We start from the raw sequence: 144179 nt of genomic DNA, 5'->3' as shown, positions 1-144179 counted from the left end.
GGGGTGAGAGGATTCGCCAGAGACAGAGTGGGGAACAGAACAGGCAGAATGACTGATATATACTGCTGAGGGGAGCAGCAGGCAAGACAGGAGAGGTCTGCTGTACCATCACCTCCCTGGCCGGGGTTCGAACTGGTGCTGCAGTAGTTGTGGATAGCTTCATAGATTGCATCTTAACCCCTTGTGCCACCAGGGAGGACCCTATTTCCAACTTTTGAGTAATTTTTCTCTATAGAGTTGAAAGAACCCTTCCTATTTATGTGGTTCGGGGTGAGTTACTTAACTTCTGTAAAGCACTTGGGGTGAGTTACTTAACTTCTGTAAAGCATTATGGCCTGAAGCCTGATCGCAAAGGGGATTAAAAATAATTCTTGCCCTGGGTTGGGGTGTGGAGGGGGTTAGGAGTGAAGAAGGTCAAAACTTTCAGTAATAAAATTAAAAAGACCTGAGGATGTAATGTATAGCACGGAAGCTATAATTAACAATCCTTATTGTGTATTTGAAAGTTGCTAAGAGGGGAGTCCTTGCCACACACACACAAAATTATAACTATGTGGTGATGGATTTTAACAAAACTTATTGTGGTAACCATTTTGCATGCATGCTCTCTCTGTCTGTCTGTCTCTCTCTCTCTAGATATAATCTTTCTCTCTCTATAAGCTCTCTCTCTATATATATATCACTTAATATATATCTCTCTCTATATATATAAAAACTAAATCATACACCTGAAACAGATATAATGCTACATTAGTTGTATCTCAATTAAAAAAATAAACTTTTCTAGTCACACTAAGTGAAGTAAAGAAAGGTGAATTTATTAATGTATTTATTTAACCCAATATATTAACATGGTCATTTCAATCCATAATCAATATTAAAATTATTAATGAAAACTCCTTGGAATGAACTGGAATGATTACCTGATGAGTGTGTGACAGTTTCACAAACCATTGGATCCTATACAAAATCATACAAATATTTCGTATCAGAATCTAGTGTCAGCATCTCAGCATGGCAGAGTTTCCAGATTATCTTTTGAGAGTCACTTCTCTTAACATAGTCAGGCAAACTATCTTGAGAAGAACAACCATTTTAACAGGAAAGGGGGAGGTTCCCTGCCCCACCCAAGGGAGGGTGGAGCTGAGCAGGAAGAGAGAAGCGGCAGAAGAGACTGAGGAAGGAAGCAGGATGGAGCCAGGAGACCTGGAGGAGGTGTATGGAGCCTAGAGACACGTGAAGAAACTGTGCTTGTCTTTTGGTCGTGGACTGGGTGACACAGATGTGGGTGAGACCCATGGGGAGGTGACAATGGCAGCCTTTATCTTGATGTTGATTTTGCTCTTTTCCTTCCGGGCTTGTCTGGTTGTTTCTGACCCTTTTCTGTGGGTCCCCACTGGAAGATGCTTTAGACTTGTGGCAGGCTTTGGGGCCTTGTTCTGGGCCAATCCCATTTGGATGGACTTTTACCCACGAGGGGACGGGTAACTTTGGGTGCTTCATTTAGAAACTAGACTCTTTGCCTTACCTGTATTGTTTCCTAGTTTTATTAAAGTTCCTTCCCATTAAAGTCTCATATGTTTTGTGTTGATGCGGCAGATGGCAGAACCCATTTAGAATAGGCAATAGACAGATTTGGCGATAACACCTTGACTTGCATTGTAGGGAGAGGAAGAGATGTGATGTGGCTGACAGGAGGTGGAAGGCTGTCTCAGACATAAGTGATAGTTTGGACAGAGGCTCAGAGGAGGGTCAGGCTGAGCCCATCGCAGGAGACAAAAAAGCTGCCATCCTCGCCAGCTAACAGGAATCAAGAGCCTACTGGTTTGAGGGCAACACCGCCAAATCATAACTTACCTGTCCCATGAAATATCAGGATTGTGCCTGTCAAATTTTCCCCAAAATGCCACTAAAAGCAGAAGAAAGAAAATAACTCTCCAAACAGGCCACTACAGTTGGGAGTCTTCTTTAAATTTTTATATTCAGAAATTTGTGATGATTGTACATTCTGTTCCATCAAATACCCAAGACATTTGTTTATTTATGTTTATTTGTTTATTTTTAAACATTTGTTTATTTATGCATACAAGATCTGGGGTATAGACCAGAGGTGTAGAGAGAATTCACCAGAGAGAGTGGGGAGCCAAACAGGCAGATCTACTGAAATACACTATTGAGAGGAGCAGCAGGGCAAGATGGGAGAGGTCTGCTGCACCATGTGGCCAGCAGGGGATCGAACTCCTGCTGTAGTGGCTGGGAATAGCTTGATAGAGCTGTGTCTTTAACACCTGTGCCACTAGGAAGGTCCCCCAAGATTATTTTAATATTAAAAAAATCTTTCCCCCATGAAAAAAATCTTTGGTAAAACTGAATTCCATAAATGCATTCCATTTTTATTCTGTGGTTCCCATAATCAAAGGGGCCTAAGTATCCCAGTCTGAAAAGCAGTATGTTAGTGCCTTACTATAGCATTGTTCATGACACCTCAGTAATAAAGGCTACTGCACAGAGGATCCACACTTGACTGAAGTCCTTTTGGCACTCAAGGCACCAGAACTACTTGAAAGGAGTCCAAAAGAGGACTCCACTCCTCAGCAGCCTTTTCTCTTTACATGGATCCCACCTCCCATGAACCTCTAGCCTGATCCCTTTTTGACTCTCAGAGCACCAACTGGTTTAGGGAGATTTATGACTATATGAGTTTTCCCCAAATTCTTTCATGCTCATTCTCTTGCCCACCCTCTTTAGTTTTTCTTCTCCCTACTTGGGCTCAAAGGCTGAGCAACAGAAGGAGCAGGGCAGGTGTGTTGTAGACCAGAACAGAGAGATGCCGTGGGAAAGAAGAGCAATCTGTGACTTGGCGACCACCCAGGTTCAATTGTTCCTACATACTGAACTGAGCCCCTTGGGCCAGGCACGTATTTCTGATCTCCAGAGCCTTACCCTGCCCCCAGAACAGAATTATTGTTTGTTTATGATTAGGATGAGGCTGCTGGATGCAAAGCATACTCTGGTAAGCTCAAATTGCAGCCCTTCTCTTTTTAACTGGGCCAGGAAAGAGATTCTTGTGGATTTCTCTTGTTAGGTTCTGTATATGTTGCTCAGAGACTTGGTGACAATTTGAAGGAGCAAAATTGATGACCATTCTTTATGATTAAAAGAGGAATTACAGGTAAACTGGTGGTTCTTTCCTATGCCTTCTTCCCATCCTCAGAGCTTGTATTATGACCAACAAAGGGGCTGCTGGATTGCAAAATAGGGAATCAGAAGAACATGCAAATAGTCTTTCCCATTTGCTTCAAAATGATAGGGCTTGGGGAAGAGAGTACCCAGCGGGTATAGATGAATTAAGTGATACAGATTAGCTTGCTGTGGCTGATTGTTAAAGGCAGGTGATGGAAACATGGAGGTTCATTCAATATACTATTCTCTTTACTTTTTAGGTTGAAAATTTTCCATAAGATTTTTAAGAAATCCCTATCCCCATGGAGCTTACATTCTTTTTTTTTTTTTTAAAGATGTATTTATTTATGCATACAAGAGTTGGGATACAGGCCAGAGATGCAGGAGTGTGAGAGGATTCACCAGAGACAGAGTGGGGAGCAGAACAGGCAGATTGACCGAAATACACTGTTGAGGGGAACTGCGGGCGAGTCAGGAGAGGTCTGCTGCGCCATGTGGGCCGCTCCCTGGCAGGCTTGGGATTGAACTCTTGCTGCAGAGGCTGGGGATTGCTTCATAGTGCTGTGCTTAACCCCTTACTCCAGGGAGGCCCTGGAGCTTACATTCTTTCTAAAAGGAAGATGGTGTAAGAGAACCGACAAGAGCAGGATACCCAGTGCTTATGCACAGTCTTCTTGTTCTCTCTTTGCTGTTCATTGGTGCTTGGCCCACGATCTTTACTTTCACTTCTCTGTTGAGGGACTTCCTGGCAGGACCCTCTCTTGCACCTCTCTGCTGACTTCTTGCCAATCTGAGAGCTAATTTCTCTATGTAGTTCTCTTCTCACCCATGCAGGAGGAGGTGGAGAGAGAGGAGAAGGAGAAGTGTGGGAACCAGTACACCAGGCCGGCACTTGGCCACAAGTTGCTGGGGCTGCCAGTCTGACCTACAAGATTTGACTCTAAAGTTTGGTTCAATGTGCTGTTCCACTGATGGTGCCCTGGTGGTGTCTGGAGATCTCTGCATTCCCTTAAGCACCCCATTTGCTCATTACTTTTCACTGCTGTTTCGAAGTTTGACCCAGTGGGCAATTCTGCCTCTCGCATGCAGCCCCTGCTTTGCTGCCCTTTTCTGATGTAGATAGTCTATAATCCAAATTCAAGCTTGAACACCAGTGAACTTTCCACCAGAGGGAGGTCCTGGAGGGTCCTCTAACTCATCATGTGAACTCACTGGGCTTTGTCCCAATGAACTGCCTTTCCCGGCTTCTAGAATTCTTTCTGATCCTAGCACCAAAATTTTTCTTGTTGTCCTGGCTTGAAATGAACATTATGGCTGACTTCTCTCTATCCCTCCCTCATTTGGTAATGAGATCACCAAGTCTCCTTACTCTATTCACAAATTACACCCCTTCTCTCTTCCTTTTAGGCACATGACCTCTGTCCCAGCTCAGCCCTCTTTACCTCTCACCTGGAACATCAAATGTCTTTAAGGAGAAATTTCCAAATCCAGTTGGTTCCAACCACCCCCTTAACCATTTCCAATCCCTCCCCCTTCCTTTCAATGTTTACAAGTAAATATGACCAACCTTCCTAAAGACTATGTTGCTCCCTAGATCAAAAACCTTTAACAGGTTTCTTTACACACTGGTTAATATCTAGACATTTTTGCAATGATTTGGCCCAATTCCACCCTATGGCCTTAGAGCCACCCACGTGCTTCTTATGTTCCAGCTAAATGTTACCACTCACAGATCCTTCCAAACCACTCCCTTTCCCATCCTGAGCCTCTGCTCTTGGCATTTCCTCCATCTGGATTCCACCCCCTTCTCACTCGTGTACCGAAATCTGATCCATCCTTCAAGGCCCTAACTCAGAAGTCACCTTCTCCCTCAAGACTTCCATAATCCAGTGCGAGGTGACTTTGTGGTCCTGACCCCCAGACAAGTATACTTTTCATATGACAGTTTTCATGTACTGTTCTTACTGATGCTATTTGATTATTAGCCATCCATTCTCACTCGATCATAGGTTTCTTTAGGTTGTGTTTCTGTACTCTAGGGATTTGCACAGAGGAGCTGCTTGAACAATGTAGGTGTTGACAGACTGAATAAATGAAGAAATTAATAATAGATTCTACTGGGGTGAGGAAGGCTGATTTTAGTAGGTTCATTATTAAATATTGGAATATTTCCTTTCTGATTGGTAAGTTTAATCAGTGGCCCAGTGGCCTCCTGCTGAGAGCCCCTGAACAGGATCCAGCAACTAAAGAGGTGATACTTTACTTGGCAGTTTTACAAATTAGTTGATGCCTCCTCAGTAATTCCAAATCTCACCCATGGGGAGAAGCAGCATCACAATCAAACAGGTTTAACAAAATTGACTTTTAGGCAGGATATTGTACTTGCCTTGGCATAAAGAGATGGAAAAACAGAGACATGGTTCTGTAGAAGATAACTGTCCCAGTAGATAGAAGTCATGTCAATGTTTATATAAAGACTAGTGATATATGAGTGGTTATTAAGACTAGTAGTAATAAAACTAAAAACAATCAGCATTTTGACATTTCTAATCTAACTTAATTTTCACAAGAATGCTTGGAAACCACTGTTATCATCTCATTTTACAAATGGATAGATCATACCAGAGGACCACATAGATAGTGCAGGCCTACTTTGGTTTATTGCACATTGCTTTACTGTACTTTGCAAAAATTACGTTTTTTCCACCAGCAAAAAAAAGGTTACAACTCACTAAAGGGCTCATGGTTACAACTCACTAAAGGGCTCATCGCTCAAGGCAATGGTTAGAATTTTTTGTCATTAAAATATTTTTTAATTAAGGTATATACATAGGTTTCTTTAGACATAATGACACTGCATTCTTTTATTTTTTTTTAAAGATTTATTTATTTATGCATACAAGACCTGGGGTAGAGGCCAGAGGTGTGGCGGGTGAGGGGATTCACTAGAGACAGAGTGGGGAGCAGAACAGGTGGATTGACTGAAATATACTGCGGAGGGGAGCAGCAGGTGAGTCAGGAGAGGTCTGCTGTGTCATATGGGTTGCTCCCTGGCCGGCCAGGGGATCGAACTCATGCTGCAGTGGCTGCGGATTGCTTCATAGGTTGCATCTTAACCCCTTGCGCCACCGGGGAGACCCCTGACACTGCATTCTTTTTTTTTTTTTTTTTTTTTTTTAATAGAGGCATGTTATTTATTTATTTATTTATTTAGTTTGTTTTGTTTATACATGCACTGGGTCCAGTCAGAAGCGCGGGAGGGTGAGAGAATTCACCAGAGCCAGAGCGGAGAGCAGAGCAGGCAGAAGGACCGAAGTACACTGCTGAGGGGAGCAGCGGGCGGCAGGAGAGGTCTGCGCGCCAGGTGGGACCCTCCTGCGGTGGCCGGGGAGCAGCCGGGGATCGAACCGGCGCTGCAGCCGCAGACAGCTTCGCAACCCAGCACTCAACCGCTGCGCCACCTGGGAGGCCCGACACTGCATTCTTAATAGGCTACAACATAGTATAAATAAAATTTTCATAGGCACTGAGGAACCAAAAAATTTGTGTAACTCACTTTATTGTGATATTTGCTTTATTTTGATGATCTGAAACCAAATCCACAATATCTCCAAGGCGTGGGGCCTCTCTGGTGGTGCAAGGGGTTAGGACACAGCACTGTGAAGCTACCAGGAGCCTCTGTAGTACTTGTTCGCTCCCTGGCCAGGGAGGTGACCCACATGGCGCAGTAAATCTCTCCTGTCTTGCCCGCTGCTCCCCTCAGCAGTGTACTTCATCGGTCTGCCTGTTCTGCTCCCCACTCTGTCTCTGGTGAATCCTCTCACCCCTCCCCCCCCACCTCTGGCCTCTACCCCAGCTCTTGTATGCATAAATAAATAAATCTTTAAAAAAATGTATCTCCAAGGTTTGCCTGGAATATGGTACCTGTAGTGAAAACACAAGCCCTTGAGTTCATAGAGCTTCTCCACTATTTCATCCTGTTTGCATATAAGGCTACAACAATATGGTGCCTGTTAATAGAGGGCAAGATGAGAGAGGGAGAGAAGAGCAAGGTAGGGGATGAAGGGAAAGAGGGGAGGGAGAAGAAAAGTGAGGAAAGAGAAAGAAGAGAGGTGAGAAGAAACAGAAGATGACAATGAAGAAGAGGGAGGAAAAGATGGGCAAGAGGGAGGAGGAAGAGGAAAAAGAGAAACATAAACATTTTGAGACTGACTGTCACAGGCCTTTTGGAAACCCTACATCACATCATATTAAGCATATTAAAATATATCCAATCTCCAACATTTTTTTTAACAATTACAATATTTTTATAATTTTTTCTTTGAAATTTGATCTAACAATGATTTCTTGGCAATCACTGCACATAATCAGGAATTCTGCCAATGATGAAAAACTAGCCCATGAATCATTTTCAAGGAGGTAAAATCTTGTTATGATAAATGTAACAATTAAAGAAAATGACATAATAACATTTGTAGATTTAATGAGGCACTTATTCATTTCATTTTCACAGTTTTCTTTTTACATTTTGAAGCCAATTATGTTTTTCAGATTTGCAACATTTTTAGGTCTCCAACACCAGCAAAAAGTCCTGGTTGCAAATGTTTGAAGGTTTTGCAGAGCAGGGATATTGGAAGTGCCGTCAGTTACCCCTTCCCCAAGCTGCCTTCCTACCTCTTCACAAGGGGTATAGACTTCTGCTTCTACTCTGTACTAATTCCCTCCCCAACAGAGTTCTTCTGGAAACTCCCTCCCCACTCTGGATCTGGCAGTGCCACTGGGAGAAGAGCAGCAGATGGAGAACTGATGCAGCTGGAGGGCTTAAGACTGGGAAGCTCCCTGCCTCGCCCATCCTGGACCTAGAGGCAGAGTGATTACCAGTGAACACTCTACTCTGGTCAACCTGAGTGCATTCCCAGCCCCAGCTGCAGTCAAAGATGACACTAACCAGTCCTTCTTTGCTTTTGGGGTTGCTATGACAGTCAGGAATTTGCAAACCAAACTGGACCTGCAGAAGAATTCTGTCCTTGGCCCAAAAACTTAGTGTTTCCAAATGGTTCTGCTAACGGTTCCTGCTGTCCCCTTTGACACCTGCCAGATGGAAGACTCTCTAAACTGGGAATTTGGAAATGTCCCTGCACAAAGGCTGTTTTCAAGCTGGCTGAAGTTGTGTTAGAAAGAATTTAGGTGTGATCGAAGGAACTTCTTGGCAAGAAAAGTTGGAAAATATTACAATAGGTCCTAACCTCTTGACACATCCTTCATATTTGTTTAGTGCCTATGATTTGCTAAGCACATTCACATAAATAATTTCACTGGAGTTCACATCTACTCAGTGAAGCAGTCAAAGTAGACATTATTATATGTGACCAAAGACAAGGAAGGTAAGGCTCAGTAAGAATAAGATTGAACAGCTAATAAGCAGCAGAACCAAGAGTCTGGGCTCAATTACTAATTTCAGTTTGTGGTTAAGCCCTTTTAATTCTACCATGATGCACTCCAAAAAATAAAATAAGTCACAGTTAATCTGGATGGTTTAGGAGCAGATTTTTTTTTTTTAAGACAGTAATATTGTACTTGTTTTTATTTATTTATTTATTTGTTTGTTTGTTTATATATTTTCACTTTGGGTAAAATACACATACCATAAAATTTATCAATTAACCATTTCTTAAAAAAGATTTATTTATTTATTTATACAAGCACTGGGTACTGTCAGAAGCGTGGGAAGGTGAGAGAATTCACCAGAGCCAGAGTAGGGAACAGAACAGGCAGATTGATGAAATCCACTGCTGAGGGGAGCAGCGGGCACGGCAGGAGAGGTCTGTACACCATGTGGGACCTTCACTGGTGGCCGGGATCAAACCGGCACTGCAGAGGCTGCAGGCAGCTTCGCAGTCCAGCGCTCAACCACTGCGCCACCAGGGGAGGCCCAATGTAACCATTTTTAAATGTATATTTCAGTGACATTAAATATGTTCAGATTGTTGTGCAATCATTTCACTGCCATCAACTCCACAACTCTTTTCATTCTTTTTTGTGGGGTGGATGGGAGGTGACAGAGCGGGGGTCTAGATGCTTTATGTTTTTTGCTTTAACTTTGGTTTCTTTTTATTGAGGTAACATGGTTTTTAAACTGAATACATTTCAGGTGTGCAGCTTCACACCTTGACAGATGTATATACCACACAACACCTACCACCAAAGGCCTAGCTGCCATCCCCTCCTGACTCCTCTACCAGTCCCGCCCACCCCCCATCCCCTTCCCATTTTGTTGTCAGAATCTAAGGACTTGGTTTCATTTTTCCATTTGCTTGGTTTCTTTAATTTTCCACATATGATTGAAACCATACGGTATTTATCTTCTTCTTTCTGACTTCTGTGACTTTGCAGGACCCCCATAAAGTCCACCCATGCTGTCACAAATAGCAAGATTTCAACTTTATTTTAGTTGAGCAGTATTCCAGTGTGACTAAAGAGCACATCTTCCTTACCCTCTTGTCCATAGAAGGGTACTTAGATTGTCTCTGTATCTTGGCCTTTTTTTGAAAAAGATTTATTTTATTTATACAAGAACCGGGGTACAAGCCAGATTTGCGGGAGGGTGAGAGGATTCACCAGAGACAGAGTGGGGAACAGAATAGGCAGAATGACCGAAATACACTTCTGAGGGGAGCAGTGGGTTCAAGACAGGAGAGGTCTGCCGCGCCATGTGGGTTGCTCTGCAACTGGCGGGGATCGAATCGGCACTGCAGAGGCTGCAGACAGCTTCACAGCGCTGTGCTCAACTGCCTGTGCCACCAGGGAGGCCCTATATCTTGGCTATTATGAATAGTGCTGCAGTGAACATAGGCATGCATATATCTTTTCACATGAACTCTTTTCATCTTGCACACCTAAAACTCTATACCCACTCAATACCATTCTCCTCTGCCTCCAGTCCTGGAAATCACCATTCTTTCTGCCTCTCTAAATTTGACTACTCTGCATATTTCTTATGAGTGGAATCATGCAATACTTGTTCTTTTGTCTCTGACTGATGCCTCTTAGTGTTAAGTCCTCAAGGTTCATCCATGTTGTACTATATGTCGGAATTTCTTTCCATTTAAGACTAAATAATATTCCATTGTATGTATAAGCCACATTTTGTTTATTCGTTTATCAATGGAAAGTTTGAATGTTTTCTAACCTTGGCTATTGTAAATTCTGCTGCTATGAACATGGTTGTAAAAATATCTTTTTGAGTCCCTGACTTTAGTTCTTTTGAGCATATCCTCAGAAGTGGGTTTGCTGGGTCATAGTAGTTTTTTTTTTTTTTTTTTTTTTTTGAGGAATCATCATACTATTTTCCATAACAGCTACACTATTTTACATTCCTACCAACAATGCAACAGTGCACTGTCTTAATCTCCCTATATTCTTGCCAACACATTATTTTATGGTGTTCAAAAAAAAACAGCTATTAACTCTTTCAATCCTAGTGGGTATACAGATGGATAAGTTTCAAACACATAGTTGTCTGGGTCAGTTTATTCAGAGGGCTTAAAATGGTCCTAGTGAACCAAGTTCAATTGACAGTCCAGCCTTAAGCCCAACCAGAAATCTTACAAAAGCATTCTACTAGTCACCAGGGAAAGCACCTGAGTAATTTGAGCAAATACATGACTGGGTCTTAGGGCTAATGGATCTGAACTGCTCATCCTCCTCATAGGAATTTCCTGTACCTTCACCCTGAGTGCAAATTCATTAGAAGGTACGTGTTAGCTAAAGGCACCTGCTGCTGTAACTGGAGGGTATATGCACCTTCTTACATGGAGGATGATGAAGGTGGGTGCTTCCAAGTAGGGTGACAAGGTTTTGGGACCTCATTTGCATTTTGTGAGCTTCCTTCTTTATTCTTTTTTTTTTTTTGGATACTTTTTTTTTTATACAAGAACCATGGTACAGGCCAGATGTGCAGAAGGGTGAGAAGACTCACCAGAGACAGAGTGGGGAACAGAACAGGCAGACTGACTGAAATACACTGCTGAAGGGAGCAGCAGGCGAGACAGGAGAGGTCTGCTGTGTCATGTGGGTATCTCCTCGGCCGGCAGGGATCGAACCAGCACTGTAGAGGCTGTGGACAGCTTCACAGTGCTGCGCTCAACCGCCTGCACCACCAGTGAGGCCCCCTTCTTTATTTTTTATCCACTCTGCCCACTTCAGAGGGATGAGTTAGATTGTAACTTTAAATGATTTTGAAGAAAGTGCTTTATGAGTACAAGATGCAATTATATCCTGTTCTGTTCAGAGTTATAATTACCTCACGTGGCAAGAACTGCTGGGTACCCTAACGTGATTTAAAATTGTGAGGAAGCTTGGGGCTGGTGAGACAGGGACTGGGAACCTTGTCTGAATGTCCTAACCTTGGGTGCTTAAGCCCTACCCAACCGAAATGTCACCTCCTCCATGAAGTGGTCCCTGATCACTATGTAGAAAGAAGTTGTTTCTTGTTTTTAAATTCAATAGCACTTCACCTATGCCTTTTTCAGGCCAGTGGTTATGTTTTATCTTCGGCTTATGGTTGTTTATGAGCAATCATGTATCTCCCACCAATTTCAACTGGATGGCCCGTAGAGGCAAAACTACTTCTGATTTGCACATAAGATAAAAACAAATGTTTACCAAAGTTCCCTAAGGGAAAAGAAACCTAGTAAAAGGAAACTGAAAGTTTCTCTTATGCCTGAATTATTGGCTAGAAAAGGGTTTCAATTTTTAAGCCTCTCTGGTCACAGAGTGTTGACAATGGACCCTGGTGAGCCAGTGAACAGGGTCTTCCCACACCTCCTGGTGCTCATCCTCAGGGAGGTCAGGAGACACCACCCTGAGTACTGTGCCCAGGTTCTGCTTCTCCCATGAGTCCTGCGGTGTCTTTTATGAGCACGCAGCAAACACTTCTGAATCAACTAATTCTTTACTTCAACTGAGAAACAAGAAACAGAAAGAAATGACCAACACAAAGTAGGTCATGCCACTTTACCTACAGTTTACACTTCCAGTAACATAAACAACCTGAGTTTACAAAGCCCTGGCATCCCTGTTTTTTTTCATATGAAAAACGGAGGCTCAGAGATGTTAAAAAATTTGTTCCAGGTAACTCAGTAAGTGATAGTGCTCAAGGGCTCGCTCTGATGTCACACATCTTACTCTGTCCACCACTCTCCACTGCCTCTGGGACACAGGCTGCAGGCCACATCTGTCCTGTGTTTTACCCCACCCTCTGGGAAAAGGATAGTCAGGGAAGACACGAAACAAAAGGCTGCAAAACACTGGCCTGAGTTTGTGTCACGCGTTTGTGTGGGTGTGCTGGTAAGGAAGGTGGAAACGTTTCTCCCCCTTCTCATCTCTGCATCCGCACCACCACAGACATCCGTCTCATCACCCGGCAGCTGCAAGCAGCTGCTGACAGCTCCCAGCATCTCAGCCCATTAAAGATATGAGTTCCCCAAAGGACACCAGGAAATAATCAGCCTTTTCTTATATTGTCCTTGGTTTTATCCTATAGTTTCAACTGAGCTTCATTCTGTACTGAGGGTAACATGCCAGTTCTTCCCTGGACCTTATCCCACCTGTTTCTGTCAGGAACCACCAAAGAGTTTGCTGTTCTCATTCTTGACCTTTTAGGAAGGGACAGAGCTGCTCTGGCTGTTAATCTTCCACACTGCTGGAAAGAGAATGGTCTGGTCACTAGGCAACTGGTTCCAAGCTTGGCTCTGCCTCTGATTTGAGTGACCCAGAGATAGCACAGCCCCTGGCTGCATCTCAGTCTACAAAATGAGGAAGTTAGAGCAAAAGGAACTGGACAGACTCATCCAACCCCACAGTGGGGATAGCAGCTGCACAGCGGTGGAACTAATGCAGGCTTATAGGCTGGAACTCATCTTTTAGGACTGAATGAATGGGGGGAAAATACATGTTGCTATTCCCCAGCCGAGGAGATAGGAACTATTTCTGTTTCCTGGTTTGCCAGTTTGTATTCTTTGCACTGTGCTTACATGTCAGAGAGAAACATGCTGCTGGATTCTCAGAAAAAATCACATAGATCTCTCTGACTGTGAAATAAAGCCAGCCGTGGATCTGTGGGGAGAGCTCCTTCAGGAGACAGAGAGGCCCACGAGAGATAGTGGCAAGAAGCCTGAGCTAGAATCAGACCAGGGGTCTCAGAACTTCCTCACTACCAACTAGCTGTGTGGCCCTAGACAGGTTGCTGTTCCTCTCTGAGCTTGTGTCTGCTTCATCCTGTAAAACACGGAAGTTAGATCAGATATCTAACGACTGCAATTTAGCTTCAGCTTATTCCACTCTCATATGGCTTCCTGTGGCATTTTGTCCTGTGGATAATTCTGAGTATACTTAAGCTAAGATCTTCTGATGTGGATCTCAACTCAGAGGTGGGGGTGGGGAGGGATGATGTGCAGAAGGGGGAAAGCACAGGGATACTCTGACTCTTTTGGCTGTGTGTGCATCTAAGGAAGTAGCTAGGTCTCAGCTCCTCTTAGGAAAAGGAGATACTATCTCCCCCTTCTTGCTAAGAGATGAAAGACCCCTTGCTGATCTAATCACTATATATTTCAGAGTCCTGAGCTGTCTTGTTGCATAAATTCAGGAGAAACAGAGACAGGAGTTAACTATTGCTGAATACCAGTGTGCTGGTGCTAGCGGCTTTCTTTACATAATCTTGTGTATCATCTTCTCAACAAGTATGTGAGAAATCTTATGGATGAAATGATGTAAACTGAGGGAGGTTAAGAAACTTGCCCAGACTCCAGAGTCAAGATTCATCAACAGGGCCTCCCCGTTGGCGCAGCGGTTGAGCGCTGGGTTGTGAAGCTGCCCGCAGCCTCTGCAGCACCAGTTCAATCCCCGGCTGCTCCCCGGCCACCAGAGGAGGGTCCCACATGGCGCGCAGACCTCTCCTGCCTCCCGCTGCTCCCCTCAGCAGTGTACTTCGGTCCTTCTGCCTGCTCTGCTCCCTGCTCTGGCTCTGGTGAATTCTCTCACCCTCCCACACCTCTGGCCTATACCCAGTGCTTGTATAAATAAATAAATAAATAAATAAATAAATAAATAAATAAATAAATAAATCTTAAAAAAAAAGAAAGATTCATCAACTTTTTATTCAATCAAATATTATTGATATACCATTTGTTTCTGAAGCTATATAACTTGAGGGGGATAATTTCATACCTCAACATGTATACATGCTTCACTCACTCTCCACCAAAGCTCCAGTGCTAGTCCCCCATCACCTTACCTTGCTCCGCACCCTCCTGTCTGGTAAACTTCGTAGTTTTCAGATTCCAAGAATTATTTTTTTGTTTTGCCAGTTCAGTTTCTTTGGTTATTTGTATTCCATAAATGAGTGAAACCATCCGGTAATTGTCTTTTACCTTATGATTTAGCATAATCACCTCAAGATTTGTCCACTTTGTTCCAAAAACACTACTTCATCTTTTAAATAGCTATGTAGTATTCCGTTGAGTACATATACCACAATTTCTTTTTTTTTTTTTTTTAAAGATTTATTTATTTATACAAGCACTGGGTACAGTCAGAAGCACGGGAGGGTGAGAGAATTCACCAGAGCCAGAGCGGGGAGCAGAGCAGGCAGAAGGACCAAAGCACACTGCTGAGGGGAGCAGCGGGCGGCAGGAGAGGTCTGCGCGCCATGTGGGACTCTCCTCCGGTGGCCAGGGAGCAGCCGGGGATTGAACCGGTGCTGCAGAGGCTGCGGGCAGCTTCGCAACCCAGAGCTCAACCGCTGCGCCACCGGGGAGGCCCTACCACAATTTCTTTATCTAATCATCTGTTGATGGGCATTTAGGTTGATTTGGCTATTGTGGAATAAGCTGCTATGAACGTAGGGGTGTATAATTCTTTTCATATTAATGTTCTCATAGTCTTCATATATTGATAAATACCTAGAAGTAGATCATACAGTATTTCCGATTTTAGTTTTTTATTATTTATTTATTTATTTATTTATTTATTTATTTTCTGTGGGACTCTCGCTGGTGGCTGGGGAACGAACCGGAGCTGCAGAGGCTGCGGGCAGCCTCGCAGCCCAGCGCTCAACCTCTGCGCCACCAGGGGAGGCCCACCGATTTTAGTTTTTAAAGGAATTTTCCATAGAGGCTGCACCGATTTACGTTCCTACCAACTGTGGATGAGCTTTTCTTTTTCTCCATGTCCTTGCCAACATTTGTTGTTTCTAGTCTTTTAGATATGGGCCATTCTCCCAGGGGTGAGGGGACATTTCATTGTGGTTTTGATAGGCATTTCCTTCATATTAAGTGCTGTGAAGTTTTCTTTTTTCTATGCACTTGTGGGCCATCTCTATGTCTTCTTTGGATAAATGGCTATTTAGCAGGTCCCGTTCATCCTTGATCCCACATCTGCCCACCATCACCAGGAGGTCTCTGCAACCACATCCTTCACCAAAAATAATGTCTACCTCCCCAACTGTCAGGAGGGGCTCAAATACCCATGCAGACCCTGCCAGTCAGCATGTTGCCCATGGAAAATATTTCCTGACCTTCACCACAGAAAGTAGGGTACACTGTCTCCTGTGTGGTAAAAATAGGACTTGACGAGAGAGCCCATTCTGAATGGGCTTTAGACCTTAACAACATCATGAGGAAGTTTTCTGGCAGCTGCAGATACTCTGCAAAACAGATTAAATTCTTTCTCAGGGGACATCCTTATAAATTTTATAAGAAGTGTCAAGATAAACATGGTGCTCCTTCTATCATTCCAAACTTCAGCTCTCTTAAGATTCAATAGGAGTGAAACATCCTCGTCTGATAATACAGAAGCTTATCAAGAGAATCTAGTTCTTCTGGGCCTCCCACCTTTAAGTGTCCCTGTGTCAGGGCCTCCCTGGTGGTGCAAGGAGTTAAGTCTCAGCACTATCAAGCTATCACCAGCCACTGCATCATGAGTTCGATCCCTGGCCAGGGAAGTGACCCACATAGCATAGCAGACCTCTTCTGTCTCCCCCACTGCTCCTCTCAGCAGTGGATTTCAATGGATCTGCCTGTTCTCCTCCCCACTCTGTCTCTGGTGAATCCTCTCATCCCCCACACCCCACACCTCTGGCCTAAACCCCGGCTCTTGTATGAATAAATAAACAAAATCTTTTTTTTTTTTTTAAAGTGTCCCTTGTGTCAAGAGTCAAATCTTAGCAGACAGCTGACTGGCAGCCTGGAGGCAATCACCTGTTTCAGACTGTGCCTGTGACATGTCCTGTTGTGGGTCTCTCCCTTGGGGACATCCTAGCCAGATTATTAAAAATCCTCTTAGTCATCTAAATGAAAGCCTTCAGTTTGATTATGGAGAATTTTTGAATCTTCAGCTAGGTGAGAAAATGCAACATGAACCTGTTGTTGAAGAATCTTTTTCAAGCAAACATCTGAAGACCACAGACATCTCAGCATCTTTGTACACACAAGGGCCATTTTTTTAACTCACCAATTTTATTTATTTATTATAGCTTTTTATTAAACTTTTAAATTTTTTACATCATTGTTCATTTTTGACAGTATTTGATTTCTCCACTCAGGTATAGTTCCCTGTCCATCTCCCATCACCACATCACCACATCACCACATCATCTGTGAACCCTCACCATGGTCCCTGGAGCTCTTCCCTGCAAGGGCTATGTTTAAGGAGAAACTCCATGAAATCACTGTTTTAATACCTTGATGTGTCTATTAGTGAAAGTAGTTCAGTCTAGAACTTCAGAAAAAAATTTGCCCAAGTAGCAGTAATCCAAAATCAGTCTGTCTTGCCCTTCAGCTATGTGAAGACACATCAAGAACCCCACAGTCTATAATGCAGAATTGGGCTTTATTTCACAAGAACCCAAACCTGATCTTGGGGTTTCATCAGCCTCATTCCAGAAATAAATTTCTGTTGTTCATTTATTACATATTTTTAAAGATTTATTTTTATTTATGCATACAAGAGCTGGAGTACAGGCCAGAAGTGTGGAGGGTGAGAGGATTCACCTGAGACAGAGTGGGGAACAGAACAGACAGATTAACCAAAGTACACTGCTGAGGGGAGCGTGGGCATGGCAGGAGAGGTCTGCTGCACCATGTGGATTGCTCCCTGGCTGGGGATCGAACTCATGCTGCAGTGGCTGCGGACAGCTTCATAGGTTGCATCTTAACCCTTTGCGCCACTCGGGAGGCCCATTTATTATTATTTTTTAAATCAAACTCTGGACTGCCTCTCTGAGGGTGTTACTTTAGCAGGAATTGAAGGTAAGAAGTAGGGAGGAGCTGGGAAACCCCAGTTCTAGCAGACCTCAGGGAATAAGGTGATATGTAGGGCAGGGACTCAATTGTAAATCCTTAGGCATAGCAGCTATATCATCCTTCTTTGCTTTTCATCTCAGCTCTTGATTCTCCCACTGCCCCCTTAAAATTCTGCCTGTGCATCCTGGATCCTGGCAGCCAGATGGAGGCAGAGTTTGTTCCTTCATCAGTTAATGTCCTACAAGAAACCCCAGTCCCACAAAATCCTGGCCGCCTCAGTTATCCACATAGATCAAAGTGGGAGACAGGCATCTCCTGGTGTGGGATAGAGCAGGGCAACTATTCTCACCTCTTCCCCCCCAGTACTTTACGAAGAGAACACCTGTTTTCTCTACCTTGGGAAGAACTCTTTATTCCTTAGCCCCCGTGAGCATACAGGGTTCCTCAGAGACAATCTCCATAAAGGTCGTCCAATCAAGACCCTGAAAGTCAGCCGGGACCTCTTACTGTCCATCCTTAAAAAGAAACACACTGAAGAGGCAAGTCAAAAAGTGTCCTTGCGAAATAAGTCAGAAGGAGAAAGACAAACACCAGATGGCTTCACTTAAAGGTGGAATATAGAAAAACAAAACAAAGGGTGAGATAAACCAAACCAATAATAAGCCCTGAAAAAAAAAAAGTGGAATCAAGGCTATAAGAGAGGAATGGGGGAAACACAGTGAGGAAGGGGTACAGCAGTCTGTGGTGGAGGATTAGCGTGTCATGTTGTATAAGGACATGATGCTGAGGAGGTGAGGTCATGGGCCTCTGGATCATATACAATGTTGTAAACCAACGTCACCTCAGAAAAGAAAGAAGGGTGGAAGGAAGAGAAAAGAAAAGAAGAAAAAAGAAAGGAAAAGAAGAGAAAAAAGTCCTTGTGGAACAGTTGAACATATAAAGATAACCTTATTTTAATAGAAAGAGGAAATAAGGCAGAAGTTGATTTTTTTTAATTGCAAGGAATAGAATTCAGTGAACTCAACTTGAGTTTTAGTTGAAACAAATATTTACTGAATCTCCTGTGTTAAATACTGTGATAGGCAGGTCTGTCCTCATCTCATTCCTTCCTCATGAGGATGGTGAGAAGGGAAAAGGAAGATTTACTAAGTCAAGTGACAAAGTCACTAAGAACCCAAACTATCTGTCTCCTAACCCAGAGCTCCATCACCTGCAGCAGCATGTTTGTAAATATCCTTAGTAGTGTGGTTCTTCATTTGAGAGAACTGGGCAGAGGTGGATACTGGCACTCAAAGGAATTGAAAGACATGGTCCAGAGTTCCCACTTGTCCTACACAACAAGGCAACAGTACAGATCTCCCTCCTCCTTATTGTGCTTCCCTCCCAGGGAATTTGTAGGACTTTCCCCCAGGACATCCTTGATATGTTTTCCACGTGGGCCTCCCTGGTGACACAAGGGGTTAAGCACAGCACTGTGAAGCTACCTGGAACCTCTGCAGCATGAGTTCAATCCTGGCCAGGGAGGTGACCCACATGGTGCAGCAGACCTCTCCTGTCTCGCCCGCTGCTCCTCTTAGCAGTGTATTTCAGTCAATCTGCCTCTTCTGCTCCCCACTCTGCCTCTGGTGAATCCTCTCACTCCCCCATCCCACATCTCTGGCCTGTACCCCAGTTCTTGTACGCATAAATAAATCTTTTAAAAAATGTCTTCCACGTGGTACAGGGTCCTGCTGCAACCTCCCTGGTACTCTGCACTTTTCCTTTTGGAGTGCTTTCCACTCTACCTTCTGATTGTTTGTTTGTTGTCCATCTTTAACTCACCATATGTTTCTGAAGGGTAAAGACAGCTTTTGCTTTGTTTGTGATTGATTTCCTAATACTTGGAGCATTGTAGCTATAGACATTGCTACCAATAACATTCACTGAATTATTGACTGACAGAAAAAAAGAGAAAGATAAGTGGCGGGATGAATTAATGGATAAATGGATGATCAGATAGCATCCCCTCAAAGTTACTATGCCTCAAATTAAAAAGTGTCTCCCTTCCTGACAAGTTAACTTGACTTTCCTTTGTTAATAGTACCATTAAAAGAGAGTGAGTTAGAAGGGTTTTCAACATTCTGACTTGAAATCTTGCCTCAATCTCTTACTAACCATGGAATAATGTGTCATTTATTTAATCTCTGTGAACCTTAGCTTTCTCATTGTAATGTGGTATTGTGAGGTTTATTGGTGATCCTTATAATCTCTGGAATATACTAAGAGGCATATGGCCACTATGAATCTTCCCATGTGTAAGCCGTGTTAGAACATTTATACTTAACTTTCATGCTGCTTTTGTCTTCTCTTCCTCTCCACCCACAATAACCACTAGAAATATAACCTGTCTGATCTTTTTTCCAAACATCTCCCATGTTTCACCAGCCCAACCTCATCTTCCCATTTAATGCAATAGGTTCTAACCAATTCCTGCTTTGGGTTTCTCTTCTGATGCTTCACATACACCCGTGGTGGCTCTTGATTTTCTATAGAGAAGAGGTTTAGGAACACTTTTTGGCTCCCCATAGCGAGGGAGGATAAGGGAATTGTCTTGTAGTTTCATATGCATATTGCTTTATAGACTATTGACAAACTGTCAGTTGTCCTTATTAAAGTGTGGGGATACAAAAGCTCTCCACTCTTGCCTAATTCCTGGGGTCCCCTCTGAGTAGAAGCTGTCAACTTTTTTTCCCTAAAATATGGCTCTCGTCAAGGTCCTTTTTTGTTAAAATGTCTTCAATGAATCTGGAAAAGCTGCTACGCAAGTTCCAGGATCCTTGTCCCACATCCAGGACTCCACAATTTCATCTCCACCTAATTCTTCCAGGGCGGTCAGCTCCACACTAATTTTTCATTTCATGTGTTTCATTTCACTCAAAACTCCCCAATACACACAAGCCATTCTTAACTCCATGTTTTTGTCCAGGAGTGCCTCTGGCCCCCAAAGGTCCTCCCAGGTCCTCTCATCTAAAGAAATTCTGTTTATCCCCCAAGTCCTGGCTCAAGAACTGTTTCCCAAGGAGCCTTTGCAACCACCCCGGCCTAAAGTACCCCCTCCTTTCCTGGAATTTCCAGTGTTTCTTACTGTCAGCATAATTTATTCTGGCACTTAACTATGTAACTTTCTTGCACTGTTGTTGAAACATTTCACATGTTGATGTTTTCTCTCAGACTGGACTGAGAGGGCCATTTGGGGTAAGGACTGGTACATACCTCCAAGGGGCCCCATGACACCCAGCCCAATCAATCAGTGTGGGACGCAGTGGAGGTGGGCAATGCGTTCCTGGGCTAAAGACCTATCCCCAGAGATACTCCCTTTTCCTGATCCACAGATATGGACAGTAAAAAAGAGGCTGCAGATTTAGGAACACTGTCTCTAGGACTCTCCCCAAAGAATATATGCCAAATATCCCCTGGCTAGAAAACATTGGACCTAGGAAAAGTGAGTTAAGTTTATGACCTAATCTCACTTTGAGTGTCTAATGACTTGAAGCTGAAAGTATCTTGTTACTTTCAACTTGAGCAATGTGGGTTTAAACACACATCTGCGTACAGCCAAACACCTCTTCGTGGGCACACCAGACCTCAAGCAATAAACAAAGTCACCAGGTTCATGAGAAAGGCCAACAGAGGTGGCGGATCAAGGATGGGGATTGAAGATATTTTCAAAAATATTTCCTTTGGAAAAAAAATACTGAAGAATAGGAATCTGAACAAAGAATATCCAAGAATTGTCTGTACTATTTTAAAGATTTATTTACTTATGCATACAAGAACAGGGGTACAGGCCAGAGGTGTGGGGGTAAGAGGATTCACCAGAGACAGAGCGGGGAGTAGAACAGGCAGACTGACTGAAATACACTGCGGAGGGGAGCAGCAGGCAAGTCAGGAGAGGTCTGCTGCACCATGGGGGTAACTCCCTGGCTGGGGATTGAACTTGTGCTGCGTGGCTGCAGACAGCTTCATAGGTTGCGTCTTAACCCCTTGTGCCACCAGGGAGGCCCCTGTCTGTACTATTTTTGCAGCTGTTTTGTAAGTCTGAAATTATCTCAAAATATTAAGTAAAAATTTTAAAGCAGAAATAACAAAAAATCATCTCCTGATATTTTTGCCCTCCTGTCTTCCTGAGTCTTCAGAGGAATGAACAATTTTTCCATTTTACATTCATTTAAGAATTATAGTGGTGAACAATGAGATTACCACCTCACACCAGTGAGAATGGCACATATAAAAAAACTGGTAACAACAAATGCTGGTGAGGATGTGGAGAAAAAAGAACCCTTTTACACTGCTGGTGGGAATGCAAACTGGTCCAACCATCATGGAAAGCAGTGTGGAGTTTCCTCAAATTACTAAAAATGGAGCTACCATGTGAACCAGCAATTCCATTCCTAGGAATCTAACCAAAGGACACAAAAACATTAATTCAAAAGGAAACCAGCACTCTTGTTTATTGCAACACTATTTACAATAGCTAAGATATGGGAACAACCTAAATGCCCCCAAACAGATGACTAGATCAAGGTCTGGTGTATATACACAATGGAATACTACTTAGTAATCAAAAAGATAAACTTATGCCACTTGAGCAACTTGGATGGAGCTGGAAGGGATTATGCTCAGTGACATAAGTCAGAAAAAAAAAGAAAAAAATTGGATAGTTTCACTTATAGGAGGAATATAGGGAAACCAAATAAGGGATCAGAGGGAAAAAAAAACAAAACTAGTTGGCAACTATACATCAGAGACATTCAGCAGGGGAGAGTGAGGGAAAGGGATTAAAACAGGGAAGGGAAGAGCACAAGAGTCTATGGTGATGGGCCTCCCCGGTGGCGCAGCGGTTGAGCGCTGGGTTGCGAAGCTGCCCACAGCCTCTGCGGCGCCGGTTCGATCCCCGGCTGCTCCCCGGCCACCGGAGGAGGGTCCCACATGGCGCGCAGACCTCTCCTGTCGCCCGCTGCTCCCCTCAGCAGTGTACTTCGGTCCTTCTGCCTGCTCTGCTCCCCGCTCTGGCTCTGGTGAATTCTCTCACCCTCCCGCGCTTCTGACTGTACCCAGTGCATGTATAAACAAAAACAAAGAAAGAAAGAAAGAAAACATGCCTCTATAAAAAAAAAAAAAAAAAAAAAAAAGTCTATGGTGATGGTTCACAGGTTACTTGATGGTGGGAATTTTATGGGGATTACACCTGAGAGGACAAAGCAAACAGTACAAAAATGAATAATGATGTAAAAAATATATATTTACAAATTAAAAACAAAAGAATTATAGTGTTGAATATTTCTATTTCCCTTATTAGACAAGGAGTATAAAATGAAAAGAAAAGTACTCAGAGTCAGAGACCTTTTAAACATTTTATAATATAAAAATAATATTATTTTAGAATATTAAATTCAACTGTTAATATTAGAACCAAGTGGTTTTAATGTTTTGTGGTGTAGGGTAAGATATTTGACCTCTCTAGTTTACAGTGTCCTCCTTTTTATTTTATTTTTTTTATTTTATTTATTTTAATTTTATTTTTTTTATAGAGGCATGTTTTATTTGTTTATTTATTTGTTTGTTTGTTTGTTTGTTTATACATGCACTGGGTACAGTCAGAAGTGCGGGAGGGTGAGAGAATTCACCAGCGCCAGAGCGGGGAGCAGAGCAGGCAGAAGGACCGAGGTACACTGCTGAGGGGAGCAGCTGGCGTCAGGAGAGATCTGCGGGCCATGTGGGACCCTCCTCCAGTGGCCGGGGAGCACCCAGGGATCGAACCAGCGCCGCAGAGGCTGCGGGCAGCCTCGCAACCCAGCGCTCAACCACTGCGCCACCAGGGAAGCCCAGTGTCCTCCTTTTTAAATAAAAAATACATTGGTAATAAAAAATACATTGTCATAAGAATTAAATTAAAAAATAAGTAGTAAATAATTAATGTTTTTTAGTCCACCATTGGTGCCATGAACAACTGTTCTAAATGTTTAAAAAACCCAACTTCTAGTCCCTTTGTGTCCTCCACACCTGAAAAAAAAGTACCTGCCCCCTAGCAGATGCATAAAAAACAGGCATTTAAGAAGCAGGGAGGGAAGGGATACATCCTGGCGCTGGGCTGCAGCAATTCTTCAGCTAATCCCAACGCTTGCTTTTGCTGTTTCTTCTGAGCCACCTAAGAACCCACAACCTTATCTGGGCTCTGCTTTCCTCATCTGTGAAATGGGCTGGTTTTCACAGCAACCAGGAAGAAGTAGATAATTAGAGGACACTGTAGCCCAGGGGATATAACCCCTGGAGCTGCCACATAGAAACCAAAGTGACTGGGCTGGGCGTTGGAGGGACCTGGGGCACCTCTGCCTCTCTGTGACTCTATCTCATCCAACAACATAATGAAAATGTTTGAGGGGACAACAGAAGAAATGGACTGAATAAGCTTTTAGAATACGAATGCAGTATGTTCCAGAGTGATTCTAGCAGTTCCTCTGGATTTTGTTATATGTCAAGTCAGTGTTTGTATTTTACATCATTACATGAAAAAGTGTAAAAGACTTCTGTTTTCTAAGAAAGAGAGAGAGAGAGAGAGGGAGGGAGGGAGGAAGGAAAGAGCCCTGGAGAGAGAGGACTGGAAAGATGGGGTGAATGTCGGCCATTTCTGGAGGGGTCCATCTCTTATAGGCACCCCGTTTCTCAGAGCACTGTCCCCAGCCTCCAGTGTAGGCATGGGTGTGATTTAAGGTGCAAGGCTCCTCATGCCTCAGTGTGGCCAAGGAGAAACCACTGCTCCAGGGAGATCCAGAGGCTGCATCCGGAGTTCAGGCCCAGGGTTTCTTAGGACCCCAGAACACACAGCAGCGTTGCTCCAGGAAGCTGCAACCTGAGCATGGTCATCACAGCTCTTTCTTTCTCTAGTCCTCACTGGCCACCACTGAGCTGAGGGGACTTAAGGGTAGACCCCAAATCACCCATCCTCAGTGGGCTGAAGAGGTCTGAGGGGCTACTCAGCTCCCCAAACTCAGCCCTCTGGCCCTCTCCTGCCCCTCCTCCCCTGTGGCCCCTTCCTTCAGCCAACCTCCCAGACTGGGTTCTTGGCACTCTGTTTTCCTTTCTTTTGTTAGGGGGAAATGATGTCCTGAGTTAATCCCATACAGGCTTTGTGGACCCCACCCCCACTCCAGACTAAAGCCATCAAGACATTGGGAAAGACAAATCCCATCACCACCTGAGGGTGGAGTTGGGTAGCCAGGTTGGATATAAAAACCAAACACGTGGGCCTTGGGCACTCTCTGGCTCACGATCGCAGGCCTCCTGGCTTCACGGCTCCTGGCTGGCGGCCAACTCTGAGAGGGCCATTTTGGGATTCCTGATCGGGGGATCGGGTAGGACTCATTTAAAACTTTGTCTCCCACTTTTCTCCCAGAGCTGTACATTTCCTCATTTCCCCTTCCCTTGTAAATAAACCTTTTATTAACCTTTCACGTGTGCCTGCAGTAGAGCATTGATAAGTCCTTTTAAGTGCGCGGGTGAGGACCCACAGTCAGGCACCCCGTTTTGTATTGGGGTTGCTCTACAACACTTTCTTTTTTTTTTTTTAAAGATTTATTTATACAAGAACTGGGGTACAGGTCAGGTCAGCGGCGCGGGAGGGTGAGAGAATTCACCAGAGACAGAGCAAGGAGCAGAACTGGCAGACGGGACCAAAGACACTGCTGAGGGGAGCAGCGGGCGAGTCAGGAGAGGTCTGCCATGCCATGTGGGTTTTTCCCTGGCAGGCCAGGAGTCAAACCCGCACTGCAGAGGCTGCGGACAGCTTCACAGCATGGCTCTCAACCCTCTGCTCCACCTGGGAAGCCCCTGTTTTCCTTTCTTTCTGAGGGACTGGTACATATTTTGGCCAAGACCATGTGCAGTGCAGTTTGCTCCAATGCTTCCTAACAGACCAGTTGCACTTAACTCTGGATTGCCACTCCCCTGGGGAGATGACTAGTCTAGCACTGCCTGGATCTGCTATGCATACCGCAAAAAGAAAAAGAGTGAATGTGAAAGGCTAAGGCAAAGATGGCTGTGAGGTGTCGAGCCAGGCAGCACAGTCAGGATGTTAGGGGGAAAAGGCTGTCCTAAAGCTAATTCCATACAGGCTTTGTGGACTCCACCCCCACCCCAGGCCAAAGCCAAAGATACTGGGAACTCCAAATCCCATCACCACCAAAGGGAAGGTGGCTGGGACCTGAGGGTGGGGTTAAACAGCCAGGTGGATATAAAAGGCAGACACGTGGGCTTTGGGGGGACCCCATTTTGGCTCTCCGCCTGCTCGCAGCGTCAGGCCAGCTCTGAGAGTGACTTTGGGTTTTCAGGTCGGCGGATCGGGTAGGACGCATTAAAGACTTTATTTCCCTATTTTCTCCCTGAGTTGTACATTTTCCTTATTTTCTCTTCCCTTGTAAATAAACCTTTTATTAACCTTTTGTGTGTGCCTGTAGTAGAGTATTCATAAGTCCCTTTTAAGCGCGCGGGTGAGGACCCACAGCCAGGAACCCGTTCAATATCGGGGCTGCCCTATAACAAGGAGAGCAACCAGCAGAAGACTGGTGCTTGACTGTCCTGTCCCTTCCACGCTGCATTGTCCCTACGGTCAGCCTGCAGTGTCATGGGGACAGCGCCAGACAGCTAGGCCAGAGGAGCAAAGGAAAGAGTGAAGAAAGAGAGAAAAAGGAGGAGATGAGAAAGAAGCAGCAAAAAGAATGTAAATGGTGTGTGAGGAGGGGGGAGAGAAGACAGACAGACTTGTGAGAGAAATGGAAATGGCAGCAGCGAGAGTAGGAGCTAGAAAAAGATGCACAAGAGAAGTGGAGAGAAGGGCAAGGTGAGAGCAGAGACTGAGAAGACTCCAGAAGGCCTCATCCTTCCCCCCTGGCTGAAGTGTCCCCGATTCTCTCCTCCCGGCGATCAATCCTACATCCAACGCTTCTGCAGGGCCCGAATCCCCCTTTGCACTCCCTGCGCCCCGCGCCCCCCAGGGTGGAGCCCCGGCCGGGCCAACTCCAGCTTCACCCCGGGCGGGTCGGCCCCGCGGCTCATCCCAAACGCAGGAGGGAGGGAGCGAGCGAGCGAGCGAGAGAGGGAGGGGCTGCCGGTGGGAGGCAACCATGTGGTTCCAGCTCACTCTATTTTTTTCCCCTTCTCTCTTTCTTCACTCCCTTTTCTTTCCAAACAGGGAAAAGTGTTCCACGAAGCGGTAGAGCCTTCTCGCCTCGCCTTTCCCTCCCGGACCCTGGTCCCCGCTCCCGCCCGGCAGCGAGCTGGTGGGGCGAGCACTGGAAGCCCCTCTGCGCCGGGGAGCTCGGGGCGCCAGCACCGGGGAGCGGGGCGCGGGGCCGTCTCCCGCGCCCGCACATGGCTGTGGCCACCCCGCGCGCACCCCGAGGCGCAGCGCCCAGCTAGCCGGAGGCGCGTCGGCTGCGCCCGGCGGTCTCGGAGCCAGGCGGCGGCTGAGCGGGGAAGCGCCCGCGTCCGGGCATCGGGATGTCCCTCCGCCTCCTCCTCCTCTGGCTAGGTGAGTGACCCCGCGAGGCGGAGATCGGGGGGCCCCCGGCCAACACAGACCTGCGTCCCCGCCACCTCGCGGCTTCTGAACCGCTGTGTCCCCCCCAACCCCACCCCCAGCCCCCGGGGTGCGCCGGACTCCTGTGTCCTGCCTCCCGGCTCGGGAGGAGCACATCTGGCGGCAGAGGGCCGCCCAGGCGGCCATGGAAAATCTCTCACATCTGGGCCCTGGAGCAGACTTCGGGCTGGGGGTGTTTCCTGGTCGAGTTGGGCCGTGAACCACTGGATGTGGAGGGTCCTTGGAGGGGGTGGTGTTTTGTTTCGGGGAGTATCTAAGGGGAACTGGAGAATTGGGGGAGGGAAGGTTTATTCAGAAATTTTGGTGCCAGGTTTCTGAGGGTGGGGGGAGCTTTTTTGTTTCAAACAGGCGCCTCAACGGCTCAGATTAGAAACAGATGTGTTGAAGGGTGAGAGGAAGGAATGAGGAAAGAAGACAGGGAGAGGAAAGGAGAAGAAAAGAGGCAGAGCACAAGATTCGGGAAGGAAGAAGAGGAGGGGTAGGGGCTGGGGTGAGAGAGAAAACAGGTGAAGGGAAGAGGAAGCAGAGGAGCAAGTCTGAGGGGGATTGGAGTGTGAGGAAGACAGGAAAAGAGGGAGTGAAAGAGAAGACCCAGGGAGAGAAAAACAGCTTTTGTGGCAAAGAGAAGAGTCCTCCTGGGTGCCCCTTCTGAGTCACCTCTGACCCCTCTGGGCCTCATGCACAGAACCACCCCGGCCAGGAGTGGGCAGGTTGGCAGGCTGGTACAGGTCAAGGATGTGTGCAGGCAAGAGCTGACAGGAGGGAGCCTGTGAGTATCTGATGCCCCAGGGGCAGGGACTGCAGACCAGAGAGCTGAGGAGGCGGCATGGTATGCACCAGGGAAGCATGTCCAGTTGAAGACAGGACCAAAAGTTAGCTGAGAGTCCTGGAAACCAAAGAGCCAGGTGGTGTGGTAGCATGAGCACTACCCAGGTCGCCAGGCTGTTGAGAACTGCCCCAGTTTTGAACTGACTAGCTGGATGACCTTGGACCACTTAGTCACTATTCACTATGCTTTTGGCTTCTGGAGCTCCAAACCTAGGTCATTCTAAGTCCCTTCTAGCACCATCAGCCCAGAATACCAGGCGTTTGATGGGCCTGATGCCCAGAAAAAACCCCAAGTGAAAGTTAGGAGGAGCTAAAAAAAAAAAAAAAATCACCCTGAAATAAATGTCTAGAGCACTCTCTTGCTTTCTCTGGCCTTCTCATCTTACTAGGCCATATACATGCCTGTCTATGACAACCTTACACCAATAGTCACCCAGGTTAGAGGAATTACAGAGGTGACTAAAGCTATTGCTCAAGTAAGGCATTTAGGGAGCCACTACTTTCTAATCTCTTACTTGTTGACAAAGTATTGCAATACTGCCCCTATGCACAACAGGTCCATCCTGATGACACCTTCATCACCTTCATTGGCCTCTACCCCTAAGCTACTAATCACCAGATGTTTAGTAGACTCAAACTTCAGAGTTGGCTTGTTAAAAACAGCTAAAATTCATTAAGTACTTATTATGCAAAGTCCTTTATACGTCCTATCTTGTTCACTCATTTATTCTTCATGCCAACCCTATCAGCTACCTGTTATTATCCCCATTTTATAGATGATGAAATCAAGGTATAAAGAGGTCAGATTATAAGCTCATAATTAGCAGAGTTGAGATTTGAATGGAGGTTGTCTGCCTCCAGAGATTGCTTGCTAAACACCATGATGTACAGCATTCCATCATTACAGAAGGACTCTTAAGGTTGTTCTCTTAACAAAGTCCAGAGTAGTCCTCTTCATCAGGCATGAGGTGTCAGCATGATCTGGCCCTAGAGGAGGGTCCTGGGGAAGGGAAACAAAACTAAGAATTTTTGAGTACCTGCTCTATACCAGCATTGTTTGGACACAGTTTCCAGTGGAAAGTGATTTTGTCCCATATGGTCATTTGAAATCAGTGGATCTTGAGGATGGTCAACTTCTTTTTTTTTTTTTTTAAAGATTTATTTATTTATACATACAAGAGCTGGGGTACAGACCAGATATGCGGGGGGTGAGAGGATCCGCCAGAGACAGAGCGGGGAATAGAACAGGCAGACTGACTGAAACACACTGCTGAGGGGAACAGCGGGCACCATGTGGGTTGCTCCCTGGCCGGCCGGGGATTGAACTTGTGCTGCAGAGGCTGCGGATTGCTCCATAGTGCTGTGCCACCAGGGAGGCCTGAGGATGGTCAACCTTTTAGCTCATAAAAAAGAGGAAATGACCAAGACCTGGATGAAAAGGTGGCATTGATTCCCTGGTCTTCTTTATTGAGTGCCCATGATGTATATTTATTCCTCTGGTCAGAAAATAATCTGTTGGGTTGATGTTCTGTTCATATAGCCTAAAAACTACCTCTCAAGATTTCTTTCTTGGTTCTGTCTTTATACAATTATTACAAAGGGAAGGCCACATAGAAGAGATGAGGTGGATAACTGACTTAGAATTCTGCGCAACTGGGTGTTCAGCATTCACACCTACTATTAAGCTTTTGCCACATCTATCTTTGTCAGACGTACTCAGACTCATGACATCCCAGTTCTCAGTTGATAAAACTGTTCAAGTAAAAAGTCACAGAGGAGAGATACTGAAGGGTCAGGACAAGGGATAAGGCAGAAGGCAGGAGACCTGGAATGAGACTGGTGACCCAGAGACTGGCACTGAAGGGCCCCCTCTATGACTGACATCCCTGCATGGGTCAGACACTCAGAGGGCAATCTCTTCTGTGCTTACATTACCTTTATTTGCCAAGTGGTTTTGAGCTGAGGTTTTGAGCCTAGGCACACTCCTAGTAAAGCCAGAAAGAAAACCTTCAGTGTTGCCTGAATCCAAAAATCATCTACTAGTTCCATAAAGGCACAGTTCCAAGGATGCTTCTAGTAACTGCTAGCACGATTTCTGGCCTCTTTTCTGTCCTCTTTCTAGAGAATCCACAGTATCTAAGGAAGGTTGGGAGGGATAAGAGTTCACAGTCTGAACAAGAAAAGAACAGTAGACTCCTTGCTTTCTGGACCTGCCAGTGAGTGAAATCCAATGCCCTTCCTCTGATGTGAACAGCTATGTGGGGCTCTGAGCCCCATGGAGGAGAGAGAAAAGAGGTTTCATGGGCTCTCCCAGCCCCTTCTCAAACCATTGCCCTTCCGCTCTTCCTCATGATCCCACTTGAACTTCTTCCCTAGGCTTTTATAATAGATGCCACACTGGTCTGAATTCTCTCCTTTGCCTTCTTACACAACTGCAGCCAGAGTAATCTTGCATGCCGCTGGTATAATGCAAAGAATTTGAATTTAGTAATCTGACAAATTCTCTGGATTATTTTTTTGATTCCCTTGCCTGTAAAATGGGAGTGGGGATCTTAAATTCAAAATTTCTGTAATTCCATGATCTTATTCCTTTCTCCCATAAACCTTTAGCAGTCTCCTCCATGGATTATAATATTGAGTACAAACACTTCATTCTTACATTCGAGATTTGGCATACTATCATTCACCCTCAGACAGCTCTTCCCCCTCACCCCCAGACAGCTCTCCAGGGAATCTGGATTACTTGCTGTGCCCTAAACATGCCCTGTGCTTCTTCCTGGTTCTGTGCTTTTGTTTGTGATAGTCCTTCCACCAAAATGCCTTCTTACTCTCCACCCTGCAGATAAATCTTTCTCAGTCTCCAATCTTTCTCTCACCACAAATACCACTTCCTTCATGTGTCCATCCATGATTTCACCAACAGAATGTACTTCTTTCTTGCCTTTGAACACCAGTAGTTTTCCTCTTGTGCTACCTCGTATTACGGTGGTCTGAATCCCAATTAAAGTACAAAATCCAGGTAGACAGGGACCTGGTCTCACTCACCTGTGTATCACCTTTAGTGCCTTGAATAAAATAAAAGTTGTTTTTGTTTTTAAGATTTATTTATTTATTTTATACAAGAGCCCGGGTACAGTCCAGATGCGCGGGATGGTGAGAGGATTCACCAGAGACAGAGAGGGGCACAGAATAGGCAGACTGATGAAACACACTGCTGAGGGGAGCAGTCGGCCTGACAGGAGAGGTCTGCAGCGCCATGTGGGACCCTCTCCTGCCGGCTGGGATCAAATTCGCGCTGCAGAGGCTGTGGACAGCTTCACAGCGCTGCGCTCAACTGCCTGTGCCACCAGGGGAGGCCCAAACTAAAAGTTTTTGAACTGTTTTGTTAAGATAATTGGATTTTTGAAACTTTTAGAGCATTTCCAGTCAGGAGGTGAAAGGTTTTGAGGATTGTTACTTTTTTTTTTTTTTTTTTTAAAGAGGCATGTTTTTATTTATTTATTTGTTTGTTTGTTTTGTTTATACATGCACTGGGTACAGTCAGAAGCGCGGGAGGGTGAAAGAATTCACCAGAGCCAGAGTAGGGAGCAGAGCAGGCAGAAGGACCGAAGTACACTGCTGAGGGGAGCAGCGGGCGGCAGGAGAGGTCTGCGCGCCATGTGGGACCCTCCTCCGGTGGCCGGGGAGCAGCCGGGAATTGAACCGGCGCCACAGAGGCCGCGGGCAGCTTCGCAACCCAGCGCTCTACCGCTGCGCCACCTGGGAGGCCCGAGGATTGTTACTTTTTGACTGTGGGACAACACAATTGTGAGAAGCCCACTTTTTTAAAAAATATATTTTATTTTATATAATTCTTACATAATTTTTCATTTTTGCACAATGTATGCATTTTCATTTTGGTTATATTCCCCTTACAATTCCCACCCCCCTTATTTTGACCCTAATCCCTCCTCCCCCCACCCCACTGTGTCTCTGGTTTATAGTTGCTTGTTGATCCTTTTGACTCAGCTCACTTTTGTGTTTCCTTGTCCGTTAATGGAAATAGAACCAGTACCATTTAAAAAAAATATATATATAGAACATGACATGGACAGGGACTAGTTAATGTATTTGTTACACAAACTTACTTTATTATATCAAATGTGTGCCAGATTAACAATACGTTTCTTCATCCAAACTTCTGCCAGGTTGAGGACAGAACATTGTTTCCCAGAAAATAATTTTGAGGAAGGCTTGAGTGCATGGTCCATTGGTCTGTAGTATAATGACGGGTCTCAGTAGGATTCCATGTCCTCCCTCATCTTTCCATGTTAATGATGATGGCCATGATAATGATACATTCCCAGTAGGCTTGTATCCTGTCTCATCTTATTCTTGTCTTGTGCTCAGTTGGGCTATGATACATGAGTGTATTTCATAAGCGTCCCTAATAATAGTGAACAAGACATTTTTAATAGGTAGAATCAAAAATTGTCACAATTGGGAAAAGCTAAGAGACTTTCTAAATTAATGGTGCTTAAATTTTGAGTCACACATTCTTCTGAGAAGCCGATGAAAACTATGAATCCACTAATTAGAAAATGGCACTTATGTATCAAATTTTACCTTTTAACTTCTAACATTTATAGTTTATTCCCTCTCTTGGAACCCAAATTTAACATTGATCTATACATATCCTTTCTTTTATGATGAAGAAGGAACCAAAGTTCAGAGCAATCTGGCTAAAATTAAATAGCTAGCTTAGCAGAGGGTCAAGACTAGAACCCTAATTCCATGATCTGTCTTTATCGCACATTCTTGAACCAGAAAATATCTCTCCTCGTTTGCAGCTCATGGAGTTAAGCTCCTAGATCATATGAGCTGAATGCTGAATAATTGGCATTGGTTTTCATGTTGAGAAATTGCCTGAAAAATAGGGCAGATGTCATAACATTTCAATTTAGCTATCACAACTGGAAATCCTGGAAATTTCTACTGTGCCATGTATAATGCCTGATATTTGTGCCATGTATAATGTCTGGTATATGCAGGAAAAGGGGATTACACTCAAAATCCTAAATATGTAAGTGTGTGCCTACAAAGAGTAGGATTTGAAATCAATAGCTTCAAAAATTTAGTGGATTATTCTGGGATGGTCATACCATGATGAGCCTCAGTTTCTTTCTCTGCAAAATGAGGTTATTAGACTAAAGTTATCTTTAAAAAAAAGATTTATTTTTATTTATTTAAGCATATAAGAACTGGGGTGTAGGCCAGAGATTTGGGGGGTGAGGGGGGGCAAGAGAATTCACCAGAGACAGAGTGGGGAGCAGAACAGGCAGATCTAAATGTTATTATTATGACATTTTGGAGATAAATAAACTGAGGCTTGGAGAAGTAAAGTGAGTTGCTGAAGATCACTCTTTTAGGTAACTCCTGCGTCAGTCCCAAAACTTTGGATTCCAAAGACCATTGCTTCCGTTTACCAGAAGGCACTTAATTATTCTGCACTCAAGGCTTCTGTGTTACCAAAAAGAGAGGGTTACCAAATCACGCAAAATGTTTACAGGATGCCACACAATAAATCCCACAGTGGATAATTCTATTAGAACATTTGTCACCTACCACTCCTCCACTCCATTCAAATGGTTAAGAAATAGTCTGTTTGGGTAAATGACTATTTTTATAACCTAAAATTACTACATATATTGTGCATGGATTACTGGTTCCTTCTGATTAATCAAAAGACTCTCAAAGTACTCAAGTTATTGCTGCGCGGACCTTGTCCTGTTTTGGGTCAGACACATGAGCTCCCCTTATTAGCACACAGTCCTGAAGCTGTGGGTGGTGAAGGTGTGTGATTGGGTATGAGTTGCCGAGTATATCGCTTTTTCTAGTGAAATTCATACCTACAGCAGTTTTGTCATCTTTGATCCCCCCCCACCCCTAAAGAATGCAGACTGTACCCCCTTCCTCAATTCTGGTTATCTGAGCTTCTTGTCTGGATTCTGCAAAAATTAAAGTTTATTTCCTTTGGCACCAATTAGACCCAAATGGGGAAAGATGCTGAAATCAAACAGCCTTTATTTAGTCAGTGACAGTCCTTTGGATCCTTGTGTGAGCCTCCTCAGCCAAAGTCTGGTGGCGATAAGACTGAAGGCTGTTTTGTTTTAATAAAAGGCAGGGAGAGAGCTGTTTCCTTTGTGCCCACAAGGAGGAGAGAAAACGGGCAGCTGTCTTCAGATTGGCTCCCCAGTCAGTGTGGTCTTTCTGAAACAAGATAGCAAAGGGGATCTGGAGAGTTAGATCACTCCAGACAGGCACAGAAAAGAAAGGAGAGGAGCAGGGCGGAGAGCAAAGCAAGAAATAGACTCAGTGGAGGATGACAATACTAAGCTGCTACAACTGACCTCCTGGTGTCTACACAGTTTCCCCAAGCTCCTTCTATTTCATGGATGGCAGCAGCGGCTCCTCTATCTCCCCTGTGGAATCTTCTTTAGCACTCACATCTGTCCTCTAACATCATTTGCTTCATTCACAGAATCTCACTCACAAAATAATTACAGGAGGAAGGCTCTGAGGCTCAGTAACACAAAAGGCACAATTTTTTCCATCGAAGAACTCAAGCCAGTGGGGAGATATATTCATAAACATGGAATCACAGATATATAAAAGTGCTATAATCAAGGAAAGTACCAAGGTTTTTAGGAGTCCCAAGAAGGAAGCAACTTAATTATGTGGGCTCTTGCAGAGAATAGGGTATTTCTCCTCATGTAGGTCTTTAGGGATTGTGCCTGATATACCTCACGTTAGCAAAGTTGGTGGGAAATAAACAACTGGTGGGCTGATGGATCACCCTCATCACCACCAGAAAGGATAGATTAAGGGAGGTGTGCCTTGGCATTCAGCCAGGTGCTTCCTGGAGGGACTGAACTCCCCAGTGTCCTCTCTTGAAAGCAATAGTCTCATTCTTCATCTGGACCTGCCAGCTACATCACTACCTCTATTTCCTCATTCCTCAGGGTACATTAAAAGAAGAAAAAGGAGAAGTGTATCTCAGTGCATTTCAGTCTCTTAATTAAGAATGGTGGTCTGTTCATCCCCAGTTGTAATGTTGTTCCTTCACATGGAAAGCAAATAGCATCAAGACAAGAAGGAATTTTCAATTCCAGAAGAAATCTGTTGTATTGAACAGGGACTCAGCCCCTGACACATTCTTATTTCTTTTCTTGTTGGGTGTAGCGGGCAGGGAGGACTGCAAGTCCTGGAGAGGGAAATTGCTTTGTGACTTCATTGTTTAAATGTAGGCTGGGGTTTGTGGGGATCGTTAGACTTGGAGCAATAAGCCTCTAACGCAGGCTCTGTCACTTCTCATTACTTCCAGTGACAATCCCAATTATATCCAATCACTCTTCAAGGGACCAGCAGGGGAACAAGCATAAGGGGGGCGTCCATGGGGAACTGCAGTATAGCATCCTCTGTAAAAACCCTGCCCCGGGGGTCCTCAGACCCTGCTTTGAAGCCCCACTTTATAACCTTACAACCTTAGGCAAGTGACCTCACCTTCTTGACCTTATTTTACTCACCAGTCATTGCATCGAATAACAATCTCATAGGTTAGCTGTGAGAATTAAATGACGTAATGCTATAAAGAATTTTAACACCCTGCTTCGGACATGGTAAAGAATTAATGAATGGTTGTTGTTGTTGCCCTATCTTTGCTGGGAGAGGGTCAGCCCATAGATACTTGGGGTCCTCGTGAAGTCAACTGACACCAGGCAGGCAGGGTCAGCTTTCAGGGTTTCGCTACTACTGCTCCTCCGTCCTAGAGAGGAGTCCCCCTTATCCTTCAGGGAATGTGGAAAGGGGCACAGAGACTCCAGTCTCCCCAACTGCCTGCGGATGCTCTGGGAGAGAAACTATTTCAACCCTGGGTAAGAGGTGCCCTTCCTCGTGCTGCTCAGCATGCTGCCCACGGTTGTCCAGGCACTGTCAGAGCACACAGGGCATCTTCCCCCACCCAGGCTCTGCCCTCTCTGCTACCAACTCCCAAAAACCTGTGCCACCACGGGCTGCCCCAGCCCAGAGAAAATTCCAGTTGGCTCACTTCTGTTCTCCATGTCCAGTGATGTTCACTGCATACCTACTATACTCTGGGCATTATGCAAGGGACTTTCACCGCAGTCATTTCTTGTAGCCTCATAGCCACGGGAGGCAGGTGTTATTACCCGGGTGATAGAGGTCAGGAGCATGAGACTAAGGAGGTGAGGTGCTGTGTCCCAGGCTGTGAGGCTTGAAAATAGCAAAAGGGAAGGTTGGAGCTGAGTTTGCCTCCTGCCCCTTCAGCACTGTTCTGGGAGGACAGGACTGAAGAGACAGAGGGATAACACAGAGTGACATTCAGCCCTAAGCCACGCAGGGACCAAGGTCTGATGGGCCTTGGGGATTTGGCCTGATGAGGAGGTGCAATCCCCACATCCTCCACTTTCCAGGCAGTTGTTTGTCCCCGCCAAAGTTAAATTCCAATGAGTCCAACACCCCAAATTCAAGGTGTGTTGAATTATATTTCCTTTTTGAATTTGGGAGGAAAGGAAAACCTCAAGGTGAGAAGAAAAATGTCAGTTTTTTTCCACTGACCCGAACAGCAAAGAGTGTGATTTCCCTCCCCATGAAAAGTGCCCCAGATTTCTGCAGACCTAGAATTCCCACTCAGAATGGTTTCTCTGGTCGGGCAGGCAGCACGGGGTTTTCCAGCCAAGGAAGGTCTGGGCTCCGTCGGCTGCCTCTGGCCCGCCCCTCCCTGCCGCAGCCAATAGCGAAGCGCAGCAGCCTGCAGCCGCCCCTCCTCTCCACCCTCAAAGGAGAGGCCGAAACCGGGCCACCTCTCCCCGCCACCTTCTCTGCTCCACTGCCTCTCACTCCCGTTCCCGGAGTCCTGCTGCTTCCCAAGCCCTGAGGAACCCAGGTGACAGTCCCTCACGTGTCTGCCACCTTAACTGACCTTCCCTCTGCTGCTTCTCTCTCTCTTTCTGGGACCAATAGGCCTGCTGGAAATTGATGGGGGGGGGCGGGGCGGTTGGAGGAGGAGGGAGAAGAGGTGGGGAGGAGGGAGGTAGAAAAAGAAAGAGACAGACAGATACACAAATACAGAGAAAAGGAGAGAGAGATGAGAAAGACAGGCGCGCAGAAGCAGAGAAAGAGACAGACACAGAAATGGATACAGGGAGAGAGACAGAAACAGGAGAGAAGAGATGCCTGGGCTCTATAAAGCTTTTCTATCACATGTTGCCTCTTTATGTTTCTGTCTTACTCTCCCACTTGTTCAAATTCACACCCTATAACCTCTGCAAGGAAGCCACAGCCCACTCCTGCAAGCTTTTGCTCTCCACTGTGAGGGCCCAGCCCCCAGTCCGGTCTGACCTTACTTACCCTGTTTCTCTGACAGCTCCCAGCTGTTGATCTGACATTTTCCTCCCAGCCTCCTTGCCACTTGTCCCTGACCAGCTCCCCCCGATCCTTCAAGGCCAGGGCTCCGCTGCCATTTCACCTGCGAAGCCTTCCCGACACTCCCACGCAGAGAGCGCTGCTCATCCGTCCACCCAGAGCATCTTGTCCAGATCTTTAGGTGATGTTGTGGTCTGGGCTTCGTCTTTTCTGTATGGCTGGAAGCAGGGGATGTGTGTGTTATCTGTAACACCAGGCCTGGTGGCTGCACGCGTTGCATTCTTGGGAAATGGTTGATTTGAGAACAAGTATACAAACTACGTACTGAACAAGTTGATGAATGTAAAATGTCACTTTATGAAAGTAAAGAGACTGCCTCTACTAGGGTGCTACTACCTGTTATCTCTTCCCAGAGCATCTTTAATGGTGATTCTTTATCAGCAAAACTACTCAAAAGAGGACAATTTAAGACACAGGGCTGAAGATGGTGCTAGTATTGGGGACGGAGGGGACAGCATGCCTCAGAGTCCTCCCTGCTGGAGGCTGACCACACTCAGAGCACTCTGGTCACGACTGACACCCCGTCCTTGTAACGAGATGGTAGGACAGTGCTGTGAGCACATCCATGGGTGGGAGGGAGGTGGCGTGATATCCTGAAAACCTGCTTGACAGCTGGGCATGGGGAGCCAATAGCAGTTCAGCTTGTAGGTCTCTTTTCTGGGCACATAGTTTCTCCTTCCAGCAAATTCTGAACTTTAATTTCACAGTGGACAAGGCCAACTGCATGTTGACTGACTCCTTCCCTGCCCTTTAGGGCCCTGGGGAGTGAATGGCAAGGGAGGACCTGAGCTCTTAGTCAGTACAGAGGCTCCTTCCCTGGCATGTGGAGTTTCAGGCCCTTCTTCCTTCTTTCCTCTTTCTCTTCTATCTTGGCAGATTCACCCCAGACATCACTAGGTCTGCCAGGGTATCACTATGGTGGGGTGAGCCCCCAAAACACAAGCTACTCAGTGATGACAGAAAGTGGTGGTGGGATTCAAAAAATATCATTTGCAGGCTGAGTGTTTATGCCTATGTTAGTGTATTTCCTGACAGCATTATGGGACAGATTGACGTCAGCATCCATTTTACAGAAAAGGATCAGAGAGGTTAAGAAATTTTTCTTGTAATAGTAGGGTCACCCTGGTGGCACAGGGGCTATAGTCTCAGAGCTATCAAGCTATCACCAGCCACTGAAGCATAAGTTCGATCCCCAACCAGGGAGGTGACACACATGGCACAGCAGACCTCTCCTGTCTCACCCCCTGCTTCCCTCAGTAGTGTATTTCAGTAGACCCACCTGTTCTGTTCCCTGCTCTGTCTCTGGTGAATCCTCTCACCCCCTGCACCTCTGGCCTACAACCCCAGTTCTTGTATGCATAAACAAATAAAAATAAACCTTTTAAAAAAATAGTAGCAGAACCAAACGAGGAAGCCAGGTCTCTGGTTCCCAAATTGTTGCTGGTCCCACTTCTCCACGTGACCTGAGGACACCCCCCTACTCACACACACGCAGAGGAGTGGAGCAGCACTGGCTTCCCTCCTGCACTGTTTCCTTACCACTACAACTCATTGAGCAGGCATAAAATGTGCTTCCTTTGGAAGAGCATTGCTGGATAAGTCAGCTCTCTACTCAGGGGAGACAAGAATTGTTCAATATGTGCAGTGACCAACCATTCTCAGTCCAAGACTGAGCGGTTTCCCAGGATATATGACAGGTTTTCAGGGCTAAAACCAAGAAAGTCCTGAGAAAACCATTCCATTGATCACTCTGGTCATGGAGTATCCCGCTACCCAAAGTGTGATCCACAGACTAGGAACCGGTTAGACATGCAGAATCTCAGGCCCCACCCACCTGAGACCCACTGAACCAGAATTTGTAAGATCTGTGCAAAATCCCAACAGAACATGACAGCCATTTGAGACTCTCTAAACTAAGACTCCAGGCACTTTTGACAGAAGTTGAGGAAATGAAGGACTTACCCCTAATTTATCTGACATGGGAAAAGCTTTGTAATAACCTTAAGTGATGTACCTTGACAGGAAAGGTTTATGGGCAGAGGGAAGGAATTTCAGGACTCATATTTGACCCAATTGCAATGCAAGGCTGGAAGATGTCTTGATGCTGTATGGACATGAAGTGATGAGTGGCTAAGTTTCCTGTCTATTCTTGAAATGATGATGTCCTCATAAAGGCTATGAAGTTTCCAGATTTGCTTGCTTTCCCACACTCTTTTACCGGGAAGAAGCTGAAGCTGTCAGCAGCAGACAGCAAATTAACCACACTGGATGTCAGGACAACAGCAGGCATGTTCTTGGGGCCTGGGGCCTCAGACCTGTGAAATAAAAGCACAGAGGGCAAAGCATAAAATAGTCATACCTGACAAATAGACTCTTGATAGTTATTTATTGAAGGAATAATGAGGCTATAAGTGCAATATTCTAATCCTGCTTTTTCTTGCTTGACGCATGGCCTGCCCCTCCTTGTCCCAAGAGTGTAGTCCAACTTTGCAAACAAGTTACCCATGGTTACCCAGCCTGTCCTTCTCAATGGCGATCTTCTTGCTTGGACATGAACAGAAATAGTGGACTCTGCTCCGAGTGAGGAGGTGGTTGGCCCAATATGCTCCAATGACTTCTCTAGGCCTTGGCTTGTTACAAAGTAAACCTGGGTCCAAGCAGTTAGTTATTCAAATCCCTTAAATACTGGGAGTGGTGCATGATCTTCTGTTAATCCTTTTGCTTTCAAACCTAAGTGTCAGATGTAAAAATAATAGGCAACAAGCAAGTAGGAAAAGACATTTTGAGTTTCTGGAGCTGTGGACCAGCCTCCAACTCTAAGAGGCATAAACCCACATGTGTCAATTTTCTCTCTATTCCAAGTCATATGCCTGGTAGGAACTCTGAAATAAGGGCAGCCCAAGAGAGGCATGCCGGACAGACCCTGAGGTAAATGTGCTCATCTGTTCGGTCAGAGCTTTCCCAGTGAAAGCTGATTTCTGCTGTGATATTAATCCCACTCTAATATTAATTCCCACCAAGAAATCACACCGTCACTTTTCTCATATTAGGGAGAAATGTCTCTGACCTCGGTTGGTTTTATAACAATTTCATCTGTGTGAGTTGTTTTTCCCGGGGATCTCAACGGACTTGGTTGTGGGTGGATTTTATAAGAAGATACAGATTTCAGTTATGGAGCAACTCCTGTGTGCTTGGCACTGTGGGTGGAGATGGAGCCATATGTGACCCAAGACCCAGCTGGTTGCAGTGTGGTTGAGGGACCAGGCTGATAAAGGAAAAAGGAGATGGTAAACCATGCCAGAGGGAATGTTAGTAAATGCTGAAATGTTTGGTAGGGGCAGAAAGTGAAATGTAATTTGGGGAAAGATTAATCATTTAGATAGCAGAGCTTGCTTTAGTTTATGGGGGCAAGAATATGTGTAATGGCAGGTGAGTATACAGTGCCTTGAGAACATGACATCATGTCATGTTGGGGAGGGGGCAGGAGACTGGAGACAGTGCCTGGGCACAAGAAGAGACAGTGGGAGGAAGGAGACAAGGGAGAGATGGTTGTGAAATAGTTGTTGCGTCTCACTCTGGAAATAACACACATTCCTAGGTTCAGGCCAATTTGAGAACCTTCCTCAGGCAGAATGACCTTTGGGCAGCTCACTCTCTGGGCCTCAATCTCACAATAGAGGTTGGTGGGGAGGATCTCTAGTCCTTACTACTCTGTGATATCCCTTGGTGGGAGGCTGTAGATGGAAGGGATTGCTCCTGGTTCTTCCCACAAAGGGCAATGTGAGCCATGCTCTCACCTAGCCCTCAGCTACTCCCTACCCTCCCACTCCCTCAGGTTCTTTGCTGCTTCCCCTCTGGCTCTGCCCCGCACCCTTGCAGTCCCCCCTCCCCCTGTGCCTCCCCTCCCACATAGAATAGATCCACACAGGCAGGCCCTGCCCAAGCTTCTGCCTCTAAAGATATTGCAGGGTCATTGCATGTCTTTTTCCCTTGCCCTGGAATGTACTTTCCCCTGATTTTTGCAGGGTTGGCTCCTTGCCTACCAGGTTTCAGTGCAAACATTGCCTCAGTGATACCTCTCCTGAGCCCCACCTCTTTCCCAGTCAAATCAAGGCAGCTGCCTGCTTAGTTCCACACACCCTCTTATATTTTCTTCCTAACATTATCACAAACTGAAATAGTCTTTTACTCTGCCAGTACACTCATCTGTTGTCTGTTTCTATCAGAGCCTATACTCCGTCTATAATGTTGACTTCTATTCCTTGCTAGTGAGTTAGATAGTTCCTCAATAAGGAACTGCCCTTATCCTCAGTGCTCAGAACAGTGCCTGACACAGAGATGCTCAGTGGGTCTATGAATAAGCCCAGATGCTCTTTTATGTATGGCCTAAGTAGAACCAGAGAAATTTTATAAATGAAAACAGTCACATAATGATTCCTTATTCTATGCAAAACTCTTTGCATATATTTGTTCATTTAGTCCTCAGAACTCTTCCAGGTAGGTTTTATTAGGGTGCCATGTATAAAGGGGGCACAGAATTTATAGAGTTTAAGTCCTTGCCAAGTTTATACACCTAGTAAACCAAGAGGCAAGGATTTGAACTCTGGCCTTCTGAGTTTAGAACAGATGCCAGTGTTTCTCCAATTTTAAGTTGCTTATAGGCCTGGGGAACCGTCAAAATGTCAGGTCAGATTTAGTGGGACTGAGGTGAGCCCTGAGATTCTGTGTTACCAACAATTGCCAGCTAATTCTGTGGCCCCTGGAAAATACCTCTCAGGAAGACAGGGAAAGAAACTGAGGCTCAGAAAAGTCAAATGCTTTCCTTAGATTATATAGCTAGTTAACGGCCAGTGTCCTTCCAGCCCAAAGCTCTTCAACAGCTCGGCTTCTAAAGCAGTTGTAAAGCATACTCACAGCTTTCCCATATCCACCTGAACAGAGATTGCAAAGAGGGCCCTGATTTTGACCTATACCCCCTTGGAAATCACAGCCAGGTACTTGGTCACCGCTGGGCTTCTCATTAAAGGGCATGATGGTTCTTGTTTTGAAAGACAGAATTTGCAACCTCCCTCCTAGCATAAAGACTTAGCTGTTGAGGTATGTGATCTCCAGCATGCCCACAACTACTCTCTGCTTTATGGGAAGAAAGCCATTTCCAAGTTCCCTGTGGCTACTGCAGGGGTGCCATTGTCTGTCTATTGTAGCTCTTTTGTGCAGCTTCCACCCCCACCTTGCCCATCCGTTTCCTCCTGACAGAAGATTCAATGCAGGCTTGTCAAAAACTTTCAAACCTGTCTCTTCACCTTCCACACAACAGAAATCTCTTTCTAGAAGATTATCCATCCTCCACTTGAGCATTCAATAGGAAGTTCAATACTTGTAAAGAAGCCTTCCTCTCTACCTAGCTCTTACTGCTGGAAGGACTTTCTACTCTGGGCTGAAGTTGCTTTTCCCAGAAACTGCCACCAGCAAGGCTATAGAGATTAGTAACCGCAATAATCACCTTACAAGTTAAAGGCCCTCCGGTTTCATAAAGCGATGTTTTAAAACATTCATCTGTGACGGCACTGTACTTGACATTTTCACATAGTCCCCTCATTTAATACAACCCCACCCAAAAGTATATAATGTCGATCCCATTTTACAAATGCAGAAACTGAGGCACAGAGGGAAGGGTTTAAGTGACTTGCCCAAAGTTAGACAGCCAAACAGCATCAGAGACACCGTCCTTTTTCCATCGTTGCCCCACATCCTCCTTCTACCCAAAAACCCTGTAAATTGAAAATCCGCTCGTGGATGTCTCTTATTCTGCTTTTCATTTTAGCAAACTAAACACTCCAGTTCCCTTTCATCCACAGTTATGATAACAGGGCTAACCATCATTAGCTGAGGTCACGTTACATGCCAGGCACCCAATATGTAGACTGAATCCGTCTCTGTCAGAACACTAAGATATCCTTGTTTTTAGATGAGCAAAATACTGAAACTCAGAGATGTCATTTATTTGGTGTCACTCAATTAGTAAATGACAGAAAGCTGGGTTTTCAGCCTGGATCTCTTAGACTGTGAAAATGAGACAAATGCTGGAGTGAAGGGCTGAAATAAGACAGTGGGAATCCAAGTGAGAAATGATGCCAATTTGGATGTTCTCCCACTCTGTCTTTATATGTTGGCAGGCTTGATCTTCCTACGGAATAACTTAGCTCTAACAGGGCCCTTCAGGGAAGCCTAATCTGACAAGGGGTAGAGGTAGGATCTGCTTTGTTGAGGGCTTTGACATCAGCACATCAATGCTGTTACTTTAAAAAATAAAAAAAGCTCTCTTGAGATATAAGTGACATGAATAAACTATATCTATTTAAAAAATACAGCTTAAGTTGTATTTAAAACCATCACTACAGTTGTTTTAAATATATGCCATGAATACAAATGGATTCCCTAGGAAGTTCTGATCTTCCTAGAGGAGGCAGTAGAAGGATCCAGGAAAGATGGAAACTTCTCTGACCCCTGCAGTGCTGGGGGAAGGTTTAGGCCCTCATCTTCACCTATGGTCCAGGTCAGATAGGATCCTTCCCCCTTACTTTGCCTCTAGACTTTCATACTACTTTGCATCTTTCTGATTTGTTTTGATTTTGAGGCCAGAGCCCACATTTCCAGCCCTGTTTGGCTTTTCTGAATTCCCATGAGCCATTGACCTAAGTTCAAGAATAAATTTACCATCGAGTATTTTTCAGGGTTCTTGATTCAACAAGGTCCAGATGGCCCACCAGTGCCTCCAAGAGGATGCCCAGGAGACAGGGCACAGGGTCAATATCAACTTCCCAACTTCCCAGTGGCCCCCTTTTCCCACCACCTGGCTTCTCAAAACCCCCATTGTAATATACACTGAATCAAAGGGAGCAAAAACACCCCTAAAGCAGTGAGGATGTGTGGGGAAAGACTAAATGCAAAGACAGATGCTTTTACTAGCAGTGCATAAATGGCTTAAATGCCAGTTTGCCCTAAGATGTTCCTCATTCCCCTCAGTTGAAGTGCAGTCATATGTCACTTAATGACAGGGATACCTTCTGAGAAATGTGCTTGTCAGGGGATTTCTTTGTGGTATGAACATCATAGGGTATAATCACACAGACCTAGATGGTATAGCCTTCTTCACACCTGTGCTGTATAGCATGGCCTGTTAGACTACTGCCCAGTATGGGTCCATCATTGAGCGACTGTCTTCGTGTGGCATATGATGTAATCACTGTCTGCTTTCTGTTTGTGTCACCCATCACACCCTACCCTTTGAAATATAATCACACACATGTCTTCTTTCTGGTCTATGACTTCTACAGTCATGATCCTGGTTTGACCCATCTTTGCCTCCCCTGCAACATCTAATATGTAGTGCACAATGACACTTGTTGAACAAATGAATGAATGACCCATTTTGTCCTAAACTTCAGGGAACACCTGAGTCATACTGTAGTGAGAAGGACGCAGAGCTGCACACAGTGTTACCCTGGATGTCTCTCACACCAGGATGTCACACATGAAGTATTAGTATATTACACCCAAAACTGTGATTCTCACTCATGTGCTATAAATAGGGCTGAGGCGATGCATCCATTGTCTTCTTTACACACATGTTAATTGTCAGTAAAAGTGAGGCTTGGCTTGACAAGCTTGGTTCATAGAAAGAAACTGACCACTGTCTCTTGGAGAAGACAGTAGTTCTAGCAGGTGCTAAGGAACCAAGAGGGAATCAGGAGTCCAAGTGGGAGACAACAGTTCTGAGCAAAGGTGTGTATGTGTGTGTGTGTGTGTGTGTGTGTGTGTGTCTCATCAACCAGCCAGGGCCCCATTAACTCAATCCTGGCCTTGGAAAGAAGCCTGCAAAGTCATCATTCCTGTGGGCTGCTGGCCTGATTCTCCATCCAGAGATTTCCATTTCCATTCCATTCCACCATTGTGGAAAGATCCAAAGAGGTCAAGTTTCCTTAGGTCACTCAAGAAGAAAGCATTTATGAATTAGAAAACACTTGATTTGAAATGTAGGCCTGCTTAGGTTAGTGTTTCTCAGATTTCAAGAACCAGTAAAATTTCGAAAAATAAATTTGGGCACGAAATCAAGGCTGGGGGCACTTTTTAAATATTGTTGACTATAGATATTAAACAAAAATATGAACTACAAAAATACTGTCAAAATTTTCTCTAAAAAAGAAGTTTCCTTCTCTAAATAGAAATGGCATTTCCATAACAACAACAATAATGAAAGTCAGTTGACAACCTTACATGGACAGCTCTCTCCCTACAACAGTTCACATTTACTGAGAGCTGTTTACCAGGCTCCCTTCTAAGATAATTTGACTGTTATCTCACTTTATACCACATGTATTATATCTTCTCTATTTCTTCCTTCCCTATGAAGTTATCACAACTTTGTCAGGGACCAGTGGCACCAGTTTACACTCTAGAGTTAGGGAATCACTAGGTGAAGGAATGTCTTAAGCTAGCTCACAGCCCTACAAGTCAACACTTCTGTGAACCTTCATGTTTCCACCTAGTGCCATGATCCTTCTGAGTAAGTTGTTCTACATAAGATCCAGATGACAAGCATATTCCTCTACATTTTCTTTGATATGTGGAGACCCACTGAGTTCCATTCCCAGTTGCAACTCAGACTGTCAAGCTAGCAGCCTTAATTGATAATGCAATGGTCCAAGTAAATCATAATCCAGCCAAGGCTATAATGCTCCCAGTGACATCGCTAGGTCATGAAAGGTGAAAGGAAAGCTTTATTTTGAAAACCTTTCAAAATAAAGGTTCCCCCCCCCCCCCCCCCCGTCCCCCCTTTTGTACTTCCAAAAAGCTTAACATCCCATCGCAATGAACACAAATCAGATGACTTAAGTGAAGGGGAAAATGCTGAGTTGAGTAACAGGGTATAAATTAAATAACCTTTAAACAGTTATTTAAAAAAAAATTCTAAGTGTTTCCTAATTTCTAGACGAGAGGAAGTTCAAGAAGTTGCCAAAAATAGACAATTCAAAAGGCCCCAAGATGCTGTCTTGAGACATAAGGCCTTCTTCAGAAATGGACAGGCCAGCCAGGGGATCCATTGCTGAGACTCGCCAGAGACTAAATGTGTCTTCAAAAGGAGGAAGCAAGTGGGAGTCTCTGTTATTTATTTTTTCAAAGCTTAATAAATCAGCTCTAGGAGACCCGATGTCAGGTCTAAATTACAATATTAAATAACCAGATGGAAAAGGAGCCACATTCAGGTTAGAATGTGAGTTTGAGTCCAGACAACTGTTGCTTATGCCAACGCTTCCTCTTTACCATCTCCCTCCCTGACTACGAAAGAAGGACATGGTTAGAACTTCCTACTATAGTGAGCAACAGAAAATTTTCAAACTACTTTCCTATTCTCAAACAACCAAGTTGAAGGGAGGTATAAGGAGCATATTATAGTAGAAAGAGCATTTAAGTTAGTGTAAAAAGAGCTTACTCTGAAGGACAAGTCCTGGCCTCAACATCAGGTGGAAAGTTTATGGTTCATAGAAGTTTACATCTGTAGGCTGGCAGGTTTCAAGTCTGGTGGGAGGGTGGAAAGCCTTTGATGGCTCTATTTGTCTATCAACTTTGTGACCTTAGGTAAATCACTTCTCCCAGAGCCTGACTTTTCTAGTTCCTATTTTACAAAGCGGGAAGATAAGTTACTTCAGGATTAAGAACATTAGCATGTCGTAATCTAGTCCATTTTACTGTAAAGCCTGTGCTCTTTTCCCTAACCACACCAGCTCATCAGATGAGATCATGTGCATTGAAATGTTTATAATGAGCCAGGCACTGTGCAGTCATTCCTTTGTGGTTATTAGACACAGACATCTATCTGGCACATACAAACAGACATGTCAGCCCAAACTACGTGTGTCTATGAATATATTCCTATAAGACTGTGCTTTACAAATATAAGTAAGTTTGTGGTCTGACTAGCATGAGAATACTTTAGGAATAACAGCACAGACCCAGGGACTCTTCCAGAAATCCAGGCTATATGGTAGCTCCAGTCATAGGAAAGGCAGTTCTGGATCATGGACAATTGCCCTTGCCCTATTGCCAAAGCGGTCTTCACAGCCTCAGTGACACTTGGCTCACTCCGGGATGATCCTTGTCTTGTGATTTTGTCCCAGAATTGAGTTCTTTCTAAGAGGTTAAAGCAAACCAAATCTGTTCTTATTGATCATTATTCTGATGTAGTCTGGGGGAAGAGGATATTGACTCTGAAGAAATGAGGAAGAGGAGAAAGAAGTTCCTGGCATATAGCCAGGGGCAGGGTCACCATATCCTGCACCCTGCAAGATGTCATCAACCTGGAGAAGAGAAAGATTGCAACTCTTTTACAACATCTCTCCAGGAATGCTCCTATATCACTAATGGGGTGCTAACAGCACAGATCTTTTTGAAAAACAATTTATAAGTCTACCCTAGGGATTTAAAAAACATTCATAACCTTGGCCCAATAATTCCATTATTAGGAACCCACGCAAAAGAGATAATCAAATAGAATGTACAAAAGTTTATTCAACAATATTCATTCCAGGGCCTCCCCTGGTGGCGCAGGTGGTTGAGCGCCACACTGAGAAGCTGCCCGCAGCCTCTGCAGTGCCGGTTCGATCCCTGGCCACAGGTGAGGGTCCCACATGGCACGACAGACCTCTCCTGTCTCGCCCGCTGCTCCCCTCAGCAGTGTGTTTCATCAGTCTGCCTGTTCTGTTCCCCGCTCTGTCTCTAGTGAAGCCTCTCACCCTCCCGCACATCTGGCCTGTACCCCGGTTTTTGTATAAAATAAATAAATAGGGCCTCCCCGGTGGCGCAGCGGTTGAGCACTGGGTTGCGAAGCTGCCCGCAGCCTCTGCAGTGCCGGTTTGATCCCCGGCTGCTCCCCGGCCACCTGAGGAGGGTCCCACATGGCGCGCAGACCTCTCCTGCCGCCCATTGCTCCCCTCAGCAGTGTACTTCGGTCCTTCTGCCTGCTCTGCTCCCTGCTCTGGCTCTGGTGAATTCTCTCACCCTCCCATGCTTCTGACTGTACCCAGTGCTTGTATAAATAAAAATAAATAAATAAATATTAAAAAAAAATCTTTTAAACACACACACACACACACACACACACACACACGGAAGTTATAAAAACAAAAAAACAAAAAACCCCACAATATTTATTCCAGTAAAAATACTAGCACTAACTAAATATCCCCAAATAGAAAAGCAATTAAACTGTGATTCCTAATCCATACAATGGAATATATTGCTGTTAATAAAATAGATAACAAAGAAATCTTGACCTCCATAAGTGCTTATGATACAATGATGAGAAAAAGGCTACAGAACTGCATATCTAGTAAAATCTCTTTAGTGTGCATGTATAAATGCATGGAAAAAACATTGGGAGGGAATTTTATAGGTGATTGTTATTTTTGTCACTATTTTTGCTCTCGTTTCCCAAATTTTGTATTAGTATGCACAACTTTTGTTTTTTAAATATTACTTTGAACATTGCTTAGATCCAGTGCCATTCATATTTACATGCCTTTCTCTTTTGTTTGAATTCATAGAACAGCCCTCCCTCTTCATCCCACTCCTTCCCAGCCCAACCTGTATCATCTCCAGGTTTATTGTCTATGACGCTAAGCCAAGCAGGATGAATAGCCTTGATTTAATGCAGGTTTTGCTACTACTTATTGCTTCTAAATTAGAAGAGAGTTTTCAAGTTCCTTTTGGTGACTCACACAGGCCAGACGTTCAGATCGTTTATTTTTTATTTTATTTTATATATTTTTTACATCATTTTTCATTTTTGCACAATTGTATGCATTTTCATCTTGGTTATAGTCCCCATTCAATTCCGCCACCCCGCCCTTAAAATAAGGTGTTCTACATTTCAGGGGAGACTGTCTGTGAAATCCTACCCATCGTTCCCAAGCAGAGCTAGTTGCTGTAGTTTTTGCTCTCCTAGCTCCATTTTAGCAGCTATCATAACTGGTTGTGATAAATGTATTTTAAAGCTTTTTGTACCAACTCTCCCCCTCCCACCCCCACCCCCCACAAGACCACACGATTATGAGGATGAGGTTTGGGACTTATTTGTCTTGATATTCCAGGTGGCTGGCAGAGTCTCTACCAGATGATGAGCATGGAGAAACAGGAGACTGAACTGGGACTGAGGTGGCAGCAGGGAGTTCTAGTGCTGAGCAGATCATCCTTATAAGATGGCTGTTAATTGATCTTCCTTTCTAAAAGCAGGCTTCATGTGCAGCAGATATAAATTAGCCAAAAGGAAGAACTATCCCAGGTTGCTGTCAGTGGAGTAGAACGGTGATCAGGCATGGTGGGGGAGAAGGGAGTGCTTCAAAATAGAGTGAAAACCTCCCTAAAGTGGGTTGCCCACTGTTCTTGGAGATGGAAGGTGGATATGTGATCTCAGCCAGATCCAGGCTTCAGGATATTGTCCGAGGAAACTGGGTGGGGAGCCCCACACTCTCCCAGAGCCCACTGTGATTCAGCCATTGGCCCGGGCAGGTTTCCATGTCAGCTGCACTTCCAAACCCAAATCTGCAATTTGAACCTAAGGCCCTGCAGACAAAGAAGACTGTGTTAAGAGCAGGGCCAATTGCTCACAAAACGCAGTGGGGCTCTTGGCTCCACCACACTTATTAGCATTTTAAGTTCACATAAATATATATGAGGCCTGTGGGATCCCCCGGGAGTCCCGGAGGCCCATGCAGCCAAAGCAAAACCTCTCCCTCTTTGCACCTCCTCTTGGACCTTCTGAGCCCAGCTGCCTCTGGGGAGCCCCAGTGTTGTGAGGTTATTCCTCAACAGGGGTCTGACAGCTGATTTTCAGGGTGCAAAAATAGAGACTTGATCCTTTGGGGGACCAACTCTGTTTGGACCCTCCCCTCTTAGGGTGGTCCACATTTATGGCCTCTGAAGACCAGGGATTTCCCCTCTGCCCTCTTCCTGGAAATTTGAAGGCAGGGTGAACCGGCTGCATGTATGCAGGAAAGCCCATATGATGCTACAAAGTCAAGGTGAGGGAGGTGACTTGGGGCTTTTTGCCCTTAAAGGACTCCCAATCTAATGGAATATACAAGATAGAGAAGGAAAAACAAAAAGAGAAATATGAGATACAACACCAACCGCAGAGGAATATAAGTGAGAAAATTAGTAGCACACGGCCTTATAAATATCACAGAGAGGAAACAGGGCAAGAAGAAGTGCTGCTGGATCAATCTTGGAGGACTTCTTAGAGGAGGTGACATTTGAAAAAAGAATAGAATTGGGAAAGGTACTAACAATTGGACAGGGTCAGGTGCCCCTTCCTGGGGAGGGGGAGCAATTGAGATGGCAGGGAGAAAAGCAACTTTAGAAGTTTTCAGATTTCCAAGAACAACCCTGTTTCCTTCCAAAGAAACTAGCCTGAGGATTGCAGTTGTTTCCAAATCAGGAAAGAAAGAAGGGCCTTCAGGGGAAAGCCATGAAATGAAGCCAGTTGAATCGTGATGTATATGAGGAGAGCCCGGTGTGGGGGTCTGTCTCTTGGTGCTGTCTGACTGGAGGATATTGGTCCCACTTTCAGGGTCTGATGCCTGGCCCTGGTCATATATATGATGCTCCCTCCACAGCTTGCCCTCCGAAAAAAATCACAAGTACCACTGAGTGGACTTGGGGAGGGCAGTGGATGAAATGGAAAAAGGAAATGATGGTGGCAGGTTTCCAACCTCTGACAGCATTTTCAGTTCAGTCTGAAGGTTTCTCTTATCCTACTTCCTTTGCTGACCTTGGCAGGCTGACATCCCTCAGTTGTTTTAAGAGCAGGAGTTCTGTTTTCTGAAGCATCCTTCACCCTAGGTAGTCTGTCTTCCCCAGACCTAAAAAGAGGACCCAAGTTCTTTCTTTGCTTTCCCAGAAATTTGATCATCACTAGCTCCTAACCCTTAGCTTTCTTTCACAGGGAAGGAGGCAGATTTCTGACTTAGGGAGGAGTACCCCCTTCCCTTGAGATTGTCAAGTCCAAGTCACAGCAGGTTATATTGGAAAAATCCTTATAGGATCTTTTTCTTTTTTTTTTTTTTTTTAAGATTTATTTATTTATGCATACAAGAACAGGGGTGTAGGCCAAGGTGTGGGGGGTGGTGAGAGTATTCACCAGAGAAAGTGGGAAGCAGAACAGGCAAATATACTGAAATACACTGCTGAAGGGAACAACAGGTGCAACAGGAGAGGTCTGCTGCACCATGTGAGTTAGCTCCTGGCCGGGGATTGAACTCATGTTGCAGGGGCTGATGGCGGTTTGACAGTGCTGTGTTTTTAACCCCTGTGCCACCAGGGAGGGGCGAGGTCATGAATTTCAACTCATACTGCAAGTCCTCAGCAAGGTGATTTGTTCAGAGCTGGGGCTGTAATCTGTGGTCAGCTCCTTGCCACTAGACTAAGAGTTGGCACCGGATGGAGATTATAGCCCAGTCTGCAATCAAACTGCCCCATTTCACAATCTGTCTTTCTGACTGGATGGCTATGAAACCATGAATAAGTTATTGTACTTCTCTGATATGTCTGTTTACTCAGCTGCAAAAAAAAAAAAAAAAAAGAACAGAAACAGAAAAGAGAAAGAAAAATGGATAATAATAAAAATAACAATAGCTTGCATGGAATGATCTGTAAGATTGTTAATAACATAGCTGCCACTTACCGAGTACTTACTATGTGCAAGCTGCGCTGCGTGTTAATGCACACTTACCCCAAAGTACGTGGCACGGCCATATTCAATGGAATTTTTACTACACACAGATCCAAACATGGGTCATGTCTCACCTTTTGCAGCAGGCTTCTGGTTGATGAAACTCCTCTGTAAACTGAGAAGACCTGAGAGGAGAGCAGTTCACGTTCAGCCTGAGCAATGACTTGCTGGCCACCCGCTCGCCAGCTCTGGGAAAGGTCACCAAGCTTCTAGTCCAAACACAGCCTGCTCTCATCTTGTTTAAACAAGGCCAAGGAGGCAGGCAGGCAGGCAGCCTGTTGTTTGGGGGGAAGAAACAAGGGCTGTTTGGGATTCCATGTAGACTCTGGGCTGTTGAAGCTGTCAGGCTGATACACAAGCTCTGTCAGGCTTGTAGCGCTTGGCATTCCGGCTGCTTCCCCTTAATGACCATTTATAGTCAATCCCTCCAAAGAGGGTGTAGCCCTGGGGTTCGGTGAAGGTGATGAAGCAGGAGGAGAGGCACCTGAACTTAGGAGGCAGGAGGAACTACTAGAAACCTGGCTACCTCCTAACTCTGCTTATTTCCCAAAAGTTGGACTCAACTGCTCCCCCTTCAGGTGTGAGACGTGAGAGCAAGCCAGTGTCTGAAGGAAAGCCTGGAAGGATTGTGGCAGCAAACCACGAGTCCGTTAGTGGAGTTTTAATGCACGACAAGTCCACATGCCTTTGTGGTGTGGTAGGGCATTAAATCCCTATGCCCGTTGAATTTTTCTTTTATTTTCCTTGAAACCAAGACCTTTTATTGGAAGTAGCAAACTTTCAGCAGAGCTTGCGAAAGGGACAGATGGTATGACAGCTCCCATGGCCCAATCTGGCCTTTGCCCAAGTTCTGCCCCTTTGCAGCACCGTGACTTCCATGGGATGTGCCTGGAGAGAGGGCAGTGTGTTACATGGACTCTAGGCAGACCCTGTGCTCTCCTAGTGTCTTTTTTTTTTTTAAATTTTTTTTTTTAAAGAGGCATGTATTTTTTATTTTATTTAAGATTTATTTATTTGTTTGTTTGTTTGTTTTGTTTATACATGCACTGGGTACAGTCAGAAGCATGGGAGGGTGAGAGAATTCACCACCAGAGCCAGAGCGGGGAGCAGAGCAGGCAGAAGGACCGAAGTACACTGCTGAGGGGAGCAGCGGGCGGCAGGAGAGGTCTGCACGCCATGTGGGACCCTCGCCCAGCGGCTGGGGATCGAACTGGCGCTGCAGAGGCTGCGGGCAGCTTCGCAACCCAGAGCTCAACCGCTGCGCCACCAGGGAGGCCCTCTCCTAGTGTCTTAATGAAAGGCTAAGGGGAGAATTTTGAAACAATCCTGCAGTCTTAGGGCTAGGTAAAAAGAATGCTGTCCTCAGAGTTAGCTGAGTAAATTTCTAGTAAGTCAGGAAACTTCAAATAAAAAGGATAACAGAAGACGGGGTCCTGGCTGCTGAGGTGGCCCCCATGGCCCACATGCATCTGCAGAATGCCCAAGAATTATAGTAATAATGTCCTTATCCATGACAGGGTTATCTGGGGTGGGTGGGGAAGATTAGGCAGAGGAGGGGGATGGGCAAAGAACGTTGATACTGTGGGCTGAGGTACCAGAGCTTTAGACATACTATTTTGTCTTTAATGTTCATAACCTTGAGAAGTTAGTTTTATTTTTGTTTTTATAGATGAAGAAACTATGGTTCATAGAAGCCAAGTAAATTGCTGAAGATTTCAGACATAGCAAATGGCAAAGTTGGAATTTAAACTTCTTTCTACTCAGGCGATTTTGCAGCTATACCCATGTTAGTAGTCCCGAACACTCCTGAAAGGTTCGGCACGGTAAAGAAAAGGAGAGCCAGGCTAAATTTCTCAAAGGGAGGGAAAGTTTATTGCCCCCCCGGGCGGACCTCACGCACCCAAGGTGGGGGTCAGTGAAGCCACGCGCGGAGAGGTCAGGTGGGTAGTTGCGCTCGTACGGCGGGAAAAGTTTGTAGGGCAGGTAGAGGTTCTTTGTCTGAGAAGAGACTCCTAGGGGGAGGGGGGAGGCACACTGCCTGAATCCTCCAGGCAGTTATCCGCATTCCTGCCCCCCAGGTGGGCTTCCGGGTAGGCTTTTGCATTCCGGCCTGCTGCATGGACCTTTCAACTCCCACGGGGTATGCACTTAGTTTGCATGTCCTCAGGAGACCAGAGGACAGACGGGAAGCTCTGTAGTGGATATGAGGATTCATCCATCAGACTAGCATCACTGGAGAAGCTGTCTCCGGTCTGAAGAGGTGTTAGAAGCACAGCTGGTCCATGCACAGCATGGAATGACACTGTCAAAATCTCTTTTTTATGGTTCCTTTTTCTAGAACTTTGTAGTGATCATGACCCTTCTGTTAAGAAACCCTTTCTTCCTAGGCCAAATGAAATCATGTTTGATTATGTTTCAACATTCTTTGGTTAGTTTCAATTCCAAAGATTCTGAGCTCTCTTTTACTAGCCCTAGGAGTTTATTATTACATTTTCAAAACCTTTTAGTGCAAACTACAAATTCATTCATTCATCCCAGTTTACTGAGCACTTAATATGTGTCTGGGTAAAATACTGGAAACGGGGGAGTGACTAAACCCACCTCTTCCTAAAAGAGGCAGATGCATAAACAAAACTCAAGATTTGGAGCACTATATACATAGCTACTCTCACTTGCTGGGTTTTTCATTTGTCTAATAAAACAAAACAAGACAGTGAGTTCATCTAATTGTAAGGCTTAAATACTGGGAAACTAAGAATATTCTATTGCAAAGATGGATAAATAAATGTTACATGATATAAATTGAGTAAAATTCTATAATAAATAAGGGCAATTTGGGTAGACACATTTCTATTAATTTGCATGGAGTAAATTATTTAGTACTTGGAGCAGAGCAAAGACTCAGTGATCATTCGTTGTAGTGTTGACAAACTTTTCGTGAATTACTTTGGATTTTTAGTTATGAGCCTGAAATTGGGGCAATATTGTTTTTTTACAGAGGATATCTGTATAGAGTGCAACTTAAGTGGCTCCACTTAATTAAATGATTTAAAATAAAGATACAAAAATTAAGCAGGCATTCTGGCTCCCAGTATACCCCTGTAACTATGGGTCACTGAGCCCACAAGCTCGTCCTCAATATAATTCCTCTCTGCAAACTTATTCTCACACTAACCTTGTGGTCCAATCCTCAAAACATCTGACATTAGAATCTTCTGCTTCTCCTACTCCCTACATTAAGTTTCCAGGTCCTGCTAACCCAGGCTTCTCTAACTTTACTGTGTGTACAGAACACCAAGGGCTCTTGTGAAATACAGGTTCAGACTTAGCAGGGGTTTGGGCGGACCTGAAGTCCTGTGTTTCTTTTTTTTTATTTTTTTAAGATTTATTTTATTTGTGCATACAAGAGCTGGGGTATAGGGCAGAGGTTGGGGGGGGTGAGAGGATTCACCAGAGACAGAGTGGGGAGCATAACTGGAGGATTGACTGGAATACACTGCTGAAGGGAAGAGTGGGCAAGACAGGAGAGTTCTGCTGCGCCATGTGGGCTAGCTCTCTGGTGGGGAACTGAACTTGTGCTACAGTGGCTTCCGATAGCTTGATAGTGCTCCCCTTGCACCACCAGGGAGGCCCAGGTCCTGCATTTCTAACAAACTCCCAGGTTATGCTCTGCTTGTGGTCCTAGGACCACAGTTTGAGTCGCACGCTGTGCATTATGACTCCAAAGCTTCTCTTTCACCTACCTCCCTTCCTTTTGTTCCTGCCATCCCCACCTCAGGCCGGTCTTACTGCTAAATTCATAAAAATCTTCCTGTGTTCCATCCGCCCAAAATGCCTTCAGTGACACTCCACTGTCTAGCAAATAGCTTGTAATTCTCCAACTAAAGTTAAGACCCTCTAGCCAGTTTCAGATGAGAAACTGCATGATTCCCATAGATTTATCCTACCCTTATCTCCACTGCTTCTTTGCCCTAAGGACTTTAGATCTTCCTTCCACTGATGCTCCTTCTGCTTCCAACTACGGCCCTAATCTTGGCACCCATATCCTCTTCCTCCTTTGGGGCACAGGTATCCACTCAATAGCTGAAAATGAGGGGCCTCCCTGGTGGCGCAAGAGGTTAAGCACCGCACTATGAAGCAATCCACAGCCTCTGCAGCATGAGTTCGATCCCTGGCCGGCCAGGGAGCTACCCACATGGCGCAGCAGACCTTTTCTGTCTCGCCCGCTGCTCCCCTCAGCAGTGTATTTCAGTCAGTCTGCCTGTTCTGTTCCCCACTCTGTCTCTGGTGATTCCTCTCACCCCCTGCATCTCTGGCCTGTCCCCCAGCTCTTGTATGCATAAATAAATAAATCTTTAAAAAAAATAGCTGAAAATGATCTCAAAAGCACCGTAGCTCTTTGCCCAAATATGGTTACTTGTCTGCACTTTATCTTCCCTTGTGGCCTCTACCTCCTTCATCTCGCTCAGGAACCCCACAGCACTTCTCACAGGGCCTTGCTCCCAGCAAGCCTTCAATGAATTCATCCCAGGTGCCTCACAGATCCTGTTCACAGTTTTTTTTAATGGGGCTCTATTCTATTTGCATTATTTATGTTCCCATGTTTGATGTGTTTTAACATTGTAAATCACCTCAAATCCTTTTTGGAAATTGGTGAGCTATAAATCATAAATAATCAGCTGCAATAGTAGACACTCAGGCAATGTTTGTTAAACGAATGCTTTCTTCAGGGCTGAGAACTGTGTGCCATCTGTCTTCCCACTTCTTCCTGCCTCTGGCCCTTTTGCTTATCTGTCCTTCAGCAAGGTCTTCCTGCAACTCTTTGCAGTCCTGCCCAATTCTAAGACACTGTTGAGCTCTAGCTCCTCAGGAACTTCCCTGAGATAGGGCTGTGCGAGGTCTTCAGTAGCTTCTAATTGAATATCATCCATTACCTGAGGTCCTTCAAGTTTGTGTGCCTGTATCTCTCCTCATACCAGCTCAGCAGTGCCACTTTTGGCCTCACATCAGTATCTTTGGGTGCCTTGGGAGATGTTCAGGTGCCCAATCCCCCTCATCCTGATACCGGAATTGTCAGGCCTAGTCTCCCAGCCAGGAACAGATCCCAGGCTGCAGGGGCAGTGCTGAGCCCCGGCCACTAGACCACCACGGGTTGGTGTCTCACGAAGTGGCAGCAGGAGCTTCACAGACGCTCAGGCAAGCAAGCGAGAAGAGGTAGGTTTGTTTAGAGAAAGAAAAAGTTTATTGAGGAGAAAAAGAACAGAAATAAAGTGGGACTCCCAGGCCATGAAACCAGGCCTGGGAGGGGCAAGGAAGCCAAAGTGGAGTGTGTCTCAGGAAATATAGACCTCCTTTCTCTAATTATTCTAAAGCTCCACCAGTCTCTGTGATTGGTTAGTTCTCTGCTGTCTCACTTAATTTGCTACTGAGTGGGGGATCTTCACATTCCTTATCTAACAGCTTTCTCTTTCCCCATTTGTTACATCTTTATCTTTATGGCCCAGTCCTCTGGATAGGTATCCCTGCATTTTAAGTTGTCCATAAATTAAACCACTCTCTATTTCTCCAATCTCTGCCTCCCTTTACCACCTGAAGGAAACCAAGGCCAGTGTTAACAATGTTGTCCTTGGTTCTGGATGTTTGTTTTTCCAGGTGGAATTGGCTACACTCCTCTTGCTGCCCTTATCTCTAAAGCCTTCCTCAATTCTCCGAGGTCCCCTCCTGTAGTGTCCCTAAAACTGCCTAATTCCTAGCTTGCCCTGTGTCTCAATCCCACCCCAACCCTTTTGAATCAAAAGGCTCAAAGTTAAGCACTATGATTCTTAAAACATAGATTGCTGGGCCCCACCCTCAGAGACATAAATGGAACCAAAAATTTGCTTGTGTAGCAGGTTCCCAATGATGTTGATACTGCTTCAAAGGCCTTTGGAAGACCCCTGCTCTAGGGGTGAGCTGTAGGCATTTTGTATCTAGAGAAGAGAAGTCACTGTTCTGTGCACAGGCAGTCTGTCTGTGACTGCTTTAGCACAGGGTAGGAGCTTGATAAATAATTAATGGCTTAAATTATTTGTTCCATCTGTCTTAGTTCTAGCTCCCCGAATAGACCAAGTCTTAGACTCTTTTGCAAATTCCATGGAGCAGAGCCCAGGGCTGGGCACTGAGTTTGCATTCAGTACATGTCTTTGAAGAGGTAACAGCCTTGTCCACCCCATGTCAGTGTCCGTCAGGGAAAAATTTTTTCAACCAATAAGTAGGAGGATGGTAACTTTGACACATTCATGCCTGAGATTTTTATAGGGGAGGAGCCCCAATTCATCCTGTACCTCCTAGGAAATCAGTAATTCAAAGATAAGTCTCTAACCAGAGCCATCCCAAGGAATCCAGTCCCTGCTCCCCAGACTCTTGGGTCACATACCTGCTACTCTCTCTGATTTTCTCTGAAACGAATCAGTCAATGGTCACACATGAGCCAGCATTAAGAAAATCATTAAAACGTGCAGAGAAACCTCTCAGCAAAACATGCTCCTAAGACTGTCCCTCCCCAAATGTCAATATTATATCTAAGGGGAAAAAAATGAGGTTCATGAGGGTAGAGCTGGATTTTTAAACTAAACTCATCAATCAAGATCTGTTTTGTCTTTTAGAGCATGTAATAGCCTGTTGCAATAATAAAACAATCATTATGCAGGAGGTCTTAATAACAAACAAATATGGTTAAGGAAGTGAATGGATACCTCACTTACTCCCTGATGGGCTTATACATTGAAAAGAAAATTTTAAAGCCACAATGATTAATCTCTGAGAGCATTTGTAGAGAATTACGAAAAACACCTACTTGCAAAACACATACAATAAAGACAAACCTTAAAAAAAATGATCAATAAGGGGGAAAAGTAGCCTATACTGTGAATAAATCCTAAATTTGCAATATCAACTTTTTTAAAGGGCCCATTGCAAAAAACAAAAAACAAAAAACAAACAAAAAAAAATTGATGGATGCGTGTACTCTCATGTGGTATCTATACACAATGGACTACTAAGCTATAAAGAAAAAAATGAATGATTGCCATTTGTGACAACATGGACGGCGCTGGAGGGGATAATGCTAAGCAAAATAAGTCAGAAGGAGACAGACAGATACTGGATGAATTCATTCATGTGGAAAATAAAGAAACAAAACAAAGGAAGAGACAAAACTAAAGCCAAACAAATCCTAGAATTCTGACTGCAGAATTGAGGCTTCAGAGGGGGAGGGTAGAGTGGGGAGCAACGTGGGAGAGAGGGCCCAGTGAACTATGGTGGAGGGTTATGGGAAGAGTGGTGGGCATGGTATGGTAACATATTTCTGAAGCAGGGCAAACCCATAACTCTAAATCATATACACTGCTGTAAACCAATGATGCCGCAATAATTTTTTTTTTTTTTAATAAGGGTCAACTGCAGGAAAAACACATAAGGTTTTTAAAGAGGCAAGACAAAAACAAAGAAAAAAAAAAAAAAGAAAGAAACACCTACTGATCTTCCGCACACTCTGGGCCTTACAGCTGTCCTCTGGGTGTTCCCACACCTCCCCCTCGCAGCTATACCTCCCATGTGACCTTCCCTCCCTCCCCTGCCTTCTCCCTTCTCCCCTGCCTTCTCAGGATCGCTGCCATAACAGCACTTACCTCACTGCTTTATAATTGCCAGTTGACCATACCCTATTCTGTTAACCACGAGCTGGTTATCCCGAGATTGAATGTAGGGAAAAGCTAATATAAATGATAACCCACACAGCACACCAATATCCATCATTTGTTGACTCCCATGGTCGCATTCCAACATTATGCACTCTCAAATGATTCCCTGCCCCACTTGAAAGGCTGCATATGTTGCTTGCAGCATGGGGGCCAAAAGAGACACAATTCTAGGGGCATAGAGGAACCCCCCCCCCCACTCCCGTTCTTGGGCTAGTCGAGAAAGAAAATTAACACTAGACAGATTAGTTGGAAAGAAGGGCCAAATTTAATTGCAAGTGTATGGAAAGTTTACATGGCTGTAAATTCTAAAGTAGATGGAACAGACTGAGGGTTTTTATTCTTGAACCAATGAATGGGATAGGGGGCTTGGTTGTTAAGGAGGAGGGGTCTCCCATGATCAGGAGAGGGTGACTCATAGGACAAAACCAGATGTCAAGATGTTTACACTGTCATAAGATAGATTTCTCCCATAAAATGGTTTTTTTTTTTTTTTTCCTGGAGATGCCCCTGATTCTGGATAATCATTCTTTGAGATAATTGTAATGGTTTCTCTTAAAACCTGTGACACCTGGATTGACCTTAGTTCCACATCCCAAGGTGACACATATTTGGGGGGACAGCTATCCTTCACTATTTTGCCTTCTCTTCTAAGGGTTTCTGTTTCTCACCTACCCTGCCCCATCCTCTCAATCCAGCTCACCCTTTGGCGGCAGCTTCTTCACGGTGCCTGCAGGTAAAATATCAGTAGTATACAGTATGAGCTTGTTCTGAAAGGTTCCTAGCCTGATATTTATCTTCTCACTGAAAGTCGCCATTAAATAGTTCCCAAGAGAGATTGGGTTTTTGCTGATCATTCCAGACACTGTCTTAATATATATATTTTTAATAACCCAGACATCCATATTTAAGCACATTCATTTCCTTAATGCTTCAACAGATCACTGGTCTTTCCCACATTTTCCAAATATCTTAGAACCAGACCTGCATAGCAACCACTTCACAAACGTCTACATATTTGAATCTCAGTGCCTAGCACAACTCCTGGCATATAAAAGGGACTCAGTGAATGAGATATAGGATAGCAGAAGTCATTGTTAATTAAATTCTCTGAACATTTCCTCCGTGCTCTACTGGGAAGCCTTTTATGTGATCATCTTATTTCATCTTTGCGGTATTGTGATTTATTTATCCCTATTTCTGGCACAGAGCCCCCCAAACCCTTGGAATTTTCTGAGGGCAGATCAATAAAAAACATCTTTTGTTATGTTAATGAGGTGGTTTGGGGGCCCCAATTACGGATGGGGGTGGTGGCCAGGAGACTGAGCCCTGTGATTAAAGGGCTGGAAGTTTCAGTCCCACCCCTGACCTCCTGGGAGGGGAGAAGGCTGAAGAGAGTCTAATCACCTATAGCCTGCAATTTCATCAATTGTGCTTATAAAATTAGACAGACCTCCGTAAAAAACCTGTAAGGAGAGGATACTGAGAGTTTTCGAGATTGGTGAACACACGAAAGTTCAGGGAGAGTAGTGGGCTCAGAGAGGGCATTGGAGCTAACACCAGGCACATAGGGTCAAAATAAGTTGAATTGGGCCTCCCTGGTGACGCAGCTGGTTGAGCTGGTTGAGCACCGCCGTGCTGTGGAGCTGTCCTCAGCCTCTGCAGGGAGGGTCTGATTCCCAGCCGGGGTCGATTCCTGGCCAGCCAGGGAGAAACCCACATGGCGCAGCAGACCTCTCCTGTCTCGCCCGCTGCTCCCCTCAGCAGTGTTTTCGGTCTGTCTGCCTGTTCTGCTCCCTATCTCTGGTGCATTCTCTTACCCTCTATCTCTGGTGCATTCTCTTACCCTCCCGCATCTCTGGCCTGTACCCCAGTTCTTATATAAATAAATAAATCTTTTAAAAAAATAATAAGTTGAATTGCACTATCCTAGCCAGTGCAGAGCACTGGTCAGTCGTGTAAACTTCCTCCCCGCCCCCACATACACATACATTGGAATTAGTGACAAGAACATTAATTCTCATAACCACCCTATAGGTAGCTATGTATTACTAAACACCGCCCTCTGTAGATGAAAACATCCTAGGGCTCAGAGAGATGAAGTAACTTGCCTAAATCCAACAGCCAGGAAGTGCTAAAGCAGAATTTGACTTCAGATCTGTCTAGTTCCAAAGCCCCTGTGTTTAACCCAGTACAATACAAGGACAATGGCTGAACTAACCCTGATTTTTAGGAACTGTAAATATTTGGGTAGTCTACTGGCTTCGTGATTTATTGTAAAACTGAAATAATATAACCAGCAGTGTAAATATGCATGAGAAAATAATGAGCAGTGACCTTTTAAAGGGAGATGTTGAGGCCTGGATAAGTGAACCGGGCTACCCACAGCCATCAGGCCACAGTAACTCTGTCCCTGCAGTCCCAAATCAGATTTTTATCAGTGGAGGCTGGCACTCCAGCCTTGTACCGTACCTGAATCCTCCTCCATTATTCAGCTTGGTCTTCTCCAGGAGAGAGGTATTTTTATCAGGATTGCAGCATTATATTATCTAAGCACGCTGAGTTAGCTAGCTAACTCATTAAAAGGGATTGCTTTCTCTGATTGATGGGACAGCAGGCTGTAATTGGAAGGGCACTTGGAGTCTGAGAAGCGGTACGTGACTCGCCTAAGATCCCAGAGTGTGTCTTAGGTGGCTGATATCAGAGCTGCAGTCTTCCAAACCTGCCATCCAGGGTGTTCTCCCCTACACCTTCTTCCTGCCCTGACAAAGGCTTGCTGAGTATCTGAATTTTATTGAAGCAGCAGAGAGTGTTTTTCAGGGGGGTTGGGTCATCCATGAAACTAAGGGGTTTTATGCAGAAGAGATCACACAGACAGGAACAGGGTGTGGGGGAGATTTCACATAATAAAGAAAAGGCTATAAGAAGGGCAGTGGTACAGAGCTGTCAGGACTTAGATATCCCTTAGGAAGAGGCAATGGCTTCATACCCTCTCCTGGAGGGCTATCAAACAACTGACACTTAAAACCCAAAGGCCAGACCCCCAGTCTCTGCTCCCTCCTTTACTTGCACATCACAAACCCCTAGGCCAGTGAGGCGGCCTCTTAACCTTTCAGCTTTCTAGCTTTGACATTCTAGGATTCTCCTGATCTGGGATTAAAGTTAGGTCTGATGTCCTAAACCTATGCAGAATATTCTGCCACTATGACAATTACCTCTTCAATAGCTTCTGAATTTTTTTAAAGATTTATTTTATTTTATTTATGCATACAAGAACTGGGGTCTAGGCCAGAGGTTCAGGGGTTGAGAGGATTCACCAGAGACAGATTGGGGAGTAGAACAGGCGGATCTGCTGAAATACACTGCTGAGAGGAGTAGCGGGTAAGACAGGAGAGGTCTGCTGCACCATGTGGGTTAGCTCCCTGGCTAGGGATGGAACTGAACTCATGCTGCAGTAGCTGGTGATAGCTTAAAAGCCCTAAGGCTTTAACCCCTGTGCCACCAGCAGGGGGCCCTGAATTTTGTTTTTGAGTCAGAGCCAGCTGATGAATTGATCCTGGGTGCCAAACCTTGATGATTCCTCCATTCTCTGGGGAGTATTTCTGTCCTTAAAATAGTTAAACATTAGTTTGGTCTTACTACCTCAGCATTCAATAGAACTACTAACCAATATCATTTATTAGCAAAATGAGAGAGAGAACCCTGGAAACAAAATGTCCAAATGTGATACCCTTAAAACAGGTTTTCCTTGGAGCTATGTGCACTGCTACTGGAATCCTTAACAGATCTTTCTGGAAGGAAGAAAGCATCATTTGGGAAATATTTGTAGGATGGAGTGTGACTGGGCATCTTTCCACCACATTTCTCCACCATTCTGATAGCTAGAAAAAGGAAGCATTGTTAATAAGACTTTACCTGTGGATGGAGCAGAACTGGACTTTTATAAATGAGTAAAGTCTCATAAATGATCCTTCCCCCAGCTGTGCAAATGCCTTATGGGGGGTGCTGCCTGAGTCTTCCTCCCTCTCATTTCTTGTCTCAGTTATATATTATTGCAAAATAAATTACACACATTCAACTTGACTTAAAACAAAACAAGAAACACTTATTATTTCACAGTTTCTATGGGTAAAGAATTCAGAAGCAGCTTTGCAAGACGGTTCTGGCACAGGATTGCTCCTGAGTTTTTGGTCAAGCTGGGGGTATAGTCAACCAAAATTTGACTGGGGCTGATGGGTCTGCTCTTCTGTATAGTTAGCTGGGCTGCCATAACAAAATACCACAACATTTAATCAACAGCCACGTATTTTTTCCCAGTGCTGGAGACTAGAAGTTTATGATCAGGGTACCAGCAAATTTGGTTTCTGGTGAGGGCTGTCTTCCTGCTTGCAGAAAGCTGCCTTCTCAGTTGTGGAAAGACTGAGGTGGAAATACTGTGCCTAAGAACAAGAAAGGTGGGCCAGCAGTTTAAAAACTAATGCTTTATGAACATATTATACCCGGTATGTTGTGCCCCCACATTTTTTTGTTCATGGTAAAGTTCCTTGGGAATGGTCCAGCTTACCTTTCCTTTACTAAGGGGCACAAGGGAAGAGAATTTTGTGTTTTCCATACTTGGGTCAACCTTTTAACCAGGAGAGGTAACCCTCTGAGAACAGACATGGCCATGGCAATGACACCCAAGGAAGAGGGACTGGTGGGAGAAAACAGGAATTTAAGAGAAAGAAATCAGATGAAAGTTTTCATTTGCCCCTTCCCCCATAGAGAAAAAATAGCTGCAACTCTTATTTACTCAAACCCTGGAGGCTGTTCTGTGCCTGGGGGAGAGAAGAGCTTAGTGTTCCAGATGATGGGGAAACTTGAATGTCAGTGCTTGCTGCAACATGAACCCTGAAACCTTGGGAGGTCCATCAACAGCCATCCAGGGAGATACTTTAATGTCAATTAAATTTAATGTCATTGCTCTGTACTCTCTCAGCCAGATGGGTTTCATAGCAAGAGATTTTGTTTCCTAGTGAAAACCTTTAGAAAAAAAGAACAAATGTCTTCATGAACTTCCTTTGAGGGCAGTCTGTTCTGCAGACTGTACCAACCCAGTGGCTAAAACACTTTTGTCAACATGCTCTCCCTTTAGGCATTTCTTATACAATCTCTGTACTCAGTCTCCTACTGGGCCCTCCTGAGCATGTACAACAGGAAACATAGCACCGCACTTTCATAATTTACCATCTGATTGGGACATTTATGATTAGCAACATGAAAAGGTACAGGGGGAAATATGGAGGCAAAGGGGGGAAACAACAAAGTACTTAGCATATATTTCCCTAAGCTGAGCTTTGGAGTGTAAGTGGCTGTCCTTCAGGAGGAGAGGGGTTTTAGTTTGCTAGGACTGTCATAGCAGAGTCCCATGGACTGGGTGACTTACACAGAAATTTTTTTTTCAAAATTCTGGAAGCTAGAAGCTCAAGATCAAGGTGTTGAGGGCTCTGTCTCTAGCCTGTAGATGACCATCTTCTACCAGTATCTTCCAATGTCTTTCTTCCCTCTGTGTGTCTGTGTCCTGATCTCTTTCTGTAAGTGCATCACCCCTATTGGAGTAAGCCCGCCCTAGTGACCTCACTTGCATGTAATTTCTCTTTAAAGTCCTTGTCTCCAAATATAGTCATATTCTGAGGTACAGGGGCTCAGGGCCTAATTCAGTCCAGAAAGAGAGATTTTTAGAGGAGGAAACACCTCATACCCATGTGGAAAGTTATATAAATCTGTCAGCGAGGTGACGGTGCTGCCTGGTGGGTGTGTGGCTTTGTGAGAAGGAACTCGAGATGCAGAAATTGCGCAGTCAGTGATTTGAAGACAACTTGACTGAAAAGTTGGGAATTGATTGAGCCAGGTAGGATAGAAAGCAAGATTTGGGTGAGAGTACAGGAAGGGAATGGAGTGGAGGAGGTGCGTGTCCAGTGGAAGGAATGGACAAATGTTTAAGACGGGCTTTCAAAAGACAAGCTTAGGGCCTCCCTGGTGGCGAAGCGGTTGAGCGCTGGGATGCGAGGCTGCCCACAGCCTCTGCAGCGCTGGTTCCATCCCCGACTGCTCCCTGGCCACCGGAGGAGGGTCCCATGTGGCGTGCGGACCTCTCCTGCTGCCCGCTGCTCCCCTCAGCAGTGTGCTTCGGTCCTTCTGCCTGCTCTGCTCCCCGCTCTGGCTCTGGTGAATTCTCTCACCCTCCTGCGCTTCTGACTGTGGCCAGTGCTCATATAAATAAATAAAAATAAATCTGTAAAAAAAAAAAAAAAAAACAGAAGACAAGCTTAGATGGTGTAGACGGGACCCATCTTGTTAGGTTGGATCATTCATTTTATGGAGAGAAGACAAGTGCTCTTGAGAGTGATGTGGAACTAGGCCTGCAGGCATGAGCTACAGACATGCCCCGACTGAAGGCTCTTATGCCAGATAGTGAAGCTATAACAGAATAACATGCATATAGCCCCTTGCCATTGTTAAGATATTTTTCATGGACTTTTTTCCACTTCCTCGCCACAAATATTTGACAAAATCAGCAGGGCATCATCGTAACTTTCTACAAAGGAAGAGTTTGAGGAGGAGACAATTTAGTTGTTTAACCAGCAGATTTAAGGGCTTCAATAGAACTACACTGTAGGCAAATTAATCTGACAGGTTAAGACGAATCCTTGGGGGAGGAGGGAGCTATTGAAACAACAGGAGTGAAGTGATAAAAGCCTGCATTAGGGGAGTGGCTCTAGAACTAGAAAATTAAAACAAACATAAGATGTTGGTTTTGATTAATAAACATGCTAAAAATAAAGATACTCTGAAATCAGCAAAAAGTACCCCTTGGGAAGGGCTGCACATTTGGTTCTCGTCAGACTTCTGTATCTCTACATTCCTCCCTGTCTTTAGTAAGTAGGAACAGGGAGAGCATAAGTGCAGCTATATTCCCATATGTATCTTATAAGCTCTTAGTATATTACACTGTAATTATGTATTCATATATCTGGCTCCCCCACTAGACTGAGTTGTTCCAGGAAAGTGACAGTATTATATTCATCTTGTATACCCAATGCCTAGCAAAATGCTCCAGTTGTTAGAAGCTCAATAAATACGCTTTGAATGAACAGACAAATGGATGGATGAATGGAAGAACCACTAAATGAATAAGGGTGGGCTGGTGAAAATATCAGCACAGGAGAAGGTAATAAAAGGGGAAGAGTATAAAAAGCAGAGGTGAAGGACCTTGAGGTCAAGTGTCAGTGACTTCACAGGTGTCCCCAGAACATCCTCATATGTAGCCAAGCAAATCCAAGTGAAGGCCGCTCTCCAACGGTCTTTTTACCATTCCAAATTTGATGTTCAACCTCCCTGTCCCCCAGAAAAGGACATTTTAGGAAACAGATAGCCAGGGCCCTCCCTGGTGGTGCAAGAGGTTAAGACGCAGCACTATGAAGCTAGACACAACCACTGCAGCCAGGGTTCAATCCCCGGCCAGGGAGGTGACCCACATGGCGCTGCAGACCTCTCCTGTCTTGCCCGCTGCTCCCCTCAGCAGTATATTTCAGTCAATTCATCTGTTTCGTTCCCCACTGTCACTGGTGAATCCTCTCACCACCCACACCTCTGGTCTGTACCTCGGTTCTTATATGCATAAATAAATAAATCTTTAAAAAAAAAAGTACATAAAAAAAGAAAGAACACAGGTAGACAATGAACTGGAAAATATAAAACTGAAAGTGAGGTATCCATTTTGGAGGTAATTCAGTGAAGATCTCAGGGTCTGTGCTACATCTGAATGGAGAAGGGTCAGTATCAAAGACTAAGTTTAGGAGGCAGGATCTACAGGACTGGGGCAGGGTAGATATGAAGCAAAGGAGAGGAGAGAGTGGGTTAAACTGAATTCCTAGTTAGGGCTCAGGAATCCAAGTGGGAAAAGGCACCCTTAAATCAGATAAGGAATGCAGGAACCCTCTGAGTTCAAGGTGTCCGGGAGACATTCAAGGAAAGCTACTCTAGCTGCATTTGCTGGTTTTAGGGGGAAGAGCCTGGGTGTTTTAGCTAAAGTAGAAGCTGGAGTTATCAGCATTTAAGTGCATGGCGGCCCTGGGGGTGATGCATGACCAGGAGGAAAATGGAGGGCGAGAGAGAGAGAGAGAGAGAGAGAGAGAGAGAGAGAGAGAGAGAGAGAGCGCTGAAGATGGAACCAAGGCAGCACCAACAGTCACAGGATATAGCCATGAGGAAAAAGAACCCAAGCAGGGACCAGGAAAGAGAAACCCTAGAGAAGAAAGTTTTAAGAATGAGGTCATGTCACAGAGCCAAGGGGTGGATCTACTTCTACTTGTCTACAAGTCTAACTCCCTACCAGGACTGTGACCTGAGATCAGGGTTGTGCTGATTTATCTCTGTTTTTCCAAACACAAGAGGCACTTCATACAAGAAGGATAAAGAAGAGCCAACACTGAGTGTGTACGTGTACCAGGCACTGAATGCTTTGTGTGGATAATTTCATTTAATTCTTATAACCACACTATTGGGTTATACTCTTCTTTTTTATATATAATGGGATATTATTTGGCTTTAAAAGGGAAGGAAATTTTGGCTCTTGTAACATTCTGTAGTGTGAGACAACATGGTTAAACCTTGAGGACGTTATCTACCAGTCACAGAAGAACATGTACTGCATGATGATATGTATACAAGACATCTAAAATGATCAAATTCATAGAATGAAAGAGTAGAATGGTGCTTGTCAGGACTGTGGGAAGGGGAAAATGAGGAGTTGCTAATCATCAAGCATAGTTTCTATTAAGCAAGATGAGTAAGTCCTAGAGATCCACTGTATACCACAGGACTTGTAGTCAGCAAAACTGCACACTTTAAAATTTTGTTGAACGGATAGAGCTCATATTAAATGATCTTACCATAATTTTTTAAAAAATGTGTGCTTTTCTTATCTGTATTTTTAGATGAAGAAATGTAGGCACAGAGAAATTAAATAACATGCTCCAAGTCACACAGCTATGAAATCATGGGGCTTGATTTCAAGCCCAGGCAGGCTGAACTCGAGTGTCTATGCTTATAACCACTACATGATACTGCCAACAAATGACAGCCAAAAACTGAATTGATTACCCCTCCCAGGGGTATCTGGATTTTAATGAGAAAAAAAATCCTAAACCTTTATGAGTGGCTATGAAACAGAGAGATAAATCTTACTGTTAGAACTAAGGAAATAATGTTAGGGAGCCATGCAGGAAAGCTTCTCATAGTGTTGTAGAGCAACCCCGATACAAAACGGGGTGCCTGACTGTGGGTCCTCACCCGCGCGCTTAAAAGGACTTATCAATGATCTACTGCAGGCACACGTGAAAGGTTAATAAAAGGTTTATTTACAAAGGGAAGGGGAAATGAGGAAATGTACAGCTCTGGGAGAAAAAGTGGGAGACAAAGTTTTAAATGAGTCCTACCCGATCCGCCGATTAGGAATCCCAAATTGGCGCTCTGAGAGCTGGCCGCCAGCCAGGAGCGGTGAAGCCAGGAGGCGAGCGATCGTGAGCCAGAGAGCCCAAGGCCCACGTGTTTGGTTTTTTTATATCTAACCTGGCTGCCCAACTCCACCTTCAGGTCCCAGCCACCCTCCCTTGGTGGTGATGGGATTTGTCTTTCCCAGAGTCTTGATGGCTTTAGTCTGGAGTGGGGGTGGAGTCCACAAAGCCTGTATGGGATTAACTCAGGACATCACTTCCCCCTAACAATAGGAGTGCTCATTGTACCTTTAGCCTCTAACCAGCATTAGGAGTGGCAGAAACTAATGCAGCTACCTGCACTTGGCCCAGGACCAAGTTTGCTGGTGTCAGGACTCTTCTCCCACAGGCTGGACTATAGGTGTGAGAAGAACAGGAGGGGAGATACCATGTGACAGGGGTAATGCAGTAGGTGTCATTTCCTAGCACATTCATCAAGCTCACTAAAACTCTGAATTGCAGAGTCATCTGCATTCTAGGTGTGGCGCTCAGCTCACTCAGCACATTAAAACCATTAGCAGAGCCAGGTCCCTTGAGGAGCAGCGGGCTGCACTGACAATGGTGTGCAAATGAAAGGGGTGTCCTCCTACTTCGGTTTCTGATGGCCCAGACCTAAATCAGAACCCTCAAATTGGGTAGCAGCTCTCAGCTGGCCAGTCACAATCAGATGTCAGGAAAATATATCAGAGCACAAAGTTAACCCTATAATGTTACTTGAGAGCAGTGCTGCCCAATAGAAAATGTAAAAATAGAAAGCAAACCGGCATGTAATTTAAATTTGTCTAGCTGTCATGGCAAAAGGAAAAAGAAACAGGTGAAATTAATTTTAATAATTTATTTAACTCTAAATATATGAGATTTTGCAGCATGCAATAAATATTAAAAAATTATTAGCAAGATTTTTTTCTCTTTGTCTTGCACTAAATCTTCAAAATGTGTATTTTATACGTTGTATATTTTATACACGTGGGCATCTCAATCCCAACTGTAAGTGCTCAAATACCATATGTGGCGCTAGTACCAGGGGTGGCCACCAGCTTTATAACCATGAAGTCTGAAATGCTGGGACTACAGGGGTGGTTAGGGCCCCACCCACACTCAAGAGCCAGTGTGGAGGTAGGGATTGTGGGAACCCCTTAGGGTCTTTCCACTCAATGGTATTATCCCTATTTAGACTTGGGCAGTGAGGGTCAGGGAGAATGACTTGGTGATAATGTGGACTAAGGACCACATGTTCTGATTCCATGGCCAGTGTTTCTTCCACCACATAGTAACAGTGGGACATGGATCTCGCCCCTAGGCAACTTACACTTGCTAATCTCAGACTCCCATTTCAACAATTTCTAAAACCACTCTAGTAACCCCAAGGGGAGTTCCTGGCCAAGCACATCACCTATCACTTCCCCTATCCTATTCCTGACACTTGGGATCAATGTTAACCCTGAAGAACTTTAACTAGGTCAATGTAGGCCAATTTGACTCTCTCAGAGATAGCCCATGGCTGGGTCACAGCGGAAAAGAGAAATTCTGAGTGAATAAGTAATTCTGAAGTCTTTGTGTGCATGCATGCAAAATCAAAGCAATTATAAAGCACAGTCCCTGTCTTCAAAATGCATTTCCTATGCTTTGGGGGATGGGATATATATACCTTGCAAGTATGACTATAAGACAATATAAGCCACCGCCTAAAAAATGAATGAAATCCATTCAATAATAAAGTTTATATAGTTAAGTGATAAGTTGCACTATAGAGTAAATGCCTCAAAAAAAAAAAAAAGGACCTGAGAGAGTACATTTTTCAGGCTGTATAGGCCATGTGCTAGCTGTTGCAAATCCAACTTTGCTACTATAGTGTGAAAGCAGACATAGACAATAATAAGTGAGTGAATGAATGAATGAGTATATCTGTGTGTCAGTGAAATTTATTTCTGAGCACTAAACTTAAATTCCATAAATTTTTTTATGTATTAGGGAACATTATAATTTTCAACCATTTAAAAATGTAAAAACTATTCTTAGCGCCAAGCCATATAAAATGTGGGGAGTAGAGGATTGTTGCTGGATGGATTGATTTTCCTACCAGTCAAAATTGCTGATAGGCTACTATAACTAATCCTTCTGGCTTGCCTTTTTTTCTCCTTTTATAAGTATAAATCCCATCTGAGATGGGTAAACTGTGGGGATTAAGGGTGCCTTCCCCCAGCAGTAAAAAAATCCACAATAGCCTGCTGTTGATCAGAAATTTTTCCTATAAACAGCCAGTTAACACATCTTGCATGTTGTGTATAATATGTACTGCATCTTTTTTTTTTTTTTGCAATAAAATAACCTAGAGGGAGAATTGTTATGAAGAAAATCATAAGGAAAATATATTACAATACAGGACTTTATTTATCCATGCTGTAAGTTCTCTTGTGTGTTTACCAAAAAATCTGTGTACAACAGGAATTGCGCAGTTCCAGCCCATGTTGTTCAAACATCAACTAGTGTGAAAAAAACTTAGTAGTCTAGTGTGAAAAGAATTTTCACATCTACTGAAAGTAAGTTGCAAACAATCCCTAGAGTAAAATCCCATTTTTGTTCACTATAAAGCAGAATACTCAGTTCCTAATAGGAATTACTTGGGAGAGGGGAGGAAGTTTGGAAAGAATGGGTTGAGAAGCCTTGAAATGTTTCTGTAACAGGGTGGTCCCCAGGAAAAGGGGAAGTTCCAGGTTCTCTGCCCCACCCAAAGGAGGGTGGAGCTAAAGAGAAAAGTAAAGGCTCATTTTTTTGTGTTGATGTGGCTGATGGCAGAATCTATTTAGAGCAGGCAGGTTTGCGGGGTCTGGGGTGCCCCTCTCCGTGCCCTGTAACATTTCCACTTTCATAATGAAAACATATTTATGCACCAGTCCTGTAACTTCAGCTTTAAAATTAAAAAATGGTCCATGTATCTCATTCTAGTTTAATACATTTGCACCCCCCAAAAAAACCCCCATCTCCTCACCCCTTGCTGTCTTGACTAAGAGACTGCGGGGGGGTGGAGGTCTCCCATGGGATCTCTGGAAATCTAGGAGAGGGTTCTAGAGGCAGAGATCCATTTTCTGGTTGGGAGGAAGGAGCAGTATGTTGAGAACATGTGCTTTCATTAATTAAAAAAAAAGGAAAGCCATGCTCATTCCAGCATGCTGGTGGTCTAGGGCTCTTTGAGCATCTGACTTTGGAAACCAGAGGGAGAAGGAAAACAAAAAAGGCAGCAAGCGGCCTGCTCCCCGGTGTCTGGGTCGCGCTCTGGAAACCTCTAGCACATGTGGTTTTAATCCCCCAGCCTGGCGCCTTCCGCCCAGCGCGCAGAAGCCCGGGCCCAACTGACTTCTTTGTTCGCGTGGAGCTGGACCCAGCGGGGGTGGCCACCCCCGGGAGACGCATTTAGGTTCAACCTTCCCGGTTCTATGAAATTCCGGAAATTGCAGGGCAGCCCCCCCGGCGGCAGGCTGCAGGCTGCAGGCAGCGTGCTCCCGGAGCTGGGGCTGCCTGGGGTCACTCAGGATCTCTGGGGAGAATGTGACCCCGAGACTTCTTGGCCAGCGCCGTCCAAAGCAAACAGTGAGCAGATGTCCCCAGCACAGCCTCTGGTGAAGCTGTTTATTCTTAGGAGATGGCCATCTCCCCTCTGGGACCCTGCGGCTCCACCAGCCTCATCTCTTTCCCTCCCTCTCCCTCTTCCTCCTTCTGAACCGGTTTCTTCGGAATTTGATACCTCTTGTGAACTTAAAAAAAATAAATAAATAAAAAGGGGGTCCACAAGGAAAATGCAGCATTCCAATGTGGAAGGTTAATTTGGTTTTCTATAAAAGAAGGGTTGTGTGCCAACTTCTGTGGGGTTCTGGGTAACTAGTTTGGGCATTAGGACAAAACCCTCTTGGTCTTCTTGAGCAGCTGTCATATATCTAAACCAAAGACCATTTATTAGCTAAATTACGTTTATGTAAGTTATTCAAGTTATACTTTGGACCCACATTTTAGAAGATATTGCTTAAAGGTGATAATCTACATTCAGGCCATAAAATGTTACACTGGAATTACAAGCCTGCGGGCAATCATTTCACTTAACAACCCAATTCTCTGCCTACACTCCTGGAAAATAGCTACCCTGGACTCCTCATTTAGCACTTTTATTTTCACTCTTCTTCCCTCTTGGGACATTAGCTGTCAGTCCTTAGTCTTGACCACACATATATATAGTTTATAGACTACAAATCAATGGCCATTTTCACAGAAATACTTTACTTTTGAGAAAGTCAGCACAAACATTGCAAGGATATTTGACAACCTTCTTGGGTATTTGATTGCTCTTGAGGTAAATAAGAAAAAAGTGAAGTTTTCACAGGATCAAAACTGAAAGGTCCATGCTGGAGGCCGGAATGCAAAAGCCTACCAGAAAGCCCACCTGGGGGCAGGAATGCGGAAACCTGCCTGGAGGATTCAGACAATGAGCCTCCCCCCTCCCCCTACGGGTCTCTTCTCAGACAAAGAACCTCTACCTGCCCCACGAATCTTTTCGCAGCATACAAACTTCTTCCCGCAGTATGAGCTCAACTTCCCACCTGACCTCTCCTTGCCCTATAAAGGCCTGCATCCCCCTGACAACGTGCGCGGCTTTACTGACGCCCACCTTGGGTCCGGGAGGTTCGCCCCGGAGCAATAAACTTTCCCTTCCCCTGAGGAAGCTTGGCCTGGCTCTTCTTTACCACGGCGTACCTTTCAAAAACCAATCTCTTTGTTTATTGCCATGCTTGAAGTTACTACAGCTGGCCTCCAGGAGCCCAAGCTGCCACCTGCCTTCCTGTTCCCTTGTGACACGATTCACAGCTCTCACATGCAGGTGTACAATTAGAGCATGAAGCAACCTTGCTTAAAAACCCCTTGGACTTCCCTTAGCCTGTGCACCAAGGATAAACTCAAACCTCCTTAATAAGTCAGGCAAAAGCCTCCCTGGTGGCACAAGGGATTAAGATGCAGCCTATGAAGCAATCCGCAGCCACTGCACCATGAGTTCCATCAGGGAGCTACCCACATCCGCCTATACTGTTCCCCACTCTGTCTCTGGTGAGTCCTCTCACCGCCCCACCCCACACCTCTGGCCTGTACCCCAGTTCTTGTATACATAAATAAATAAATCTTTAAAAAAATACATTTTTAAAAAAAATAAATCTTTTGGGCCTTCCTGGTGGTGCAGGCAGATGAGTGCAGCACTGTGAAGCTGTCCGCGGCCTCTGCAGCGTGGGTTCCATCCCGGCAGGCCAGCGAGAATCCCATATGGTGGGGCAGACCTCTCCTGTCTCAGCTGCTGCTCCCCTCAGCAGTGTATTTTGTCTGCTTTTTCTGTTCCCCGCTCTGTCTCTGGTGAATCCTCTCACCCTCCTGCGCATCTGGCCACCCCAGTTCTTGTATAAAAATAAATAAAAAATCTTTAAAAAAAAATCCTTAAAATTAAGTGTGGCAAACTTCCTCTGATCTGGCCCTACCCTACTTCACCAGCTTATTTCCAGTCATTAGGTCCCATTGATACCGTAATTTCAGGTTTTCAGGTCTAGTCTCCAAGCCAGGAACTGATCCCAGGCTGTGGTGACAGCACTGAACCCAGGCCACTAGACCACCACGGATCGGTTTTCTCATGAACCCACAGCAGAAACTTTGCTAACGCTCAGGCAACCAAGTGAAAGAAGGCAGAGAAATAGATTATATCTATTTAGATAGATTATATCTAAATAGATTATATCTATTTAGAGAAATAGATATAAGGAAGAGTTTATCAAGGAGGTAATGAATAGAAAGAAAGTGGGGCTCCTAGGTCAGTGGAACCAGGCCAGGGAGGGACAAGGCAGCAGAAGTGCTGTTGTTCCTTTAAGTATTTATACCTTCATGTCCTGAGCTGATTCCATACAGGCTTTGTGGATGCCACCCCCACTCCATCAAGACACTGGGAACTACAAATCCCATGATCCCCAAAGGGAAGTTGCAAGGACCTAAGAGCGGAGTAAAGCAGCCATTTTCTCTGTTTGTAAATAAAAACCAGCCATGTTAGTGGGGTCGCGCACACTTGGCTCGTGCTCTTAGCCAGGTTGGTTTGGTCTCGGCGGGTCATTTGGGATTCCAGGTCGGCGGAACGGGTAGGACACATTTAAGAATTTAGCTCCCTCTTTTTTCCCTGAGTTGTACATTTCCTCATTCCCCTTCCCTTGTAAATAAACCTTTTGTTAACCTATTTAAAATAAATAAATAAATATTTATACCTTCTTTCCCTAATTATTCTAGAGCACTGTTAGTCTCTTTGTGGTAGCTTAGTTCTCAATGGTCTCACTCACTGTCTTAAAGTCTCTGTGCCCAGAATTACATCTTGCATCTCAGCCCTTACCTTAGAGTCCCTTTTCTTTATCGTCCTTGTCCAGAAATGTCCTGTTGCCCCTTGTCAAGGGATGTTCAATTAGTCCCCATTGGAATTTGTTGCTCTTACCTTTGGAAACTTCCTTATTCCCCCAAGGCTTTTTCCTATTCTATTCTGACCCTAGAAGCTATCTACTGGCCCTATGTCTCACTATCAATTCTATATTAAAGTCACCTGAACACATCTCCAGGCCATCCCCACAACTTTGGACTTCCTTAGTCCAAACTAAGAACACAAAGAAATTGGAAATGCTAACGAAACTGTTATGTAGGAAATAGCCTTCTCTCTGTTAAACCTCCCAATATAAGTGGAATCATAAGGTATTTGTCTTTGACTGTTGCTGAGTTCCATATGAAGGGCATCTGGCCACTCTCCAGCTCTGGGCCCTGTCATGGGACTGAATCTACCTGGAAGACAGTATAAATCTTATCTTTCAGCATTTTGCTGGGGAAAACATGTTATTTGTGTTAGCGGAGACCCTGTCTCAGCATTTGGAGTCGGTTTTACTTCTTTTGAGATTTCGTGCCTATATGTCCCTCCTCTTGCCAGCATTATTTTCTCCCCACTTTTTTAACTCCTGTAAGAACAATTAAGATATGTGTCATGCCACATACTAGATGTGTCCAGGTCTTCCAATAGCCCTGTGAAACAGACTATACTATCAGTGCGCATTTTACAGATGATAAAAATAAGTTTACAAAAGTTAAGACACTTACTCAAGGCTACGTAGCAATGGCAAGATCAGGATTCCCATCTGGCTCCAGCCTGCTCAGGTGACCACTCTCCACACTGTTTTTAAACCTACTATTTTAAGTTTGGAGGAGGTAAGTTTGGAACTTATTTTGTTGTTCATTTGTTTGTTTTTGCTCATAATCTTAAATACCTAAAATGAAACTAAGAGGAGTTAAAGATTACCACCAAAATTTAAAATAGTCTTTCCCATATTTATTTCCTAACTTCAGTGGCTACCAGGAAATATTTTTTAGTGAAGCTGCGATATTTCAGTGTATTTTAGTGAAATTGCTATATACCCTTAGTATTTAAGAGAGAACAAAGAACTAAAATTAAATGGTCGAATTACTGGGGGTGTGGGGAGGAAAAGAAATCATTTAATCCTCTTAGAAGGATGTGTTGTGTGTCTTTTATTCCACGTGGGAAAGAAAAACAAAGATTATACGGGTCTTCATCCACTTTTCCTGCTGTTTGTGAATATCCTGGGTACCCGTGTCCTTTGATGGTGTTTGGAAGCAACTTTAACTGAGTTTTAGATTTGTAAACTATTTTCTGATTCCTAAACTACTCAAACCCCCTCCCCCCCATCTCCCCTGCCCCTGACCATTTTCAAAAGTCCAAGCAACATCATTCCAAATGCTTGCTCTACAGGGCGCAGGACACAGTGGGAGGGTAGGAGACAGGCCCACTCTAAGCGCCTGCTGGGGAAGGTGGGCTCCTCAGTGGTGAGAGCATTCCTCAGGAGGCTTCAACCTGTGTAAAAGGAAAGCTCTAAGATTGTTCTTCTCCCTCTTGACCTTCTTAGACACCCTCCAGCTCATACCAGTTTCCTTCTTCATTCTCAACGCTCTAATTGTAAAGAATTTTTTCTTCCTTTTTAACTTTGCCAAACCTTTGTAGAGGGCGGGGCAAAGCTCAGGAGCCTCAAGGTCCCTGGGGCGACTTCCCAGCACCTCTCAGGTTATTCAGTGAGGGTGGGTGAGTTGGGACTTGGGGGCTGATTTTGGCAAAGAGCCAGTTTGAGGCCTCCCGTGACACTTATGCCCATCAATTGCCCTGTTCAGGTCCTGAGTTTCAAATTTCAGAGAGAGGAACATCAGAGTTCTCTACCCCGACCTCCAACTTTCTTTACCTCCCTCACTCCTTTACTTTCTCACCATCTACATTCCTATGCAGGGCAGGCTCCACTCAGTCTTGCTTTAACTTGCTCTTCTCTGAGTGTGGGGTGTGTCCTCTGTGTGGCTTTGGTGGTTTTGAATGCTAAACAGAGCAAGAGACAAAATTCAATGTTCTAACTTTCTAAGTTCTATTTACTTCTCTAGTATTTTGGGCATGGAGCCTCCAAGGAGGAAAAAATGTATGTTTTGGTAATAAAAAGGAAGGGGTGGGAGAATATGAAAGGAACACAGAGTTCTGAAAACTGTTTCAGATTCTAGTCCCAGTGTTGCTGTTTATTTGCATCACTGTGACCTGACAGTTGGTCGCCTCATTTATAAGGTAGAGTGACTAGATGAGCCATGGTACTAAACACTAGTGAAGACTACAAACAAAGATCTTAAGTACAAATACTGAGATTTATTTAGTAGTTGTATTTCCTTAGGCAAGTTATTTGATTTCTGTCAGGGTATCATTTAATAAGGTTAAAAGCTGAGCCCCTATTCCTTGCCCAGCAGGCAGGTTTGGGAGGCTTGAATCAATAAGGGTTGCCATGGGAATTGGGCTGTAAGACCCACCACCCTGACCAGAAAACCCCGCCTACTCCAGGAATGCAGAAGCTGGCCTGGACTTGAGACCAGACATCCCAGCTGATAACTGGTGCAAACCAGCACATTGAGTAAGAAAGCCCGCGAAAACAGAATATAAAAGACAGCCTCAAATCCTCCTGCTCCCATTGCATAGTATCTCAATAAACCCCCCATTTCTGTTCTCTACTCTGTCTCTGGTGAATTCTTTTACCCCTGGGCCTCCAGTTTTACCCTGATATTAAAACAATTTCTCTAAGCCTCAGTTTTTCATATGTAAAATTGGAATGAGAATCAAGATTGTACCTATTTTATAGGATTGTTATAAGGATTAAATAAGAAAATGTTCATTAAGCTCTTAGCAAGGGCTCACTAAAATTAGCTACTAGCATAGAAATTCCACAAGTTTACTTCCAGCTCTATACTTTCGTGACTCAATTTGAAAAAAGATGATTAATGGGGCCTCCCCAGTGGCGCAGCGGTTGAGCGCTGGGTTGCGAAGCTGCCCGCAGCCTCTGCGGCGCCGGTTCCATCCCTGGCTGCTCCCCGGCCACTGGAGGAGGGTCCCACATGGTGCGCAGACCTCTCCTGCCGCCCGCTGCTCCCCTCAGCAGTGTACTTCGGTCCTTCTGCCTGCTCTGCTCCCCACTCTGGCTCTGGTGAATCCTCTCGCCCTCCTGCACTTCTGACTGTACCCAGTGCTTGTATAAATAAATAAATAAATAAATCTTTAAAAAAAAAAAAAAAAAGGATGATTAATGACTATGTTTTAAATTATTTTTCACTCTTTAATTTATAGTTCTGTTTTTCTTTTTTTTTTTTTTAAGTCCCTTTTCTTCCTGGTTAGCTATTTTCTTTCTTTCTTTTTCTTAAAGATTTATATATTTTTACATATAAGAGCTGGGGTGTAGGCCAGAGGTGTAGGGTGATGAGAGGATTCACCAGAGACAGAGTAAGGAGTAGAACAGACAGATGTACTGAGATACACTGATAAGGGGACTAGCAGGCAGGACAGGAGAGGTCTGCTTAGCCATGTGTGTTAGCTCCCTGGCTGGGGATCAAACTTGAACTTCTGCTGCAGCTATCTGGCTGCAGATAGCTTCATAAGGCTGGGCCTTAACCACTTGTCCCACCAGAGAGGCCCTGGTTAGCTTTTTTCTTATGAAAGGGTATTGAATTTGTTAAATTCTTTTTTTTTCCATCTACAGAAATGATACTGCTCTTCTCCTTTTCTATAAATATGGGCAATCACAATGATTAATGTTTTTAAAGGTTTATTTATTTATTTATACAAAGCACTGGGTACAGTCAGAAGCACAGGAGGGTGAGAGAATTCACCAGAGTCAGAGTGGAGAGCAGAGCAGGCAGACTGACGAAACACACTGCTGAGGGGAGCAGCGGGCGGCAGGAGAGGTCTGCATGCCATGTGGGACCCTCACCTGGTGGCCGGGGATCTAACCAGCGCTGCAGAGGCTGTGGGCAGCTTCACAACCCAGCACTCAACCACTGCGCCACCGGGAGGCCCACAATGATTAATATTTTGGGTGTTAAACCCACCTTACATTTTAAGGATAAAACCATTTGGTCTCATGCATGATTCATTGTATTTATTGCTTACTGATTTTAAGGGATGATTGCATCAGTGTTTGTGAGTGCTGTTGGTCTGTGATTTTCTTTTGTGAGTGTTTGGTATCTTTATCTGGTGTTCAGGATCAGAGTAATACCAATTAAAATATGTTGGCCGTGTTGCTGCCTCTGTATTTTCGGAGAGAGTTTGTGTCGCATTGCTGTCATTTCTCCTATCCAGGAAGGTTTAGCTCTGGATTTTAAATGTGAAGTAGACTGTCCTATTCACCGCCCCCCCCAACCCCACACATAACAAGTCTAAGTCACCAAGATGGAAAACAAGTCATTATCTCAAGAGGTGGAACAGTCTAAAAATACATTTCAAAAAGGGCTTGAGCAAATTAAGGAAAAGTCTAAAAAGGAAGAGGAATTCTACTGTAATCCAAATAATATAACTGTGTGGGATATTAAGAAATCAAACTATATTTAGAGATGGAATTATATGTTTTATCTTCCTGTCCTCTTCCTTTATAGCAGTTATCACATTTATAGATTTGACTTAAATACCTATACTTGATGTGTTACATTTAATATAATTAAATATTTTTCTTTCGCTCTTTGAGTCTTCTTTACACAATTATATACTTCCTGGGGGAAGAAACTAGTTCTCTTGTCCTTACTATTGCCCTTATAAACCTGGCTCCATAGTAGGAAGCTGGTAAATATTTCAGTAATAAATAGTTAAATGCTGAATAAATGAATTAATGCTTTAAGATAAGCTTCATGGAGAATTTGCATGTCCTCTGAAAACTTACTTAGTTCAGCTTACATTCATTAAAGGCCTATCTTCAATGGACGAGCATTGTATAACTTCAAAAATGGATACAAAAATGTCCTTGTTTGGAAAGCTTAATGTCAAGTGGGAGAAAAAATGAGCAAATTTATTGGCGTTACAAAATATGAAAACTTTAATAGAAAACCAAAATAAAAATAAATAAATAATTTAATACAAGTATCTATTGAGTACTATGGGAAAACAGATGAAATGGATGCTATTCAGGCAACAGATACAGGTCTTGAAACAGGGATGTTTCAGACAGGGAAGGTAAGGCAAGAAAGATCATGGTCAAGTCTTTCTGGGTTGTGTACAGGAATGTGTCTTTGTCAAATACAAGTCCCCACCCCAGCACAGAGGCTAGTGGGTGTCCCAATAACTGGCATGTTTAGGAAATGGTCACTTCTGTGGAGGGGGAAGGGGAAGGAAGGAAAGTGAGTGTTGGAGAAAGTCACCTAGGACTTCATCCTGAAGACCCCGAGCAAGCTCAAGAAGGAGTTTCCACTTGATCCTTTAGGCCACAATGAGGTTGTTAAGTAACTGGTCATTGCTTTGCAAATTGTTCTTTTTTCTTTTTTTTTTTTTTTTTTAAAGATTTATTTATTTATGCATACAAGAGCTGGAGTACAGGCCAGAGATGCAGAGGGGTGAGAGGACTCACCAGAGACAGAGTGGGGAGCAGAACAGACAGATTGACCGAAGTACACTGGGAGGGGAGCAGCGGGCAAGACAGGAGAGGTCTGCTGCGCCATGTGTGTTGCTCTCTGGCTGGCCGGGGATCGAACATGAGCTGCAGAGGCTGCGGATTGCTTCACAGTGTGGTGCTTAACCCCTTGAGCCACCAGGGAGGCCCTGCTTTGCAAACTTTTCCATCAAAGTGCTCCTACAGGCAGAGGAAGCAGTGCAGGTTCACCTCTGGAAGTTGGGAACATGCCCAGAACAGCCTGCCACGACAAGAATCTTTCTTTAAAGTCTTGATTCAGCTTGAACGCACATATGAAGTTCGTATTCTACTTCATATATATTTTTTCAATACAAGGCATCATTTCCAATTACTTACCATTTAGGGAAAAAATGACACTCCAAAAAAATATTTATTATGTTCTTGTCTAACTCTATGTGCCCCTGACCTTGACCCCCAGGGAAATGAGTATATATATATTTTTTAAATGTACAAAATAGGGAGAATATCCATTTTGTTTGCAGCTGTATTCCAATGCCTCAAACAGGATCTGGCACTTAGTAAGTAGGTAGTAAATGTTTATGTGGTAAATGAGTGATGGACATGAAATGACATGGTATGACCAGAGATTCTAAAATGCAATATGGGGAGAGATGGCTGTTAGATTATATCAGAGGCACAACCCAGGGAAGTGGGGATTCAACTTTTCTGGCCTCTGTGTGCTAACTGAAATATATCCAGACCATGTTTTTCTTAATTCACTCAGCTGTGACACCATAGCCCACCCAAAGCCTAGGAATATGAAGGGTTAGGTGGGTGGGTGACAAAAATAAGTCTGCATTTGCCTCTTTCTTTTAAAAAAGATTTATTTTATTTATTTATGCATACAAAACTGGGGTATAGGCCAGAGGTGCAGGGGGATGGGGGAGACTGGGGTTAAGAGGATTCACCAGAGACAGAGTGGGGAGCAGAACAAGCGGATCTACTGAAATACATGGTTGAGGGGAGCAGCAGGCAAGACAGGAGAGGTCTACCACATCATGTGGGTTAGCTCCCTGGCCAGGGATCTAACTAATGCTGCTGTGGCTGACTGTAGCTTAATAGCACAGAGACTTTAACCCCTGTGCCATCAGGAAAGCCCTGTACTTGCCTCTGAATTAATCCATAAGGCTGGTAAACCAGTCAACTAGAAAAATTGTAGATAAAAAACAGGCTACTATTAAACTAAAAACAACAAAAAACAGAACTACTGTCTAAGGGCCAGTTCAAATAGTATTTTTCTAGAAGCTTCTTTCTCATAAGTCTCACAAGTGCCTCACTCCCTCCTCTCTGATCCTCTTCTCTTTCCTTTGCATTCCAACTCGGGGTGATCAGTTCATCCTCCTTCAAACATATAGCACTTGGGCCTCCTTGGCAGTGCAAGGGATTAAGTCACAGCACTATGAAGCTATCTGCAGTCACTGCAGCACAAGTTCAATCCCAGGCCAAGGAGCTAACCCACATGGCACAGCAGACCTCGTCTGTTTTTCTTTTTTTTCCTTTTTAAGATTTATTTATTTATTTTTACAAGCACTGGGTACAGTCAGAAGCGTTGGAGGGTGAGAATTCACCAGAGACAGAGCGGAGAGCAGAACAGGCAGACTCACGAAATACACTGCTGAGGGGAGCAGCAGGCGGCAGGAGAGGTCTGCGCGCCATGTGGGACCCTCACCTGGCAGCCGGGGATCGAACTGGCACTGCAGGCAGCTTCGCAACCCAGCGCTCAACCACTGCGCTACCAGGGAGGCCCAGACCTTGTCTGTTTTATCCGCTGTTTCCCCTCAGCAGTGTATTTCAGTAAATCTGCCTGTTCTACTCCCCACTTTCTCTGGTGAACCCTTTCACCACCACCCCCGCCCCGCACCTCTGGTCAACACCCCAGCTCTTGTATGTATAAATAAATAAATCTTTAAAATACAAAAAAAAAAAAAAAAATTCAGCATTCATTCCTGCCTCTCTGTCTTGGCAAAGTTCCCCCCAACCTGCCATCCGTCCTACCTACTGAAACACCATGATTCTTCAGACTAGAAGTCTTTATTTCCTTCATTGATTTTCCATGGGTTGCCATCTCTTCTGAACTCTTGTGATGTTCGCAGTTATGTCAATTCTGTGCTGTTTTGTCACATTCGCTGATTCTCTTACTTTCCAAGGCAGGAATCAGAAATCCTGTGTTAGTGCCACTCCTGAGTCTTTCCCAGAACCCCTGTGCAGTGCTGAGACATACATGCGGTCAAGTTGTGGCTGGTGCCCTGGTTGATATATGAGCTCTAGTGGTCAAGAAACTCTGCCTGCACCTCCCATGCAGCTCCTCTCGGGTTTGCCACTGATTTCTTGCCATCAGAAATCTTCAGATCTCTGCTACAGTCCAAGCCCCCAGAAAGGTCACAGCTGGAGGCCAATGTGATATGCCCAGAAAAGCTGATTCTAGGACTAAAAACCACAGTGGCTTTTAGGGACCACAAAGAAAATGAAAGATCTAAACAAATATTTTTCCTAGGAATGCTTCAGTTTCTGGTAGGGTTTCCAAGCTGCAAACTCAGCAAAAGAGATGAGGGGATGGTGCATGAGGGCCACATCCCTAAGATTTCTGTACCTCTTTAATGAGTTCTGAAAATCTTGGTTCACTTTTTCCCCCCTGCCCAAATCAAAATAGTTTAAAGACAACATGCATGGTAGGAAGGGTTGGGGGAGGAAAAGAGACATTAAAAGATCCCCATAGTGTCTCCCTGGGGGCACAAAGGGTTCAGCACAGCACTGTGAAGCTATCTGAGGCTGGCACAAGTTGGATCCAGACAGCCAGGGAGCTAGCTACCCACATGGCACAGCAGAACTCTCCTGCCTCCCCTGCTGCTCCCCTCAGCAGTGTATTTCAGACATTCTGCCTGTTCTGTTCCCTACTGTGTCTCGGGTGAATCGTCTCACCCCCTGAACCGCTGGCCTGTACCCCTGTTCTTGTATGCATAAAGAAAGATAATCTTTAAAATCTTTTTAAAGATAAATCTTTAAGAAAATAATAAAGTAAAAGATCCCCACATGCATTTTCTCTATGTGTTTCAGAAATCAAAATTTACACCGTGACCCACAGTTTCCTCATTCCAGAGGGACTTTGCTTTTACATTTTCCCCAGTACTTTCTCTTAGACAAGGTCCTATGGAAAAGAGAGAATGTGCTGGGGAACAGAAGCTTCCTTTCTCCTTTTCTGTTGTGCTGAGCAAAGGATATTGCAGCAGAAATGCTTTCCGGCAGTGTGACCACCCATCCTGAGTCTAAGGACAAGCTGTTCTGTTCCCAAAGGACTGTCCTGTCGGGCATAGGGTTAGAGACAGGAGGGCGTCACAGTGGAGGGACACAACCCTGCAAAGATGGCTATCAGTTCAACAGGGGAAGTGGGAGGATAAAAAAGCACAGATAGGTCAAGTGTTTAGTTCTCAAAAAATGGAGCAGAGGGATAGAGAACAATACCCTCACTCTCTTCAAATCACTGACAGGTATTTTGGGTAATGTGGGTTGAATCCAGGTGTTTTCCTCTGTCTCCTGTCCAAATTTCATTAAGATGAAGTGAAGTCTGATGTAAATCCACAAGAACCAGAGAATGAAGGAGGACAAAAAGGTGAAAAAGAATTGTCAACAAATGTTTGGATAAAGGGAAGCAAATGGAGGCGAGAATTCTGACTTAGCAATTGCTTTCCCTAACCCCATGCCTTGGGAGAAAATCTACACCAAAAACCCATCATAGTAAAATTTTACAATTTCAGGGATGAAGATAAGACCTTAAAAACTTGCAGAGAGGGCCTGCCTGGTGGTGCAGCGGGTTGAGCACAGCTCTAGGAGGCTGTCCGCAGCCTCTGCAGAGCAGGTTCGATTCCTGGCCAGCCAGGGAGATTCCCACCTGGCACTGCTGCTCCCCTCAGCAGTGTATTTTGGTCGTCTGCCTGTTCTGTTCCCTGCTCTGTCTCTGGTGTATCCTCTCACCCTCCCGTGCCTCTGGCCTGTACCCCAGCTCTTGTATAAAAATAAATAAATCTTAAAAAAAAAAATTCCTGTGTAAAATTAAAAAAAAAAACTTGCAGAGAGAAAAAAACGAGGTCACTTATAAAATGGTGGAATTTAAAATAGCATCCCACTTTTCAACAGTTAACTCTGGAAATCAGTGGAGCAATGCGCTCTAAGTTGGGAGTAGACATTCTCTCCAATGTAACTGGAGAGAATATGAGCTGGTAGCAGGAGTTACCTGTTAGAAGGAAGCTGAAGACCAGGTATGGAAAGACTTATTTTTCAATGTCTGCCATTTTGTACTGTTTAAATGTTTACCATATGTTTATATATTATATCATTCAAAAAAAAATTTAAGGACTTTAAGTGATGCTAATAATTCACTAAATTTGGAAAGCAACCAGCTTAGATAATAAAGCTCATGACTGATTTTTGTTTCTTCACTGCTTCTCTACTATAAGCAGGGGGTATGCTGAGTCTGAAAGCAGAAGAAAGGGAGGTCAGTCCCAGAATCTGTTTGCTGCACTGATGAAAATGCAGAGATCATCTGGAAGACAATCCTTTGAGAGCCAAATCCAAGATTCCTCTTAGTTCATCTGAAGGGACACAAGAGTGAATGATGGAATAAATGGGCGCAAAGCAGCCATTTGAGTCATGTGGGTGGGGTGACCACAGGAAGAAAGAAAAGTTAGGGGAAATTACTTGGAATTACAAATCCTCCCTTGCTTGAGACCTGATATTTTCAGCAGCAATATGGCCTGGGTATTGGAAGCCAAATTGCAATACTGGATCTGTTCTTGACACTTTAATGTGAGAAAATGAAGTCTGGTTTAGTTGATTTATCTGCATACCATCATTAAGTAGCATCCAGATAAAGGTCCAGATTTTTAATTGCCATTATCTGTGCCTGGAACAAGAGAAGTTCTCAGATGTTTCTGGTGCTGCATGAGCTAAGCCTGGTTGTAGTTTTGCTGACACAGTTGAGGTAAGAAGCATATTAAAGCATATTACAATCCTTAAGCCCTTTTTAGTATTTTTTTTAAGATATATTTATTCATGCATACAAGAATCGGGGTACAGGCCATATGTGCGGGAGGGTGAGAGGATTCACCAGAGACAGAGCAGGGAACAGAACAGACAGACTGAAATACACTGCTGAGGGGAGCAGTGGGCGAGTCAGGAGAGGTCTGTCGCGCCATGTGGGATTCTTGCAGGCTGGTTGGCAGGGATCAAACCCGCGCTGCAGAGGCTGTGGACAGCTTCGCAGCGCTGCGCTCAACCTCCTGCACCACCAGGGGAGGCCCAAGCCCTTTTTAAAAAGTCTGTGTCACATGAATGGTATGCTGATTCTGGGCAACTTTTCATGAATATGCTAGTAAAAATTTATTCCAAACATTTTACCCAAATGATCGTGGGTCAGTAGCATCAGCCTCTTGGGAAAAGGCTGCTATATACCTTACTGTTGACATGGGGAGAATTACTGTCTTTCATATTCAACCTACCATAATACCTAAAGAAAATTTTCTAGCCCCTGCTCTGAAGTCAGGCTGGCACAGCTTTTGCAGAAATTTTCTCATGACATATTTTCCAGGAAAATATATTGCCAAAGTAATATGAAGATGATGATTAACATCATTTGGAGACTACAGGAGATCTGAAGTCACACTATTTAAGTTGAAATTTTCCTAACTCTGAGGTCTTTGCATACTTACCCTCTCTGAGTCTTAGATTTTTCTTAGTAAAATGAGGTAAAACCCTGGCCCCTAAGTTTAAATGATTAAATTAATTATAAAGATATTTCATTTATATAAATTCATTATATGTATAATAAATGTGTCTATATATATCTTACCATACAGTAACTAGCATATGATAAACCCTCAATAAATACAAGATGTAATTAATATTATAAAGCAGTTTTCTAATTTTAAGAGTTCTTTCAGAAAAACTAACATTAAACTACAATTCCCACTTATTCTATATAACAGAACTCAAAATATGTTTGAAAAAGAAATATGAAATTAAAGAGTGCTATACAAAAATAAAAGTGGTAATATAAAGCTTATTATTACATTTCTAGAAAACAGAAAGAAAAATTCATGTCATGAACTACTCTTATGGGATATCATAGTAATCAAAAAGCCAGTGAATTCTTAAAGCATTTTAAATTCTATTAAGACTGTGATTACCACTATGGGTAGGAAGGCAGAGGAAGTTAATGTATAATTTTTTTAACTTATATTAAAGTATGTGTTAGGCAGCCTCTAAAATCTTTCCTCAGATTTTCTGCCTCTTCCCCTAAGTGTAAGCTAAAATTATTTAATTGCTTATAACAAATAGAAAGTGCAAACAAGAATGAAATGTGTCCTCTGATTTTTCATCTGAGGCATTTTCTTGTGCTCTTTCTTGGGTCACTCATTGGGGGGAAACCAGCTGCCTTGTGGTGATGTAGCCTGGTGGAGAGTCCGTGTGGTGAGGACCCACCAACAGCCAACATGCATAAACTTAGAAATGGATTCTCCCGAATTCAGTTGACCCTTCAGAACAGACCACAGCCCCAGCCAGCCATTTTACTAGGCCTCATGAGAGACCCTAACCTTCCTAAGCTGTGCCCAGATTCCCAACTCATACAAACTATGGGATGAGATATATTTGTTGTTTTGAGTTGCTAAGCTTGGGAACAAGTTTTTATGTACCAATAATAATTAGCAAAAAGAATAATATTAAAATGCATAATCAGGGGCCTCCCTGGTGGTGCAAGGGGTTAAAACACAATGTATGAAGCTGTCAGCAGCCAGTGTATCACGAGATCCCCGGCTAGGGAGATACCCACATGGCGCAACAGACCTCCCCTGAGTCGCCTGCTGCTCCCCTCAGCAATGTAGTTCAGTCAATCCACCTGTTCTGTACCCCACTCTGTCTCTGGTGAATCTTATCATGCCTCACACTTCTAGCCTATACCCCAGTTCTTGTATGCATAAATAAATCTTTTTAAAAAATTCATAATCATAAGTGCTCAGCTTGATGAATTTCACAATTGAACACACCCTCATAAAAAGTACCCTAGAGAGAATATAGCTAGCTGTGTCCCCATGTCTACTCACTCACTACCTTTTCCTCCAAGAATTACCACTACCTGAACTTCTAATTGCATAGATTAATTTTTTTTTCTGTTCCTTATAGAAACAAAGCCTTAATGTACACACACTCTTTTATATCAACCCTCTTTTGATCTGCATTTCTTCCTTCATAACTAGTTTTTAAAAGCCTCTCTAAACTTCCATTGTTCAATCTCAGCATTTAATCTTTTCCAAATTATAGCAGAGACGAGTATGAGCTTACATAAATGTAAAAAAATGGGAAGATAAGTAAAGAAAGATTGGAAAACATTTCTGTATATTAGCAAGAGTAGAAGATGATGAAAACTTTGAGGAACTTACATGAAATTACCATAACACTAGATCACTAACATGTTTGTTAAATATATATATATTTATATATATGTATTATATATATACACACACATATATACAGATGGCAGTATAATACACTGTTAAGGTTATGGGTGTTAGAATTAAAATGACTGAATCAGAATCATGACTCAACTGCTTACTGACTGTGTGATTGGGCAAGATAATCTCTGTCGCAATGTCTTTTTTGAATGAGGATAGGAATAACGTTTGTGTTGCAGAATGCTGAGATTAAAATGGAAATGAATATAAATCAAGTAGTACAATGATAATCACACAAAAATTGTTAGCTCTTATTAGTAAATGCTTCCATATGGGATTTTTAAATATATATTGGATGACAAATTTGTTCTATTATTTTGTTTGTTTCATGGCTTTTCTGCTGTCCCTAGGGAAGGTGACTGAGCGGGGAAAGAACTGAAGTTATTAGCTTGATAGGCAGGTGGAAGCAAAAAGGATAAAGTGAAAGGATGAGCTGAGGCTTTATCAGCGGGTTTTAATTATCAACATAATCTCAATTCTCCAATGCCATGAATTCCTAAAAATGACTATTGCCTCTCAGTAGTAAGTCTGTCTATTTTTAAGTCCCCCCCTCTGCTCAAATCTCTCTGCCAAAGGTAATAAAAGATTTAGATTTAGAAAGTGACTTAGCATTTGGAATGAGATAGAGACTATAAATAGACATGTCAATGAAACAGCTTAGTGAGAAAGCTAGTTCTCAGGGTCTCAGAATCAAAGGTATTACTTCTTGTCCGATCTGTGTACCAACATAGTTGGGTCTCTGGACGTGTGTGTATGTGTGTGAGTTCATGTCAGCATGAATACATGCATGGAACATGACACTAGCCTATTTTTGAAGACAAAATTCTGGGGGATCACTGGAATATTTCTGAGTAGCAGAGTGTACCCTGTAGGCCAGGTTGGTATCCTTCCCTGACAATTACTCCAGGAGAAATCAGGAGCAAAATATCTCTCAATCATCATTCTTGGTCTGTAGGACAATGACACTGCTTACATGGTGATTATGTGATATCACTGATCATTCTGTGGAACTTGTTGGGACTGAGGGTCCATGGTGATGCTCCCGCCTGCTAAAGTCAGCATGGAGACTGGGTTCCTAAGCAGTCAGGTTGCCGTTCTCAGTCTTTGCAACGCTATTCCCTTTTATAGCTATTTACTGCTGTTAAAATTTCAACCTGCTCCTCAAGGCCCATGTTAAATATTTCCTTTTCTAGGAAGCCATTCCTGATGACCTTAATGATTTCCCTACTCTGAATCCCTGCTTTCTGACCCTTACATTGATAGGGATCACAAGCTGCCTTGAACTGGATTTGTTGGGTGCCTGTTTTGTTTCTCTATTGTTGTGATCTCTTCATGGACAAAAGTCAGTGTCACTCATCTTTGTAACTTGGCAGTATCGGACGGTAACAGCAGTGCCTCTTATAGTCATTGAGCAAATGTGTACTCCTGGCCATTCCCCTCTGGGTGCCAACTATTTTGTCAAGTTCCTGTTTAGATTCTTTTTTCCTTAAAGATTTATTTTTATTTATTTATGCATATAAGAACTGGGATGTAGGCCAGAGGTGTTGGGGGATGAGAAGATTCACCAGAGACAGAATAAGGAGCACAACAAGCGGATCTACTGAAATACACTGCTGAGGGGAGCAGCCAGTGAGACAGGAGAGGTCTGCTGCACCAAGTGGGTTAGCTTCCCGGCTGATAGAACTCATTCCTCAGTGGCTGGTGATAGCTTGATAGCGCTAAGACTTTAAGCCCGTAGCCACCAGGGAGACCCCTCCTGTTTAGATTTTGAAGCATTGAGGATATGGTGTTTTTTTAAGGCAATGCTATAAAAACCAGTATACCTGAATAGCCTATGATTTAAAACAACGAGAGAGAAAAATTGATTTGAACAGACCTGTCAAGATCTTGGAACAGTTTTGCTCTAATTTCAGATTCTCCGTGATTATAGGAGAATATGAATAATTTAATAGACTTCAGGAGGCTAGTTTGAAATATGCAATTGTCCTGAAAACAAAACAATGACCTTTCACAGGTCTGTGAGTTTGAAATTCTCAATGATATACCCGGAGCATTCCAGGATTTCTTTTTTTTTTTTTTTTTTTTTTTATAGAGGCATGCTTTATTTATTTGTTTGCTGGTTTGTTTGTTTGTTTTGTTTATACATGCACTGGGTACAGTCAGAAGCGCGGGAGGGCGAGAGAATTCACCAGAGCCAGAGCGGGGAGCAGAGCAGGCAGAAGGACCGAAGCACACTGCTGAGGGGAGCAGCGGGCGGCAGGAGAGGTCTGCGCGCCATGTGGGACCCTCCTCTGGTGGCCGGGGAGCAGCCGGGGATCGAACCGGCGCCGCAGAGGCTGCGCGCAGCTTCGCAACCCAGCGCTCAACCGCTGCGCCACCGGGGAGGCCCGCATTCCAGGATTTCTTAATTCAGTAAGTTACTGGCCTAGAACAAAGGTTGAACTTGAAGACTGAAAGGAGTTTGGAAGTTCTTTTGCCGATTCCTCAGTCAGTCCCTCTAAGGCATCATTCCATCTTCACCTTTTCCTGTCTTACAGACAAAACTTCACAGTACCTGAGTAATTGATTTGTTTCATAATAAATGCTGCAATTAAAATAAGTTTTTTGGTCTTAGGCAAAGTAAACATCTGTTTCAGTTGGGAAAGGTTAAATCAGTAACTTTAAGTTATCATAATAGTATGTTTTTATTTTTTGATAAAGTTCTTCACAAATGCTTATTTTCTAAGATTTTCAGTTTTCCTATCGCTTTTAAAAAACAAATGCAAATGTTACAAAATTTAGCACGTAACCACCATGTGAACAAAGTGCTTATCAAGCATAAATCCAAGGTAGTCTATTATTCTTTGTCAATTTAATCCTTTTTAACTATATTAATATAAGTACTATATTAAAGGTGAGGCACCACTAATCCTCTCTATGTAAACTCTGCCCCCTTGTGGATTAAAACATCCACAGATAGGAAAGAAATGCCGTAAATTGTATGGGCCTATTCCTTTCAGTTCTTTCAAAGAGCCTTTTAACAATCTCTAGAAGTAATGTTGACAATGGAACAAAATTGGACCATTTGTATTAATTGTGTAAGAGCTAATGGATGGTAACACAATACATTGACAGAGAATAGTACACATCTGTATCCTATACTTCGCATACATTCAATAGGACAGTGTCTTGAACAAATGAAATACTCAATAAATATTTCGTAGAATGCTATAGTTGGAAAGGACACAGCATCACTTAATGACAGGGATACATTCTGAGAAATACATCATTAGGCAATCTCTTCTGTGTGTTATAGAGTATAATTACATGAAATTAGTGCTGTAGCCTACACACACCTAGGCTGTAGGGTATAGTCTGTTGAATCACCACTGTGTTCAAGATTTGTCCTTCACTTTTTTTTTTTTAAAGATTTATTTCTTTGGGCCTCCGCTGGTGGCGCGAGCGTTTGAGCGCCATGCTGTGACGCTGCCCGCAGCCTCTGTAGCACCGGTTCGATTCCTGGCTGCGGCGAGGGTCCCACATGGCGCTGCAGACCTCTCCTGCCATGCCCGCTGCTCCCCTCAGCAGTGTGTTTCATCAGTCTGCCTGTACTGTTCCCCGCTCTGGCTCTGGTGAATTCTCTCACCCTCCCGCGCTTCTGGCTGTACCCAGTGCTTGTATAAATAAATAAATCATTAAACAAAAAATAAAGAGGATATATTAAAAAAAGATTTATTTCTTTATGCATACGAACTGGGGTACAGAGGTATACAGGGTTGGGGGGAGGTGATGGTGAGAGGATTCACCAAAGAAAGAGTAGGGGGCAGAACAGGTGGGTTGACTGAAATACACTGCTAAAGGGAGCAGTGGGCGAGACAGGAGAGGTCTGCAGCACCATGTGGGTCAGCTCCCTGGCTGGGGATTGAACTTGTGCATAACTGCTGAATCCATCCGAGGGGTCATGAAGTGAGGACAGAGGATCACAGCACGAGGGGTCCTTAAAGTGCCATGTTCAATAAAAGGGGCTGCTCACAGGCAACAGAGGCAGATGAGACCTGCCCTCAGCTCAGAAGCAACAGAAACAGATGGAAACAAGAGACACTGCCCCTGGTTATGTATCCCTTAGCACATAATGACAAAACAACTGCAAGTACCAGCACCAAAAGGAGCTGGTGTGCAGCTAGCCATTTACTCAGAACTCCCCTTGAGATCCAGCTGCAGCCTCACTCATAAAACACAGACAATGGAAACTGATTCAGTGGACACCACAGACCTAGGGAGTCAATCAGGGACTGAGCTCCTCAGCAGCCCTGGAGCCCATTCTCCAGCACAAATTCTTCTCTAAAAATCAGTGACTTCTAAATTCTGTTCTAGCTCCAAAACCATAATTCTCTTCAAAGGAAGCTCCAAATAGCCAATCAAGCTGATGCTCGTCAGGATTGTTCCTACCTCTGCCCCCATCAGGGGACTGAAAGTCCAGGTTTCACCAAGGTCTAGCCAAGGTCTACTAATGACCAGGCCACTGGGGAGCAGGCCTTGAAAGGCAGCATATCACAGTGGCGTGCTGCAGTGGCTGCAGATAGCTTCATAGTGCTGCGACTTAACCCCTTGCGCCACGAGGGAGGCTCCTCATTCACCTTTAAACATTGTTTTTTTGTTGAGTTCCGCATCCATACAGAAAGGTTCCTTTTACTGCCCCTGCCATTCTTCTTCAAATGACTTCAGTAACAGAAAATTCACTAAATAATACAACTTATTCTCCTATCAGACTGGACTAACTGTTAGAAGTCTATCAACCTATTAAATCCAAATGAAATAAGTCATTTCAGAACTGGAAAGAGGTGTTAAGAGACCTCACAATCTGTCATTTTAAGGCTGAATCTGTGGTGCCATCTGCACTAATTCTGGAGTCTGGAACAATGCCTAATAATCTTATTGCTTGTTGTTTTTGTCTTATAAATGTTGGAATGTAGCTATCACATACCATGCTGCTCCTTCATCTTGCACTTTCCTAACATTTCACTTAAAATTACATTGACTATTCCTCATATGACATGTTTTTCATACCCCATCATCTCCTAGTTGCAACTCTCTGATACCGACTTTTTTGCAAGGTTTCTCTCAGCTCACACTAGTGGAACTGAACACAGATGTGTTGCCCTTTGGCTGGTGTAGAGCACAATGAAACACTTACTCCCCATCTTTGGGACATCAAACCTCTCTTCATGCAGCCAAGTCTCCATGGGCTTCTTCAGTGGCCACATCATATTACTGGTCAATCTAAACCTTGTGTCCACCCAGCCTCAGGTTTTCTGGGTCATCCCCACCCTGAACTTGTGTGTAGCTATGACTATTAACATTTATCTCTATTAAATATACTTTTCTGGGGGGCCTCCTTGGTGGTGCAAGGGGCTAAGCACGGCACTGTGAAACTGTCAGCCGCCTCTGCAGCATGAGTTCGATCCCCAGCCAGGGAGCTACCCATATGGCACAGCAGGCCTCTCCTGCCTTGCCCACTGCTCCCCTCAGCAGTGTATTTCAGTCAGTCTGCCTGTTCTGCTCCCCACTCTGTCTCTGGTGAATCCTCTTCCCCCCACCCTCCTCCGCACCTCTGGCCTGTACTCCAGTTCTTGTATGCATAAATTAATAAATCCTTTTTTGAAAATGTACTTTTTTAGGTTCAGGGTCCCAGCTGGCAAGGTAATCATACATTGTCAGTGTGTCCGGTCAGATCAGCTCTGCTACCCATCTCCGTGTTAATCGCGTTTGATACACATGATCTCTGTGTTTCCAACAAGTCAATTTCAAGGTAAAGGTAATAACCTTTGTTGTGGGAAGACAATAGAATAAAATTGGAGGTAGCCTCATGTCCCAGAGTGGAACAGTCAGTGGCTTCAGCTATAAGGACCTCCGTTTCTCTCCTCTGAAACAGGGGTGGTAACATTAGCTCATTGTATACTCAGGGTGCTTGCATGAGATAATGCATTTGAATGAGCTGAGTTAATGGCTAAATAAAGGTAAAGCATTCTTAATCATTAGCTTTCAAATGATTCTGGACAAGAGGAGAGACTATGAGCATCTTTGTATTCCCAGCACTGTCCCTAACAGGTAAAGAGCACAATACAGTCTTGTAGTGTAAATAAACAAAAAGTACATACTTTAGTGTAGATACACAAAAAGTACATACTGAGACCGTTATTCACCCAGGGGATGGAAGGTGACTTGGTAGTTTTTAGCCAACTTGTGTTTAATTTGATGACTTCAGCTACTAGTAGTGCGAAGCTCTCCCTTCTCCCCTCTGCTCTCCCTCTCCCTCCAGCTCTGATCCTACTCTCTGACGCCAGGTCTTCTCCACCACCTCATCTTCCTTTCCACTTCCCCCTTCCTTCCTCTCCTTTCCTCCTTTCTTCTCTAAAAGCAGCCCCAAAACTGGGAAGGCAGAAAAAACTCATTATTTGCCCTCCCATCCTCTCACTCCACTCATTTCAGGGACTCCAGGACCAAATACTCACTTCCTAGGGGAAAAAAAAAAAAAATAAGAAAGCACTACACTGACTCCCAGAAGTCTGAAGTTCCACTGATAATCCAAAAGCTTCATTCTTTAGACTTTCTCCATATATCAGGTGTGTGTTTGTATTTGAGAAACCATTAAGATATATCAGTTTTTTTGGAGCACATGGGTGAATGTCGTTTTCCTTTTCGAAAAACATTATTGAGCGAGCTGGCTGGAAAGATCCTGGGGTTAGATTGGGTGTGGGGTAGAGAAAGCAAAGCATAGAGAAGAGAAACTTCCCTGATTTCCAGTTGCTTGAGGGAACTGGCAGAGTAGACAAGGCTGCCTTTTGCTCAGGCTGCTTCCTTCCCCAGAAATACTTTTCTTTCTCTCCAGTCTGTGCAATAAAAGCAGGTCCATGTTTCCAGAACTGGCTTGATCCCACTTATTCTTCCAAGTCTTCCTTAGCAGCTCTTATCAGAAATGATCTTCCATGCAATATTATGAATTTTCTTAGTCATGGTAATGAGGTTATATAGGAAAAAATCCTTATTTTTAGTAGGTGTTTGTTGAGACTTTTAGTGGTAGTATCATGCTACTTATAATTTATTTTCAACTGGTACAGATAAAAGAGAAATAAGGTAAACCTGGGCAGTTAAACAAAATGACTTCCAAACTCCTCATAATCCTGCTCTCCTTCCTCTGCATGTTTTTCTGGTTTTCTTTCTCTTTTAAAATATAGCAAGCACTGGGCATCCCCTGGTGGTGCAGCAGTTGAGTGCTGGGCTGCGAGGCTTCCCGCAGCCTCTGTAGCACTGGTTCGATCCTTGGCCACCAGGGAGGGTCCCACATGGCACGCAGACCTCTCCTGCAATGCCCTCTGCTCCCCTCAGCAGTGTGCTTTGTCTGTCTACCTGTTCTGCTCCCCGCTCTGTCTCTGCTGAATTCTCTCACCCTCCCGCGCTTCTGACTATACCCAGTGCTTGTATAAATATATAAATGAATCTTTAAAAAAATAAAATAAAATATAGCAAGTACAATTAATAATTATCACTTAGGGGCCTCCTTGGTGGCCTAAGGGGTTAATTCTCAGCACTGTCACTGCTAAGGCCTGAGTTTGATCCCTGCCAGGGAGCTAGCTAGCCCATATATGGCTCAGCAGATCTCTCCTGTCTCTCTGGCTGCTCCCCTCAGCAATGTATTTCAGTAGATCCATCTATTCTGCTCTCCACTCTGTCCCTGGTGAATCCTTTCACAGCCCTTGCATCTCTGGCCTATAACCCAGTTCTTCTATGCACAAATACATGCATTTCTTTTAAAAATTATCACTTATTGAGTGTGTACTGTATATCATTTGCCAGTGCTAGACACTTGATAGACATATCTAATCCTTACAACATCATTCCTGGTGGATGTTTTTATTCTCATTTTCCATAGAAAACCAAAGACTCAGAGACATCAGGGAATAAATTGGTCTTCTGACGATGACTTAAATCCAGGTCTATCTGATTCCAAAGCTCACACTCTTTTCTATTGCACCCACACTGGGTACTGTGTACAGAAACTGCTGGAAGGTGCATACCTGCATACCCACACACACCCTGCTACAGAAGTTTATATTCTATATTTTAGTCTAGAAACAGGAAACATAGTCTAGAAATCAGGAAATACTTGGGTTAGTCATGTTTCTCTACACCTCTCACTCACCAGGGGGCAGTCACATGCTCAGCTGTCCCCATCAGCATTAGGAAGACTGAAAGTTTACGCAGAGCCCAGGTTCCTGTTCACTTAAGCTATAGAACTGTAGGGATACGAATGGACTCTTAGAGGTATGGGAACTGAGGTTCAGGGAAGACTAGAGGTGCCTATGCACTGATCTTGAGGCTCCCTGCCTTGGCAAAGTTGGTTGAACTTACTGAGGGCCCCCCTCCCTGCATTGCTGTATTTAATTCTGGATCAGGTATAAATAGAACTTGGCCCTCTGGCAAAGCACACCACCCACTGCTGTGTTCCTTTCCTTTTGGGACATCAACCAAATCTGAGTCTTTGATTCCCTCTAGTGGCTTAAGTCGGCAAGTCTGGTAGATTCTTCTTTGCATTTATTATTCAATGTCAGAGTATCTGTTGAATGTACCACCTCTGGGCTGAGCTCTCTAGTTTGGCCTGGGGTGTGGGCACTGGTTTCATTTGAGCACTGGTGTGTCCTATGGAAAGTGCCCAGGGGGAGAAGCTGGAGCTCCTTCTTTCAAGCTCAGCTTTGTACAGTGCAAACTGACAAATCTCTGCTGCTGCTGTAGTTGCTTTATGGGAACTGAAGGAGAACAGGTTATTGCATAGGTTATTTCTGCCACTAAATGAATTATAGGAACTTGCACTGGCTCTTTTATCCCTGGGCCTCAGTTTACTCATTGGTAAAATGAGTGCATGGGTTAGATTCAAATCAATTCACTAAATATTTACAGAGCACCTCAATATGTGTGCCCCTGGGCTGAGTGCTATAGGAATGCAGGGATGAAAGACTTAAGCTCAAGGAGCTTATAGGCTGACAGGGAATCAGACATCTAGAAAGCCACATTAGACAGAGGGCCTGATTGTCAAAGAGTGAGCTCTGCAGTGAATCGGATCTGGGGTCAGGGCCTTGCCCTGTCACTTCTTAACTGTGTGCTTTTGAGCAGGTTGCTCTTTACATTTCACCAAAACATTTGGATAATAATTCTGTTTTCATAGGGTTGAGTGCCCAGTGTGGTCACACCAGAGGAAGTGTTCACTTAAATGGCACCCAGCACCAGTGTAACTTCAAGTTATGAACAGAAATAACAGAAACCTTGAGAACATCTGTAAGACCCTACATGGGGATCGTCTTGTTATCCTTTTTTTTTAAGATTTATTTATTTATTTGTTTGTTTGTTTGTTTATACAAGCACTGGGTACAGTCAGAAGCACAGGGGGGTGAGAGAATTCACCAAAGCCAGAGCGGGGAGCAGAGCAGGCAGAAGGACAGAAGTACACTACTGAGGGGAGCAGCGGGCGGAAGGAGAGGTCTGCGTGCCATGTGGGACCTCCTCCGGTGGCCGGGGAGCAGCCGGGGATCGAACCGGCGCTGCAGAGGCTGTGGGAAGCTTCACAACTCTGCGCTCAACCACTGCGCCACCGGGGAGGACTGTTATTCTTTTTTTTTTTAAAAGATTTATTTATTTATGCATACAAGAGCTGGGGTACAGGCCAGAGATGTGGAGGGGGAGTGGATTTACCAGAGACAGAGTGGGCAACAGAACAGGCAGATTGACGGAAATACATGGCTGAAGGGAGCAGCAGGCAAGTCAGGAGAGGTCTGCTGCACCATGTGGGTTGCTCCCTGGCTGGCTGGGGATCGAACTCATGCTGCAGTGGCTGCGGATTACTTAATAGTGCGGTGCTTAACCCCTTGCGCCACCAGGGAGGCCCCATCTTGTTATTCTTATACCAGGCAGATTTCTAGGGTCTCCTTTCTTTGCCCTGAGTTTAGCAAGTCACCTGCTACTTAGGGGTGGATGCCTCTTGGGCTCTGCCAATTTAGTTTCAGCCCAATCAGCTCCCCAGCCCCCCACCTCATAGAGAGAACCACAGTCTCTCCTGTTCTGTTCTTCCTCATTTCATCTTTCCACAGTCAAGAATACAGGTCCTCTTCCTTCCACAGATTTGCTGCTGATCAACTTTGAGACCTGAGCAGAGAATAAAAGAGGTAGCTTATATGTGTCTATCAGTCATGATCCTTGGTCTTTAGTGATCCTTTGGTCAAAGTGATCCTTTGTGTTTTTTTGTTTTTTAAGATTTGTTTATTTATGCATATAAGAACTGAGGTGTGGGGCCTCCCTGGTGGCGCAGGGGTTAAAAACAGAGCTATCAAGCTATGCCAGCCACTGCAGCATGAGTTCTATTCCAGGCTGGCCAGGGAGCAACCCACATGGCATAGCAGACCTCTCCTGCCTTGCTGGCTGTTCCCCTCAGCAGTGTATTTCAATAGATCTGCCTGTTCTGCTCCCCACTCTTCTCTATGAATCCTCTCTCACACACATACACACCCCACCTCTGGCTTACACCCCAGTTCTTGTATGCATAAATAAATAAATAAATAAATAAATAATAAAATTTTTTTTTTTTTTTTTTTTAAAAGAACGGTGTGAGCCAGAGGTGCTGGGAGAGGATTCACCAGAGAGAGGGGAGCAGAACAGGCAGATCTACTTAAATACTCTGCTGACGGCAGCAGCGGTCGAGGCAGGAGAGGTCTGCTGCTCCATGTGGTTGCTCCCTGGCCTGCCGGGGATCCAGCTGGTGCTGCAGTGGCTGGCATAGCTTGATAGTGCTGTCTTTAACCCCTGTACCACCAGGGAAGCCCCAAAGTGATCCTTTGTAGTGGCAAGGAGTTATCTCCACGAGAGATGGTTTCTCATAGCTCTTGCACCTAGGCTGTTCCAACTTTGAAGTTGTATGATTCCGTTACATTGTGAATGGCTTGAAAGAGATCATTTTTCACACTGAGCTTCTTTGTTACTATGTAAGGAGATAAAGGAGGGCTCCATCGTTAATGCACATTTTAAACACCAAACACAGCATATCTAGGATCCAGGTGAGGTTTCAGCATATCAATTTATCAGTCATTAATTCTGTAGCTTTAATAGTCAGTGGTGTCAGAGCCTAGGCCACTACTAAGGTGAGGTACTGTGATGAATAGGAAGTGAGCATGGAGTCCAAAGTTGCTGATGAATACCATTCTGGAAAAAAAGGTGAAAATAAAGAGTAAAGAAGGCCTGAAGTGGAACTGAGCTCCTATGGGCCAGAGATATTGGATGGATGGAGGGACAGGATCCAAACCGAGTATCTTAGAATGTCACTTTGGATAGAAAGAGTTGCTTCATAGTTTTAAGCCATAGACTAGGAAACTACCAAGAATGTATGGACTGAAGTTGGGGGGGATAAATAAATGCTTGTGTTTCTCTGGGAGAAGTAGGAGCTACCTGTAAGAGCCGGTTGTTTGCGAGGCGTTCCTGAACTCACTTGGAGGCCTGGATGCTGACAGCTTGTCTCTAAGAAGGCTCTAAGGAATGAGCTGCTTTCTGGAGCCTGTTCTGGGGAGAATGCCAACCCCTGCCTTCCCTTTTGGTTTCTGTCCTTTGGAAGCCTCTAATAGTAGAGAAGAGAAAGATCAAATGACACAGTTGTTGACCTGAGTGATTTCATTGTTCATGAAAACCCAGTAAGGTAGGAAAGAAAGCCTTAGTAGAAGGGTAATTCAGGGGGTTCAAGAAAGTACGATGGATTTAGTTAATGGAGGAACCGGTGTGAAACCCTGGGTCTTCAAGTAATTCTGGTCTAGGTTTCTTCTAATACTTTGAGTTCCCTCTGACCCAAAGGAATATCCAATAATTATTGGTTGTAACATTTGTTCCCTCATATTGTCATCCAATTTCTGCCTAACTCATTAGTGGTTTTCCTCTTCCAGCTTCCTTCTATATTGGAACCTTGGGAACTCACACTGAGATCAAGAGAGTGGCAGAGGAAAAGGTCACTTTGCCTTGTCACCACCAGCTGGGACTCCCAGAAAAAGACACCCTGGATATTGAATGGCTGCTCACTGACAGTGAAGGGAACCAAAAAGTGGTAAGTAAATATCTAGCTAGAACCCCTACTCTACCACTCTTTTTTCTTTTTTCTTTTTCTTTTTTTTAAGATTTATGTATACAAGAAGTGGGGTACAGGCCAGAGGTGCGGGGGAGGGAGGTATATGTGAGAAGATTCACCAGAGACAGAGTGGGGAGCAGAACAGGCAGATTGACTGAAATACACTGCTGAAAGGAGCAGCAGGTGAGACAGGAGAGGTCTCCTGCGCCATGTGGGTCACCTCCCTGTCCAGGGATCAAACTCGTGCTGCAGTGACTGCCGACGCTTTAGAGTGCTGACGCTTAACCCCTTGCACCACCAGGGAGGCCCACATTCTACCACTTTTCCTCATCCTCCTACGTTTGCCTTTTTGAGGTGCTCCAGTCTTTCTCATTGGGTTGGAAAGGGCCAGAATTGCTTTCTCATCTGGATTACAGTTAAAGTCTCTCGATACAAAACTATACAGAAGAAAAGCTATTTAGGTTGTGAGGATAAGAGATTCTGTGTTCTTCAGGCAAGCAAGAAGTACTAGAAAGCCATCTGTCATTTGCTCAAAGAGGAAATGTGCACTATTAGTGTCTCCTAAGAGGGGAAATAACCTCAGCAGTTTGACTCCCTAGTTTCATGGGCCAGAACCCCAAACTGTACTGAGAAGCATGCTTCTCTTCCTCCTCTGAAACCACTACCACTTGCCTATCCTGAAGTTTTGCACCGTCACGACTTCTGGACTCTGAGATTGTGTAATATGACAGCATGTGATGCAGAGGAACAAGTGCAGGGCGTGAATGGAAATGTTTAACACATAGGTAATGGGCCTGCAAAAGAATTGAGGCTGGTTCTAGAGTTGGAAAACACATCGCTGACCCTGGGTCTTCAATGTTCAGGTTGGTGGGACCGCCAGGGTCATCCACTGGTTTCCATATGCTTTTGGCATTCTGAGCAGAACTGTAGTGTTCTGTCTCCTGATGATCCACCTAGCTGGCCTTATTAGAGAATGAGAACTCAGTAACCCACTGTTATTTTCCTTTTTGCGCTGCTGCATTCAGCCACTGTACTTTTCTTCAACCTAGATTTCCTAAAAAAAAAAATCTATTACTTAGGGAAACTAACTTTAGAATTTCCTCTTTTTTCAGAGCTGTACATTTTTCCCTACTAAAAGGTAGAAAGTTGTTCTTTCCTCTCTGCACTACTATATTAGTCTAAACTACTAATTTCAAAAGATGGTTTGTGCTGGGTGAAGCTAAGGTTTCCATTGAAAATACCTTTCAAGACATTGTTGGAGTTTAACCTGCTTGAATAGCTGCCGATATCACCTTGTTATTTTGATACTGCTTGTCATTTGTTCTCCTTATACTAAGATTCCCTCTGTTCTCTGGGAGCAAGGTCACCTTAACTTGAGCATGTTTCTTCCAGTAATTTCCGAGTCAACCCTGGACACAATGCTCTCAGTTCTGAATGAAGTAAACAAGAGCCCATGCTTTAATAAAAAATTCAGCAGTAACTGCATCCATCTAACTTCTATCCTTGTCTTTATTTAAAGAAAAAAAGAGGTGCTTGGTTAAATAAATAGCCAAGTGAATCTAGGGGTTAGGAAGTTAGTCATTGGTTAAAGAAAGCCACTGTGTGCCCTTAATCAGTCACAGTTTCCTATTTGTCTTCAATTAGCGCTCGAAGGTAAGAGTTGTCATTTATTCAGTCTTTCAGGTTACATGAATTTAGTTGTACTTACTATATGCCCTGCTGGGCACTGGAATATAATAGTAAAGAAAACATCAGAGCCCCTGACGTCTTAGAGCTTATAGTGAAAAGACATTCAATAATTAAATAATAATAGAGAGCAATAAATATTAGCTACATGCTAGGCATAAATATTAGCTACATGCTAGGCATAAATGAGATATCTCATTTAACTAATTATCTCACATTATCTCATTTAACTAATCCTCATAACCAGGATTTTTTTTTAATTTATTTTTTAGAGATTTATTTATGCATACAAGAACTGGGGTGTAAGCCAAAGGTATGGAGGGGGAGAGTGGATTCACCAGAGAGAGTAGGGAGCAGAACAAGCAGACCTGCTGAAATACACTGCTGAGGGGAGCAGCAGGAGAGACAGGTGAGGTCTGCTGAGCCACATGGGTTGTTTCCTGGCCGGCCAGGTATCAGATTTGTGCTGCAGTAGCTGGCAATAGCTTGATAGCGCTATGTCTTTAACCCATGTGCCACCAGGGAAGCCCCCAAGATTTAGTTTTATTTATTTATGCATATAAGAACTGGGATGTAGGCCAAAGGTGTGGAAGGGAGGGAGGGGTGACGGGATTCACCAGAGACAGGGTGGGGAACAAAATAGGCGAATTGACTGACATACAGTGCTGAGGGGAGCAGTGGGCGAGATAGGAGAGGCCATGTGGGCCTGCTCCCTGGCCCAGGATTGAACTCATGCTGCACTGGCTGGTGATAGCTTGATAGAGCTGAGACTTTAATCCCTGTACCACCAGTGAGGCCCCCATAACCAGGATTATTAACCTCATTTTACAAATAAGGAACTAAGGCATGAATGCATATACAAAGTGAGAAAACTGCTTGAGGTCACCCATTTTGCATTTTGAAATCAGGCACCTTGACATCAGTACCTGGGCTGTTAACCATTAGCTATGTTACCTTCATAAATAATTTGAATTTTTGGCATGGGTATGTAGGAAATAAAATGTGGGGAGAAACTTCCAGACAGAACTAAATTATGTAAAGACCTTGATGCAGGAAAAAGCTTGGTGTTATTGTAAGTTCCAAAAGATCAAAAATCAATTTAATTTAGTATATTGTGGATTTCCACTGTATACACCATCTATCAAGAAGGAGTTAGTTGGAGAGATAAATATATTAAGAGACTATTTCAGAACAGTAACAAATATCATGACAGAGATAAGCAGAGTGTTCTTGATGAATACAAAGGAGGAGCCACTGACCAAGAATAGTTGTAGGAGAGAAGTCAGGGGACCTCCTGGCTTCCCTGGGCTTCCTGTAATAAGGTATCTCTGATCTGAGTAAGTGATACAAGGCTCTGCCCTGCAGAAATCACAGGCTCACAGGCGCACACAGAATCCTGAGCACCCACAAGCCCCGGGGCAGGTGAAGCACAAAATACGAACAGCTGAGGCTGCAGAACCAGAACCTGGAAGATGTTGCCTGCTATACTAGGGTGCTTAGAATTTTTCCTATCATGTTGTTAAATAACAAAAATCCAACTGAATTAAATTTTAAGATCTAGTTGGTTTATTGAATGAATCACAGTAGCATCCCATCTAGCAAGTTGGAAAGGGACTACCAGAAGCTATACAAAATGAAAGGTTTTTATTAGACAAAAAGAAGACAGGGCATCCCCGGTGGCACAGCGGTTGAGCGCTGGGTTGTGAAGCTGCCCACAGCCTCTGCAGCGCTGGTTCGATCCCCGGCTGCTCCCCGGCCACCAGAGGAGGGTCCCACATGGCGCGCAGACCTCTCCTGCCGCCCGCTGCTCCCCTCAGCAGTGTACTTTGGTCCTTCTGCCTGCTGTGCTCCCCGCTCTGGCTCTGGTGAATTCTCTCACCCTCCTGCGCTTCTGACTGTACCCAGTGCTTGTATGTATAAATAAATAAATAAATAAATAAATAAATAAATAAATAAATAAATAAATAAATCTTTAAAAAAAAAAGAAAGAAAGAAAGAAAGAGGACAGGAAGGAATTACTAGGCAGAAAGAGGGAAGAAGGAATTATTTCAGGCTTAGGTAACTACGCGTGAAGAATGGAAAAAGGTCTTGAGGTAGATTATCTCATTTTCCTTTGGGAAGTAGAAAAGATGAGCTCATTGGTGCTGACCAGAAAATTCTGTATTGGCTAGTAAGACGGCAGATTGTAACAGCAGGGGGCTTGAAAGTATAGCTGGACTCGGTATTATGCTTGGTGGGTTTAGTACAAGTGTCTCTGCTTTGGGCCAGTCATTTTCTTTTCTTTTTTTTAAAAGATTTTTTTTTTATTATTTGTTTATACAAGCACTGGGTACAGTCAGAAGCGCGGGAGGGTGAGAGAATTCACCAGAGGCAGAGTGGAGAGCAGAGCAGAGCAGAGCAGAGCAGAGCAGGCAGACTGATGAAATACACTGCTGAGGGGAGCAGCGGGCGCATCAGGAGAGGTCTGTGCGCCATGTGGGACCCTTGCCTGTTGGCCGGGGATCGAACCGGCATTGCAGAAGCTGCAGGCAGCTTTGTAATCCAGCACTCAACCGCTGCACCACCGGGGAGGCCCAGTCATTTTCTTTTTTAACAATGTCATGGAGTACTTGAAGGACTTTAGCAGTGAAAGGAACATATTTGCATTTTAGGGTAATCACTCTGGTACTGTGTGGCACACTGATTCAAGTAGATTCAAACAGAAGCAAGATCAGTTGAACAATTTCAGGCTAAAACTGAACAATAAGGCTTAAACTGTAGTCACAGTTGTTGGGATATCAAGAAAGCAATAACAAAAAAGAAGGAAAAAAAGAAAGAAAGAAAGGGGGAGAGGATAAGAAATTTTTTTGTGAGTAAAGTTTTCCAAACTTCTTAGTTGCCAGGACGTTGGGAATGAGAGTGAAGGTAGCTAGGAAAGAAACTACAGGAAGCGTTGAAATAGATGTGGTACATAAGGTAGACTAACTAATGACTAGGTTCTGAAGAGGGGCTTTGGTTTTTGACCTAAGCAGAAATATGTTCATCCCTTTTATCTGGGAGACCCTGATGGACAGGGAGCATTTGGGGATGGCTAGGCTGTCAGTCTCAGAATAAATACTTAAATTAGCCTTGATAGCAGGGCCACTCAAACTCTGCAGCTTTCCTCCTGGTTCCAGGAAATGAGACGTAATTTCCAAAGTGATAGGAGCCCCCACCCCCAAGGTCAATCAGGATCACACAAGAGAAACCTTTACCCTCTATTTTTCAGATGGAGAAACTAGGACAGAGATGTCCCAATTCCCACCATGTGGCTCTTGAGCCACCCTTTCCCCTTTCTTTCCGAGCCAGAAAAATCCTGTTCTAAGCTTAGAGCAAGGAGATCTACCTCATTCATGGCCTATGAACAGCTTCATTCAAGTGCCATTCAAGGCCATCCCAGGATTACTATGTGGGGCATGGCTCAGCTGAGCAATTGCCAGAAAGTTGAGTAGATCCATCTGTTCCACACCAGTCCTAACAAATTGTCCTGCCTCCTCTCTCTAAAAATGTGTCTGAACAAGTCCATGGGACTGTCATAAGACAGTCCCATAACAGCTGCAATTCATTTAATTTTTAGCTTGTTTGCAAAAGGCTTAAATTTATGTTCATTGTCCTCCCATCACACTCCATAACAATTCCATCTTGGCATTACAGTTTCTAGAATTAAAAAAACAAAATAAAACAAAGAGACATGCAAGTGTCTGAGATTCAGTGTAGGTCTTAAAAAAAAATTGAGCCAAATGGTAAGACTGTAATGGAGCCCTAGTCTGTGTCAGAAGTGTATATGTGAAATTCTTAGATTAAATAAGGACTATTTAATTATATTAAGATTATTTTTGGACCTGTAAAGTCTCTGCTTTCCAAACCTGTTATATGGATATCTTTTTTCCCCTTCATTCAATATTAGGACAGGATCTGGGTGAATGAGAAGGAAAGCAATACATGAGGAAAGGCTGTGTTTACAGAAGGTGATCCTTGACCTTGATCTTGAGGCCTGTGTGTCGTCTTAGCAAAAAATAGGGAGAGGCATTCGGGAGGCGAAGACTGCTTGATCTAAGACAAACACACAGGAGTACATTGTTCAGAACCAGGGGATACTGGGCTTCAGAACAAGGATATTCAGAGATGTGAGGCTCAAGCATTAGTCCACAGTGGGCACAGATGATGGGAGGCAGATGGAAGCATTTAGACAAGGGAACTTTGCTGTATAAATGTTTATATTGATTAATAGTCTTAGGGTACTGGGCAGGACAATTTTGGAATCCTTAGGGACTTTCTTGAACCTGGAATCAACTTAATAAAAACCAATGATGGGAGCCTCTTTGGTGGCACAGGGGTAAATTCTCAGCTCTATCAAGCTATTGCCAGCCACTGCAGCATGAGTTTGATCCCCTGCCAGGGAGCTAACCCACATGGCACAGCAGACCTCTCCTGTCTCTCCCGCTGCTCCCCTCAGCAGTGTATTTCAATCTGTCTGTTCTGTTCCCCACTCTGTCTCTGGTGAATCCTCACCCCCCACCCCCGCCTCCGCTGCACCTCTGGCCTACACCCCAGTTCTTGTATGCAAAAATAAATAAAAAACAATAAAAAACCCCAAACAACTAATGATGCTAACATTTGAATGTTTAGTATCTCATTTCCACAAAACTCCTATGAAGTACCTTATCCTTGTTTTCCAGTTAAAGACCTTAGGTTTAGAAAGGTTAATTAATTGACCTGTCACCCAGCTCTAAGTGGAGAAACTCCCCAATTGAATGCAGACCATTTGAGGTTCCAGTCAGCATGTCAACACTGTACTGCTAGAGTGGTGTTTTAAAATAAAGAACTAACGGTGGACTCTAAGCAACCAGATTTGTTTTTGTTTCATGTTAGCATACACTAGAAATGTAGCATATTATACAAAAATTGTTTCATAAAACCTGTTTCACTTACATATGGATATGCTATGTGCAAATTGGGATCTGAAGAAAAATGTACGTCTGAATGTGAGTCTGTTAAAAATGTTCCCAAGTTCCTGCCACAGTGCCCTTCTAGCTTCAAGCCACACCTACAAAGGATGTCCAAAGTCAAATATACCTTTTAAGAATGTATCTTCTGCCATCAGTCCAAAGAGTAAAATGAATACGAAAGAAATCCCCGACTAAAAAGAGCCAATAACCCACAAAGCCCAATAAAGCCAGTAGTCCCTAAACATTACTCATCTCTTCACTGATTTTTAGGTTTAGAATCTCTTCATTGTACTGAGAATTTCACTTTTTTATTATTTTTATTTTCTACTTAACTAGGATTTCAAATTGACTTTCTTGTAAGTGATTACGTAGTTGGGGGAAATATGGAAAGGTCAGAAAGAAAGAAAATAACACTGAGCACCCAGTGTTTTGCGCTTACTTGCTCCCACCACATATGTTCATTCTTAGAGTGGAAATTGAGTTCTGCAGCTCCCAGCTTTTTCCTGTTGCTAATGTATTTCCTCTGCTCCCTATTGTGGTACCAGTTTGGCATTTCTAAATCTCCTCCCACCTTGCTCTGGAGTGTGCTACAGGATGTGGGGCCAAAAAAGGGGTCTCCCATTAACTTTTTTTTTTTTTTTTTTTTAAAGATTTATTTATTTATTTATTTAAGCACTGGGTACAGTCAGAAGCGTGGGAGGGTGAGAGAATTCACCAGAGTCAGAGCAGGGAGCACAGCAGGCAGAAGGGGGGAGCAGCGGACGGCAGGAGAGGTCTGAGAGAATTCACCAGAGTCAGAGCAGGGAGCACAGCAGGCAGAAGGGGGGAGCAGCGGATGGCAAGAGAGGTCTGCGTGCCATGTGGGACCCTCCTGCGGTGGCCAGGGAGCAGCCGGGGATGGAACCAGCGCTGCAGAGGCTGTGGGCAGCTTTGCAACCCAGCGCTCAACTGCTGCGCCACCAGGAGGCCCTCCCATTAACTTTTAAAACAGGCAAGTGCCCTATGGGAAGGAGAGGGCCTGTGATTCTACCTTTTCCTGGTCTGGGTCAAAATGGAGAGGCTTTAAGATGAATGCTAGAAAGCCTGTGGAATTATTTGCAAAACCAGACGTGCATTTTTCTAGGATAGAGTTCATAGGTTTTATCTGAGTGTGAGGAAAACAAAAAGCAGTGAAGGTGGAGAAGCAGTGACTCAGAAATGGTGCAACCACAGCCTGGCATACACGAGATTGGTTTTATTTTCAGATAATATTAGAATAGAACTCCTCCCAGCCTCAATGGGAAGTGCAGTTATTACTTAGTGAATCAAATAAAAAGCAAAAAACAAACAAAAAATTTAGTGAATCCAGGAGGACCCCCAAGCCTACCCCACTCCACAGAATTCAACTGCACCTACCCGGTTTCAGGTTAGGTTATATGTACTTACTTCATAGAAGGCACTCTGCAATATTTATTAAACAAGAGAATGAAAAGAAAATGGCCTTAAATCTAAGCAGATTATGTGGAGAATCACTTCCTTAATCTCTTTATCTTGTCTTAAATTTTGCACTGTATCAGCCTGCCATTTTTTTCTTGAATACAAGGAGTTGATATTTGTCAAGTGTTTAGAACAGTGCGTAGCACAAAATAAATGCCCCATATGTGTTTGATAGAGAAAAATCCCACTGGATAGATTCATTGTGTTGATGGATTTTCATTTCTACATTGAATTCACATTCCTAACCCAGACCAAGCATTGTGCTTAGCAGAGAAGTCACTGCAAGGTCATTGTGCCATTTCACAGACATTATCTCTTAAATTCTTACTATAAACCTATGCAGTCCATGGAATAAGAAAGGCTATCCTAAATTTCTTTTTTTTTTTTTTAAAGATTTATTTAATTTTGCATACAAGAGCTGTGGTACAGGCCAGAGATGTGGGAGGGGTGGGGGTTGAAGGATTCACCAGAGACAGAGTGGGGAACAGAACAGGCAGATTGACCGAAGTACACTGCTGAGGAGGGCAGCGGGCGAGTCAGGAGAGGTCTGCTGCGCCGTGTGGGTTGCTCCCTGGCTGGCTGGGGATCGAACTCACACTGCAGAGGTTGTAGACAGCTTCATAGGTTGTGCCTTAACCACTTGTGCCGCCAGGGAGGCCCGGCTATCCAAAATTTCTAATACATAAGGAAAATTGGACTTTAATTCATCACCAGACAACTTGGGCTCTAAATCTTTTAGACTTTAAATGGCATAGGTTCTTATCCAAGCTGGCTTTCGGAGCTGGAATCTGAGCCAAGATTGCTGCAGCTAAATACTTTCCCCTTTTCCCTCCCTTGCCCCACCCTTCATAACTTGTGCATCAATTGAAAAGAATGTAGAAATTCAAGACAAAACATCTGTTCGGAGTCAATTCTGGATTTTGAGTTGAAATCTTGCATTTCCTGTACTTTCCAGTATTCCTTAGCATGAGGTTGTTCAGGAGGTACCCTCCGTATGAAGCATGTGGTGGGGTGTGGTTGGGATGGAGAGGTTACGCTGAGGTAGGGAGAGATCCACTATTGGTATAATATTGAGGGGCATTCTATTCTGTTCTCTGGAAAGCTCTCCCCTCCTTTCCCAAATCACACTCCTCTATTGAGGTTGCATATAACATTTCACTGAATCTTCTGGAAGAGAAGGTAGGAGAAAAAAGAGGGGTGTCATCCAGAGGTAAAATTGGGAATGTGAGCAAAACCTGGACAAGACTGCTAAGCAGGTCCTCCCTGGTGGCGCAAGGGGTTAAGACTCAACCTATAAAGCTATCCGCAGCCACTGGAGCACGAGTTTGATCCCCGGCCAGGGAGCTACCCACGTGGTGCAGCAGACTTATCCTGACTCGCCAGCTGTTCCTCTCAGCAGTGTATTTCCGTCAATCTGCCTGTTCTGTTCCCTACCCTGTCTCTGGTGAATCCACTCACCCCCCACACCTCTGGCCTGTACCCCAGTTCTTGTATGTATAACTAAATAAATCTTAAAAAAAAAAAAAAAGAATGCTAAGCCATGTGAATTTTGAGAAATAAATCTCATTATTTATTTATTCAGTTATTTCCTGGGGCTATAAATGTGACTAGCACTTGACTTGTATAGTTCTTAAAATTTCAAAAAAATCTTTATTAAATAAAATTTCCTATGAATTTTACATGCAGAACAAATAAACAAACAAAATTACATGCAGAACAAATAAACAAACAAAAGAATGCTAAACCAAAGAGATCCAAGCTGAGACATTAATTTTACTCTAAGGTTGTTGACACTACTCTTGAGTTGTCATCTTTGTGTTTAGATAGCCACTCTTTGGAGCTTTCTCTTCTTTATCCTCGATCTCTATATTCTTGCCCTCAGCAAGCTTATCCAGTCTCATGGCTTTAAAAATACCATCACATGCTTAAAATTCCTTAGAACAGGGGCATCCCCGGTGGCAAAGGTGGTTGAGCACCGCTCTGTGAAGCTGTCCACAGCCTCTGTAGTGTGGGTTCGATCCCGGCCAGCCAGGGAGAATCCCACATGGCGCAGCAGACCTCTCTGACTCGCCCACTGCTCCCTTCAGCAGTGTATTTCGTCAGTCTGCCTGTTCTGTTCCCTGCTCTGTATCTGGTGAATCGTCTCACTCTCTCATGTATCTGGCCTGTACCCCAGTTCTTGTATAAAAATAAATAAATCTTTAAAAAAAAAATTCCTTAGAACATAATTCCAGTCCAGACCTCACCCCTGAGTGCATCAGACTCACATATGTAACTGCTTGCTCAACACCTCCCTTGGGTATCTAGCTGGTAGTCCAAATGTTGTGAGTTCAGAACTAAATCCTGATCCTCTTCCCCACCTACACACTCTGTTGTAGGATCGAACTCGCACTGCAGCGGTTGTGGACAGCTTCATAGGTTGTGTCTTAACCACTTGTGCCACCAGGGAGGCCCGGCTATCCAAAATTTCTAATACATAAGGAAAATTGGACTTTAATTCATCACCAGACAACTTGGGCTCTAAATCTTTTAGACTTTAAATAGCAAAACCGCTTCCCCTCTCAGTTGATGTTAAGTCCCTCCTTTCCATAGGCTGGTGCCAAAAATCTGAGTGTGTCTCTGACTCCTCTCTTTTTTCTCACACCACATATATACGTTTAAGTAAGGTGGCCTTTTGGGAAGTCCAGTTGGTTCTGTCTATAGAATACATTCAGAATCTGATCACTTCTTTTCTCTGCCTCTGCTAGGGCCCTCCAGGCAGGGTACCTCTGCCTGATTTCTACTTCAATAACCTCCTATCTGGTTTTCCTGTACCACTCTTGGTCTCCTACAGCCTCTTCTTATAACAAATCATTTTGTAATATTCTTCTGCTCAAAAATCTTATAATCACCCCCACTTCCCTCAGAATAAAAGGCATCATCTCCACAGTGAGTCACAGATCCTATGTGAGCTTTAGATCCTCTGGGCTCATTCCAGCTACCTGGTCTCTCTGCTCTTCCACATACATGCCAGCCACTCTCTGACTTTAGGGCCTTTGTATTGGCTTTTTCCTCTACCAAGAACTTTTCCCCCTAGGCAGTTACAAGGCTAGTTCGAAGGCTCCTTAAGCACTTGCTTTCTGTGACCTTTGCCTTAACCACCTATTTAAATTGCAATCCAGGGCCTCCTTGGTGGCCTAGGGGTTAAGTCTCAGCACTATCACCACTGAGGCCTGTGTTTGATCTCCAGCCAGGGAGCTAACCCACATATGATGCAGCAGACCCCTCCTGTCTCTGCTCCCCTCAGCAGTGTATTTCAGTTGATCTGCATGTTCTGTTCCCCACTCTGTCTCTGGTGAATCCTCTCACCTCGCCCCCACACCTCAGGCCTACAGCCGAGTTCTTCTATGAAAAATAAATAAAAAAGGCAGCAGTCCTTCTGCCCACCTGTGCCTATGCAGGTGCTTCCTTTCACCAACTCTCTCCTGCAGGGCAACAGCCTTCCTTCCTGCCCATGACCTGTACTATGCCGGGACTTTTCTTCAATGACCTTCAGCAGAGGCAGCTCTCCTCAAGGCCACTGCCTGAAACCATACAGGCCTCTGTCAGCAAACATGTCCCTTTCAGGGCAGCTCTCCCTGCCCGCTTGTGTTTATGCAAATGTCTTTTGCTCTTCTGTCCCGTTTCTAATAAACCTATTATTTAAATACAAAAAAAAAGAAAAAGAAAAATATAAATAAATTGTAATCCATCCTCCTGCCCTATCACCCCCTTCCCTGCTCTATTATTTTCATAGTATTTCTTGCTGTCAAGATGTACCATCCAGCATTCTTCTATTTGTTCTTTCTCATGGCTAGACTATATCCTCCTCAAGGGCTGAGATTGTTACATGTCATGTTCATTGCTCTTTCTAAAGCACTTACAACAGGACTGGTACATGGTCATGGTAGAGGCTCAGAATTTGTTGAATAAATGACTGTTATCTTGAATCTCTTTAGCCTCACATTCAAGTGTAGACTTTGCTGACATTTCTCTTACCTCTGGATGACAACCTTTCTTCCTTCTACCCTCCTTCCATCTCCTAAATATTCTCTAACCTAGCCATGCTTGCCAATTTGCTAGAAAATGCCTTTGAAGAGCTCACCTTAGTTTCTAGAGCAATTTGATCATGCTGTCCAGTGGAATGACCCAATCCCCCCTCCACCTCTCACCCCAGGCAGAAGGAAACACTGTGGAACCTGTGCACCTCCCTGTAGCCTTCTCTAAGTTAGGGAGGGACTCAGACTCAGTGAGTTGAACTGTGACACCAAAGTAGCAGGGAGTGGGGGCAGAGGGAGCAGCCTTCCAGAACTGTCATTCCCTTCGTTATCATACCAATAGAGAATCTCCATCCAGACTGAACATGTGCCCCATCCCCCACAGCTACAGTAAGGAGATACCTCCTGACCTTCATGATTAGAGATCAGGTTTTCTGGAGGTGAATTAAGGTATAATTTTCCTCAGGTATTTCTTTCCCATGGAACTAGAATCCAATTTGTAGAACACCGATAGCGATGCCCACATTTCTTCTCCACAGAGATGCAAATTGTTCCTGCTCATAGATGCAAGTGAATTTTATCTAAAGGAGAATGTAATCTTTTTTAGTCCAGTTTGAACCAGTTGTAATATCTCTGAGTTTCCATCATCAAATAATGAGTTCAGTAAAATCTTTGACATGTTTGTTCTCTTTGTATATCAGATTTTACCTCTAAAAAGTCCTTTAAAACTATAGGGGGGGGCCTCCCTGGTGGTGCAAGTGGTTAAGACACAACCTATGAAGCTGTCCACAACCTCTGCAGTACGAGTTCGATCCCCAGCCGGCCAGGGAGCAACCCACATGGCGCAGCAGACCTCTCCTGACTTGCCCACTGCTCCCCTCAGCAGTGTATTTCAGTCAGTCTGCCTGTTCTGTTCCCCACTCTGGTTGTCATCCAGGATTCACCTGTCTCTGGTGAATCCTCTCACCCCCCACATCTCTGGCCTGTACCCCAGTTCTTGTATGCATAAATAAATAAATCTTTAAAAAAAAAAACTGTAGGGGAGGAAAATAAAAATCCCCCTCTATCTTTCAAGCTTCTCTAACCAGGACACTGTAAATTAGACTGAGAAAATTAACAAGAGTAAAACAAGGAAATTTATGAATGCTATATAATGAGACACATTGGAGCACCAAAAGATGAAGACCTCAAAAGAGTGGTTGGAACTCAGGTTGTAGACAACTAATTTAGTAGGGAAAGAGAGAGGGATAAAGGGTCCTTATGGAAAATCAAACGACTTTGGGGGAAGATAAATGTATGAAAAATGTATTCTCTGATATGATAAATGTATTCTCTGGACCCTCCAGAAAGTACACAAGAGGGGTCCTAGTTTGTGATAAGGTCTGCCTGGGTATGGTGTTGACTTCTAGTCATCCAGAGGAGATTAGAATGACTCTGGGAGAGGGGACTGTGGGCACTTAAATTTTTTTGAGAGACGCAACTTTTAAGCCTATAGGAGTTTCAGGAACTCATCTGCCTTTAGCTTAAATTAATTGTTATGCATATGTAAAGTGGCATATTTTGGCATGACATATTCTGGTCTCCAAGAACACTTACTAAACCTTATTTCTTTGTATTGCTGTTATCATCTCGAGCACAGGAGTATAGAGTGTTTTATGTAACTGTTTATTGAAAAAGGACTTTGGAGGGCCTCCCCGGTGGCGCAGCGGTTGAGCGCTGGGTTGCGAAGCTGCCCGCGCCTCTGCGGCGCCGGTTCGATCCCCAGCTGCTTCCCGGCCACCGGAGGAGGGTCCCGCATGGTGCGCAGACCTCTCCTGCCGCCCGCTGCTCCCCTCAGCAGTGTACTTCGGTCCTTCTGCCTGCTCTGCTTCCCGCTCTGGCTCTGGTGAATTCTCTCACCCTCCTGCGCTTCTGACTGTACCCAGTGCATGTATAAACAAAAAGAAAGAAAGAAAGAAAGAAAGAAAACATGCCTCTATAAAAATAAAAAAAAAAAAAAAAAAGGACTTTGGAGTTGCAAAACAGCCTGGCCCAAGATGATCAAGGGCAGCAAACATACATAAAATCAGAATGCTCTAATGATCTCTTGGACACTGCCCAGCGTTATAGAAAGGGGACTTGGCAATCTGGTCAGTCTTGCGCAATTTCTCCTCACATAAAAATGGTGCAAAAAAATGTTATGAATGAGAACTAAGAAGAGACTATTCTTGGTCTGAATGTCATATCAAGGGAGGTTTCATGAGGAGTTAATATTGATTTCGGATTTTTTTTAAAAAAAAATTATTTATTTATACATGCAAGAGCTGGGGTACAGGCCAGGTATGCGGAGTGTGCGAGGATTCACCCGAGACAGAGGGGGGAGCAGAACAGGCAGACTGACTGAAACACTCTGCTGAGGGGAGCAGTGGGCGAGACAGGAGCCGTCTGCCTCACCATGTGGGTTTCTTGCTGGCCAGCTGGGGATCAAACTTCTTGCACCACCAGGGAGGCCCTGATTTTGGATTTAAAAGAAAGAATAGGATTCCTTATGGAGAAAAGGGAATTACTAAGGGGAAAAATGCAGTGGGTACAGGCATGTGAATACAAAGAAAGTGCTCATGTTACAGAAAAAGATCACCATAACCTGATCGCACCAGGTAGATGAGGGGAGCTAAATAGGAAAGACAAATACCCTATGATTTTGTTCATATATGGAAGATAAAGAAACAAACCAAATGAAAAAATAACTAAATCACTAAATGAATAAAAACTCTTAGATTCAGGGAAGAGAATGGTGGTTGGGGGTTAGGTGAAATGGGTAAAGGGAGTCAATTGTTCAGTGGTGAATGGAAACTAGATTTTTGATGGAGGATATGATGTAGTATACACAAATGTTAAAATACAATGCTTACACCTGAAATTTACATGTTATAAACCAATGTTATGTCAATAAAAAATTTTAAATAAGTTAATAGGAAGTCAATTGGGAAGGTAATACAGAAGTCATTTTGAGGACCTTAGACGGAATCTGGTCATCATTCAGAGGTTGTGGGAAGCTTTAAAGGTTTGAATTAGAAAAGAACTAGTGTGAATTTTACATGACTATCAACTTAGTAGCACTATGAAGGGTAGACTGGAGAGGCAAAAAAAAAAAAAATACAGGAAATATGAAATATGCTGGAAATATGAAACAGGAGCTCAAAAGTATATAGGGGATAAAGATAGAAGAATTACCACAATAGGGGTGTTGGGCCAATGAGTGGGCAAAATTCAAATACTGAAAATGTTTTTTTAAGTATATTGTCAGTTAAAGTGTTTACCTTAATTTTACTCTCTGCTTGCACTTATTTTACCCCAACAAGACAGCCCCTAGGGTGGGAACAGTATCATGTTCCTGCTTGTCTTCCAGTTCCCTGCACAGTACCTGGCATGTGAGCTCAACAAATATTTTCCAAAGAAAAAGAACGTGCAGCGCCTCCCAGGTGTTGCAGGCAGTTGACTGCATCACTGTGAATCTGTCCACAGCCTCTGCAGTTTCCAAAGAAAAAGAACGTGCAGCGCCTCCCAGGTGTTGCAGGCAGTTGACTGCATCACTGTGAATCTGTCCACAGCCTCTGCAGTGTCGGTTTGATCCCAGCCAGCCGCGGAGCAACCCACATGGCATGGCAGACCTCTCCTGTCTCGCCCGCAGCTCCCCTCAGCAGTGTATTTCGTCAGTCTACCTGTTTGGTTCCCCACTCTGTTTCTGGTGAATCCTCTCACCCTCCCGCACATCTGGCCTGTACCCTGGTTCTTGCATAAATAAAATAAATCTTAAAAAAAAAAAAAAGAAAGAAAAGAAAAAGAAAGAGAACGTGCAGAGGAAGGAGAAAGGGAGAGGAGGTAAAAGCAATATGGACAAGTTTTGATACAATGGAGAACTGGTGGACATTTTATTGGATGGATTCACATTTTTTCAGGAAGTATCTGATAAGTTGCAGAGCATCACAGGATTGAGGATAGGGTTAAGGACTTAAGTAGAGTGAAGCAGTTTGGAACAGCTGTGTCAGAAATGTGCTCAGGAGACTCTCATAGGCTTATAAGCCTTTTTTTAGAGCTGTTCTGTATATCTGGAATGCTCCCTCCAGCCATCTCCTCCCTGCCTCATTTGTCTCTTAGTCTACTCAACTTTCAAGGCCTAACTTAAATGCTCCTAACAAAATTTTCTGGGACATTCTGACACTATTGCAACTTAATTATTCCTTTTTTTATGTTTATGCTCCTCACCTTGTTAATCTCATTAGATTATAAATTATTTGAAGAAGATTTTATCCATTTGAATAGCGTCCTCCTGCCCTTATGAGAAAGTCACTCAAAAAATGTTTGCTGATGTGTAAATCATGGGAATTTAAGAATATGATTGCTGAGTGGCCTGAAGAAAAAGGCATCTTTTTTTGTAACTCACAGGTAAAGGTTGCGATGCAGGCAGATGAAAATTCAGTAAAATCAAGACTATTTTTGAGGTTGGGGAAATTTAAATGTTGGTCTCCCTACCCAGGAAAACAAAGACATTAGGCTCATGTGTATTTTATGGAAGGAACAGACATAATTTTTCCCCACCTCAATTTTACTAATTCACCAAGGCAAAACAGAAGAGTCAAACAAGGAAGCCCTCAGTATCAGAACTGAATTTTAACCATTAATTTCTATTCCTCCTTAACTCTCTAATCCCCTCATTTGGACTCTGAGCCTTTGTAAGAATAAAAAAAGGTTTTCAGCTTTTTCCTCCTACACTTCCAAATTTTCTGGAAGAGCAGTGAAATGAAACAAGCAAGAATAATGATGTAAACAAGAACAATGGACTAGGTGCATTAGATTGTGTCTTTTTCGTTCACCTAAGACAGAAGGAATGATTTCTCGTACACGTGTTACATTGAGCCACACCAAGGACAGCACTATTCCTGAATGTCACAGACCCAGGGCAAAGGTACCATAAAGGGCTCTTGGTATGAGCAAGGTAGGTTTCTCAAATGTGGTCATGACAATCAGATGGCAATGGATGTTCTAGAACCATTGAGAGGCATTCTAGACAGTAGCCTCCAGTCCAACAATCTCCTTCAGTGGCATTGGCCTCCAGCAGTCCTAGTTGCTGCTCCAGTGGCTTCCTTGAATGTATAAGCTAGCAGTTTACTCTGACCTTTGCTTCATCTTTCTTCTTTTGCAGATTGCACAAAGCAAAATTCAGCTGAGTAAATTTAAAGATCTAATTGACTTTATTAAATGATTTATGAATCACTTATGATTCATAATAATTGATTTATGAATCAAGTAGAAAGGTGCTCCAAAGAATTATACAGTAGGTTTTTCCACAGAAAGGAGCTGAGAAAATAGAAAGGGAGGGTTATTTCAGGCAAGGTCACCTTCCTACAGGAGAAGAAAGGTCTATCAGGTGGATTAACTCATTAGTGCTGATCAGGTAATTCCATATTGTCAGGGTAAAGGTTATATTTCTGGGAGAGGCTAGAATGCAGTTATGTATTAAATCTTTGTTTGCTAACACAAGGCTTAGCATAAGTGACTCTATTTTGGGCCTGTTTTCTCTTTTTTAATAAGATGGATCGGTTCAAATATTGTCTTTGCTACCTGTCTCTGAAATCGTAGTAATAGCCATTTGGAAAAGTCATATGAGAAATAAACAGGAGGGCCTCCCCAGTGGTGCAGCAGTTGAGCGCTGGGCTGCAAAGCTGCCCACAGCCTCTGCAGCACCGGTTCAATCCCTGGCCACCGGCAAGGGTCCTACATGGTGCACAGACCCCTCCTGCCACTCCTGCTGCTCCCCTCAGCAGTGTACTTCATCAGTCTGTTTGTTCTGCTCCCCGCTCTAGCTCTGGTGAATTCGCTCACCTTCCCGCGCTTCTAACTGTACCCAGTGCTTATTTAAATAAATAAATCTTTTAAAAAAAGAGAGAGAGAGAGAGAGAGAAATAAACAAGATTTAATTCACACAGCACAGGAGTGTAGTGCATTTTGTAACTCAAATACAAGTGGTAGAAAATACAAATGTTGGTTTGCAAAAGGGAAAGGTAGTTACCCCCCAAACCTTACCCTCTATTCACTTAGTTTTTTTCAGTCAACTCTTGATACCATTTGTTGTGCATTTTCTTTTTATTTATAAAGATTTATTTTTATCTATTTATGCATACAAGAACTGGTGTATAGGTCAGAGGTTTGGGAGGTGAGAGGATTCACCAGAGACAGAGTGGGAAGCAGAACAGGTGATTCTACTGAGATGCACTGCTGAGGGGAGCAGTGGGCAAGACAGGAGAGATCTGCTGCACTATGTGAGTTTGCTCCCTGGGTGGGTATCAAACTCATGCTGCAGTGGCATGATAGCTTGACAGCACTGAGACTTAAACTCCTGCGCCACCAGGGAGGCCCAGTGGTACATTTTCTACTTTCCTGGAGTTAGCTCTGTGATCTGGAGCATATAACTCAAATTTAAAATTCCTTACCCATAAAATGGAATGGTTCTGAGCGTTTAATAAAATAATTACTATTTTATAATTAAAATACTACACAAATAAGAGTGTTAACCATTCTTAAAGAAGCAAGGCCAGGATATTGTAATTTTAACCTTATTTAGACCATATTTAGAGGTCTCTTGGACCCTTAGAATCAGCCCCAGGTTGGATTATATCTCCTATTATATCCCCTTTGTTCCATTATAGTTCTCATCTTGATGTTGTGAGGACACAAAGGAAATCTTCCCATACCCCTCTGGGTTCTTGTAGCCCAGCAAATAAGCCGGCATTAGAGAGATTGATAAGAAGAAAAAAGTTTAATAATAAAATGTATCTCCCCTGTATTGAGAGGAGAGAACCCAGCGTGACTGAGTAACTCACCCATGTGACTTTAGATGCCATCTTAAATAACCTTACTAAGTAAGGGAGGCTGGGGGAAGAATGAGTAAATTTATTTGGGGATTTCACTGGGGAAAGTACAGCCACCACAAGGTGTGCACAATTAGTTCTGCCTTCTCCATTGAAAAGAGATAATTTGATTAGGTCTTCTTGGGAGAGTCCCTTACAGAGAGGAGTTTACATACAAATTTCAACAGCACTTCCACTTAGCCTTCAGAACTCTTCCCAGGAGATAAACCTTGAACCAAAGACATGTTTTGGGTGGGAGAGTTTTGCTCCCTTACTGCATCAATAGGAAAGAAAGACTGAGAATCAAACTGGTTGACTTTGCCCTGGTCTGCCCTACAGGTGATCACTTACTCCAGCCGACATGTCTACAATAACCTGACAGAGGAACAGAAAGGCCGAGTGGCCTTTGCTTCCAATTTCCTGGCAGGAGATGCTTCCCTGCAGATTGAGCCTCTGAAGCCCAGTGATGAGGGCCGGTATACCTGCAAGGTGAAGAATTCAGGGCGCTATGTTTGGAGTCATGTCACCTTAAAAGTCTTAGGTAAGACAGCCTGCCAAGGTATTTAAGCCTAATTTTTATTAATAAGATATGTGAGGGATTGACATATGCATCATAGTGATACAAAACTTCGCATTTACTTTGTATTGGACATTCAGATCACCTAGTCCAGTTCTCTGGAAAAATTATGTAAGTTCTATACATTAGCCATAATGAAAGAAAAAAAAAAAGGACTATTTTCTATGGAAGGAGTTTAAATCTTTTTTTTAATATTAAATTTTTTTTTTATTTTTTACATCGTTGTTCGTGATACCTTTATATTTAAGGTAAATATCCCAGATGTGATTCAAATCCATTTGTTTTTTGACAGCAAGAGCTACTAAATTCTACTTAATTACTTACAAATTAATGAACTTCTATTCCAGTTTCAGTATTAGTAAAACTACATTGAGCTTTCCTAATATTTCCAAGTAAACAGCAGTGTCTCTTATTTAAGAAAGGATGAGTTTCTTAGGCAGCTTCTGAAAATTGTAACCGCACCACTGGAAGCAGCTGGATTTGTGTGTGGAGATAGGCGTATTTCTGGGGGAGATATAAAGCATGTAGGCTATTGAATAGCAAAAGGCTATTGAATTTCCATAGAAAAGTTGACCATAAGAAAATGGTTCCATTTTTTCATTTCTAGACTTACCTAATGAAGGCCTCAAAAAATTTCACTGGCAATTCCCAACATTTCTATCCAGTGGAAATTTTTAGTAAAAGGTGAAAGATTTATTCAATCTGAAGAGAAACAAAGAACCCATTTCTACCATGAAATCTGTTCTTGGGGGATCTTTGAATCACTACTTCTTGTTTTTGCCAGTGAGACCATCAAAGCCCAAGTGTGAGCTGGAAGGAGAGCTGACAGAAGGAAGTGACCTGACCTTGCAGTGTGAGTCATCCTCTGGCACAAAGCCCATTATGTATTACTGGCAGCGAATTCCGGAGAAGGAGGGAGAAGACGAGCATCTGCCCACCAAATCTAAGATTGGTAAGTTATCTTCCTACCCATCCTGAGACAGCAGGACGGCACTCTGCCACGCATTCACACCTGGCTTCGTTAGCAACTTGCCATGTGGCATTAAATACACTCCTGAATCTCTTTGAACTTTTATTTTTCATACATATAGTGGGACAGAAAAATCTGTTTTTCTTTCTCCAAAGGGTATGTATAAGTGGTGAAAGACATTAGGAAGAAATGTACTATATTTCTAATTATCTTGTTTAGTATCCCTTAGATACTATCTTTTATAACTTTGGAGGTTGCACTGCAATTTTAAAGAATTTATAATTTACCTTTCTTCCTACATTCTAAAAATTTAAAATTTCCTACATTCTAAAAATTTAAAAAGGGATCTTTTTCTACCATCTCATTCTTACTTAGTTGTATTGGACAATCTTAGGGAAATGATGTAATAAAGTAAATGATAAATACAGACCCTGTCCCTGAGGGGGCTGCAGTCATTCTCTCTGTTTGCATAGACTATAACAACCCTGGACGCGTCCTGCTGCAGAATCTTACCATGTCCTCGTCTGGACTCTACCAGTGCACCGCAGGCAATGAGGCAGGGAAGGAGAGCTGTGTGGTGCGAGTGACTGTACAGTGTAAGTATCCAAAAGGCTGGTTGTTTTTACATTGCGGTTCAGTGTAAAACACTTCTAGTCATGAGTCAGGGTAAGGTCAATGTCAAAATCTTTATTTCCAGAAGAACGTGGCTATCACTAAAATAAATTTAGTTGTTGCAAGGGCCACTCAACTGTTATAAAGCTCACCCTGTATTTACAAACATGGGAATATACCAACCCCATAAAGAAATTTTATTATATCCAGCAGGAAACGAAATGTAAATTTCCTTTATAAATCTAAATCTAGGGGTAAGTTCTACTCTGTTTTCAGAGCTCCCCTTTTGACCTCAGGGCTATATTATTTTAATATAATCACTTAAAATAAACCTAAGGTCAAAAGAGGCATATTTTGGGGTAGCATATGTTACTACCCTTCAGTATCAAAAGGGATAGTCATGCACCAAAAGCAGTAAATGTGGAATTCAGAAAGGTAGATATAAAGATCTGGAAATACTTATCTTGATCAAGGCTTATGTGATTTAAATTCATGTGTTTCCTAGGTTACATTAGATGTTATTTCAATTCATGTGTTTCCTAGCTTATGTTAGGTTTTACTTTTGTTTCTGAGAAAACAGATGTACAAAGCATAGGCATGATTGCAGGAGCAGTGACAGGCATGGTGGCTGGAGCTGCGCTGATTTTCCTCTTGGTGTGGCTGCTGATCCGGAGAAAAGACAAAGAGAGATATGAGGAAGAAGAGAGACCCAATGAAATTCGGTAAACATCCCTTCAAAATCCTTTCTAGGGCCTCCCCCGTGGCGCAGCGGTTGAGCGCTGGGTTGTGAAGCTACCCTCATCCTCTGCAGCGCCGGTTCGGGTCCCACATGGTGCGCAGACCTCTCCTGCCACACCCGCTGCTCCCCTCAGCAGTGTGCTTAGTCTGGCTGCCTGCTCTGCTACCCGCTCTGGCTCTGGTGAATTCTCTCACCCTCCCACGCTTCTGACTGTACCCAGTGCTTATATAAACAAACAAACAAATAAATAAATCTTAAAAAAAAAAAAAGAACAAAATCCTTTCTAGTAGACTTCCTTTCTAGGGCCAGTTCCATTAACAACCAGCCCACAAAATTTTCCTGTTCCTCTTAAACGTGAATTTGTTAAAAAGATTATGCTGGCAGGTAAGGAGACCCAGCCTAGGGACAGGTTTGGTTTAACTTGACTTTATTGTGAAACCATCCTCAACAGGGACTTAAAAGATCAACTTTACATTATTTTTGATTCACTTCAGAATCAGTTTCTGATTCACTGCCTTCCTGTAAAGGAATGTCAATAAAATATGGAATGGGCATAGTCTGTGGCAATGAAAGGTTTTACATAGACAAATCCCAAAATAGGAGAGTGCTGTCTATACCACCTTAAGGAGTGAATGCTTATCTTCCCAGAGTAATAGGGTTGACTGCTGGGCTAAGAAAATATAAATTTTTTTAAGCAAAGCATTAAGGCTCAGGAAATGGGGAAATTGCTATTCTTGTAAATGGCTGTGTTCCAATGGTATTGTTTGAGTTCACAGCTTGAGGAATTTATTGAGAAAAACCTCAGGAGTCAACCACAGTGGAAACTATCCCAATTCTGCCAGTATTAACATTTCTTTCTGTTTTTTCTCTTCAGAGAAGATGCCGAAGCCCCAAAAGCCCGCCTTGTGAAACCTAGCTCCTCATCCTCAGGCTCTCGGAGCTCACGCTCTGGTTCTTCCTCCACTCGATCCACAGCAAACAGTGCCTCACGCAGCCAACGGACACTGTCAACGGAAGCAGCACCCCAGCCGGGGCTGGCCACCCATGCGTACAGCATAGGGGGGCCAGAGGTGAGAGGTTCTGAACCAAAGAAAGTCCACCATGCCACCCTGACCAAAGCTGAAACTACATCCAGCATGATTCCCAGCCAGAGCAGAGCTTTCCAAACTGTCTGAATTAGAGAGGACTTGACTTCCATGCTTTCCTAGGAGTCAGGATCTTAGGACTCTTCTAGTTATTGAAGCTCAGTCACCAGCACGCAACCTCCTTGAACCAGAAGAGTGGTCATTGAAGAAGCTGCAAGCATTGCATGGAGCAGATTGAGACGAATGCTTTCCTGTGTGACACCAAACAAGAGAAAGGATATAAACTAATTGTCTTCAAAAAGGCATCTCATTGTGCCTTTAGACCAGAGTGGGGCGAAGGGGGGTGGGGGTGTCCAAATTTGTGTATTTGTTGACCAGGACCTGTGGTGAGAAAGACTGGGGAAAGGGGTAGTGAACACAGTTAAAACTTCTCTCCTGAGATGTTTTGTATGAATACTTCACTTTTCCCTTGGCAAGAAGAAATGAGGTGTTGTTCACAAATTTTCTATGCATTTCTGCAAGCCTACTGGATTATTGTGATTATTCAAACAGAACCCACAGCCTTATATTACACCTATCTGCACCATGTACTGGGCTTACCACTCCCGAAAAACTCCGAAAAAGGCAACATGTCTCTTTTATTCTGACCTGACTTCATTTGCCATAAGGTTTGGATATTAATTTCCAGAGGAACTGAAACTATGGGAGATGAATGATTGTCTCCCACTCCATCTACTTCTAATCTTTCTAGTTCTATTAAACTGCAGAAGAACTGAAAAAGGGAGTCCAAAATGGGTGACAAGGGACCATGAAAAACTTTCTACCTTAATGATGTTCTGAGGGTCACTGACAAATATGAAAGATGTATACTGGAATAATTGTGGATTTTCCCTCAAATCATGTATCTCTAAGGACTTCCCTACTGGATATCTCTGGAGCAAGAAAATATGTGCTATGTGTCATTTAACAATGTCCTTAGAAAGAAGTCTTCTAGAGAAAAAGATCTGTTAAGGATGATGAAAGATCTTGACTTAAATTCTTTTCTTCTTTCTGAGAATATGAAACCTGAATTTCAAAACTGACTAGACTAGGGAGAGAGATTGGATAGTCTCTTAATATGTCAAGAAGTGGTATAAAAAAGTTTAGTAATGCACCAAAGTTGGAGCTTCCTCCATTTCTTTTATTTAAGAAGGATGTGAACCTGTAACTTTCGATGACTCTAGGCCTTAAATTACCAAAAAGATCAGGGACTCCCAGTGTTTTCTAGTGGTATTGGTAGTGGAAGTATGTCATATATTACCTTCTGAAAAAAAGAAAAAAAAATCAGCATTTTCTTTACTTTTCAGGAAGTCTAGTTCTGGACTGGAAGGAGTGGGAGTTAACATTTAGGGGAGAGATTGTGAGGAAAACTTGTGAGTAGCACAGAAGACTCAGTGTCTGTTAATTTGTCAGCATCTTGGAAAGAATTAGAAGAAATGATTTACCAGGTTAGTTATCTGAAGAGCTGATTCACAGGAGAAGAAAAAAGTATTTGAGAAATAAGGAGCAAGCAGCACCCTCCCATAGTTTTTACTAACCTGCTAGTCAAATGCATCCTATAGTAAGAATACTAAACCTGAAAACCCTTCAAGGATGCAAGTGCAAAGGTCATATATCTTTTGGCAGAGCAAAACATTTCTTGATATTGAAAGGGTAGCAGGCAGAAAAAGTAATGCAAAATGTGAGGATGGAACCTTTGTTTCTAAAATGGGAATCAGATCCTTAAGAGAAAAGGTTGATTTGGGATTTTGTCCCATTTCTCTGGTCTTTCATTTCTACAGGTAGTTCTTGCAAGAGTGCCCTTACAAGTGCCAACGCATTTCCTCTTAAAGTCCTTTAAGAAATATCAGTTTATCTTGGGTGAAAGTTTTAACTCCCAACTTGTCTTCCTTCTTAAAAAAATAAAAGTGGGAATTAAGAGACATTAAGGAAGTAAAGGTTATCTGCTATTAGTTTAAGGTTTGCATATTTGGAATGCTTCTTATACTAACACTGCCTCATGTAAGATATAAAACTCCTCCCTTACTCTACTTTTTATTCTTCTGGTAGTGTGGTATCTAGGTAACATATCACTTCTGCTACATAATTCCGAGAATTTTCATTCCTGACGTACCTGAGCCAGACAAGTACACTATGAAGGCTGCAGCTGTACCCTCAGGAGCAATTTGCTCTTATCTTTATATTCTACCTTTGAACCTATGATTTCCTGCCTCACACCTTTGAAAGCAAGAAATCAGTCCCCTTTGCATGAAAAGGTTTAGATTATTCAAACATATTAGTTACTAGAAGACTCTCAGTTGAATATCCAGATTATTTTGGAAATCTGTTCACACTGGATATGTAACCAAAAAGTCACGGAACAGATTACTACTTCGGTTCTGAGAAATTCTAAGGAATTGAAGTTTCTGAGAGAAAAGGTGCTGAAGCGTTAGCAAAGGTAGTACACTTCTCTTTAGTCATGATTTTGGGTTCAGATATGACAGGCCTGAGCTGAAGATAAAGTTTGAGCCATGACTGATTGGTTTCAAACCATACTGCATTAACTTTCCAAGTCAGATAAAATTAATTCTTTAATATGAAACAAGCAAAAAGGAAAACCTAACTAAATGGTGTAAGAAAAAGTGTTTATAAGAAGAAAATATAGATGGAATGATGTGGGTGTTTAAAAGAATAACCATTACAATATGTAAACCAAACTGAACATTTGTAAAATAATGAAGTTGATGCCTTTGTTGTTACACTGTATAGAAAAAATTTCAGAATTGCTGTTGCAAAAGACATAATTTTGCTTTATTTCTGGTGTTAAGCTGTTTATATTTTAACTTCTAAGTTGCCTTGTAATTGGGACTGTATTTGATGACAAAACCAAATATTTATTACAACGCATCTGTATCAGCAATCAAAAAATAAATAAGTAAAGGTGATACTGTAGGAGAGGCTGAAGCTCATACAACCTGCTCTGGAAATGTTTATTAGTTTGCTGCCAACTACAGAACTCAGACTGAATATGATCTATTATTTATTGATTTCAGTCACACATGTACCAAGTGCTTTTTTCCTCACAAAGCAAGGTGCTAAGTGGTGCTAGAGATACCAAGCGATGATAGAATTTCTGCCCTTAAGAACTTTATCAAAATAAGAAATATTTACCAAGAAGTATTTTATGCCAAGGTAAAGTGCCAACAGAGAAGTACTCACCAAGAGATTCAATTAAATTTGAAATAAAATTCACAGAATTCAAGGAGGCAATTTATGCAAAGCATTTAGAACAGCATGTGGCTTGTGACAGGCACTCAAAAATTCTAATCATGACTTTATTATCCCTGGGAAACCCTAGGTCTCATACTCCTTTACTGCAGTCCCGGGATCCAAACTTTTAGATCCTGAGTATGTTTGAAACCCTTTGCACTCAAAGAGGTGTAGACAGCACATTTATCAATGATATTGAGAAACACACACACATAAACTGAATCATTGTATTTAATAAGAACATAGCTCAAGTCCTATAACAGAAATGGATGTTATCTGTCCCTCCTCCCCCAGTTTTATTGAGAAATAATTGACCTATCATTATGGCATACAGCACGATGGTGTGATTTACATATACTGTGAAACAATTGTTCTGATTTCCTTAATCACTGTTATTTCATAAGGTGCCCAGAATTAATAGATTTGGGGCCCAGTTCTTTTTTTTTTTTTTTTTTTAAAGATTTATTTATTTATGCATACAAGAGCTGGGGCACAGGCCAGAGATGGGGGGGGGGGAGGGTAAGAGGATCCACCAGAGACAGAGTGGGAACAGAACAGGCAGACTGACTGAAATACACTGCTGAGGGGAGCAGCAGGCAAGACAGGAGAGGTCTGCCTCACCATGTGGGTTTCTCCTTGGCCGGCAGGGGATTGGTGCTTAACCCCTTGCGCCACCAGGGAGGCCAAGTTCTATTTTTCCATTAATTCAGTGGTTATAACTTGTAAACAGGGAGTTCAGAGGTTACAAAGGCTGCAAAGGGTACTTCTACTTGAAAATCTGAGAAAAGGAGGGCCGCACATACAAAAGAAAACTGAAAAGAGCCGTCCACTACCTATCTTTCTCTTTCTGGAGTTGGAAGTTACACATGTTTCTAGGAAGGAAATGACACTAGAGTGAGTGTAACTAAAAAAGATGTCTACAGAATCGGAATCAAAGTCTACTCAGCTAGTTGTTTCTCTTCCCACAAATAACATCTCTGCACCTCATTTTCCTCCTAACTCAGGGATGAGTAACAGAAATCTCAGGGAATTTTAAAGATTAAGTCAGGTACCAAATTAAGTAATTCTGTAATTGTAAAAACAAATAAAATTAACTTTGGGAGGTGGGAAGAATTTAAGTACATATCTTCAAGGACTTAAGCCACTATTTCCTTCTAAAAGGCAACTATAGAAGGAAAATCCTTTCTTCCCATGTTTGAATCTGTCTAGGCCTTACTGGCTTTGACAAAGACAAGGTGTCCTCATCTTCCGACACCCTTTTTCGCACTACCTGGAGACCTTTCTAATTCCAGCCATGTGACTAAAGGTACTGTTAAGTAGTCTTCTATTTTTTTTTCATCTATCTGTGCCCACTTATTCACGCAATAGCAATATTAGCTGCCCTGTCTTTTGAAAAAGCACATTGGAAAGCATCGAAGGCACTAAGAAAGGCCCTTGGCAGGACAAGACCATTAATACAGGCCAGCAGGAACCACAGTTTAAAATTCCAGGTACTATTGTCACTAGCATTTTCAAGGCGTCTCGGCATGGTCTCTCGTTTCGTTTCTGATAAAAGTCGAAGCAGGGCAGATAACTAACCTCGCGGTACTGAAAAAAAGAGGCTCAGCACGTCAAAATCAAGGACACAGAGTTACCGGAACCCAGGTTCCTGCTGCCTCGCTGCCCTACGGGAACAAGCTCGCCACCTTTCCCTTCCCGGAGAACTGAGCCGAGCGGGGCACGGCCGGGTGGAGGGGGTGCTGGGCGCCTCCGAATCTCTCCTGGGGCGGGAGGTGGGGAGTGGCGGGGGAGTACGGACTCCGAGAAGCGGTTTTGGCCATTTTTTTTTTTTTTCCCATTGAGGGACCAGAAGCAAGATCGGGCGCTAGGGGTAGGGAAGTCAGGGCCCTCAAAGCTCCGCAGCTGGGTCCGCCAGCTGCTACGGTGACCTGAGCATTCAAGGGGCCTACCCGCCCCACCAATTCCACCCCACGCTCAGAAAAGAGAGGGTCCCCGCGGCTGAAGGGCGGCTCCCCCCCAACGCCCCATCTGGGATGGGGGGCGGGGGCGTCCGGGGCAAGTTACCCCAGCAGCGCCCTCGGGTCGGCACCTTCGGTCCAGCCCTAACCCACGCTAGCAGCGAGATGTGGGTAATGGGAAATCCGGGGGGATCTAGAGGCCCGTCTGCAATACGGGAGGTTTGTGGGGGGAAGACAGAGCTGAATGAGGACCCGGGTGGGGGAGGGGCGCAACAACCTTCGCGGCCATTTTGTCCTCGCTCCACTTCCGTCTTCTCTCTGGGGCTACCAGGCCGACCCCTCCCTTCAGGCCCTGCGCTCTTCCTCCCTAGTTCGGTACACAACGAGGTCGCGGCTACGGCCGCTGTCATTGGCTGATCGCACGTTCGCCCGCCCCGCTTTCTCCACCTCCTTCCGTCCCCTCCCACCGGCCCCTGCTGGGGGCGCAGGCGCAGAAGCGCACGCTCCCTGCTCCCTTCCCCTTCCCCCCGCCTGGGGTGACTGAGGACTCCCGCGCGCGGGCTCCGTCAGCCCCACCCTCGCTTTCCCCGGGGCCGTTCGGAGAGCGGGGGCGGGAATGAAAGTTCCAGAACGCTGCGGTGAGTGCGTCATCGCGAGGCGGGGTAGGTTAGGGGCGGGAGGGGGTGAGGCTAAAGGAGTAGATCTGGTTAGTCATTGGGCATTGTAGAGGGAGCCGCGCGCTCATTGGTCGACGGTCTGTGATGGGCAGTGGCAGGGGCGGGCCCCTTCTGGAAGGTTCTGAGGCAGGGTATAAGAGACAGGGTGGCGGGCGGAAACCGGTCTCATTGAACGCGGCGGCGTCTGTCCAGGCTGGTGTTTTCTTCGCCTGCTGAGCCGGGCCTACACGCTAGGTAAGGCCTCAGCCTTTTTAGTAAAAGTCCTTGGTGGGTAAGCGGAGAAACAAGCCATTTGGGCCGGGCCTGGAGGGTTTGTGGGAGCTCGGCGGTTTCTGGGAGCCTCACGCAGCAGCGTGCGGTGAGCCTGGTGCCCGGCTACGGCGTTTTACTGCATGTGGGAGGTGGCGGCCCTGAGCTGCGATGGGAGGGAGGCTTGTGGTGTGCGGGTCCCCATGGCCGCCGGCGAGTCGGCGAAGGGCCGCGCCCGCGCGGGGGTGGGGAAAAGGGCGCCGCATCCGCTTTGTCGGGGTTCGGGAAGCGAGCCAGCGTTCCCTGGCTGCCGGTCCAGGCCAGTCCTTAGATCTTGAAACGGGGAGGTGCAATGGCGTGTGCTCAAGGTGGGGGAAGGGGCTTTAGCGCACGTTGCAGGCGGGCCTTGTTGATTCCCGGGTTGTAGGGAATTGGGGGGAGATAACTCAGTTGTGAGCTGAGGCCACGTGCTCCACAATGTCGCAGGCCCTTGCCTTCAGCGGGCCCCGCCGCTGTTGGCACGGCAACTAGACTGCGGCATTACTGTCCCTGGCCCTCCCGCGTGGTTACTTCTGGCAAGGGTAGTGTTTTGGGGGAAGCTTATTAAGTGTTACTTGCAGAGTGGAGTCAGGCCTGAAAGCCCAGCCTAAGTTTTCAAGGAGACAGTGACACACACTTCGGAGTACTTACCGTCTTTCTAAACTGTGGCTTTTACCCCCCTAGCAACCATGTCTAAGGGACCTGCCGTCGGCATTGATCTTGGCACCACCTACTCCTGTGTGGGTGTTTTCCAGCACGGGAAAGTGGAAATAATTGCCAATGATCAGGGAAACCGAACCACCCCGAGCTATGTCGCATTTACTGATACCGAACGACTGATTGGTGATGCTGCCAAGAATCAAGTTGCAATGAACCCCACCAACACGGTTTTCGGTAAGCCTCTAGCTTTACATAAAATTATGGCACGAGTTTAAGTAGGCCAGAAAGCATGTGATTTGTGAAGTGGCCAAGAAAGGCCCACGAATAGGAAAAACTATTTTAAGAGTTCAGTGTACTTGCACAGTTCTTTCACAACTAAACTGGGAGCTAGAAACTCGAGGTATTTTGGAATAATTGGAACTAAATTGGGTGAACTTTTGCCTAGTCCTCTGTAAAGTCACTTAGGATGAGCTTTGGCTGATAGGCCTCAGGTCTTGAAATGGGGCATTGGTTTTTATATTGGAAAGATGTATGTAGAAATTAACTACGTGTTACATTTTGCAGATGCCAAACGCCTGATTGGTCGTAGATTTGATGATGCTGTTGTCCAGTCTGATATGAAGCATTGGCCCTTCATGGTGGTGAATGATGCGGGCAGGCCCAAAGTCCAAGTGGAATACAAGGGAGAGACAAAAAGTTTTTATCCAGAGGAGGTGTCCTCTATGGTTCTGACAAAAATGAAGGAAATTGCAGAAGCCTACCTTGGGAAAGTAAGTAGTACAATTTCACAGGGAAGTTTGACTCATCTGAGAACACAAGTTAATTATAGCTTATAGCTATCAAATTGGATGATAATGCTTATTTTTAACATTAATGGTGAAATATCTGGAGTTAAGTGCCCAAGTGTGTAGAACATGATTCATGATGCTGATAGATTGTATGCAAAGTTGTATGGTATATACTGATGTGATTACAGAATTGTAACTTAGTTATGATTTTATTTTTTGCGCTTTTCTCATTGTAGACTGTTACCAATGCTGTTGTCACAGTACCTGCTTACTTTAATGACTCTCAGCGTCAGGCCACCAAAGATGCTGGAACTATTGCTGGTCTCAATGTACTTAGAATCATCAATGAGCCAACTGCTGCTGCTATTGCCTATGGCTTAGACAAAAAGGTTTGTACATTTGTAGTATAAACCTATCTTTACAAGTTAATTTCAGATACTCAGATAACGAGTAATTTGTTTAACGACAGGTTGGAGCTGAAAGAAATGTGTTGATCTTTGACCTAGGAGGTGGCACTTTTGATGTGTCAATCCTCACTATTGAAGACGGGATCTTTGAGGTCAAATCTACAGCTGGAGACACCCACTTAGGTGGAGAAGACTTTGACAACCGAATGGTCAACCATTTTATTGCTGAGTTCAAGCGTAAGCATAAGAAGGACATCAGTGAGAACAAGAGGGCTGTCCGTCGCCTCCGTACTGCTTGTGAGCGTGCTAAGCGTACGCTCTCTTCCAGCACCCAGGCCAGTATTGAAATTGATTCACTCTATGAAGGAATTGACTTCTATACCTCCATTACCCGTGCCCGATTTGAAGAATTGAATGCTGACTTGTTCCGTGGCACCTTGGACCCAGTAGAGAAAGCTCTTCGGGATGCCAAGCTAGACAAGTCCCAGATCCATGATATTGTCCTGGTGGGTGGCTCTACCCGAATCCCCAAAATTCAGAAACTTCTGCAGGATTTCTTCAATGGAAAAGAATTGAATAAGAGCATCAATCCTGATGAAGCTGTCGCTTATGGAGCAGGTAATAACCTTCACTATTTTGGTTACAAAACACAGCCTCCTAAGGAGGCCCAGGCTAACTGATTACGCTGTGATGAGTAATTACTAAACATTCGTAGTTTCCACCAAAAGCTTTTTAGCTTATGATGGCCTAACTTCCTTGGATGTCTGAGCGATTTGAAATTTAAGACTGGTTGTTTTTGTTTTTGTTTTTTTTTGGGTAATTAAGCTAACTTCTTTTCCTAATGTAGCTGTCCAGGCAGCCATCCTATCTGGAGACAAGTCTGAAAATGTTCAAGATTTGCTGCTTTTGGATGTTACTCCTCTCTCCCTTGGCATTGAAACTGCCGGTGGCGTCATGACCGTCCTCATCAAGCGCAATACTACCATTCCTACCAAGCAGACGCAGACTTTCACTACCTACTCTGACAACCAGCCTGGTGTGCTCATTCAGGTATGTTTCTGTACTACTTTGGCTTGCTTTTAAAGGTCAGATCCCTGAAGACTTTCGCTATGATGATGGATTCCACAACCATTCGTAGTTTCCACCAGAAATAACAGTGTTGGCCAATTCCTTCCTTGGATGTCTGAGCGATGAGTCATGCTTGAGCTTGAGCTAGTCTAGAGCCTAGTACAAAACCTATAGTAATGAATTTTTTCTCATGTAGGTTTATGAAGGTGAGCGTGCCATGACCAAGGATAACAACCTGCTTGGCAAGTTTGAACTCACAGGCATACCTCCTGCACCCCGTGGAGTTCCTCAGATTGAGGTCACTTTTGATATTGATGCCAATGGCATCCTCAATGTTTCTGCTGTGGACAAGAGTACAGGAAAAGAGAACAAGATCACCATCACAAATGACAAGGGTATGTGGTTTGCTTAAAAGAAGCATCTGTGTGGGTCAGCTTAACATTATTCCAAATGATTACAAGGGTATTATTTGGGAAGGGTCACCCTTAATTTAAGGCATTGCAGGGCAGGTTTATGAAGGATGTAGAATGTGCTTGGTTTAAATGCATACTTAAGAGCCCTGATCTTCAACAGGCCGTTTGAGCAAGGAAGACATTGAGAGAATGGTCCAGGAGGCTGAGAAATACAAAGCTGAAGATGAGAAGCAGCGGGACAAGGTATCTTCCAAGAACTCCCTTGAATCTTATGCTTTCAACATGAAAGCAACTGTTGAAGATGAGAAACTTCAAGGCAAGATCAATGATGAAGACAAACAGAAGATTCTTGACAAGTGTAATGAAATCATCAACTGGCTTGATAAGAACCAGGTAATTACTGTAGAACCAAGGGCATGGTTAAGTGCGGGGCTTGAGGAAAAATTAACAAGAATAGAAATTTATCAGGGTCACAATGATGATGAATGGTCCAAACATTCGCGGTTTCCACCAGAATCCCATGTGTTGGCAACTACCTTCCTTGGATGTCTGAGTGACTCAATATTAGATGGAATGGCCAGGGTTTCCAGTTTTAATGAGATAGGCTGTTCAGTGTCTTTAAACATTAATGACTGCATTTTATAGTAATCAAAAGTATGTTTTTTTCCTCCCAGACTGCGGAAAAGGAAGAATTTGAACATCAACAGAAAGAGCTGGAAAAAGTCTGCAACCCAATCATTACCAAGCTGTACCAGAGTGCAGGTGGCATGCCAGGAGGGATGCCTGGGGGCTTCCCTGGTGGTGGAGCTCCTCCATCTGGTGGTGCCTCCTCTGGGCCCACCATTGAGGAAGTTGATTAAAGTAACCTGACCTAGAATTTAGCATTGTTCCACCTAAAACGTTAAAGGACCCAAATTTGTAGCAAATTCCATGGCAGTAAAAAGTTGGGCTGCTATAGTAATAACTGGGCATTCTTGATACTTGAATATGGAACCATGTGCACAAGGAGAGGAAGCAAAGTAACATTGCACTTTATAAGCACTGTTGTTGTAAGTGGAAAAATGCAATGTCTTAAATAAAACTATTTAAAATTGGCATCACATGGTCATCTGACTCCCATGTTTCAAACCAGCTACAGCAAGCATGTTTTCTGGGGTTAGATTTGTTTAGGGTGTTTGTAATCAGAAGAGTGTCGGTATTCAAGTAGGTTGCTAGGACTTCTAACATTGAACATAAAAGGTGTTGAGTAGGAGTAATAGCCTGTCTAATCAAATGGTCTTAAAGCTAGAGCAGTTGGTGGGTTGTTTCATGAGTGGTTTTGACAGTATTCATACTACCCTTAATTGAAGATGAACCCGCTTTTATGAGCAAAGGTCTTCACTCACCGAGGTTATCAATGTGTTAGCCCAGAACTTAACAAGCAAGTTTTAAGTAGCAAATAAGTTGGGCTACATGCCAAGATTAATTTTACAAAAATTGAGTAGTTTAAGATCTCTCTCCCCAACTGGGTTAAAGGTGGCCACTAAATTCCTAGAGCCTGGTGGTGGTAACCTGCCCCCTGGTGGTCAGCTTAGTGACCATGAATTCATGCAGCAGTTTCAGATAATGGTGCAACTGAGCCATAACTTGTAAGCTATGAAGAACTGGTTGCTCCTGGGTGACCAAGTGAGCGTTGCATTGGTTATTAAAGTTCAGCATCTTAGCAGTTTAGAGCAGTTCAGTATAGACAAACCTGTCATTCATAAAAAGCGTTTTTTTTCCCTGTAAGAGGTATAGCACTATGCATTGTTTGCTTGCCCATGTTCCTGTGGTCAGTTGAAAAGATGGAATAATGCATGTCTGGAAGGCAAAGTTAGTGTGCTTTACCGTGTGTCTTAACATTTTTAGTAGTGAATCTGGGTTTCAATTTGATTCTAAAATTTAGATAAATTGGGTAAGCTAAAGCAAACTGGTGTTCCACAGCTCAAATGACCAAGACATTTCTATTCCTGAAATCAGAGCCTTGGTTAGAGAACTCTGGGAATCCAGAAGTAAACAGCCGTCATAGGTAAACTTAACAATCGTTACACACAAATTCCATCAGTGGAATAACCTGAAAAGTGGAACTACTTAGTTGGGAAATAATAGCTGGGCCTGTGTAGTAGAAAATACGTAGGTTTGGTGGCTGCTGAGAACTAGATAATCACCTCAAATTACAATCTAAAGAATGCCTTAATGTAAAAGGATGCTAAGATTTAGGGAGGGGGTTCCAGGCTTTCAAATTTTGGTAAACTTAAAAACTTAGGCTTTTTGCTCACTTAGGTCTGTAGATAGTGAAGTGTTAGCTCAATTTTATAGGGTTTCTGAGATTTGATGCTTGAAGGTATTTTTTCGTTTTAAAGATAATTTTATTTATACATACAAGAACTGAGATGTAGACCAGCGGTATGGAGGGTGAGGATTCACCAGAGACAGTGGGGAGCAGAATGGGTAGATTATTGAAATAACACTGCTAAGGGGAGCAGCAGGCCAGGTCTGCTGTGGCTTAGCTCTCTGGCCAGGGATTGAACTACCACAGTGACTTGGTTGCTGAGACTTCAATACTTGCACCACTAGGGAGGTCCTAGAAGGGTTTTTTTTTTTTTTTAAGGGAATTTTGAGTGACTTAATACTTAAGTTCCAATACCATTCAGTTCCCCTTTTGAGTTCACTGTCACTTCAGTACTTTGGATATTACACTTGGAGATTATCTTTTGCAAGTAGAAGTAAAGCAATTTGAGAATTTGAGAATTACAGTGATTTAAATCACTTTAAAGACTTACAATTTATACAAGCACTGGGTACACTCAGAAGCGTGGGAGGGTGAGAGAATTCACCAGAGCCAGAGCAGGGAGCAGAGCAGGCAGAATGTGGGACCCTTGCTGGTGGCCAGGGATCGAGGGGATCAAACTGGTGCTATAGAGGCCGCAGGCAGCTTCACAGCCCAGCGCTCAACCGCTGTGCCCCAGGGAGGCCCGATTTAAATCATTTTAAATAACATTCCTCTGGGCTAAAACCTATTGGGAGTGGTTACAAAAGCTGTAGAAGATATGTTCTAACCTTAAAATTTCTAGGGTAGTAGGAGAGACTGACATACACAAGATGAAGTAAGGGCAATTAAAAATTGCAGAATGACAGCAAAACATGAGAAAACCTTTTAAGAGCAGTTAATAGAGGAAAAGGAAGATGCAGAGAAGGCAGCCATAGGAACAGCAATTTTTACCACATTGCGTTCCATAGTTAAATGGCTTCCATTTCTCTTGGGTCTCCTAAGCCTTACAGGAAAGGATGACCGGATGGTCTAGCTATGCATGCACAAATCTTGGTAAGGTGGCAAAAGCAGGTTCTTTCCTTTTGTTGGGAATTATAAGGAGGTTGTAAGAGGGAATGTCATGGCCTATGTAGTTGGTTTTAAAGTTTTTTCATGAGAGAACTAGACTGGGGAAGAGAGGGCAAGAAATTCCCTGCCCTCAATCTCCATATTTTAAGACTTGCATGCTGGTTTCAGTTGCAATTTAGCAAGAGAATGGCTGTGTTTTGAGGTTTTTTTCTTCAGTATGACTCAAGTTTTAGTCAATAGCAAATGTACTTTGAACCTGCTTAGGCGAGTATTAATTTGCCTTTAAAACCAAGACGGGACCTCTACGAAGCTATCACTAGCCACCATGGCATGAGTTTGATCCCCTCCAGGGTCCGTGGCCAGGGAGCTGACCTACATGGAGCCGCAGACCTCTTCTGTCTTACCCTCTGCTCCCCTCAGCAGTGCATTTCAGTAGATTCATCTGTTCTGCTCCCCATTCTCACCCCCCACCCTTCTGGTTTACACCCCAGTTCTTGTGTGCATAAATAAAATAGATTCTTTGAAAAAATAATAAAACCAAGGCAATAGATTTACACACAACAGTATTATGATAATATAGTATGTACTTGTAACAAACAATAGTGCCTACACACAATGCTTTGCCCAAACAATATTTATTGCACCTATAATGTTCTAGGTCCTATACTTCCATAGGAAAATGCAATCTTTTAGATACTTGTAAGGTACCGTGGAGTATTACTCAGCATTCAAAAAAGATAAACACATGCAATTTGCAACAACATGGATGGAGCTGGAAGGGATCATGCTCAACAAAATAAGCCAGAAAGAAAAAGAAAAATACCAGATGATCTCACTCATAGCAGGAATCTAGAAAACTTAAATAAGGGACCAGGAAAAAGAATAACTATAAGAAAGAAAATGTCACAATCAACACAACTATGAACCAGAGACACTCTTTGGGGGGTGGGGGGCAGGGAAAGGAGGGAATGGGTTCAAAATATGGGGGTTGTAATTGTATGGGGAATATAAAAATAAAATTTAAATTAAAAAAAATCCATTTCACTGCAAAAAAAATAATAAATAGGAAAAGTCGTATCTTGGGCCCACATGCAGGTGTGAGGACATCTTTGTCCACCAGATGGCAGTAGCTATTTAGAAAACAACTACCAGAATAACTGGGGGAAGCTGTTGGAACTAAGGTTTGTACATTTTGTTTGTTTCACAGATTGCTTAACTGGAAGCATAGAAATGCTGAGTAAGGAGGTCAGTCCTAAATTTTCATTTTCATGTTCATGTTCCAGACAAAGCATTACTTATTGAGTAAGTACCCTGCTTGGGGATATGGCTTTTCTGTACAGATCTCAAAGTACTTAGTGGGTGACCATGGTGGGAAGGGGGGGAGAGGAAATAGATAAAGACAGAGCTTTGAAACATAGAAGGAAAAAGATAAATCTCAGTGGGAAGAGGAAATAGAATTTCCTGATCTACTTTTCCTTGGATAAACCCCTGTGTTATTTTCCTCATCCCTCCTGAGACTTACGCTTGTGTGATATGCTTGAATACCCCACCAGACTTACACCCAAGAATATAAGAATAGATATCACACACTCCTGTGTTGTCAGTAGCTGTCATGTTATATGCATATAATTGTCAAATGAATGAGTATAGAAAGGGGTGGAACAGGTACCGAAATGGTGGTAGAGTGTACTCCTTTTGGGTTTTATAATGACTTGATCATGATTATGACTTGAAATGGTGAGAGTGGTGGCTAGCTGAGCCCAGTCTCCCTACAAATCTTTGCTAGAGTTGCTTCTTGCAGAGCTGGGGAGTCAATATTAGAGTTGCATGCATGAGATGGGGAGGAAATGAGCATAGCTGCTATGCTATGCTACAAAAGTTGGCAATAACAGAACTGCTGAGTATTTATCCTATGATTCTTCAAATTGTCCCTGGGATTAGGGCAGTGTGGAATGAATAGGTGAGCAGAGGCAGTGCAGCTAATCTTTACAGTACAAGAGAACAGTCAGATGTGGTCTGCCTGGTGGAATGGGACCTGTCCCTATGAAGCTAGGTCAAGTTGAAAACATTCAGTGGCTGCAGCCAGCCCAGAGCTCTAAGGAAAAGACTGCAAATTTTGACCTTGGACTAGGCAAGGATTTCTTAAATAATGACAGTAAAATCATAAGCAACAAAAGATAGGTATGTTCGACTTCATAAAATTTTATAGTTTTATGCTTCAAAGGATACTATCAAGAAGGTACCGAAAGATGATGACAGAATTGGGGGAAAGTATGCAAAAACACATGTGATAAAGGACTGGTATCCACTATATATATAAAAAAACTTAAGCGTTCAGGAATACAAAAGACAAGCCAATTTTTGAAATTTAAGACCTGAATAGACATTCTCCAAAGAAAATATAGTGGCTAATAGGCACATGAAGAGATGCTCAACATCATTAACTATCAGTGTAATGCAACTCAAAACCACAATGAGATAGGATGTCTATAATCAAGAAGGGTAAGTTGACAAGGATGTGAAAAAATCAACTCTGATACACTGCTGGTGTAAAGTGAGGCAGCCACTTTGGAAAACAGTGTGGAAGTTCCTCAAAAAAATTACTTTAACATAAAATTCCTCAAATATAGAGCTCCTCAAACATAAAATTACCTTATGACAGGCATCCCAGTTATGAACCCAAGAGAAGTGAAAACACATCTGCACAAAAATTTGAATGCTTACAGAAGGAAGCATTATTCATAATAACTTGTAAGTGTCAAGAACTCAAATATCCATCATCAACTGATGAATAGATACAATACAGTATATCCCTACGGTGGAATATTACTCAGCCAAGAAAAGAATGAAGTTCTAACATGCTACAACCTGGATGATTCTTGAAAACAGGGCAGTCAAAAAAAGACCACATGTTGTTTGTGTGAAATGTCCAGAAGAGACAAACTGAGACAAATTGCCGAGGATTGGGGAGAAGAGCAGAATTTTGACAAATAGTTGCAAAAGACAGGGTATCATTTTGGAATGATAAATTGTTCTAATTGATTGTGGTAATGGCTGCACAATTCTGTGACTATACTAGAAATAATGAATTGTATACTTAAGATGGATGAATTGTGTTATGTGAATCTTTTTTTTTTTTTAAGATTTATTTATTTATTTATGCATGTAAGAGTGGAGTACAGGCCAGAGATGCGGGGGGTGATTCACCAGAGACAGAGTGGGGACCAGAACAGGCAGATTGACCGAAGTACACTGCTGAAGGGAGCAGTGGGGTGAGTTAGGAGAGGTCTGCTGTGCCATGTGGCTTGTGCTCCCTGGCTGGCTGGAAATCGAACTCGTGCTGCAGAGGCTGCAGATAGCTTCATAGGTTGCGTCTTAACCCTTGTGCCACCATGGAGGCCCCTGTTATGTGAATCTTATCTCACTCAGGCAGTTCTATAATTTTTTTAAGATTCACAAAGAAGGGAGCTCTGCTCTGAAGAATGCCCATCCGTGTCTACACAGGTGTCTCTCTTTTCTCCTTCTCCTTTTCCTAATAAACTTGTCCTTTGAAAATGTTTAAAAAAAAAAAAAAAGGTTCAAAAGGAAGCTACGGAACTGGCTTCCCTAAAGGAGGAGAGAATATGTATATGTCCTGCTGTGGCAATTGGGAAGTTGGGTGAAGAAGAAGCACAGAAATATGTGACATTCTCACCCTTAAGGAATTAAGTCATCATGTCTGGATATTATTTTTCTTACACCGCCCCCATGACATAATTGACCTTATACATTGTGTAGATTTAAGTTGTAGAAAAATGTGTAGATTTGAGACACATACTGTGAAATGATTACCACAGTAGGGTTAGTTAACATTTCCATCACTTCACATAATTACCATTTCTTTTTTGTGCTGAAAACATTTAAGATCTATTCTTTAGCAGCTCTCAAGACTATAATACAATGCTTTCAACTGTAACCCCCATAATTGACCTCAGACGCCCAGAACTTACTCATCTTATAACTGGATTTTTGTACCCTTTGACCATCCCCCTTGTGCTGCTATTTTCTAATCTAGAAATGTTTGAGTATTTGTGGACTCTAAACCAAGCAGATACATCTCTCAAATCCAGGGGTTGAAAATATTAGATTGGACTGATAGAGCAGACTGCAAGCAAATAACCACTTAAATATTCACCAAAGGCCCTCCCCTGGTGGCGCAGTGAAGTTGTCCGCAGCGCCGTGAAGCTGTCCGCAGCCTCTGCAGCGCCCGTTCGATCATGGCCGACCAGCGAGGGTCCCACATGGCACGGCAGACCTCTCCTGTCTCACCCGCTGTTCCCCTCAGCAGTGTATCAGTCTGCCTGTTCTGTTACCCGCTCTGTCTCTGGTGAATCCTCTCACCCTCCTGTGCATCTGGCCTGTACTGTGGTTCTTGTATAAATAAATAAATAAATCTTTAAAAAAAAAAATTCACCAGAAACCTTTTTATTTGTTGTTTACTTAGTATTTTTCATGTTTTAACAGAAACCTGTTCTGTTGTTTACTAGATTATAATCCTAAAAAATTATTCTTTCTGAAGATGAATATTTTTATTTTTATTTTTTTGAGAACAGAATAGGCAGGTTTATTGAAATAACACTGCTAAGAGAAGCAGTGGCCAAGACAGGAAGGGTCTGCTGTATTGAAGCTGAGTATCTTTATCTATGAAATGGGGTTTGTTATGAGGATTAAATGAGTTAGTATATGTGGAACACTTAGTTCTGTGCCTGACTCATAGGATAAGTGTTCAATGGGGCTATTATTATTAACTATTAGTACCTGTTATTAATGTTTCTTAAGACTGCCATTACAGTGTACCAAATCAGGTTTAAACAACAGAAACAGACTGACTCTTTCAGGAGGCTGGCAGTTGAAATCAAGGGATCAGCAGGGCCATGCTCGTGCCTCTCCTGGCTTCTGGTAGCCTCCATGGTAAGGAACATGATGATAATGCAGCACTACTGTCACACAGCTGTCTTTCCCCTGTGTGTTTGCACAATATCTTCCCTTTGCCTGTGGGTCCAAATTAGTGCTTTTTATATGGGCACCAGTCATATTGGATGAGAGCCCACATTGATGACCTCATTTAACTTGATTTCCTCTGTACAGACCCTATTTCCAAATAAGGTCACCATCCAAGGTGGTAGGAATTAGGCTTTTGCTATATCTTTTTAGGGATGGGGACAAAACTCAGCTCATAACAGTCACATTCCTTATCACAGAAGAGAAATCCCTACCCACCTTTTGCACAAAAATAGAAAGTAAGCCCTAGACAAAATCCAAATCACTATTCTTTTGTGTTACCAACAAAATGGTTCCTTTACTTATAGTCTCTCTCTGAAACAGGTCTCACTGTTGGCCACCAGCTGTGGGCAGTGTTCCCCTCTATCCCTTACCAGCTCATCGTCCCTCTGTAGTACCAAACAATGCCTAATTCTATTATTTCCAGTGATTTCCCTGTGGGCAGCAGTTTATTTCTATCATCAAGTCTCTGATGAAATCTTTAGCCATGAAATGTTTAGTCCAATCCCACCAAATCGTGTATAGTGTTAACATGTCACAAGCTGCCCGCGGCCTGCATTATGTGGTAATTTGGAAGCAGGAGAGATGATAATATAGGGCCGGGCTTCTTTTGTGAGCTCGCATTAATGCTGGAGCTGGTGATGTCAATTGACAGCCCATCGATTTGGGCTAATAGTGCATGGAGGGGGCAGAATTGGGGCAAGGTAGGGAATAAAGGATATTGACAGCCGGTCACCAGGATCCCGGCAGCTTTTAATCTATTATTTCCCTCTTTTAATGCAACTTCCGTGTCAACTGCATTTACCTCTACCAGCTCTGCCTGCTGGGCTGAACTGTGAAGCCAGTGGGATGCCACGCCCAGAGTGGCCCAAAGTTCCCCAGTATTGATTCTTTGATGCTCTGGGGTGTGAATTATAATTATTTCATTAAGCCCTTTAATGGGTATCAACTATGAACCTTCCCAAGCCCAGGCTGGGGTGGCCAGGGCGAGGTCTGCATCATTAATCTGTGTTCATCTCGTTGCCACCAATTGTCCTACCCTCAACTCTTTTTTTTTTCCTCCTATTATCGCGTCTATGGTTTTAGTGGGAAGCAGGTCGATCTACTCTCAGAGAGGAGCTGGGAAGGAGAGTTGGCTGATTTGGGGAGGCTAAGGTTGAGCAGATTGCAGCATTGGTTATTCACACTAAGAGACTTGCTAATCACTCAGGCAGATCTGCCCAGTTTTAGTTTGCCTGTGTAGGGACGTGATGCACCTAACGTTGGGACAAAGAGAGATATCTTGTAGCCTCTTTCTTGTGGGGCTTTGAGTCCTGTTCCACACCCTCACTTAAGTCATTCATCAACCTTTCTAGAGTGCTGTGGATACAAAGGAGTACAATACACTCGCTTGTACCCTCGGACAGGGTTCTAGTAAGGGGACTCTAGTGGGACCAATGAATAAAGAAGTAGCAACCAGCTGCTAAAAGCATTGTGAAAATGAGCAAAGTAAAGGGCGTATTGCAGGGAAAGGGCCTTGACCCAGGCTTAGGGATCAAGGAGGGTTTCCTGGAGTGGGAAATGTCTAAACTGAACCTGGAGAATGAGTAGGAGGTAGTCCTCATAGGAAAGAGGAGGGGCCTATCAGTCTGTGGAAACAACGTGTTTTAAGGGCCTGGAAGTGAGAGAAGTCTCCTGAAATTTTGGAAATGTCATTTGGTTATGCAAAGCAAGCACTTCGTGTGAAGTGGAAAAGTCCCTTCTCCAGTTCAGTTTCTTCAACTCAGCAGCCATTGCTGAGAAATCTCATCAAGAGTCTGAAGAAGTGCAAAGAATCCTAGGTGGAATTTCCCATCATTTTATCAGGTACTTTCTTCTTTTGTTTGTTTGTTTTTTAAAGATTTATTTATTTATATACACAATCACTGGGTACAGTCAAAAGCGCGGGAGGGTAAGAGAATTCACCAGAGCCAGAGCAGGGAGCAGAGCAGGCAGAAGGACCGAAGCACACTGCTAAGGGGAGCAGCGGGCGGCAGGAGAGGTCTGCGCTCCATGTGGGACGCTCGTTGGTGGCCGGGGATCGAACCAGTG

At 43.7% G+C, this 144179-nt stretch overlaps 2 protein-coding genes, 3 non-coding genes and 1 pseudogene across 5 annotated transcripts; 5 read left to right on the top strand and 1 right to left on the bottom strand.

Moving 5' to 3' along the window:
- Positions 1–15076: 15076 nt before the first annotated feature.
- On the top strand, positions 15077–16687 carry LOC119242086 (E3 ubiquitin-protein ligase RNF138-like; annotated as a pseudogene).
- A 10265-nt stretch (positions 16688–26952) lies between these two features.
- Positions 26953–127391, top strand: CLMP (CXADR like membrane protein). Its single transcript, XM_054693159.1, has 7 exons — positions 26953–27048; positions 100971–101128; positions 120521–120722; positions 121543–121710; positions 122202–122324; positions 122921–123062; positions 123954–127391. Exons 1-7 carry the CDS (start codon positions 27018–27020, stop codon positions 124252–124254), a joined length of 1125 nt encoding a protein of 374 aa, XP_054549134.1. The 5' UTR covers positions 26953–27017; the 3' UTR covers positions 124255–127391.
- On the bottom strand, positions 121364–121479 carry LOC119242502 (U5 spliceosomal RNA). Its single transcript, XR_005124501.1, has one exon. It is a non-coding gene; the product is annotated as a U5 spliceosomal RNA (small nuclear RNA).
- Positions 127392–130237: 2846 nt separating the features above from the next.
- On the top strand, positions 130238–134811 carry HSPA8 (heat shock protein family A (Hsp70) member 8). Its single transcript, XM_037505477.2, has 9 exons — positions 130238–130321; positions 131060–131269; positions 131600–131805; positions 132060–132212; positions 132293–132848; positions 133078–133280; positions 133495–133693; positions 133872–134104; positions 134386–134811. Exons 2-9 carry the CDS (start codon positions 131065–131067, stop codon positions 134569–134571), a joined length of 1941 nt encoding a protein of 646 aa, XP_037361374.1. The 5' UTR covers positions 130238–130321; positions 131060–131064; the 3' UTR covers positions 134572–134811.
- Positions 132913–133002, top strand: LOC119242501 (small nucleolar RNA SNORD14). Its single transcript, XR_005124500.1, has one exon. It is a non-coding gene; the product is annotated as a small nucleolar RNA SNORD14 (small nucleolar RNA).
- LOC119242500 (small nucleolar RNA SNORD14) lies at positions 133335–133421 on the top strand. The gene has a single exon (XR_005124499.1). It is a non-coding gene; the product is annotated as a small nucleolar RNA SNORD14 (small nucleolar RNA).
- Positions 134812–144179: the final 9368 nt, after the last annotated feature.

This window comes from Talpa occidentalis, unplaced genomic scaffold, assembly GCF_014898055.3.
Source record: "Talpa occidentalis isolate TD23 unplaced genomic scaffold, MPIMG_talOcc4v2.1 talOcc4.12, whole genome shotgun sequence".
Taxonomy (NCBI): domain Eukaryota; kingdom Metazoa; phylum Chordata; class Mammalia; order Eulipotyphla; family Talpidae; genus Talpa; species Talpa occidentalis.
This window is presented reverse-complemented; position numbering and strand designations above follow the sequence as displayed.

What these genes read in the sequence shown, in the direction of transcription:
- CLMP (XM_054693159.1), top strand. Translation starts at nt 27,018, where the DNA reads ATGTCCCTCCGCCTCCTCCTCCTCTGGCTAG. An exon ending in GTGAAGGGAACCAAAAAGTG is followed by an intron (nt 101,129 to 120,520) that starts GTAAGTAAATAT and finishes TCTGCCCTACAG; the next exon opens with GTGATCACTTACTCCAGCCG. An exon ending in TGTCACCTTAAAAGTCTTAG is followed by an intron (nt 120,723 to 121,542) that starts GTAAGACAGCCT and finishes TGTTTTTGCCAG; the next exon opens with TGAGACCATCAAAGCCCAAG.
- HSPA8 (XM_037505477.2), top strand. Translation starts at nt 131,065, where the DNA reads ATGTCTAAGGGACCTGCCGTCGGCATTGATCTTGGCACCACCTACTCC. An exon ending in CAGAAGCCTACCTTGGGAAA is followed by an intron (nt 131,806 to 132,059) that starts GTAAGTAGTACA and finishes TTCTCATTGTAG; the next exon opens with ACTGTTACCAATGCTGTTGT. An exon ending in AGCTGTCGCTTATGGAGCAG is followed by an intron (nt 132,849 to 133,077) that starts GTAATAACCTTC and finishes TTCCTAATGTAG; the next exon opens with CTGTCCAGGCAGCCATCCTA.